Raw genomic sequence first — 120888 nt, 5'->3', positions numbered from 1 at the left:
TTTTCTTTCCCTCCCCTCTTCCCTCTCCCCTTCAGAGCCAACAAGCAATTCCACTGGGTTGTACAAATCATCAAATCATAAAAGTTGTTTTAATTTGAATTTCTGTAATTATTAGCAACTTAAAGCATTTTATATGACTTTTGACAATATATTGACATAACAACACATATTGATAGCTTTGATATCTTCTGAAAACTGCCTGTTCATTTCATTTGGTAATTTATCAATTGAGGGATGGCTCTTATTTTTATAAATTTGACTTTATCTCCCATACATTGGAGAAACAAAGGCAAAAATTACCCTATTTGTATTTATATCTCCAGTACTTTTTATTTATCTATAGTAACCTCAGCCCTGGTCCTCCCTCATTCTTAGCTGAAATTCTGTAAGTCACATTTTGGACATTTCTCTTTGGAGAGCATTATGGGCAGCAAGAGTACAAGAACAGGAAGTTCCAGCAATTCTTAGTGGCTTGTATGGCTCTGGGTAAGTCATCTGATCTCTCAACTTTTTTCTATGAGGTGAAGCTAATATGTTCTTTGGTCCTTCACAGGCTTGAGGCAAAAGTACATTGAGATCCTTTTTTTTTTTTTTAACATAGCAGGTTATGATTGTCCCTGGGGACATTTGTCCAGTAGTTTGCTTTTTTTGTTTTTCTTCAGGTAGATGGAAGAACAGAAAATGGAATCTCTAGATACTCCTCTGTTCTTGTACTTTTGCTGCCCATCATGTAACAGTTCAGTGACTTGTTTAGGGTTATATAGCTAGGAAATGTCTGAGGTCAAATTTTAACTCAAGTCTTCCTGACTCCAGGCCCAATACTTTATCCCACAAAGTTGCCTCTGGTAAAAATTTACAAAATGCCTATCTATGCTAGTTGCTAAGGATACAAATACAAGAATGAAACAACTTTTCCTCTCAAGGAGTTTACATTCTATCATGGAAAACAACAAACATATAAGTAGGCATATAAAAAATACATATAAAGAGAATAAATGCAAATAAACACAAACTAGGTGAGTAGTAATTAGCTTTTGTGAATTAGGAAAGGTTTCATGCAAAGGTGGCTAGATATTCAGTAGACAGAGTACCAGGCATTGAGTCAGAAAAACTCATTGTCCCAAGTTCAAATCTTGCTTTAGATACTTCCTAGCTATGTGAAGTCACTTCACTCTACCTCAGTTTTCTCATCTGTCAAATGAGCTGGAGAAGAAGAATAGGGCACGACTGAAAAACAACTGTTTGACTAAAATATATGAAAATTACAAATAATATGGTAGCCACCAATTTAAAATATTGTAGCTCAAGTCAAAATGACTTTCAATAGTTTTGTTTTGTTTTGTTTTACAAAATAGGTGGAGAGAGTGAAAGTTGAGAAATACAAAAAGAGGGTAGAGAAGATATTTAGCCTATCACACTAAATATTGCTCTGGTGTTGGACTCATCCCAGCATGACTTGTTAGCCCTTGACTGGAATTAATCTCTCTCCAGAAGTCAGGAAAGGAAAGCCAGCTATTCACTCACCCAAGTTCCCTCCAAGAGGCAATTCAAGCTGAAGACAGCAACCTATCAAGGATGACTCCTGAAACCAACCTTTACCCACAGAAATTCATGGCTTTTATAGTGACTTCTTGCCCTTTCCCCTCTTCACAGGGGTCAATCACAGCTTTCAAATTGTCTAGCATTGTCCAGGGTGGGAAGTGTCTAGTGGGATCCACTTCTCATCCTCTGGAGGTGTAAACGCTTATCAAAAGGATTCACAATTTCCTGACTGATTGAGTTATTACTCACTTTAGCAAATGACTTGGGAACATTCTTACTTAGTGTCTAGTGAGGTACTAAGTAGGGGTACTAAAAGAAAGTCTGATTCATATTTCACAAACTGGTGAGGTACTAAGTAGGGGTACTTAAGTTAGTGTCAACTAAGTGTTAACTCAAAATAGGCAAAGAGAATAAAGAATCCCTTTTCACACTAAAAAGAGGGATTCACTCCGAAGTGAGAGAAGAGTGGAATCAAGAGAATAGGGGGAGTAACATAGCAGTGGCCTGACTAGGGGAGGAATAATGTACAGTGAGCTGGTGAAGATTTTTAAAAGCTCAACAGAGGACTTTACATTTTACCCCTAAGGCAATAGGGAGCCACTCTGGTTTACTGAGTAGAGAAGTGATGAATAGAATATTAATAAGAACAATAATATTGTTCTCAGTAGATGTGAGGAAAGTTCTCCCTGAAAGTACATTATTAAAAAGGAAAATACTGTCCAGGAGAGAGAAGAGACTTCATCTGTAGGAGCAACAAAAACAAAATATGGCAGATGAATATTAACTTCTCTATCAATAAGATTTTAGCACAGGCCTCTTTAAGACATGAAAGACATGAATTTTAATCTCCTCTTTTCCTGTAAGAACTGCAGCCAATTGTTGGAACTGGGTTCAGAAAGTCCAGCATGTGACCTTGTCAGAAGTATTTAGTGGATCTTCCTTCAGTTAGATTAGATAATTAGAGCTTCCTATGTATTATTGAAAATCTGTTATCTTAAAAAAAGAACTACATTTCCTGGGGGCCCACTGACTTCCTGTCATTACATACTTCCTGTAGACAGAGGATATTAGTGAGTGGACAGTCCTCTTGGGTCTCTTTCTTGGGCTTGCAGCCAGCATGGTGGTAGTGGTAAGCTAAGCATGGGGATTTTGAAATAGGCTAATCAGCCATGGGCACATGATCTTTATTTTGTTCCTCTTTATTCCTTGATTTCTAATGAGCATTAATAAATCCCTTAAAATATAACATTTTTCTTATTGACATTAATTTTAATTTTTACATCTTCTAACGTAAAACTGGCTACTGCAGTTTTCTAACAGCTTTGTGATTTAGTTTAATGTAAGGTTTCATAAATGTAACACTAATTTAATTCAAGTTACATATGTTTTTAGAAGAAGTTTCTTGCTCTTGCTCTTATTATACTCAAATACGATGACAAAGTTCCAGAAATAGTTTAAAAATTAAGCTCCTGCTATTTTCCAGGCACTGTGCTAAGTGCTGGAGATACAAGGAAAAGCAAAAGACAGTCCCTGCTGTCAAGGAGCTCACAGTCTAATGGGAAAGATAATATTCAAACAGCTATACACACACAAGATACATTCAGGTTAAGTTGGAAGTAATCTGGTAATTAGAGATAAGGAAAGAGGTCTTCTAGAAGGAAGATTAAAAGGAATTTAAATTAATCAAATGCATGATGTTGTTTTGGGCACTCTTCTGGTTAAACAAGTATAAGGTCATGAGATGGGGAAAAGAAGTCAAGAGAGCCATGTGCCAAGCTCCAACCAGGAGGATGGAGAGAGAATTATCTGAGAACTGGTAGAAAAATAGCGGCTATGAGCCACAGAGTGTGGAAGTATAAATAGACTAAGTTTCAGTGAAGGAGTAGTTGTCAGTTTAGAAGGCAAATGGTCAGGAGATGCTCTGATGTCTAAGGAAAGGAGAGTCTCAATGAGAGCAAAGGAGTAGGAGAGAAAGAAGTCCAGAAAAAGGGAAAATGTGTTCATTATGGACCATGAATTAGAGGAATTTGGGGAAGGGGTTGGAGGGTGTGACAAGGAAATCACTTTAAAAGACTGATATATATTAATTTAAGGTCGCCAAGGAATTCAGCTATGTAATTCCTAAATGAAAACTCAAGTCAGCAGTCAACCTTTTATGGAGTTTAATTACAAACAGGAGGAAGAAAGGAATTAGAGAGAGAGAGAGAGAGAGAGAGAGAGAGAGAGAGGGAGAGAGAAAGGGGAGAGAAGGGAATAGGGCTTAAATACCCCTTCTGTTTAGGCTGGGCCAAAAGGCCCAAGCCCTTAGATAGCTGGGGCAAAGAAAAGAGATCAGTCCCTATTACTCACATGACCAAAATGGAGAAACAGTCTCAGAGGCCCCCACCTTCAGCTTCCTTCAGAGCAAGCTTCTCAGAGCACACTGCAACCACTCAGACAAACTCCTCAACCACCACCCTCTGAGTCTTCAGACCCCGCTATCTTTAAGGAAACCATCCAAGTTCCCTCCCCTCAGTTCTCACATCTACCAATCACTGTCCATCAATTTCCCTGTGCCAATGGAGGCTCTAGCTTAACCCAGGACCGCCCAGAGGTCTCTGGCTTTGCACATGTCTGTTGAAGGTCATATTTTCAAATAATTAAATCTTTGATCCTTTGCTACAGCCCTTCCTAAATCCTGTTAACCTGAGTAGGGTAGAGATTGGAATAATTAAATTTTGATCTATGCTGCAGCCCTTCCTCAATCCTGTTAGGACTGAGTAGGGTGGAGATTGATTCCAAGTATCTCCATTGTATCAATTCTAAAATCAATCATGACTCAAAGAAATTCCTGTTCTATGCTTAAGCCTAGGTCAAAGTCCTTTCCATTGTTCAGCAAAAGGTTTCTGTCCTAAAGTAATCTTAAGAAGGGAGGAGGAGGAACCTCCCATGCCAATGGGGTTCACATTCCAATAGACTATCAGTAAGAAATTTTCCAAGTATGAAATTTCCCAATGGTGAAATTTCCAACATTTATAAGTCTAAGGAATTTTAAGGTTTACAAGGGGACCTAGTTGTGTAGGATTAAAGAAGAAGGGACTTACGTAAAGTAGGGTTGGGGATAGTGTACTCCTAGGCAGCCAATGACCATGTAATACAGAGATAGGAAGTAGGCTGTAGAAATTTGCTAGTCAGAGAGACCATAGTGGGTGCCAGATGAATTGTCTCTTCAGAATGGTCTTAGGAGGCAAAGATAGGGATGTCAGTGGGGGGGGGGGGTGTAGCTGTTGCAGAACCAAAGAAGGACACTGGGTTTGGTGGAGGGATTTGCCTCAGAGGTCTTAGGGCTTAAAGGCAATAGAGTTTCTGGGATTTATAAGTAGGGGAGTGTCATAGTCAAACCCAAGTATAGGAAAATCACTTCAGTAGCTGTTGGAGAATAGACCCGAGTGGGGAGAGAGAGCAATCATGGGGCTGGAGGAGAGATGATGAGAGTCTGAATGAGGGCAACATGTAAGCACAAAGAAGGGGACAGATGTAAAAAGCTGTAGTGGAAGAAATAAAATTTGACAATTAAGAGTAGGATTCAAGTACAACCCTGAGGCTCAGAATAGCTTTTTGGGGCGGGCAGGGGAGGAAGAGAATCAGCTAGTATAGGAAAAAAGAATTGTTTTGGAGTACCAAAAGCCAAGTTCAAGTTGGACAGGATAAATTTATGGTGGATCCAGTTAGTACAGTTAGATGTTGCCTTCTAGCTCTTTCTAGCATGGATAGGACCAGAGGATACAGGTAGTGGGAGCAACCAGGGCTGGGATTTGGAAAAAGATGGGTAACAACAGGACAGGGGATCTGAGAGGAGAGACAGCCAGTACATCAACAAACATTTATGAAGCACTTTACTATGTGCCAAGTAACAGCTAAGTGATATAGTGAATAGAGTACCAGGACCAAAGTCAGAAGGACTCTTCTTCCTGAGTTCAAATCTGGAGTCAGACACTTCCTAGCCATAGAGGCAAGTCACTAAACCCTGTTTGACTCAGTTTCCTCATCTGTAAAATGACCTGAAGATGGAAATGGCAAATCAGTCCAGTATCTTTGCTAAGAAAACTCCAAGTGGGGTCATAAGGTCACAAAGTATTGGACACAATAGAAAAAACAATAGATCAAAATACAATGCCCTTATTTTGGATGAGAAATTAAGACCCTGGAAGTTAAGGGACTTGTCATTCCAGAGTCAGGATTTAAACTCAGCATACTTTCCAGGGTACCACACTGTTTTGAATTTCTAGCTTCCTTCAAGACTCTGTGAGATTTAAAATGGTTGAGGTCTTAAACTGTAGTGATTAAAATAGTGGAAGATATAAATTGTGATAGATATAAGAGAGGGTGAGTAAATTTGACCGCAGAAATATGTTTCACTACAGTGTCTTGGGTTTTAAAATCAAATATAAGGTGGTCGCCAGGGAAATATTCCCAATTATTCAAATACCCAAGTCAATTGGGTTTTATAGAGATTTTTAATTAACAATACAATGAGTAATCAAAGAAGGACAGAGTAAGAAAAGAATCAGTTTTTTAACACTCGCCACAAGGTCTGACTAAACAAGGATTTCTAATGACACCAGGCCAGCAGCATCTCAGCTGCTTTCACCAGCTCCCTCCTCCATCTGAATGTTTCAGAATCAGTCTCCTCAGAATGAGTCTCTCCAATCTGAATGTTTCAGAATGACCTCTCAGCTCTTCCCTGAGCTCTTATTTTTAATGGCAAAATCTTCTCTGTCACCTCCCCTAAGTCCTTACATCTACCAATCACTGTAGATGTTTCTAAAGGACCGCCCATTTTGAATTCACAGCTGAGTAGTTTTTAATCTCTTTAGTAAGTCAGGAAAAAAATGCTACTGTGTCGACAAATTTCATTAGAAAAAACCTCTGAGTAAGTTTTCACCTTTTAGGTCTAAGTAGTTTACAAGTTGCCCCACCTTTATTGGTACTTAGCTTAAGAAAATTATGGGTTTAAGTACTTTTCATTGTTCAGAAAAGAGTTTACAACTTTATCTTCCCCTAGGGCAGACCCAAGTAGGTAAAGTAGAATTCTCACATTCCTGCTTTAAGTAGAGTTCACTGCCCAAATGGGGAATGGTCTTAATCCAATCTTATAAAGTAGGGTCTGGGAAATTTTAAGGTTTACAACTCAGCTCAAGTGTTACTTCAAATAAAGGCCCTGATTCCACAGTTGTTTGTGTCCTCCCACCCCAAAATTCCTTCTTTTTTTAATTGACATATCTCTGTGCCTGTTGTTTCTTCTTATGGAATGTAACCTCCTTAAGGACAGGGAATGACTCTTGTCCTTGTATCTGTAGAAAGTAGTATAGTGCTCTGTACATAGTAGGTGCTTAATAAATGCTTATAGATACTTGGAAAAATAGGCCAAGAATTCCTACCAAATTCCTATTATGACACCAAACACTTTTCACACAAATAAGTCAGGTCTAAACAAAAGATAAAATGTTAATTGCTCATGGATAGGCCAAGCCAACATAATAAAAATGACAATTCTACCTAAATTAACTTATTCAATGCAACACCAACCAAACTACCAAAAATGTATTTTCAAGTGCTAGAAAAAATAATAAAATTCATCTGGAAGAACAAAAGATAAAAGATATGGAAATTAATGAAAAAATATAAAGGAAGGAAACCTAGCTGTACCAGACCTCAAACTGTATTATAAAATAGCAGGCATCAAAACAATCTGGTACTGGCTAAGAAATAGAATGTATAGCGACCCTCCCACTGGAGTCCTACAACATTTATCTGTGGGTAATAACCTGAGGTGGAAAGAGGAGGCTAAGGAAATGTGAGAATAATAATGGCTCAAAGACAAAAGTAGAAACACATGGGGAGTAACACAAACTCCAAGGAAATAAGAGGAACAAGAGAATAGGCGGGGAGTATCAACCCCTTGATACTTCTAGACAAGAGAGTCTACTTTGGGGGCAACAACGTTGCTAGAAAAGGTGGGAGTCTCAACTCCTGGTGCGGAGGCACTGGGGGTGACAATGTCGCTATGGAAGAGATACAGTGAAGCAAGAGAGTAAGAGGAGAGGAGGAAACAGAGGGAGAGAGGAAGAGTAAAAGTGAGAGAGCTAGCAAGAGAGCTTGAAAGAGAGAGTTTGAAAGAGAGCTTGTAAGAGAGAGTTTGGGGCTAGTTCCTCAGTATTTATGGAAGGTTTTTAGGAATGTGGATCAACAAATATGTAACATGACATAGGATTTAACATTGGTTGAATTGACAATGATGAGATCAAAGAGGTGGGGATTAATCCAATGTGGTCTGCAAATGAGTATAGTCCAAGCTGAGGAACGCCCTAATAGAACCATGCTATGTTAATGAATGTGCTCCAAGCTGAGGCAGCCTGGCCCAGTCAAGACCCAGCCCATGAATTGGCCCATCCTTTGCTAGTGCCTGGGCATGTCCCCTTCCATACAATGACCATCAAGAGGTCTGACCATGTGTCTGGTAATACAATGTCAATACATCAATCATACTTCCCAGATGCCATCATGCCTGGTGTGCTACAGAATGGTACATCAATGGAATAGATTAGGTACACAATAAATGATCATAAGCAAGCTAGTGTTTGATAAACCCAAAGATCCCAGCTTTTTGGGATAAGAACTCACTATTTGACAAAAACTGCTATGAAAAATGGAAAACAGTGTGGCAGGATCTAGGTATAGACCAATACCTCACACCCTATACCAAGAGAAGGTCAAAATGTATATATGATTTAGACATAAAGGACTATACCATAAACAAATTAGGAGAGCATGAAATAGTTTACCTGCCAAATCTATGGATAAGGGAAGAATTTATGACCAAACAAGAGATAGAGAACATTACAAGATGTAAAATGAATAATTTTGATTATATTAAATTTAAAAGATTTTGCACAAACAAAATCAGTACAACCAAGATTAGAAGGGAAACAACTAGGAAAAAATGTTATAGCAAGTTTCTCTGATAAAAGTCTTACTTCTCAAATACATACAGAAATGAGTCAAATTATAAAAATACCAGTCGTTCTTCAATTGATATCAAAGGATATGAACAGCCAGTTTTCAAATGAAGAAATCATAGCTATCTATAATCATATAAAAAAGTTCTAAATCCCTCTGGATTAGAGAAATGCAAATTAAATCAACTCTGAGGTATCACCTCATACCTGTTAGATTGGCCAATATGGCAGTAAAGGAAAGTAATGAATGCTGGAGGGGATGTGGCAAAATTGGGGCATTAAATACATTGCTGCTGGAGTTGGGGACCTATTTTGAGTTCCCGAAGGAACAAAAAGGTCCTCAAAATCCCGACTGCTTTCCAGGCCAAGAGCAGCAAAGTTTTTAAGTTTGTTCCTATGCTGTTAGTCCCAAACTAGCAATAAGTAGAGAGAAAAATTCATGACAATCATTTTTAACTTCAAAAATAGAAGCGAACAAGCATCTTTAAAATACCATCTGAAGAGCAATTTGGAACTATGCCCCAAAGTCTATAAAACTGTGTATACCCTTTGACCCAACAAAGCACTACCTAGGTCTGTATTGCCAAGAGATTTTTTGAAAGGGAAAATGGCTTATTTGTAGAAAAATATTTTTAGCAGCTCTTTTTGGGGTGGCAAAGAATTAGAAATCAATAGGATGTCCATCAATTGTGGAACAGCTGAACAAATTGTGGCATATGATTGCAATGGAATACTACGGTGCTATTAAGAAATGATAAACAGGATGATTTCAGGGAAACCTGGAAAGATCTGCACAAACTGACAAGCAGGCAGAAGCAGAAGAAGAACACTGTACACAGTGATAGCAATATTGATGATGATCAACTGTGAAAGCCTTAGTTATTCTCGGCAACAAAATGATACAAGAAAATGCTGAAGGACTTATGAAAAATGTTAGCCACCTTCAGAGAAACATCTGGTGGAACCTGAATGCAGATCAAAGGATACTATTTTTCACTTTATTTCATTTGTGTGTGTTTTCATTGGGGAGTTCTAGTTCCACATGAGGATTCTCTTACGATATTATCAACATGGGAATATGTTTTGTGTGATCATACATGTATAACCCAGATCAAATTGCTTAGGAAGATAATTCTGAAGCCCTAATTTTGTGAAATGCATGTTAAAAAATTATAATTGTGTGTGATTTGGGGGAAATGGAAAGTTTTATTATTATTAAAATAATAATCATTTATGGAATGATTATTCTTCTCTGTCCTCTTTCCCCACTGAACCCTCTAAAACTCATTATTATTATTATTTTTTAAACCCTTACCTTCCATCTTGGAGTCAATACTGTGTATTGGCTCCAAGGCAGAAGAGTGGTAAGGGCTAGGCAATGGGAGTCAAGTGACTTGCCCAGGGTCACACAGCTGGGAAGTGTCTGAGGCCAGATTTGAACCTAGGACCTCCCATCTCTAGGCCTGGCTCTCAATCCACTAAGCTACCCAGCTGCCCCCTAAAACTCGTATTGTTATAAAAGCCCCTTGAAATCCGGCTTTCTCCTGAAGACAGGGCAGCCCCCTCTAGGCTGGCTGCTCCTTCTTTCAATCGAGGAGCCAGGAGGAAGAGTTGGAATACTCTGCTCCCTCCCCACAGCCCCTTTCCCATCCTCCCACTCCCACTATCATTTAGCAAGGGCCTCTTCTCCTTTCAGTTTCATGCGGCTTGAGCAGATCCTTGTTTCTAATGTTTATGGACTTCCAATGACTCCTTTTCAAATCTATTAGTCTCCATTTTTCAGCCTCTTCATTTCCCATGTCCTCCATCTCAAATTTATTTCCATCCACATGGTCATTTCTTAGCCTGCCTCTCCCCCTGGAGCTGAATTTGCCCCAGAAGCAGGAATTCCATCGCTTCACTGCAGACTTGGGATTCAGCAACAGTCCACAACTTCAGGCACAGATTTATTAGACTTTTAGGCTTCCGGAGCATGAAAGGAAGTTACTTTTGGGAGGGGGCGTTCATGGGGGATTGGCGCTTCCGGCAGGGGGGATTGCCCGGCCCTTTTCAGGGGAACCCTTGGGGTCCTCTCACCTGTGGCTCCAAGAAGCTGGAGCACATACACAGGGGGCCCAAAACTGTCTACACAAACCGGCTAAACCAGCTGGAGGGAAATGGACAGCCCATGGACCCCGAACCTATCTGAGTTAGAGGGATGTCTGCTCCAAGCATTGGAAGGCGTCCCCCAGGTGAATAGGGGGAGGAGAACAGTTTGTTCCCTTGGCCAGGGATGCAGCAGAAGCAGGCACTGTGAAGCCCTTAGAGCTCCATCAAACTTCAAAGGTGCCAACATCATCCCCTGCATCCCTGGCCAGCACCTGCCACACCCACTTTTGTCCTGCCCCTGGCCGAGGATGGTGGCTCTGGAAGAGAATGTGAGGCTGCCCACTTTGTGCAACTCTGCCTCACTGAAATCCAATCCATGCACAGGTTAAAACGTCATTCTGTAGGGCTGCTGCTCTTTGAAATGAAGGACAAACAATTCTATTTTGAGTTTCCAAAGGAACAAAAGACATCAAAAGGCATCGGAGGAAAACCGTGCCATCTACATTGCCTTCAAAGTCCCAACTACCTTGTAGGCCAAGAGCAGCAAAGTCAAGAGTTTTGTTTATTCTGAGGCTCCTAGCCTCAAACTGTCAATTAGGAGAGAGAAGAATTCACAGCAATCACTTTTAACTTCTAACATAGGAGCAGACAGGCATATTCTTTTTTTAAAAAGGTATAAAGATAGGAGTCTAATGTCTCAAGTTAATAGAGAAAAAAACATCGACATGTCACTTATCCTTCTTTTCTGGGTCTCAGTTTCCTCTGTAAGATGAAGGAATTGGATTAAGTGTTCCCTTCCAATTCTAGATCCTAAGAAACCAGTTCACAAAATACATTTCATACCTTCATCAATGGAGTAACACAAATAACCTGAATATGAGGCTCTGTTCTCCAGTTCTCAAATCTCTAAGTAGGGATGAATCTGGAAAAAACATGGTTGCACCCCCCCCACCCCCATATTCTACTTGCTTGACTCTCTCTCTCTGTTTCTCTGTTTCTCTCCTTTTCCCTCCTTCTTTTTCTGTCTCTCCTCTCTGTCTCTCTCCCTCTCCTCTCTGCTCCCTCTGTCTCCATCTTTGTCTTTCTCTCTGTGTCTCTCTGTGCTTCTCTGTCTCTGTGACTCTGTTTCTCTTTTTCTCTCTCTGGCTCTCTCTCTGGCTCTCTGGCTCTCTCTCCCTTTCCCTCCCTCTTTTTCTGTCTCTCTCTCCTCTCTGTCTCTGCCTTTCTCCCTACTTCTCCCTCTCCTCCCTCTCCCTCTCCTCTCTGTCTCTCTCTCTTTCTCCCTCTGTCTCTCTTTGTCTCTGTCTCCCTCTTTCCATTTCTCTCCCTCCCTCTCTTCTATCTGTCTCTGTGACTGTCTCTCTCTTTCTCTCTCTCCTCTCTGTCTCTGCCTCTCTCCCTCCTTCTCTCTCTCCTCCCTCTCCCTCTCCTGTCTCTCTCTCCTTCTCCCTCTGTCTGTTTTTTCTCTGTCTCCCTCTCTCCATTTCTCTCCCTCCCTCTCTTCTATCTGTCTCTGTCTCTCTCTCCTCTCTGTCTCTGCCTCTCTCCCTCCTTCTCTCTCTCCTCCCTCTCCCTCTCCTGTCTCTCTCTCCTCCCTCTGTCTGTTTTTTCTCTGTCTCCCTCTCTCCATTTCTCTCCCTCCCTCTCTTCTATCTGTTTCTGTGTCTCTCTCTTGGTCCATCTCTCTTTGTCTCTTGTTTTTCTGTCTCTGTTTCTTTGGTGGACTCTTGTGTTCAGATCTGAGGTATGACCCTTCCTCCATGATATAAATTGTCATAGGGGATTCTGAGAAATAGAAAAAAATGTAAAATTTCAGATATGGTGAAAGGCAGTGAGGAAGAGGAAAGGGGAAAGGATGTGATATATTTGGGGGCCAACCTAAATTTGCATTGCCCTAACTATCACAAAGAATGCTTTGCTAGATCACTTTCTTAATTATTATCTCCATTTTTCAGTTGAAGAAGCTGAGGCAAACAGAGGTTGTGATTTGCTCCATCACCAAGTTTTAAAGTAGCTGAGGTCAGATTTGAACTCTTGTCTCCTGACTCTGAACTGAGACTCCTGACTCAGCATACTAATTGTGTCACCCTGGGATTCACAAGAGAATGAGGCTCCCTTGATCTAGTGCAAATCATATCTCAAAGGAATTGGGGCTTTTCCCAATCTTAACTGTCTGGTCATTGACAAAGGTTTCTGACCACCTCTGGCCTCATCTAACCCATTGAAGAGCAGGATGAGTAGGTCCAGCAGTCTGACCCAACACAGAGTCAGTCCTAGTGACCCATCTTCTTTGACCTTCAGCATGGTGCCCTTCTACCCAAATCCCAGGAGGGAGGCACAGAGTTTTACTACATCTGAAGGAAGGCTCAGTGCTTCTTACATCATCTCTACTGAAATATCTTCTTCCTTCCTTCCTTCCTTCCTTCCTTCCTTCCTTCCTTCCTTCCTTCCTTCCTTCCTTCCTTCCTCCCTTCCTTCCTTCCTTCCTCCCTTCCTCCCTTCCTTTCTTCCTTCCTTCCTTCCTCCCTTCCTCCCTTCCTTCCTTCTTTCATTCCTTGTCTCCTTCCTTCCTCCCTTCCTTTCTTCCTTCTTTCCTTCCTTCCTGCTTCCTTCCTGCTTCCTTCCTTCCTTCCTTCCTTCCTTCCTTCCTCCCTCCCTTCCTTCTTCCTCTTTCTTTCTTTCTTTCTTTCTTTCTTTCTTTCTTTCTTTCTTTCTTTCTTTCTTTCTTTCTTTCTTTCTTTCTCTGTCTCTCTCTCTCTCTCTCTCTCTCTTTCTTTCTTTCTTTCTTTCTTTCTTTCTTTCTTTCTTTCTTTCTTTCTTTCTTTCTTTCTTTCTTTCTTTCTTTCTTTCTTTCTTTCTTTCTTTCTTCTATCTGTCCTCCCTCTCTCCCTAAAACAAACAAAACCCAGGGGGAAGGTGACTCAGTGGATTTCAAGCAATGCCCAGAGACAGGGAGGTCCTGGATTCAAATTTGACCTCAGACACTTCCTAGCTGGGTGACCTTGGGCAAGTTACTTAGGCCTCATTGCTTGGTCTTTATATAGTGTTGATTCTAAGACAGAAGATAGAGTTTAAAAACAAAAAAGAAATCCTTGTCTTCCATCTTGGAATCAATACAGTATATTCATTCCAAAGCAGAAGAGTGGTAAAGGCTAGGCAATGGGGGTTAAGTGACTTGCCCAGGGTCACACAGTAGTAAGTGTCTGAGGTCACATTTGAACCCAGGACCTCCAGTCTCTAGGCCTGGCTCTCATTCCACTGAGCTGCCTCTCCCTCCGCTTTTCTTAAAGCTCTTCAAATGGATCACTCCTTCATCTTTCTGACATTCCATCTTATATCACGTTTATTGTGTATATGCTTTGCCTTGAGTGTCTTGATGGAAAAGAGCTGTTATTTTTCATTTCCGAATCCCTAGCACTGAGTACAGTGCTTGCAGGCACAGCACAAGTGATTAATGAGGGATTTTCAATGACTTTAGCCTTTGTTTAGGGGTCTTGATCTGTGATGTAGGGAACTCCCAGTGTGGAGGCGCCTGCATCTCTCTGGAGGCATGGAGAGGCTAAATGACTAAGTCAGAGGCAGGCGTCAGACTCCTTTCTTCTTGGCTCCAGGGCAGGCCTCTGCCCACCAGACTGTTTACCAAGTGTCTCCCGTGTCAAGAATTTCTGATCGAGGAAGTTTGGATAAGATATGGTTACCATAGAGATGAGACAAAGATGACACATCCTTTTTAAAATTCAATTTTCTTTTCCGTTCCAAATGTTCTCCCTTCCCTACCTATGGAGAAGGCAAGAAAAATAAGCTCATTGCAATGGTAAACACGCCTAGACTTGCAAAACAAATGTCTGTGTAGGCCACATTCCAATATTCAAAAAAGGTGAAAAGAAAAAGGGCGAGGGGGATGCTGCAATCTGCATCCTGGGTGCATCCGTTCTCTTACTGGAGATAGTTATCAACATAAGTTTAAAAAAAAAATCATTTGGGGCAGCTAGCCAGTGCAGTGGAGAGAACATCAAGCCTGCTGTGGGGAGGACCTGCATTCAGGTCCGATCTCAGACACTCCCCAGCTGTGTGACCCTGGGCAAGTCACTTAATCCCCACTGCCTAGCCCTGACTGCTCTTCTGTCTTAGAAGTCTTAGAACTGAGTCTAAAACAGAAGGTAAGGGTTTAAAAAATAAAAAGAGATGAGTAGGGAAAATGAAAAGTTATTCATTAAAGACAAGAAATGTTTTAAGATAAAATAAAGAGACAAGAAAGCAGGAGGGGAAGATGGAAAGAAACAGGGGACAAGGAGAGAGAGAGGGACAGAGCCACCCGCAGGAGCCAGGGGAGAGAAGGCAAAGAAAAGGGAAGCAGGGACAGGAAGCAGCTTCGGGATCCAGGGGGGAGGTGATGGGCTGTTTGTTCTATTTCTTTCTTTCCAATCCCTGACAGGCTCTGCAAGGCTCTGCAGAGAGGTGCAGAACTGGGGCTTCTTGGCCTCCAGCTGGAGCCAGCGCTGGGGTCCCCTCCTCCCACTTGCAGCCCAGGGAGCCTGGCTATCGGGGCCAACAGGCTCAGGTTGCGCAAGGTCTGGGGAGAGGGACCCCGGCAGAGCAGGTTGCTGGAGTCTGTTGCTTTCTTTTCATTAACTAGTAACTCTAGCCTGAATTTTCTTCTCGTTTGTCTGTTTTACTTTGTTAAGCAACAGAGGGGACCAGGGTGATGCCCTTCAGACCCATCCCTATTCAACTTTCTCTTTTGTTAATCCTCAAAATCCAAACCATGGCTGGAGCTCTGCCTCTTGGTGACCTCATTTGGGGTTTTCTTGGAAGATCCTGTTGTGGTTGGCTATTTCCTTCTCCAGCTCATTTGAGGGATGTGGCTGCTGAGGCTGGTAGGGTGAAGTGACTTGCCCAGGGTCACACAACTGGTGTCTGAGATTTGAACCCTGAAAGATGAGTTTTTGTGACTACAGACCCAGCACTCTATCCACTCTTTACTGACTCCTAAATGAGTTCCTTGTTTCCACCTCTGGGGCTTTGCTATGTCCTCTCCCTGTCTGAAATGCAAACTTTCCTACTCTCTGATTCTGCATCATCCTATCTTATCCTTTGGGGTATCCTTAAAACCCTTACCCTGCAGGAGGCAACCCCTTACTACTAGAGACCTTCATTCCTCCGTGCAACACTCCCAGAATTCCTTTTGCCTCAGTGGTGCTCGGGTGCCCTCTGCAGTTTCTAGGTGTTTCCCATGCATGTGTCTTGACTCCTCCTGGGCTTCAGGAGGCCTGGGTTCTGGTTCTGACTACAACTCATCCTGTGACTTTGAGGCCCCTACTCTGGGCTTCAGTTCTCCTGGCAGGCAATGAGAGGGGTGGATTATATGATCTCTAAGGTTCCTTCTAACTGACAGTCTGGGAGTCTACAAGCATCTTCTGCTACTGCTCTTTGCTAGGCCCAAAGTACAGTGCTGCAACTGGGAATTCTCACACCTGGAGCAGATTGGCATGGGGTACATGGCATGGAGGACAAGACCCTGCGTGTAATCAGGCCAAAAGAGAGGCTAGTTTTCTGTGTTCTTGAGAGTCCTTCCCAAGCCTCTTTAGGGGCTGAAGGGGAGCCAGCCCTTGGGAGAAGGGTGCCATCAAGGTTACCCTGCTAAATAACTGAACAATGGGTGCTGACCCAAGAAAAGTGTGCCCGACCTGCTTTCAGTTTGATCAGCCGATTTTGCAGCTTTTGCCACCCATGTGCAGGCACTAAGCATTCTCAATGAAAAGCCCAGTTAGAGCTTGGGTGCCGGGTTACGGGATTGTGGGGGTGATGGGACACCTGCGCCAGGCCAGTGGCATAGGCAAAGGGCAGGGAGAGCTCCACCGCGTGGAATGGCTTGAGTCTGCCCAAGTGGAAGGCTTGGGTTCAAGTCCTCCTTTGGATACACTCTAGGCATGTGGCCAGGGGTATTTTAGCCGGCTTCTTAGTGACTTGGGTGACTCTCAAAGACTACAAGTTGGTGGGCGTTGACACTGCCTTAATGGAGTTTCCACAAAACCTTAAGTTCCCTATATAGTGATGGAAGTCAAGACTGAGGGAAAAAAGGAGAGGTCAGGGGAGATCATAAAACGTGTACCGCTTACCCTCCTGAGGGCTGTTGGGAAAAACCCTTTCTGTCCTAGTAACCACTCTTACAGATAGGACAAGGGCTAGGCAATTGGGATTAAGTGATTCACCCAAAGTCACACATCTAGAAGTGTCCGTGGCCCCACTGGGACCCAGGTCCTCCTGACTCCAGGACTGGCTCTCTATCCGGAGCCACCCAGCTGCCTCTTTTTAATAAACCTTACTCCGCATCCTAGTAACAACTCTAAAACAGAGGGACAAGGGCTAGGCACACAGGGTTAAGTGGCACGCTCAGGGTCACATAGGTAGGAAGGTCCTCTCTACTCCAGGCCTAGCACTTTATTGTGCCACTCAGCTGCCTCTAGTTTATAAATCTGAAGGCAGCCTTTATGGGCAATGAGGTGACTCAGTGGAGAAGAGCGCCAGGTCTGGAGTCGGGATTATTTGTTTTCCAATCTGGCTGCAGATACTTCATTGCTGTGTGATCTTGGGCAAAACACAACTCCAATTGCTTAGCCCCTGCCACCTTTGTCTTAGAACTGATACTAAGACATAAAGGGTTAAAAAATAAAACAACTTCAGGGGGAACTAGAACTTTTCAGAATACGCAAATACCAACAGACTGAAAGTCATGAGGTAGACAGATGGCTGCTTGTGACAAAAGGGGAGGTTGTGAGCTAGGGGAATCAGAGTTAGGCGGGTGCATTTAGAGGAAAATGAAGAGTAGTGGCAGATGATTGACTGCAGAGCCCCAACGTGCCACACGGCACCTTTGGAACTGAGGCAGCCGAGATGCCAAAGTTAAGGAAAGATGAGATGTTAAATTAGAAATGAAAGAGTCGAGTGCACCACTGAGAACATTTACCACATATGCATTTTTAATCACAAAAAGTAAAAACAAACTTTACATAAAATTTGATTTATATACATTCTTTACAGAACAAAAGTATTTACAAGTTCACAATATATTAAGTTACTGTAAATAAAATTTTGTTAGTGTGTTTAACAGCCACAAATATTCATAGCATATGGAGTTCCAACACTTATGTCACTAAATATGCACAAATTATTACCACCTTCCTAGGTCAGTCTCAGCTTTCACAATACACCCAGCTTCTCCAAACAAAACAGAGTACTGAAAATGAACTGCAGCTGCTTCCAGGCTCCAAAGCAAAGGAACAGCCCTGACCTCCTAGAAACTTGGAGAAGCCAGTTCTGAAACTATTCTCCCTGGCAGGTACCATATTGGCTGCTGCTAATTCAGCCTGAAGCTGGGCTTCTCAGTTCTTTGTTCTGCATGCCACAGATATGAGGGCAGGGGAAAGGAGGTGGGCAGATCCCACCATTTTTGCCACATGTTCAAAACTGATCAGGTAGCTTTGGAAGGCAAAGGCTGAAGCCTTATTTGTTTGAAAAGAAACTGGGGATTATCTGTGGCTTCCTGGAAGTGAGCAGAGTATGGTGATGGGGAAAAAGTCACCAGCTGGAGGTGGGCAGAAGTGGCTTGATGGCTGCTTTTTCTACCATCACCTTTCACAAGCTTGTTTCCTCTTTCTGTTCAAGAGCTTTTGTAGCAGTGAGTTGATAAATATCTGTTGACTGACACACTAAGAGGTGAAGTGGTAATTATATAAGCAGAGTCACACCACATGTATCTACTTACCAAAATTATTTAATAGGCCTCACCAAAAAAGTATGGAAGTTTTGAGGTCTCAAGAGAGAGGAATGGCAGATAACTCTTAAATGATTCAGGGCAAGGAAATCACGCAGCGATAGGGCCAGATGTTCACAAGTGCTGGGTGGATGATTTCTGAACATGACCCTCACTTGGGCCTTCACTGCTTACAGGGTGTGGTGTACTTGGATGTGGTGCAAAAGAGACAATACCTGTTAGTCTTCCAAAACTCACTCTCCTCCTCCAGAATATTCTTAGTTTCAGGATCTCAGTGGGAAAGAAGCTTATTGGATCCTAAGACACCACAAATTCTGCTTACCCGACTCTCACACTTGGCATTGTGGCTGGAGTCCTGGCTGGCTAGCTGAACTGCTCTGGCATCCTACTTTAAAGATCTAATGTGGCCTTGCAGAAGTGGAACTACAGGGATAACTGGAGGCTTTTTTTTGATGAGCTGGTCAGTTTTGCTGAACTAGGTGTTTTTTCACTTTTAAAAATTGTTACATAAAGGATTGTTGTCTGGGAAGGGATGGAAAAGCAACAATGGGAAAAGGTGAGGTTGAAACAAAAGATGTTAATAACCATTTCTGGTTATAAACCCCCACAGTGGCAGACTCAGCTGAGAATAAGACTGGAACCCCTGAGATCATCGCCTGACAGATGGGCACCATCTAAAATTTCTCCATCTTCCTAGAGAGGTAGGTCAAGACCTTGATATTCTCAACCCACAAGAGTTTGGAATAAGGTTGGGGAAAAGGAGGGTGTGTAGCAGTTTACAAACTTCCATTAAACATTAGCCATCTCTTGGAATCAGGGACATGGAAAGACCAACAGTTTGTGGGTCTGGAGGCAAGTAGAAAAAATGAATGCTGATGGCAGTGGGTAAGAGTGTATTTTAGTACCATAGTCCTCTCATTTAACATCCACTCTTATATTTTCCTCTAGGCCCTGACACTTGAGGGTTTCATGAATAAACTCCTCAGGAATAAGACATGAGAATTGTTAATGTAAATAAAAATTTTCAAAGCAATTTCGGAGCAGGACCCTGTTAAGCTATAGAATCACCACTGGGATAGGCAAGGGGGGTGATTGAATTTGGGAACTGAGGGGATCTCTTCTATTTTTAACAGAAGCTCTAAAGGAGAAACAAGCCCTGTTGCCCAAGTCCTGTTCGACTTGACACAAAGCTTTCTACTTCTGATTTCACTGTCCATACCGCCTCTCCTCCCTCAACTGTGGCTGTTTCCGGTTTAGAAAGAGAAGAAATGAGAAAAATAGGAAATGAGAGTAGGCCTATGCTTTGGGGCCTTTGCATGCTCAGTATAAAAACCATTAAAGCCCTACCTTTTAACATTTATTAAAGGAATCCCACCCCCAAACCCCAGCTATGAATTCCAGCATTGACTTCCTAGTGCCATCTTACAGCGATACTTGGTTTTGAAATCACCACTCCCGCCTCAAGGTCCTGAAAAAATCCCTGGTCATGGAGGGTTCCCTTCTTTTTGTGAAGGGAATATGGTTGAACACTGAAAAACAAACCCTGAGGGAACTCCAACTAAAACTGGGCCATATCCTTGTCTGATGATGTATCTGGAAACAGATGATGTATCTGGAAACACCTGGCCTGGGAATTCTCCTGGACAAGCTCATCTTCTGCCATGTTATGACTGATCACCATAAAAGACATATATAGCTGGTGCCATCTGTTTTTTTCTTTTTATTCCTTTTTAGAAGATTCTCACAAAGACATTTTTTAACTTTCCCTTTCTCCCCCCGCCCAGTCTTTTCAGCACCTTCCTTTTGTGGGTTATCTTCACCTGTTAGCTTGTAAGGTCCTTGAGGGCAGGACATGTTTTGTTTTCTTTCTTTAACCTTTACTTTCCATCTTAGAATCAATAGCTATATTGGTTCCAAGGCAGAAGAGTGGTAAGGGTTAGGCAATGGAAGTTATGACTTGCCCAGGGTCACACAGAAAGGAAGTATCTGAGGCCACATTTGAACCCAAGACACCTTCCATCTTTCAGCTTGACTTGGACTGTTTTTGTATTTGTATTCCCAGTACTTAGCCCAGTGCCTGGCACATAGTACATACTTAATAAATGATACTGGCTAATAAATTCTAAAGCCTTTCCAGCCTCCACACCTTTTCCCCAAGATGGTCAAGGTAGGTCTACAAAAAAGTTAAATAAGGTCAGCTCATCTCCGACATTCACCTCTGTTATTCCGTGCCTAGATTAAGTGGCTACTTGAAGGCTGCAGAAGCCTGAAATTCTGCTGGTAGGTGTAGTCCTTTCTACTAATAAATACTCTGACTTCGAGAATCAGTATTTTTCTCTCATTACTCTGGTTCTTCTGTCCACCAAAGCAGGTCATGGTCCCTCACCCTATGTCTTGGCAGATAGTTTTTTTGGGCTGTTAAGGTCAAAAAGGAAAATCATCACTTGGTGGTCAGTCCTCTGGTGATAAGGTCTCTGAACTTGGTTTAGGCTGGCACTCAGATCAGAATCCCTTCTTTCTGAACTTCTACCTGAAGCCTTCCTTTCCAGCTGAGAAAGGCCTATAAAAGCTCGTGTTCCCTTGGGGGGCAGTCTCTGATAACCCAGGGTCACCTCCACAGTCCACAATGAGACACTGGAAGAGCATGGGAATAAGTGGCAGAAGATACAGGCCAATGGTCTCCGAGTCTTTCATAAGACCAGACTCTCTACCAAGGAGAAAGCTTTGGAAACCAGCATTTCTGATCTCTACATGCTCTCCTTGCCATGAACCCAACTTTTATCTCAATACAGCTATTTAATCTATTAAAAGGGACCTACCAAAACCCGAGACTTGCTGGATTCTTTGCCAAAGCAGCCCCAACTCCAAAGGCACTCAGAGATAAGGCAGTTCTAGTGATGAGATTCCCTCTGCTCTGGGAATAAAAACCTGATCTTGTTCTTCATAACTGCTTCCACAAGCCAGGAATAACCAACTCAGTTTGGCTATCAAAATTTCAGAATTGCTATAAACAGCAAAAGGCTGATTCATCAAGACACAAAACTGATTTTTTTTTTGAAGTTTAGCTTACTTATATTTAAATTTTCTGTCTTGTTATAGGGTGTTTGAGATTATTTTTTAAAATTCTTGCTTCTATACAATGAGGATTTTTTGGTCAAAAGTTCTTTCTCCTAGTTCTCATTCTTCTTGTTCTCCCTTCTAATCCTCATGGGCTTCTAATTGATATATACTGTACGTGGTCCTTCAAAGGGACTTCTACAGTAGTTTTCATCTTCAGGCTTCAGAATGGTAGCTGGCTATATCGACTGGATCTTGGGAAGGAGAGCTAGCTAGGTGAATGCAAAAGGGAGCCCATTTGGAGAACATGAATAAACTCTAACGTACATATGTATACAAACATCTTTGCAGAATTTCTCAACTCTAACAAAGTCAGTATGAATTCTGAATTTCAAACAAGTCTTAAGTATAAATGCCATACCAGGCATGGACTTTGCCACCCCTGGCAAATTCAAAAGCCTTGCCAACTGAAACTGAATGTAAACTATGGCAGGTTCTCCCAGGCTTTGAGGATGGCTCCAAGTTTGCATCAGGCAGAAACATATTTTCTGAGGACCAGCCAAGTAACAGAAAGGCAATAGCAGTCATAGGCTGGCCACCTGGTGGCAAAATTTTTTTGGCTACAGCAACAGGTAAATTTTAAAATGGTTCTTCAAACCAGTCCCTAAGATTCAGAGCATTTAGACCATCAAAAAAAAAAAAACCTAACTTCAAAACAAGGGATCAATTGGAAGTCTATATTCTAATAACTTGTTGCAATGGTTCTTTGTGGAATTGGCAAAACCACAGCTATTGGAACATGCTGGTGGGTCACCTTTCAATGGTGGCTATTTGAAGACTTCCACTAATTAATCCCTTCAAGGTCATTTTTATGTAAATGTAGCATTTCCCAGAACCTTTAAGCTCTGTCTTGGAGCACATGGTGAAGGAGAAAGAGCTCCTGGGTTTAATTTATGACCTCCACCCTGACTATGTAGGCGACTTTGGGCAAGGCACCCTGTTCTCTGGGCCCCTCAGTCTGATTTGTAATCTCTAAAAAGAGGGACAGACAAAAGGATCTCTAAGGTCCCTTCCAGTTCTGAATAGATTCTAAAAGTTTATGACGTTGCTATGCTCTAATCAGTTCCTCCAAGGGCAAGCCCAGGAAGTCTCAGCTACCAGAACAGTTGTGGAGCAGCCCTTCAAAGGCTCCACGAACAAGGAACTCTATAAGCTTGCCTAAATTCACATCAAACCTTTTCTTCTGAATTCCAAAGCAATCCCAAGTCATGATTCTAAGAGGACCATATTTTCTACAAGTAGACTTGATTTGGGTTTTCACATAAATAAACAGCCAGTTCTTTTAACTAATGGTTCCATTGAAATCCACCATTGTTCTATTCTAGGACAGTTTATCATTTACAATCTAGGATGGTTCAAAATGACTCACTCACACAGCAGCTATAGAAAGAGGGCTCTACATTCTCACATGCCCTTTACCAAACAATAGGTAGGACTATAACTCAGGAAATTTAATTTAGTGGAAGGGGCCACATGACTCATAAGGCTGACAGAAAAATCCATTGGGACTTTGTGTTTTGTGGGATTTCTCCTGATGCTAAGGATGGAGGCCTGAAGGTAGCTCCTGGTACTGCTCTCAACACCAGTCCTTCATCAATTAACATCAGTTTCTAGCAAAAAGGTCAATTCTAGCTGCTGGCTTTCTATAGCTCTGAATGCAGTCACAGACTGGATGGTTAGTCTTGTGTCTTTTTCTGAGCAATGGTCTGGCCTTCCCACTGGGTAGTAGATGTTTTTGCCTTAAGATTTTTGAGAAAGGCAGCAGAACAAGAAATGATCCATGACATTTATACCATATTGCTGGTGCTTTATGACACCATTTCAGAAAAATTTTTACTAGACTCAAATGCCCAATGAAAACAAAACAGCTTTACAAAACTGAAAAAAAGAGGAACAACCCACCTTATTTCTCAGTAAAACAGCAGCCTCACACCCCACCGTTAGTCAGCCAATAATGCATGAGTTCCTCCCCTAACCACACTATGACATCAACTTGACACATCTGTAAAACATCTTTCACAGAAGAAATTCAAATCCTAAATATCAAGGCCAGGGAGGAAACTGCTTCCCAAGCTGGCCTACTTCAGCACTACTCCCCCTCTGAAAGACATTCTGGTAAGGCAAAACACAATCCCTTGACATGGGTGGGATCACAAGATGTGTTACTGGGAAAACAAATCAGATATGGAAGGGAGAGAAAGAGTTGAAAAAAAAATTGGAGAATCAGAACAATTTGGGAGAACAGTATGCTGAGGAACTGCCTACTCAAATTACTATCAGTCTCTAGTCAGAGTCTGACATCCCTAAGGCCTCCAGGAAGGATACTGGCAAAGAAGTACACTTGCTAAGAGTTCTATCTGAGGACATACTAGTTGCTCAGGGACCAGTTTTATCTTGCTAATATGGGCCATTCTATAGTCAAGTCAATAATATTGAGGGAAACAATGAAGCCAATCCTGAAGAAGTCTCCACTATAGATCTGTAAACTATGAATGTCTAAACAGAATTAGGTCAGGACAGAGAGGGACTGGTCACTCAAGGGGACAGTTTTACAGCCCCAATGTTGGAAAGCTAAAAGCGGTAAACTTAAGAGTTAGCAGGAAGGGAAGAACCTAAATGTCCTCTGTGAAGAGCCCCTTCAATGGGCCAGTGGTGAGTCTCAGCTGCAAAATGTCTGCTCAGGCAGGTGCCATCTTTTTGAGTTTTCCCCCTTCTTGTGAATTCTTCAAGCAGTTAGTATTTGAAGTTAACCAGGAACCCAGGCTTTAGCATAACCAGCCTATGGGGAGTGAATTTTTCACAGTCTATCTAGAGAATATGTGAGCATGTCTATATCGTACACAAGGAAGGCTACACTGAGCACATATACTACCCGAATCACAAAATCACACATGCAAAGGGGAAACAACTAAGTAACCAACCCCTGAAAAGAAATTTTGTTGTTTCGGTCTTTTTTTATTTCCCGCCCCACCCACCCAATCAACCTGATCTTCTCTTTTGCTCTACCAGGTTCTCTTGGGACAGAATCCTGGTCCTTTACATTTCTGAGTTGGTAGTTCCGTCGCAAATCACCAAGGGCTCTGTTCCTCTTGGGCCAACGCTTATCTTCCAATGATCCACACTGGCATAGCCTTTGAGAACAAACAACAACAGGGGATCATATATTTTTCTAATTGTTAGTGCAAAGACAGTTACATCAATAACAAAATGAAAAGGCCAATAGTCAACTCTGAATGATGCTTGAGCACATTACAAGATCTTGTTTTCTAAGGTCTGAGTTTATTTTGACTTAAATAAGCAGAGAATGTGAAATTATTTGCTAACCCTGCTTATTACTTCCTATAGTTGCTGTGCAGTGGTATTGTACAATGTCCTGGAATTCCCATCTGTTAGAAGAACTCAGGCAGTTAAGTGGCTCAGTGGATAAAATGCCAGGCCTAGAGTCCAGAGAACTTGGGTTCAAATCTGACCTTGGACACTTTCAAGCTATGTGACTCTGGACAAGTCACTTTAACCCCATTTCCTAGCTTTGCCACTGTTCTGTCTTAGAACTGATACTAAGACAGAAGGTAAGGATTAAAAAACAAACAACAAAAAAACTGTCCAAAGTAGAATGGGATGGTATAGGACATAAGTGGCTTTTTCCTCAAAGGAGGTCTTCAAGTCAAATCTGGATAACCTCCTATCAGATACAATGCTATGGAAAGGAAGACTATTCAGCTAAGTTAGACTGGGTCACTTCTAGATCCCTTCTTTGAGATTCTGTATAATTCTAATTCTGGATCAGAAGACTTGCATCCAAGTTTCATCTATGACAATGACAAGTTTTGTGAGTCTTGAGATGGTGATTTAACTTCTCTGGGACTCTATGAATGGCAGCTAAAATCTCTGCCCTCCCTACCTCAGAAGGTTGTGATCAAATTAAGGAATAAGTACACTTTTAAATGGTAAATCACTATGTAAATTTTAGTGTTATTATTAAATGTTCTCAAATTCAACAAGAGACTTTTAAAACTAAAGCACTTAATCACAATGAATACAGTTAAGTTGTAAAGTACAAATACAACAATTTGAGAAAGAGGGCTGCTTAGAGAAATCATTAATTTAAAATTTATTATCATAGGACTTATAAATGGAAGAATGTTTGAAATCATCTACTTCTATCCCCTCATTTTATAGATGAGAAAACTGAGATCTGGAGAGTTTAAAGTCCATTCCTTTCTCTTTTGAGGGAGGCACTTTTGTGGTTGCTTCTGGGTTTGGGAAACTTATTCCCTATATGAAGTATTAAAAATATCTTTTGTCTGAAGTGCCATGAATTCATATTCTAAGACAATATTCTATTCAAATGTATTTATGTAAAAAATTAATATTCTAAATCCAAATATATCACTGCTATCATCACCCAAAGACCATTTTCACTGTAGAGAAACCAAGTCTAAAACTTGAAATCAGAATCCTATTTCAGTCCTTATCACAGTAATTCCTGCATGCCATTTTCCCCCACTTAAAGTTTCCTGCCCCAGTGTCACTGGCAAACATCAGTTCAATCAATGTTTATACTGTGTGTAGTCATTGTTATGGTTTAATTTTAAAATCTGAAATAAAATTTAGAATTTGATTAAAAATTATATACATTTAAATTCTCCCTGAATTGGTGGTAGCCTACATGTATGAAGGATAAATTTCTCCTCAAATCTATCCTCCCAAGGGAATCACAGTATCTCAAAGTTAAAAGTTAAAATGAAACTCAAGAGGGATACCTAAACAAATACAATCCATGTTGCCAAGTGATCACCCAGTTTCCTCCTAAAGACATCAAGTGAAGAGGAGTCAAATCAATAAAAAAAGACAATAATGGGACAAGCAGAGTGACAAGGGGTGCTTTTGTGCAATCAGGCAACTGGGTTGCATTTATTTCATTTTACACATTTCACACAGCTAGTTATAGTGCCTGAGGCCACATCTGAACCCAGGACCTTCCAGTCCCTAGGCCTGGTTCTCGAACCAATGAGCCTACCTAGCTGCCCCAGTTGCATTTATTTTATTTTATTTATTTATTTTATGACTGATAGAAAAGTTGTCTCCTTCCTCTCACTTTCCCTCAACCAAGTTGGTAAAAGTGGCATAAAAAGGATCTTCTTCTCTTCCAGGTTATACATGTACCCTAGTTTAATTCCATTACTGTGTCACTAATCCAGGTTTGACTGAGCACAAGACCTATTTCTAAGCATGCTGATCTTTTAAAAAATTGATCTGGGGGCCTCACACCCTACAAATTAGCAGAAAAAAACAATAGATGAGAACAGTCAATGTTGAGAGGTACTGTGTTTGGAAATTACACAGATGTTGCTAGCATATCACGTTAGTGAAGATGTGAATTGGTACTGTCATTCTGGAAAGCAATTTGGAATTATGCAAGTAAAATGACTAAAATGTCCATACTCATTGACTCAAAAATTCTGTTACTAGGCTTATATCTCAAGAAGGCCAGTGATAAGATGAATATGCACCAAAATATTATAGTGGCACTTTTTGTGATAGTAAAGAATTAGAAGCAAAGTGGAGGCCTATCAAATATGGGAAATAGCTAAACAAATTGTAGTACATGAGATAGTTTTCTGAAAGAGGAAAGCCATAGGATTACTGCAGAAAATTATGATGATATAAAAAATGGAACTTATTTTAAAAAATGATTTAGGGGACAGGAAAAACAATAGATCTTTCCCAAATATATACACACATCTCCACTCCTCCAGCACAAAATGTGTTACCTTTCCAAAGGAGTTCAAGCAAAACTGCCTCCAGGAATAAGACAACCTTACCAGAGAGCTCCATACATACCAACGTCCCCTGGCTCCAGCTGCATCACCACAGTATTGCAGTGTTTTCGGCACTCAGTAGGAGGCGTGAGGTACATGATGCCCTCGCCACTGCCGATGACAAATAGGTCGTGCACTGCACGCATCTGCAGGAGGAGAGAACAGAACAAGGGAAGCAGAGAGGGGTCAGGCCCAGTGCCAATGGGAATGCCTGTAGGAACTGCTACCCACTTAGGAGCTGGGTCCAGAACACCAAAGAGGCCATTCTTCTGCCCATGAGGACTTTACAATCTGGGTGAAGAGATAGAGGCAAAAACACTGGACTTGGGAGCTAGGAGAGAGAGACTGAAGTTTGAATTCTGGCCTCACTTCATAGCTTTGTAATCATGGGCAAGTCTTCTCACCTCTCTGGGCTTTGGCCTCCTCCTGGAAACTTAGAATAAAAATCTTTGCTCTCCTTAATTCACCAGGTTATTATACTACAGAAATGTGAGTGACATAATCAAGACTAATTGAATAGCATGGGCCGAAGCCTCTTAATCTGTCAAACAAAGGATTGTAATGTGGCATCATAGGTACTACTATGGAAAGAGCACTGATTTTGGTGCCATAGGATCTGGATTCAAATCCTATTTCTGCTATTCCCCATCTTGTGTGACCTTGGGTAAGTTACTGAACCACTATGGACCTCAGTTTCCAATAAGAGGAGGGTGGGGGACTGGATAAAATGACCTGAACTCTAGATATAAGCCATTAATGTACAAGTGCTGTAGAAATATGACCAGATATCACGGAATAAAACTTAAGAACAAATATACTAGAACCTCACCTATTTGGCTTCTACTCCTCTGAATATCTGGAACAACAGGACAAGAGCCCTTGCCTTGTAGCTCCCACCCATCACTCCCCTATAGCCACTGGCCTCAGTTTCTGCCCTGTTTACTACCACCACTGATACTGAGACCAGTGCTACACGTCAGGCCAGAAAAATCCCATTCCTACTGCTGTTGCCAGGGCAACATTAGGAACAATGGGCGAAGCCATAGCAGCAGAACTGAGGCGGACAATGATCAAGGACAGGGAGTAGTCTGGGAGCAGGGTTGGCACCAGGGGCCCAGGGGAATAGGGAACAAGAAAAATGAGAAGTGGGCTGGGACAAGCACTGGGAAAAGGACTTAAGCTAGGATCAGGGACAGAGGAATTATCTGCTATGTTGGGACCCAGACTATATTTAGAATTTCTGCCTGCTGGCTCACTCCTCTTAGACTACTTTATTTAGTAATTTAATAGCAAGGTTCTGTGGTAACTAAATGAAATGTGATGAAGGTACTCTGTTATCTACAAGGATCCTGTAGTTAGTTCCCTCCATAACCTTATGAGGCAGGTTGATATGATTAGCCCTAATTATCAACTCAGAAAATGAGGTAAAAAGAAGTCACATAGAAAATGCACAGTAATTATGGAGATGAATTTGTGCTTGGAGCCCTAAATTCTAGCCTGTGATAACATGGTGAAATCTTTTTAAAGCCCAGGCAAGCGCTCAGCATCACCATCCACTCTACTACCAGACAAAAAGAGGGATCGTACTCCTAGGCAACACACTTTTCATGAGTTTTAAAATTCCTCCCATGGTGAGGAAAGTAGACACCTTATCCACAATGATTACTCTCAATAATGGCTAGAGGAGATGAGTTGGAAGGTGGTCTTTTGGTTTAGGGGCACTGCTATTTCTAAGACCCTTGTGCTCAGGATCCTAGGCTAACTCCTTCGGGGGCAAGGATTAAGGGAAAATGGTGCTCAAAGTAGAGGTGGTGATGGTACATTTGTTTGGTATATGTTGGCTCCTCTCTCAAACTGACCTGCTGCTATTCAGTTAGGCTGGCTTGCCAGCCCTATGGGTAGTAGTTGATGGTTAGTCATCTCTCATAGGAATGAACACATAGGTGGAAGAGTTGATCAGGCACCTTGGCAGTCAATTGGGAGATATGCTTAGGCTGACCAAACTCAAATCAAAGCATAGCAAGTATGTCTCTATACTTATGTGAATGATCAGCCTTGGTGATGGAATAGGCCCAGGGTACAAGAGAAAAAAGTATAGATCTAAGATCCCTCAAGAAGCCACACTTTAATGCTAGTTTTGAAGTAGGCAAAAGAAAAGATTTCTTCTTTATTCACATATGTAGCTTTTCCAACATTAGTGAACTGCAAGAATATAATCCCCAGAAAAAAATGCTATTAGAATCTGTATCAATAACACCCAATTAATGGCAAAAAACTCACTGGTTCAATATCTAAAAGTGGCTTTTAATTGGGGCAGCTGGGTGGCTCGGTGGATTGAGAGCCAGGCCTAGAGATGGGAGGTCCTGGGTTCAAATCTGACCTGACTGTGGGCAAGTCACTTCACCCCCATTGTCTGGACCTTACTGCTCTTCTGCCTTGGAACCAATACACAGTATTGATTCCAAGATGGAAGGTAAGAGTCTTAAATAAACAAACAAATAAATATAATAAAAGAGCCTTTCGTACCTCTCAGAAACTCCTTATTTCTACTTAGAATTGCTAGTTTCTTTCAAGACTCAGCACAAATATAGCCTTCTGTATACATAAGGCTTCTCCCATTTCCCAGCCAATGGTGCCTTTCTTTGCCAAAAAAATAATGATTTTAAGTTTGTTTTCTCTAATAGAAGGTAGGCTCCTTAGGGGAAAGGATCATTTTGTATTTTTTTTCCTTTATATTCTCTAGCACATAGCAGGCCCTTTATAAATGCTTGTTTTTTTTGTTTGTTTTTTTAAATTAAAAACCTTACCTTCCATCTTGGAGTCAATGTGTATTGGCTCCAAGGCAGAAGAGTGGTAAGGGCTAGGCAATGGGGGTCAAGTGACTTGCCCAGGGTCACACAGTTGGGAAGTGTCTGAAGCCAGGACCTCCTGTCTCTAGGCCTAACTCTCAATCCACTGAGTCACCCAGCTGCCCCCTATAAATGCTTGTTGATAAACTGATTTCTCACCTTACTCCCCAATACAGGTGGTTGGTGGGCAACAAAGCAGCTTTTCAAGGAGACATCTTTAGGAAATGGCAAGGTATCGAACACAGGGAAAAGCTGATGTAGAATGTTTGATCTATTCAAAGGTCTGCTCCTATAAAACAACAGACAGAAAAAACACAAGTCACACTGGGCAAGAGGAGCTGTTACCATGCTATAGGGAGCAAAATAAGGACAGAATAATGTGGGGTGGGGTGGGGTGTGTGGAAAAATAACAGGGCTTAGCATTGACATCCGTTCCATTAAAAATAGCCATTATAAATTATTTAACAAACATAGCACAGACTCAACAATCACCATTTGTATAAGTGAGTGGGATGTTGACGAAGTCCAACTAAAATAACATGAAGAAAGTGGCAAAAATCAACTGATTCATCTTATCTTGGAAATTAGAAGTGATCAGAAGAGGGGAAAAGGAAGAAAGAATGGTTGGGGGGGCAGTAAAGGGTTAAGGAAGGGAAGGAGGAGGAAAGAGATACCTTATTGCACAGATAATGCAAATTGTTCCCTCTTTCTAACCTTCTTCCTTGGGTGGAGTGTAGACAAGGGGAAACAAATTTAAATTAACATGCTAAATGAAATCAAATTGCACAACAGAGGATAAAAACCCTAATTCTTACTTTGGAGACACATTTATGAGACAGGAAGAAGAGAAGCAAATTATTAGTAAAATTCACAGAAACAAATGGGGACAAAAAGCCATTTCAACTTAATTTCTTCTGAGGATTTTTATTCTAGCATTAAACTGGATCCCCGCCCCCCCACCCCCCCCCCCCCCGCCCCACACAAGATTCCAAGGGCAAGGACCATCATCTTGATTTGCTTGTCAGGCAATTTCTAGCACTTAATCTGAACTCCACACAATGTGCAAACAGAAATTAGTAATGCGTAGACTGTATTCCTCCTTCCCCTTCTTGGCCTATTAATTCATATCACACCTTTTTTCTTTTCTTTGACTCTCATTTGTCATTATTTTTTAACTCTGCTACTGAATATCATGCCATTGAATATGCTACTTCTCAGCACCCAGGCTGAAGGTTCAACCCATTCGTTCTTGAGACTCACCATGGGAAACTAAAAGGGAACCGCTGATGAGGGAAACAATTCCACCACCGGGCAAATAATCCTTCAGAGATCCCTTCTGTCAACTCTGGGTACTGGCATTGAAAAAGCTGAAGGTCCTTGGAAGACAGAGACTGTCCAGTCTTAGGTGAAACAAAATAAAACAAAAGACAACACAAGCCATTACTGGTTGTTGCTGGAAAGCACTGGGTACCTTCCTTAGCTTAGTCTAATTATCAAAAGAGTCAGGCTTCCGTTACCTTGATCAGTAGAGGTTGGAGTTTCTCAAATTTGGGGGGTAACTGTGACATGGTTTGTATCACCTGGAGGCCTGTAATCAATGCACAGCCAGTGCAGTTAGCAGGGATGGTAGAATTGTTCGGGTTGCAGTCTGTTTTCCACCAGTCATCGCAATCTAAGAAGGGAGATGAGGAAAGAGACAGAGAGAGACAGAGAGTGAGAGAGGGAGAAGAAACAGGTAAAAGAAGATCAACACCTTGTAAAGCCAAAAGTTTTGCAAGTAAAGGCTAAATGTAAAAATGCATATAATTTTTTTTAAACTCTTATTTTCTGTCTTAGTAACAACTCTAAGAGAGAAGGGCAAGGCTAGACAAATGGGGGTTAATTGACTTGCCCAGGCTCACACAACTAGGCAGTGTCTGGGGTCAAATTTGAACCCAAGACCTCTCATTTCCAGGTCAGGCTCTCAATCCACTGAACCATATAGCTGCTCCCAAGTGTTTTTTTTAAAAGCCAATGACATGAAACTAGGGTCCAGGTAGTCTGTTAGGAGTATGCCAACACTGGAGCATAGTGACATATTGGAATGTGCTTTTCCATTAAGTGATGAGCTGACAAATTTTCCACACCACAGTGTGGCAAGTGAATATGCATCAGAAGAAAGACTGATAAGATGGGAAAGCATGAAAGAACATGGAGAGGAAGAGGTTTGATTTACTAATAACTTTTAGTGGATAGAGCTTCTGTGTGAAGGTACAATCCACTTAGACAAGAAGCCAGCTCACTGACAACTACCAGATTGCTTGCTGTCTCAGGGAGGAGAGAGGAAGAGGAAGAGAATCTGGCTCAAACTAAAAAAAAAATTAAGGTTTAAAAATTATTTTTTCAGGGGTAGCCAGGTAATTCAATGGATTGAGAGCCAGGCCTAGAAAAGAGAGGTCCTGGGTTCAAATGTGGCCTCAGACACTTCCTGTCTTGTGTAACCCTGAGCAAGTCATTTCACCCCCATTACCTAGGCCTTACTGCTCTTCTGCCTTGGAACTAACACTGAGTATTGATTCTAAGACAGAAGGCAAGTTTTAAAAAATTGTTTTTTCATGTAACAGAGGAAGTGAGGTGAGCAAGTGTGGATGGGCTGGGGGGAGGGGAGCAGATTCTATCGATACAATGGACAGTATCTTTTCTAATCACGTGAACCTTCTTTCCACAACACCAGTGATGCTTAACACCTTCCTATCATAGCAGTCTTTTTTTTTTTAATATATTTTATTTGATCATTTCCAAGCATTATTCGTTAAAGACATAGATCATTTTCTTTTCCTCCCCCCCACCCCCCATAGCCGACGCGTAAATCCACTGGGCATTACATGTTTTCTTGATTTGAACCCATTGCTATGTTGATAATATTTGCATTAGAGAGTTCGTTTAGAGTCTCTCCTCTGTCATGTCCCCTCAACCTCTGTATTCAGGCAGTTGCTTTTTCTCGGTGTTTCCACTCCCATAGTTTATCCTTTGCTTATGAATAGTGTTTTTTTCTCCTAGATCCCTGCAAATTGTTCAGGGATATTACACCGCCCCTAATAGAGAAGTCCATTACGTTCGATTATACCACAGTGTATTAGTCTCTGTGTACAATGTTCTCCTGGTTCTGCTCCTCTCGCTCTGCATCACTTCCTGGAGGTTGTTCCAGTCTCCACCTATCATAGCAGTCTTGAAGGAGATGACTGCTGTCAAAGCAAATGCCTACTTCAGCAATTGTAATCTTCCTTGGCCTCTCCCTCCACTTCTCTACTGTGCCTTTGTCCACAAAATATCTACTACATTTTGGCTCCAGGAAATATTTTCTCTCCATTAGGGTCCAGCTGAAGTATCACTTCCTCAAGGAAGACTAGCTGTATCTGATACTTCTGGCTAGAATTTATCTCTAATGCTTCCAAACTTATAGAACTTGGGCCTCTGTTTTGCACTTAACTCTCTTGTTTATATTAACTAACTTATGTGCATATTTGTCTCTTCTACTATAAGGCAAATTGAGCAAGAAAGGGGTCATCTTTGTATTGCTTCTCTAAAGGCAGCAGGGTGTATTAGATACAGAGCTACCCTTGAAGCTAGGAAAGTTACCTCTTACTAATAACACAACAATAACCATGAGATTAGTAATGTGTCAGGTACTGTGCTAAATAAACACTACAAATTTTATCTCATGTGATTCTTACAATCACCTTGGGAGGTAGGTGTTATTATTATCCCCATTTTAAAGGTGAGGAAACTGAGGCAAAGAGAGGTTAGTGATCATATAGTTAAAAGTGTCTGAAGTCATATTTGAACTTGGATCTTCCAGCTCTGGTGCTCTAATCCCTGCATACCAGCTGCCACACTGGCTACATGACTGTAGGCAAGTCACTTAACCTCTCAGTGCCATAGGCAACTCTCTAAGACTTTTTTGCTTTAGAGAATGTGCCTTGGCAAAAGGAATTCCTTTACCATAAAGTATCTATTAGATGACAGATAAAATTGTTCTCCCCTTTATATCTGCTTGGCACACAGCAAGCAATGAGTGTGGACTTGAATTCCAAATGATGTTCTGTGCTCTATGCCAGGCCAGAGATGAAAGGGTTATTTCTTTTTCCTGATTCTTGCCACAAGCCTCTATGTCCATTTTGCTGAATCCTTGTCTAAATAAAAGAATACAGTTTGAAAGACACTTGATAAAGTACATCTGGGAAAACTCCAGAAAAAGGAATATTGCTGATGATTCCTTCCTGTTTTCAATGCGAAGCAGGTTTGTGTGATGTGTACATCCACCTACATGAACCAACGACTTGATTTTCATGCAAATGCATCTGTAAATTATCTTTGCAATATGTAATACATTCTGATGTAACCAGATTGGTTATATTTTATCACTACACTAAAAAAAAAAAAGGAAACCCAACCACCAAAGTATTTCATCATCTCTTCTCTTTCTTGAATCAAAGGTATCCTGAACTATACAACTATATATTTAGTATATTTATATATTCCAAGAGATGGATGGAATTCAAATGGGCTTGAAATGCTACTGTCATACGGGTCCAGTTGCCAGTAGTTTCATGATAAGAACAACCCTTTAGTAGAAATTTATTCTCCACATATAGCGCGAGCCATTTGAGACACAGAGATAATGAAAACATGGCCACTGCACTCAGGATTATGTAACAAACCTGAAGTTGGTATGTATGGTCACATAAGTTAGTGTCAAACAAGGTAGAGGAGTGGAAATATTATTAGACTGTGAACTGGGAGACTTAGATTCTAGTTCTGGCTCTGAATCTGATCAATTACATGATCCTGAGCAAGTAATTTCCCTCTTTAAGCTTCATGTTCCTTATCTGTAAAATTAAAAAAGTCATTCTAGGCCCAACCTTTTCATTTCAAGTTCATTTTCATTCATTGAAGATGAATTGGAAAGAGAGAGAATTGAGATGGGACTAGTTGCAGGTCTTTTGGCCTATTAGGACTGAGGAAGATCATAACTAAACTCTAAATTTACAATACTAGTTATTCTTTTATTTAATCTTTATTCTTTTGTTTGGCTTCCATAGTCCATGTTATTAAGATACCACATAAAAATAGCTTAGAAATTTAGAGTCTAAATTATGACCTTAATGAAGTAACCATCAGTCTTATGAGAAGGAAAAGGGACTTTGAGTTTTCTTTTAGTAAATGTTCTATGGCTATACTGGCCTCTGGGCATTAAGAAAATTGAGTTTTTGTCCAGGCTCTGCCACTAGTCTCTGGACCTGAGTTTCATTATTTATAAAATAAAAGCATTGGCCAGAATGGTTTCTTAGGGCTCTTCCATCTCTAATATTCTATGATTCTAATATCCACTCCAAGCCAAATATAAATGGTTAGCCAATTAAACGATTCTCTTGAGTCCAACAATGTATGAATGTATGAAAACAATGTATGAATGAAAATGTATCCCCTCACTTTCTCTTCTCTCCTTCCTACTTTTCTTTTTCTAGATCCAGTTCTATCCAACAGTCATTTCTCATCCTTTAAGAATTTTTCTCCTTCCCTATTGACCTGCATGTTTCTTCTCTTATTGTCTTTGCTACTACTCTCTTTTCTACCCTCTTTCCTTTGCCTACCACATGCCTGCTTTTCTCAACTCATTTGGCAACACCTCCCCCCTAGTTCAGGCCTTCATCAGTTCTAATAGGCCAAAAGACCTACAACTGGTCCCCCTGTGTCAACTCTCTCCCTTTCCAATTCATCTTCCATAAAGATGCCAAAGTGATTTCTTAAAAGCACAATCTGATTATGTCTTCTTCCTACTCCACAAAATTCCTCTAGGACCTCATTTAATTTATCATTTAAAAATATTTCATAATTTAAACTTAATCTACCTTTCCAGACTTATGCATTACTCTTCCCTTCCCTTAGCTACTGACTGGCTAAAATGGTGGTCTTGTTGTTTCTCCCATCTTGTCTGTGTGCCTTTGCATGGTTTGTCACCCATTCCTAGAATGTACTCTTTCCTCTCTAAATCTTCTTCCCTTCAAATTCTGAACACTTTATCTTCTTCATGAAGCCTTTCCCAATCCTCAAATTCTTAGCATCCATCCTCTCAAAGTTGTCTTGAATTTATTTTGTATATATTTCTGTATTTATATATGGAGGGACAGTTAGGTGGCCCAGTAGATTGACTGTCAGGCTTAAAGTCAGGATGATTAATCTTCTGGAGTTTAAATCCTGTCTCATAGTGACCCTGGAGAAGTCTCAGTTTCCTCATCTATAAAATGGGAATAATAAATATGTATGCTATAAAATTCTGAGGATCAAATGATATAATACATATAAAATGATCTACAGGCTTTAATGCACTATAAAATATTAGTTATTATTATACATATATATATAGTCACTCTTAATAGTAACTGAATTCATTTAGAGCAGGCAAAATTTAATTTATTTGTTTCCCTACCTCTAACAGTTCCTGATACACAGTAGATACTATAACAAATGTTTGCTGCTTGATTGATTTCTCTTTTCTACCCTTGTTTTTCATTCTAGTTTATTCTAATTTTTCCACCATTTTTGGGGAAGCTGTAGAGGCAGTGTGGAATAAATGCTGAGAGTCAGGAAGACCTGTGTTCAGATCCCTCTTCTTATGCTTAATAATTCTGTAATCCTGGTCAAATCACTTATCTTTATATGCCTCATACAATAAATAGTGTAGGACTAATCTACTAAATCAAAGATAGGTTGTGATTTTCATTTGTGAAAGGATTCCCACAATGGAATTCCTCTCCCCATTCCACCCTCTCCTTTTTTTTTGCCATTAATTTTTTTCTTCTATTGCTACCACCTAGTGGTAAGGATTATAAAAGACAATTTAACAAGGAAGATGGTAAACCTTTGCGGGGTTGATTTTCTAGGGCTTAGCACAATGTTCCAAACATATCTGTTATGTAACATGTTCATAATTAAGATTTTTTTTAAAGCCAACTATCCCACATCACTTACATGTGTAAGGTTTGATTATATGGTTTATGTGTTGTTTTTAAGTCAGGGAGGGGAAAAGGCATAAGAACTACCTTTTTTTTTTTAAGACTCAGGAAAGGTTAAACAGAATCTTACTTTTGAATCAAAACCCCCAAAAGACGTTATGCAGATAAGGCTCAGAAGTATGCTTTCAGATAAAAGACTAGTTTCTAGCCAATCAACAACAGAAGTAACTTTCCTTTCTAACAATCAAATAGAAAACCATTTGCCAGTTTCTTCCAACTACCCACGAGGAGAAAACACAAACAAGTTCCCACTAAAAAACACAGAGACTAGATCTGAATGGGCAAGTTCATCTCAACACTATGGTTTGCATTACTGTGAAAGTACTCCACTGGAAAAGTCTTCCACATCTCCATAATAATTTGCTTTTTGTGGTTTGGAGACAAGTATTTAAATGAGAAGACCAGTTTCAAGCCTTGGTGCTGATTTGCAGCTCAAGGCAGAGAGAATGGAATCACCCAACACCTGATGAAGCTCTTTGTTGTTTTTCCTTTCCAGAATATGTCTGCTAATTTGTTCTCTTTTCCCGTCTCAGTGTTTGGCAGCCAACATCTTGTTTCAGAGGCATAGCTCTTCCCCAAATCACATGATCTTGTTTTGACAGTGGGTCCTATTGTGCATTATTGCATTAAAGGAATGACTCTCCCCAAGCAGCTGGGCCAAGGTCTCATTTTCCCTTGACAAACTCTCAACAGCTGCGTTAGGAAACAGCACAGTTCAATATGCCTGATAGATTAGGCCAGAGTAACAAAAAGATGAATTAATTATTCAACAATTAGGTTTGCTTTCATCAGTTCCAGGAAGAATAACAGAACAACAGAACGGATAAAATGAATACTGCAAAAAAAGGAACTTAAACTTTATGAGGTATGAGTAATAAGCATGTAGTCATTTTAAGTAACTCACATTCATATACTTCATAAGGGTATATAAAACAAGGCATTAACATCTCTAAGGCAGAATGACCAAGAGTCATTGGTCAAAAGATGTGAACAGGATGCATTTATCATATATCAAGAAAAGAAAAGGAAGGGGAAGCTAGGTAGCACAGTGGGTGGAGGGTCTGGCCCAAAGTCAGGAGAAGGGTTCAAATCTGGCTTCTGATACTTCTTACCTGTCTGACCCTGGGCAAGTCACTTAACCCCAACTGCCCTTACTGCACTTCTGCCTTGGAACCAATATCAAATATCAAATACCAAAATATCAATTTTCAGACAGAAGGTAAGGGTTAAAGAAAAGAGAAGAAAACAAAAGAGAAAAGGGAGTTGTAGATAATAGTTTTATATACAATCCTCTTTGGAGCTGCTCATTTTAGCTGAGATTGGTTCAGTTTATAATTTTTAAATGGGGAAAAGAAGGATATATGAACAGAAAGGTCTTAAAAGAAGTACTGCAAACTTGGTCAACATATGAAAGACTGTTCCAAATGACTAATAAGAGAAATTTATGCCTCATATAATAAACAGTCTAGGACTAATCTACTAAATAAAATAATTCTTGAGTTTTTACCTCATACTTAGCATATTGCAAAAATAAAGGGGGAAAAAGAATGGAAATAGTTAACTTTTGGAAGAGTTACAAAAAGAAAGGTACGATAAAATATGGTTGGAGCTGTGAACTAGTTTAACTATTCTGTAAAACAATTTGGAATGATACTAAGAAAATGATGAAAATGTCTAGACCCTTTGACCCTGAAATCACACTGCTAGGCACATACTTAAAGGAAGTGAAAGACAGAAAGTTCCATCTACACAAAAATATTTATAGGAGCATTTTTTTTTTGGTAGCAGCAAAGAACTGAAACCAAAAGCGATGTCCAGAGACTGGGGACAAGTTGTGGTTTGTGAATATAACAATATTACTGTGCCATAAGATACTCTGAATATGAAGAATATAGAAAATATAAGAAGATATATAAATTGACAATTATATAAATAGATAAATTAAGCAAGCAGAACCAGGAAAAAAATCTACACAATGACAACAATGTAAATGAAAGATTAAAAAAATCAAAAAGGAACACCATAGAATTATAGCCTGACTAAGAATAAGAGATATGGGAATGTGCCTCCTTCCTCTCTTTGCACAGCAGGTGGATGGGGGTGGGGGGCAGGCAGAGATAATAAGGGTGGAACAATTCCTATGTTGGACTTGGCTGAAGTGTTGTCTTTTTGTTGAACCACCCACTGCCCCCCCTTTTTATTCTTTGTTATAAAGGACTGCTCTCTAGGTGGAAGAGAGAAGTGGGATATATTAGAAAATGAAGGTGACATAAAAACAAACATCAAGAATCCATTTAAGATGGAAAAAAGTATCCTTTAAGGTAGCCTCCTTGCCCAAACAAATGATATCCCAAGATATCAAAATAAACTGCTTTCTTTGAAAAATCATGAAAAACAGGAGAGATGTCAGAGGACTAGGAATAAGTGAATATCCAGGCTTTTTTAAAAGGTAAATTGGCCAGGCATGGTGGCTCACTCCTGAAATCCCTGTACTGGGGGAGGCTATAGGCTAAAACTAATCAAATAAAATGTAATAGAATATTTAAATAAATATAAAGTTGCTCATTTTGGATTTTAGAAGCCCAATTACATGTTAGAAACTTGGCTTGATAGCAGGCCATATTTTAAAAAGAAAAACAAAGCCTGAGGATTTTAGCTGACCACAAGATCAATATGGTCTGTGTGAAAAGTGCTATTAAAATGCTAATGCAATCTTGGCCTTCCTTTGTAGAATCACGTTGTGTTAATAGCCACCCAGTGCTGGTCAGACTACATCTGAATATTGATTCAGTTCTGGTATTATCTAAAGTAAATATAATCTTAAGAGATACACTGACAAATCAGGGAGCATCAAGAGGATGGTGAGGAATCTGGAAATCATGACATAAGGAATGGCTGAGAATTAGAGAAATTTAGACTAAAGAGAAGAGAAGACTTAAGGGGGGGGGGGGGGAGATAAATAACAGCTGCCTTCAGAGGAAGGCTAGACATCTGTCGCTCCAGAGGATAGAAGTGGGAAAAGTGGAAGGCAATTAGAACATTCTAGCAATAAAAAGGGCTATCTTTTGAAGAAATGAGCTGTCATTAGAAATATTTAAACATGAAATGTCTTCATTTGAGTTCATATTTTACACAGTCCTTATAAGGATGATAACTCAAAAATCTACATATATAGACAGAACTTTTAAGGTTTGCAAAGGACTTTACATACATCATCTCATTTGAACCATGTGTCTTGTGATCATGCCATATCCATCCATCTAAGAGTCCCTTTCATAGTCTGGCATAAAGCCAGTCAGGGTCCCAGATTCGGGGGAGATGAACAGGTTTTTCTACAGACTTAGCAAAACCCATAGAATTTCTATTTTGGAAGATTTATGAGAAGAATAAACATTAATTCCACTTCCTTTCTATGTAAAGTTTGGGGTGTTTTGTGGTTTTTATTACACTCCATTTCTTTTATACTACAAAACAATAAAATAAAAATGCTAATGTGAAAATCAAATCTAGAATTGTGATGAAATCAAGTCACCAAGCAAGTGTAGGGTGTTACGTTTGGTGATGCAGTCTTCCTGTTCTGCCTTTCCTTTTAGGCAATTCTGGAAACACCAATAAGCATACTACCCATCTTTACTTCTAATATATTCTCATGTTTAGTAGCCACACTGATAGTCACACTGATCTTTAATAATAGGATCCTTTTTGCTCTCCAAGTGTGAGGTCCAATTCTCTTTCTGCTAACTCAAGGTCTCTCTTGTAAGGATGGGGGAAAAATATCTGCAGTCTGTCAATGAAAGACTCTATGTATATGGGATAGGGAGTGCTTCATAGACATGATTCCTAACCTACATATTTCTTCTAGAACAGCCACAAATCCATTAAAGAAGTCTGATTGCTTCCAGAGATTATAGTTATCTCTCCCACTGTTGGAGCTTGAGAAAACAATGGTAGCAGTAGGGTAGATCAGATCTCTTCCAAATATACACCAAACATTCCCTAATGTCCTGGTTTTCTGAACTCTTGTAAACTCCAAGGATTCTGACTGCTTCAAAAGTATAGAAAATTCTTGTCTTTCTGGTATCTGAAGGGATAGCATTTCCTGGCTCCATCTCTAGAAACAGTAATATCCAATAGAGTCCTATACCTAATATCCAATAGAGTCCTGTACCTAATCTTCAAAATGCTCTCTTCCCTACATTCTTGTTCACCTCAAGAACCTCCAACCATACTATAACCTTGATTTCTTTTCCCCAGAACAATCTAGAATTCAGAAGAACAATGAGTTTTGAAATGCCACTTTGGGAAATACCATGGGGAGAATATTATCATAGGTAGTGATGAGAAAAGTGTTTGGCTAGCGAAATAAGAGGCACTTTCAGATTGAGAGAACCCTATTTTGTTAACCTGATGTGTTCTCCATAAAGGTGGGTAGGGACCTATTCACTTAATCAGAGCCATAAAAGAGGTTAAAGATTCAACTGAAGTAGACCCATAAGGACAGAGAATCAGCAGAGCATCTGGTGAGACTTAATACCAAAAACTTCTTTATGGACTATAGTCTGAAGCCACCAGACTTGGTATCTGAAATTGCTCCTACTGATTACTCTGACTTAAGTTTTTCAATTAATAGGATTTCTTGCCAGTGAGTGAAATGTCTTAAACTACCCAGGAATGTTTGTTTGTTTGTTTGTTTTCCATATACCTAGACCTGCTTTACTTAAAGGGCCCTTTTTCACCAGCCAGAACAGAGTCAGTTCTGCACTGAGAACAAGTAGGGTCTCAGTTCTAGCCATTGAACTACTTTTAAATTTGTTTGTAATCCCCAGAAAGTACTTCCCCATTAGCAATAGACCCCACTTGGTGTTTCATTGATTCTATAACACAGCTCTTATTTCTGACACTTATTGTTCCAAATATGAACTGCAAAACAAAGCTATGGTCTCATATTCCTAATTCTTACCAGGATTTGAAATTCATTCTTACTGTCAGACAGGAATTTAAAAAACAATTCTCTGGACCAAATACCGGCCAAAGTCAAACCCCAGAAAATGAAACCACCCTTCTCCGCAAACTGTCCATTTTGGAGAGAAGTAAAAGACAGAGGAGAATCCTGGGCCTGGTTTTCAGGCAGCTGGAGGGTTGTTTACAAAAGGACTCCTGGGGTTGGCTGATGAAGTACAATAACTAATCCTCTTGGATTTCTGGTTAACAGAACAAGTCACATGCAGAATAACCTAATGAAATTCAGCCAAAAGCAAAAACTTGTTTTAGGATAAAACTTTGGGGATGCAGGAGGTAGAGAGAGAATGTGGTTTTGTCCTTCACAGCCTACCATTAGGAGGCCCGAGACAGAACACTAAATCCAATGGGAAGAAGACAGGAAATAGTGTGGCTCCTTGTGCTCCCCTCCCCCAGATACCTCAAAGAACCCACAGCCAGTCAAAAACACCTTCATAAGACGACAAGCCTGGAGTTGGGAGGACCTAGATTTGGATTTGGTCTCAGACACTTCCTAGCTGTGTGATCCTGGGCAAATCACTAAAACCCCAACTGCCTGCCCTTACTATTCCTCTGCCTTGGAGCTGATACTTGTATCAGTTCTAAGATAGAAGGTAAGACAAAAAAGAGAGAAAGAAATAAGAGATACCTTGGAAGTCAAGCTATTACTTGAACTGTGCCAAGAGCAACTTTGCACACTACTTGACACAAAGTTAATCTGTTACCATCACTAGTGCACGACAAATAAAAATATCTTGAAATGAGGTTGCACTCTATACACTTTCTATGTCCCTTTCTGGTTTCTGTGGGATTAGCCAGCCTACATTTGAGAGGGCCTTCCTCCAATGAGATGGGCCCATGTTGGTTTTCACAAATCTTAGAGATGGAAGCAACTTTGAAAGACAAACATTTTACAAATCACTTTGCTTAAAGAAGCATCCTATTTGAAACAAAGCAATCATCTCACCTATTTTCAGAGGCTTCCAGAGGCATTCTTCTTTAGTAACCCAAAATATTTTATTTGTTTCTTAGAGGCTCTTTCAATACAAACACCCATTCTAGAATCAATAGAACCTTTCAGTAGATAAAGATTTATGCATATGAAGCCTGCTACTGTAATGCTTAAGCTGGTCATTGGGTTTCCATGCTGTGCAGAACCTTCACAGACACATGTATAGATACAATAGTGTCATGTATGCATGTTCAAAAAAAGAATTAAGAGTCTTTTCTCTGTGCTTTATAAATGGATTCAGAAAACCCTTGGGAATGAACTACTGCAAATCAGATTTTTGACCAAGGTGGAGCTCTAGATAAATCCAAATAAATGTCCTTAATCAACAAGGGATAGTGATGATCATAAGAGATAAAATGGAGAATTCTGGTTAAGTAATTTCCCAGGGTCACAGAACTAGGAAGTGTCTGAGGCCAAATCTGAACCCATGACCTCCCATCTCTGATCCTGGCTCTCAATCCACTGAGCTACCTAGCTGACCACTATTTTGTAAATATATTTTTAACCTATTTATCTGCACAATTCTTGTTTCTCCCTTGGAATCATTATATCATTGCATTCCCAGTTCATAGAAGAGTGCCTGGCACAAAGCAAGGACTTAACAAATGTTTACTGATTGACTGAAGTAGCCAACACAACTATTATCATTCCCATTTTACAAATCAGTCAGCCAGTAAGCATTTCTTAAATGCATATAATGTGCCAGATGCTGTGTGATAGGCATGGGAGAAACAGACTCATAGAGGTCTGTGATTTAACCAAAATCACACAGTAAGCAGAAGAGCTACAGAAATTTGAGTATTGAGTAAAATTATTAACAATTTTTGCAAAGAACATTGGGTTTGGAATCAAGAGACACAGACTGACACCATCTTAGATCAGCATCTCCCAGCTATATAATTTTGGGCAAGATTTGTAGGATCATACATTAAGAGTTGGAAGAGTTAGGGGTCTTCAGTCTAACCCCCTCATTTCACAACTGAGGAAATGGAAGTCCTTGACAGGGTCACACGGCAAGTTAGTGTCTGAAGTAGGCTTTGAACCCAGGTTTTCCTGACTCCAAGCCCAGTTTTCTTTCCACCATATCAAAATATTCATACTACCTTTACCACAAGAAAGCATTTTGAAACCTCAAAAATCTACAGAAATGAGTTATTGTTGTTATAATTTATTCAGTGCTTTAGGGTTTTTTAATAAAAATTCCATACTTTATGTTCTCTAAAGAAGGTCAAATTTCATGATCTGTTTCTAAACTACCTGAAGAGGGTAGAGATGGTTTCATTCTTTGTCTTTATATCCTTGTCACCTACAGTGCCTGCCATAGAACAAGTGCTCACTAAATATTTGTAACAAATTGATTCATTCTCTTTCACTGATATGCTGTCACCAGGAACATGTTTCTTAAATTTAACTTGGCAAAACCTTTACAATTATTAGCTTCATACTGAGTTATCCCTAAGATTTATAAGTCTAAAAGAAGTCAAAGTAAAGTCTACAATGTAAAGAAATCTTACATGGATAAGATTAGTCACAGGACAAAGCAGTTTGAATCAAAACTGATGCCTTCAGCAAATCAATCAACAACCATTTACTGATAATGATTATTATGTGCTCAGAACATATATGAGTGTGGGGTGACAAAGTCCTAAACTTGAGTAGAAAAACCTGCATTCAAATCCCGACTCTGAAACTTCCCCACTAAGTGAATATAGGCAAGTCACTTAATTTCTGAGTTTCAGTAAACTTAAAAACAAAACAAAACAAAAACCCTCCTATCTTCTGTTTTTGGATCAAAAGTATCAGTTCCAAGGCAGAAGAGTGGTAAGAACTAGGTAATTGGGGTAAAGTGATTTATCCAGGGTCACACAGCTAGGAAGTATCTGAGGCCAGATTTGACCCATCTAGCTGCCCCTATAAACTTTTTAAGACAAGTTGAGTAGCTGAGTGGCACAGTGGACAGAGCATTGGACTTGGAATCAGGAATAAAATCCTTTTGTCAGTTTCCTCATCTGAAAATGAGAATAAATAGCACTTATCTTTTCTGGTGCTTGGGAGGATCAAGTTATTTAATATATAAAAAAAGTTTTACAAACTTTAAGGTGCTATAAATGCTAGTTACTATTATTATTTCTGTCTACTAAATTATTGATGATTTTCTGTCTCTGTAAGTGGAAAGAATTCCCATAAATACCAATTCATACATTATTGATGATGTGGCTAATGCAATAATAGAGACTGTGGTAAGCATACAAATAAAGATATGATATGGGGGTGGAGGGGCAGCTGGGTGGCTCAGCCAGACCTAGAGATGGAAGATCCTAGGTTCAAATCTGGCCTCAGATACTTCCTAGCTGTGTGATCCTGGGCAAGTCACTTAATCTCCACTGCCTAGCCTTTACTGCTCTTCTTCCTTAAAACCAATACACAGTATTGATACTAAGATGGAAGGTAAGGGTTTAAATAAATAAATAAAATAAAATAAAGATATGATACAGTGAAACCTCTCCTTTCTATGGGCACATATTGCAATTAATAGTAAAACTCCAATTTTTTCTTTCTAATTCATCTAAGTGATTTAAGTAAATGTAGCATTCTACCTGGGTATGCATCATCATTTTGGGGTTCATAATTAGACAGCGGAACAAATTCCTTATTTTCAAGCATATACTTCTTGGCAATGGGCAGGGACAACAGCCTGATATGATGGATCAGAGAGCGCCAGGTGTGAGCCCCAGAGAGCACTGGTTCAGGTGGTAAAGGACTATAGGGCTGAATCACAAAGTAGGCAGTGAGCAGTGTTAACCCCAGGGTGATCAGGACCTACAAGAAAAAAACAGACGATATTTAATTATTGATGTAGAATCTTAAAAATAAAAAGAATTCTAATCAGGCAAATTTACATTATAAGTATAATCACTATGATAGATAACACATTGATTTGGGGAAGGGTAGTATTTAATTCTTGGCATATATTTTTATTTTGTCACAATAAACATTTCACAACATCCTAATGATCCCTCCCACAAAATACTCTCCACTCAAGCCCAAAAGAAAAAAGTAACTGATACTAAAGTCATCTTCCACTTAACAGAAAGGAAAGATAAAGGCATCTCATTTAAATCAGCTCTGATAAGTCTTTTAGATGGGCATTATTTTAACTAGAGAATCTCCCCTTTTAAGATTTTAGTTCTGGACAAATTTATGTCACTATGATCAAGAACCTCCAATTAATCAAAATACAAAGCTTTCATCTAGAGCTTTACACAAAATACTCAGAACACCTATTAACAGGAATAAGCTCCAATTTGTCCAGGAAAAGGAAATGCAAAAAAACTATGTGACCTGCAAGGTCATCCAAAGTTAGTCAATGATATTAGGGAAGAATATTTAAAGAGAAGAATTCATGGGGCAGCTAGATGGCTCAGTGGATCTAGAGCCAGGCCCAGAGAGGGAAGGTCCTGGGTTCAAATGTGACCTCAGACACTTCCCAAGTGTGTGACTCTGCACAAGTCACTTAACTCCAACTACCTATCCCTTATGGCTCTTCCGCCTTGGGATCTAGAATTAGTATTGATTCAAAGACAGAAGGTGAGGGTTAAAAAAAAAAAATTCATGCTCCTCCCACAATATTTCCAAGTGTTTACCTTGTATGCAACCATGAGCAGAGGATGTCGGGGTGGACCCCTCTGAGGTTCATTCTTCTCTAACAGCTGTTTGATAAACTTTTCAATTGCCTTCTCTGACATCCCACATTGATGTCCTGTCTGCCTCACTAAATCGATGGTCTCTGAAAGTTTATCATAGATGCTGAGCTCATTGGCAGCAAGATCCATGTCTTCCAATATAAAATCCCTACAACACAAAACCAAATTTTAAAAAAGTTTTCTCCATGTTTTTTTTATTTTATTCAGAATATTTTCCATGGTTATACGATTCATGATCCTCCCCCCCTTCCCTTTCTACTCCCAGAGCTGACAAGCAGTTCCACTGGTTTATACATGTATCATTGTTCAAAACCTATTTCCATGTTATCCATATTTGCAGTAGAGCGATCCTTTAACATCAAAACCCTAATTATATCCCCCACTGAACCACGTGATTGATCATGTTTTTCTTCTGTGTTTCTACTCCCACAGTTCTTTTATCTGAATGTGGATAGCATTCTTTCTCACAAGTTCCTCAGAATTGTCCTGGATCATTGCACTGCTGCTAGTAGAAATTCGACTGTGCCACAGTATATCAGTCTCCATGTACAACGTTCTCCTGGTTCTGCTCCTTTCGTTTTGCATCAATTCCTGGAGGTCTTTCCAGTTCACATGGAATTCCTCTACTTTATTATTCCTTTCAGCACAATTGTATTCCATCACCAACATATACCACAATTTGTTCAGCCATTCCCCAATTGATGGACACCCTCCTCATTTTCCAATTTTTTGCCACCACAAAGAGCGCAGCTATGAATATTCTTGTACATGTCTTTTTCCTTATTATCTCTTTGAGGTACAAACCCAGCAGTACTTTGGCTAGATCAAAGGGCAGACAGTCTTTTAGCGCCCTTTGGGCAAAATTCCAAATTGCCCTCCATAATGGTTGGATTAATTCACAACTCCACCAAAAATACATTAGTGTCCTGACTTTGCCACATCCCCTCTAACATATATCACTTTCCTTTGTGGCCATATTGGCCAATCTGCTGGGCATAAGCTGGAATCTCACAGTTGTTTTTATTTGCATTTCTCTAATCAGGAGGGGTTTAGAACACTTTTTCATGTGCTGATTGATAGTTTTGGTTTCTTTGTGTGAAAACTGCCTATTCATGTCCCTTTGACCATTTGTCAATTGGGGAATGGTCTCCATCTTTTGCTTGGCTCTTTTTTAAAATGCCATACTACTATATGAATACAAACAATTCCTAACTGACAGACACACTTCACTACAAAGTACAGATATCCCTTCTGCATCAAGGACTGGCATAAGAAACTAAATGGAAATTTTCTTAAAGTACTACAGAAGCTGCAGAAGAGAAGGAAAAAGCTAGGAAACTCAGAAACAAAACATATTCATAGTATTGTACAATTATCAACATATTTTATCCTCTAGAACCATAAATATACATCATTTCTTTTTAAAAATTAAAATAACTTTAAAATTCAAATTTGAGAAAAGAACACAAAAGCTAGAAATGTTAATGTTAACCTAAATATAGTTTATGACCAATTAACAAACCCAAATTTCACAATAAGATACTGCAATCACCCCATAAAAGAAAAATAACAAATTCAGCCTTCTTCTCTGGAATGGAGGGCCAAAAAATTTTAGGCATATTTTCTAGATCTTATGGTGCAATGTCCCTAACGTCCCATTCCTCCCCCTTCCCCCCTCCAATATGGAAGGAATACTTGTACATTTTCAGTTAATGGCATGATGACAAATGAAAGTACGTGCCATTTTCCACTTAGGTGGTTGAGAGAAAAGATGTGCTTGGACTTTGAAAATATGCTACCAACATTGTCCTTGGTATTTGACATTAATTTTGTTGCCTCTTAGTGTTGTTATTTTTACACTATGGTGATTATTACATTTATTTCAGTTCTACTTTCACTCTGGATCACTTCATACAAACCATCTCCTGTTTCTATGAATTTTCAGGCATCGTATCAGCTCAGTAATATTTTGCTACACTTATGATTATATACCATGTTTGGTCATTCATTCCACAACAGGCATTTTTTTAAAATGGTGGGATTTCGGGGTCAAAGGATATGAACAACTTAGTCACTTTTCTTGCCTGATGACTTTTTTCCCATTATAGTTGAACCAGGCAGTTCATAAGCATTTAGCCTACTGTATGCCAGGCACTGTGCTAAACACTAGGGATACAAAGAGAAGCAAATAACAGTCCCTGCTCTCAAGGAGTTAGTCCAATGAGGTAGCTAACATGCAAACAATTATATACAAACAACATACATATAGGATAAACTAGAGATAATCAACAGAGAGAGGGCATTAACATTAAGGGGTCATGGGAAATAAGGGCAGGAAGAGGGCAAGATTTTAGCTGGGACTTAAAGGAAACCAGAAGCCAGGAAACAAAGGAATAAGAGAATTCCCAGGTATGGGGCATTGCCAGTGAAAACACTCAGAATAGAGAGGAATGTCTCATGCAATGCACAAAAGCAAGGGGACCAGTACCAATGGACTATAAATTATGCAGAAAAAAGAAATAGGTAAGAAGATTAGCAAAACAGGAAGAGCCCAAGTTATGAGTTCTTTCCTACAGAACACACCAAAAAGAATAAATAAAATAACATGTCTTCTCTTAAGTAGAATACTAAAAAGTAATTGCTTTTGGAAAAGAGTTCAAAAAGCAATGGACTGATCAGGGAGAACTAGTCCAGTTCTGTCACTTTCATGTGATTTTAGAGAAGTCATTTAATCTGTTTCTTAGTCTTGGTTTAAAAAAAATGGTTAAGCCTAGATGACTTCCATGTTTTCTTCCAACTCCATTAACCTACGAATTTACTCCATTCAAAAGTCAACTGCCAATGAAAGGTTAGCTAATAAATAATTTTAAAATTAAGGAGGAAAAAAGCAAACAAGGACAACTAGGTGGCTCAACTGATAGAAAGCCAGGACTGGAGACAGAAGTTCTGGGTTCAAATCTGACCTCAGACACTTCCTAGCTATGTGATCCTGGGCTTTAATTTCCCCCACTGCCTAGCCTTTATTGCTCTTCTGCCTTGGAACTGATACTCAGTATCAATTCTAAAGCAGATGGTAAGAGTTAAAAAAAAAAAGTAAACTAATTAATATGGGATCAACTGGTAAGATTATGAGCTCTAAACTGAGGGATCCATTAGATTTAAAGAAGTCAGAATAGTTCTACAAAATAATAAATCCTACATGAAAAAGAATTGTCATAGGACAGTTCATATAGGTATACTGTATTACTTTCTAACTATCATGTGTATCTCCCTGTAATAAAAAAAAATGTATTAATATTAAAGGGAAGAGTGACTAAAACGCTGTGTTTAGACAAACATGGACAGAAAGAAAGCTATTAAACATACACTCTTGGTTACTTCCCTCATGCTTTTCTGCAAACATGATTTCTAACCAGAAGAGGGCACTTTGTCATTCTAGTTAAAGGAGAAAAGGGAGGGGCTGCTTAGGGGTAGGGTCCCCTGTCCCGTCCCCCACCCATCCCACCCCTCCAAAAAAATAAGAACACACGGTATCAGACAAGTAGGGAAGCTCTGAAAGCTACCTGCTGAACTTATTATATTTACCATAATTAAGAAAAGCAAGATCTATTTAAGAGATTTTCAGTTTCATTTCACTCCTACTTTATAATGTATGTGAAAAAGCTCATTTAATCTGGCGTTTATGTTCAGAATACCTTCCCAAAAAATGCTTAAAGATCACAGATCTGACATTTCTAATAAACTGATTTCACTTGCCTTTGCACATTAGCAATTTTAAATTATCATTTCACAGCAGAATAAGCGGCAAAAAAAATCTGGAGTGTTAAAGTACAATTAGTATGACAGCATTTTTATATTGAAATACCATCATCTAATGCAATGAATTTTCCCTTCTTCAACTTAAAGGTTTTCATATTAACCATAATCCAGAATGCAAAATTATACAAACTACATGTTTTTTAATACTTGGAAAATGTCTATAGCACAGGAGATGGCTGAAAATATGTTAATGTAATGAAAACTATTACCTCATGAAAATAATCCAGTCATATGGCAAAAACTACATGAAATGAAGAAAGCAGAAACAAAAAAAATATAGTGACAACCTTACAGATCAATAACAGGCATTTGGGTTTACATCATTTCTAATACCTTTTTTTGTTTTTCTATCTGAATACTTATACTTATTGAAATGAAATAACCTTTATTTTTAAGGGAAAAGAAAGGGGGAGGGTTACTTTCTCTTCATTATATAGTTTTTATGCCAGAATATATTGGGATGAGGCTCCTAAAAGATACTATTTCATAAACTATTCAAGTAATGCCTTATGTCTACATAATTTTCATCCAAAAATACTTTGTACTAACTTAAAATAGTAAATTCACATGAATAAACTTTTATTAGCAAGCTGTTAGCACCTCTAGGGTAGAAAATATTTCCAGTTTGGTAACAGCAAATAAAAGACATAACAGCTGAAACAGTTATTAGCCTTTCCTTAGAGCATCTTTTCCATGTGTGTTATGAAATTTTAAAGTTCACAGATAGCATATTGACTTTTGAGAGTGATAAGTTAAGTGACAAGCAACTTAGAAGTTATGGGAATTTTGCCATAGTAGAAAGGTGAGCAAAAGAGAAGGGGGATACACTGACAAGACAATCCCCACTCTCAAGCTCCTTGAAACCATAGGAATTTGGGGCAGGTAGGTGGCTCAGTGGATAGTGAGATAGGCCTGGAAACAAGAGGTCCTGAGTTCAAATCTACACTCTCTAGTTGTGTGACCCTGGACAAGTCACTTAATCCCAATTGCTTAGGTCTTACCACTCTTCTGCCTTGAAAATCAATACTCAGTATCAATTGGTCAGGGGTAAAAAAAGAAAAAAGAAACTACAGGAATTGATTATTTTAAGGTCACCTAGGACAAAAAGGTAAAGAACAGGTCCCATAGCCAAACCATACCTCTAATCTTCAGGTCCAGTTTCAGAAATGGATGGTATTCTTCAATTTAAAATGAAACCTAAAAATATAGCCACATAATCTAAAATTGTGACACTAATAAGCCATAGACTGATTATTCACATTATAGGAGAATACTTTTAATAGAAGCTTCCCATATCCATATAAGAAGCTGTTTACAGATTTAAAACTATTTGGGAGCAAAGAAATTTAAAGTATAAATATCATATAAAAATAAAACCTCAATTGACAACAGCTTTTAATAACAAATGATACATCCAGAAGAAAGAGAGTCAAAATTGCATATCTAGCCATAGACATTTCTCCAGCCCACAAGAGACATGGAGTAGTGTTTCCCTTTATATACGTACATAGTTAAAATTATTTCTGGTTTCAGCATAAACTTGAATATTATCCTTAGAAACTGCCTTGGATTGAGAACCAAGAAAAACTCCAGTTCTGGAATGACTAGCAATAGAACACAGAAACAGAGAATGTTTTTCTCCTGTAGCAAAAATAGTTTCATTTTAGTTAGGGGGGGAGGGCAGCAGGGGCAACAGGAGCATAGAGGTAAAGGGAGGAGGGTTTAAGAGGAAAGGCAGCTCTCAGAACTGCCTGACATAGGTGTTGTTAATCATATTTCAGTCCCTACCCACTCTGGCTCATCCAGTGACCCCACTTCCCTCGGTCTCATCTGGGGCCTGCCTTTCCCCCTCAACCCCCCAGGCCAGCAGGTGGTTAGACACAAAAGAGAGGAAATGACCCCTCCCTCCCTTCCCATTAGCACCTGGTGCAGAGTCCTGGAAAAGGTCCAAGAAAAGACACCAAGGTACACATTATTTATACAAATAAAAATCAAGAAACAAAATATATGCCAAATGACTGAGGAACAACTGAATAAATAAGAGTATATGATGGTGGAGTGGCATAGATTGTGCTGTAAAATACAATGAACACAGAGAATTAGGAGAAACATACAAGGATCTAAAGCAGCGGTTCTCAACCTCTCAATTTGTAGCAATGAGAATACATAATGCATATCAGGTATTTACATTCCAAATCATAACTGTAGCAAAATTACAGTTTTGAAGTAGCCACAATAATTTTTTGATTTGGGGTCACTGCAACATGAGGAACTGTATTGCGGGGTCACGGCATTAGAAAGGTTGAGAACCACTGGTCTAGAGTGAGGCCAAAGAACAATATGCATAATAACGTCAACAAAGACAAAACTAAAGCAAAGAAAACTCAAGTCAGACAGGATGGATGAGGTTGGTACCTCATTACTTAGTTCAAAGCAGACCTCTATTTTCTGTTAGCAAGTAACAAAGTAGTAAAGTAGAAAGTGATTGTTGCAAACCCAGCAATAAACAGTTTTAATTAATTCTGTGTGTGGAGGAGGAAGGAATGCTGTGTAGGGAAGGATCCTGTGTCAGAGCAAACTGTATCAAGAAATTATTTTTTAAATAAAGTGAATAAAAGTAACAATTTACTACTTTCCACTTCTTGACTTTATGACTAAAGACTTCCATTTCATATTAACACAGAAATTTAAAAAGCAAAGACAAGGTTTTTTTGGTAATAGATCGCCATTCTGTGAGAATTATTTTTACTAATTCAAAACAATGAAATCCAATATAAAGTGGAGAGTTAAGAGAAAATTAAGAAACTGAGGGCAGCTAAGTGGCTCAGCCAGACCTAGAGAACAAAGATCCTGGGTTCAAATTTGACCTCTGACACTTTCTAGCTGTGCACTATCCTGGGCAAGTCACTTAACCCAATTGCCTAGCCTTTACTATTCATCTGCCTTTGCACCACTATTTAGTATTGATTCTAAGATGGAAGGTAAGGATTTTTTTTTAAGCTGCATGGAAATTGTTTAAAAATTCTAAAATAATTTTTTAAATAAAAAAAAAAAGATTATATCCCAATGGCAAAAATAGCAAACCACTTAACATTCAGGCCTCTCATTTCCTCATCTGTAAAAATGAAACAGCTGGTCCAAATGACCTCTAGTTCTCTTTCTGACTGAATATTCTATGTGTATTTCCCAAACCAATTTGAACATAGAAAATGTTAGGTCTTGAAATAAAACGACCAAGTCCATAAATACTGGTCCAGCAGAAGGTGAAGACATCTATGAATGTTTTCCAATTCAATCCAACAAGCATTTATTATGTCCTTACTACATTTAAGGTACTAGGCTAGGATAGGCAATGGAGCTATATAAGGACAAAACACTACCCCTGAAAAGCTTATACTCTACTGGAGGGATCCAATATGTACACAGATAAATATATGCAGATTTTCCCAAAAATCTTAATGCAGTTTTAAGATTGCACAGCTTTAAGACTTTTGGAATGTTCTTAGGAGAGAGTAAACTAACAAGTAGGGGAGTTGGGAACAGTTTAGCACATCAACCAAGTTAAAGGAGGTCAGGGATTCTAAGAGGCAGAGGTGAGAAGAGAGCACATTCTGAGGATGTGGGAGTCAGGAGTAGGGAGTAACCTGTCTGTAATGTCTCTTCATCCCTGGAACTTAGTTTCATAGCACAGGAGGCAGAGGATTAGAGAGAATGTTACATATTAGGAAACCGAAAAATAGGCCAACTCTCCATTCTGGAAAGCAAATTCGGATTGTGTAAATGGCTAAAATGTCCAGACCATACAACCCAGATTCCAGTGCTAGCAAATGCCCTAAGGATATCACTGATAAAAAGAAAAGCTCCACAAGCAATAAAATATTTATAATGGCACTTTCTGTGGTAATGAAGAACAGGAAACAAAATCAGAAACTATTTCCCAGTCAATGGACCTCAAACCATGGTATGTGAATGTAATGAAATGTTACTGGGCTATAAGAAATACTGTGATATAGAGATGTATGGAAAGACAAAAATGGCTGCAAAGTAAATGTAAATGAATACCATGAAATTTTTTAAAAACAAGCAGAGAGATATGAGAAGATATCTTTCTCCAATCCCAAGGGAGATGTCATTTAGCAGTGGAGAATATTACATATATCAGGTTTTTTTTAATGTATTGATTGGCTTTGCTGAATTTTTATTTTAAAAAATTGTTATAAGGGATGACTTTTTATTTTTTTAAACCCTTACCTTCTGTCTTAGAACCAATCAATTCTAAGATTCTAAGAGTGGTAAACGGCAGCATCTAGGTGACACAGTGGATAGAGAGCCAGACCTGGAGATGGGAAGTCCTGGATTCAAATGTGACCTCAGACACTTCCTGGATTCAAATGTGACCTCAGACACTTCCTGGCTGTGTGACCCTGGGCAAGTCACTTACCACCATTGTCTAGCCCTTTTCACTCTTCTGCCTTGGAACCAATACACAGTATTGACTCTAAGATGGAAAGTAAGGGTCTTTATATATATATTTTTTTTTAAGAGTGGTAAAGGCTAGGCAATTGGGATTAGGTGATTTATCCACAGTCACATAGCTAGGAAGAAACTGAGGTCATACTTGAACCCAGGACCTCCCAGCTCCACATCTGAGCCATCTAGCTGCCCCTAATAGATGGCTCTTGAATGAGGACAGAGTGGGGGAGAGATAAAGAAATTTAGGTGATGTAATACAAAAGATCAATAAAAAGCTATTATAGTGTCAGAGGATTCAGATAAAAAATGATTTTAAAAAAGGCCATTCATTGGTTTATCAAGCATTTATCTAGGTCCTGTAAATCTACTATGGGGGTCCTATCCAACATGTTAGTAATCACTTTGTCTTGGCTCTTTATATCTCTCATTATGTGACTGGCTCACTTCCTTTTCTTATTAACTCCTATACAAATTTTTCAATGGAAATGCATTGCAACTTAAACCCACCCAGCATAGTTATGACACTACCCAACGGGTGACCTACAACTTTAATTCTTTGGGGCATGTGTTTTTTCATGGCCCCAGTCACAAAGCTTCACAAGACTGATAATAAACAGCTAGGTCTTTGTATCAGGGAAGAAACTTGAAGTTATTAAAAGCAACACAATTTTCCCAAAGCAATCCAACCTTCTCTCCTCTTACTGTTCAATCTAAGGCACTGTTTGTTGTTCAGCCACAGAGTCTGCCAAGTATAAACGTACTGAAGGACCAGTTAAAAGGGATGTTCATCCAACTGTATATTAATCTGAACAATAGGAATTGTTCATTCACTTGGTTTTTCCCATGTGGATATTTAGGCCAAACTATTTTTGAGTTATTATGGAACTCACTCAATAGGCTCTGCTACATGCTCCAGCTTTGATACAATAGGCACAACATACTCTGCAAATGAGAGGTTCTAGGAGAATCACCAAATATTTAAATTGTTTTATGTTTCACTTTATATTCAGGACCACAAGAGAGTCAGAGTCTATAAATATTGGTTGTGCCTATTATGTTCTCATAAATGCTGCAGATACAAAGAAAGGCATAAAACAGTCCCTTGCCCTCAAGGAACTCACAATCTAATAAAGGAGATGACACATAAAAAAGAAGCTTAAGCAAGGAGAAGGGAAGGTCATCCAGCACAAGGGCATGATGAAGTCATGCAACTGGATGGGACATGATCAAAAGAGGCCAGTTTCTTGAGTTGATTTCATCTTACAGAATGATGAGTTTCTGGTGATGGGGAAGTCCAAGAAAGAAGCTTGGAGGGAAATGATGAGAATTCCCTGAGTGCCATCCTCAAATAGTGAAGGATCTAGGAGGAACTCTCTACTGTCCATCCTCTAAATCAAAGGGAAAACAATCTTATATGATATTGATCTATAAGCAGAGGGACATCTTGCTGGAGAGTCAAATGATGCTTTACTGTCAATCAACAGTAAGTACAATGAGATCTTGAAAAGAGGTGTTGTTGAATGCTGTTTATACGCTTTCTCAAACCTTCAAGGACATCCTTGAAGCATGTGTAAGATCATAAAGATTTTGTAGAGCTGCAGAAACAGACAAAAGGATATTCTTCCTTTAATGGAATACTTATTCAAACAAAATTAAACTCATTTTCTCCAAATTTTCATAGGGAAAAAAAGAAATTGTTTTGCTGCAAAAAAAAAATTTTTTTTTTACCTCTGGATATAACAAATGACATTCTGAAATGTGATTTATAGCCTTTATAGAATTATGAAGTACAGGAGGGATTTAAGAAGAATAGACAATATTGTTCCAGTTTTCAAAAAGGGCAAGACTTCAACAAATTCTGTCTAGGCCAATAAGCTTATTTGCTCCCAGGCAAATTTCTAGTCTAGATAATTAATTGGATGGTTTACAAACATTTAAAAGGGGGAATCACAAGGGGTCAAAATGTGTTCATTGAGAACAAGTTATGGGAAACTAACCTTGTTTCCTTTTTTGGCAAAGTTACTAATCAAAGCTATGAGGACCTAGGTTCCAGTACCCACTATTGATACTTACCAACTATGTGACCTCAGGCAAGGCAACTTAATCACTCAAGGCTCTAGGCAAATCTCAAATACTCTAAATTGAAGAAAATATTCTGACCTACAATGGTTGGATGAATTTCCTCAACCATAAATTCCCTAATTAAATCAGAAGTTTAGTCTCTATTCCTTTAGAAGGCTACTAGAGCAAGGGAATGCTGTAGATAGCTTATCTCTTCACAAAATATTTCATTAAGTTTCTTATGATAATCTTGTGGACAAGATGGAGAAATGGAAGCTAGAGTATAGTTCAGAGAGAATAGGAGGCAGTTTTAGAACTCAGTGAATGACAGATATTTTATTGCAATGAATTTGAGTTAGCCTGGAAGTGATTTCAAATATCTGATTCAGGCCTGTTTTGATCACCAGTTTTATCAATGACATGGTGGGGGGGTCTGAACTGAATTGAATTTTGGACTGCCTTAACAATACAAGATAATATCCTCCAGTGAACAGTATGCAGAACAAGAAAGATGACTGTCCTGTATTTTGTGATAGTCATACAACAAATTACTATGTTTAGTTCTGAGCACTAGATTATGTAACAAGGACAAGTTGAGTTATTTTCAAAAGAGGGCAATCAAGATACTGAAGGGACTTAAAAATTCCATCATATGAGAAGAAAAGCAAATAAGATCATTGTTTTTTAATCTGAAAGATTAACATGTGAAAAAAGGAATTGAGACTTACTCTATGTCCTGAAGGTGGGACAGAAGTTAAAGGAAGAGAGATTTCAGATCAATATAAAGATTATTACAATGACTAGAAATGGAATCACAGTGATCTTTAAGACAGTGAGTTCTGGGGGCAACTAGGTGGCTCAGTGGATAAAAAGCCAGGCCTGGAGTCAGGAGGATCTGGGTTCAAATTTAACCGCAGACATTTCCTAGCTCTGTGTCTCTGGGCAAGTCACTTAACTCTGATTACCTAGCCCTTAGTGTTGTTCTGCCTTAGTACTGCTTGGATACTTAGTATCATACTTAGTATACATTGATACTTAGTATATTTACCATTACTTCTAAGTGTTAAAAAAGAAAAGTGAGTTCCTTACTGTTGTTCAAGAAGACTCTACTTCATAGAACCTGAATACTATTTTCTTTGGAAGAATAAAGATTCTTGATCCTGGGTTCAAACCTGGCCTTGGACACTTTCTAGTTGTGTGATCCTGGGCAAGTCACTTAATCCCCATTGCCTAGCCCTTACTGGCCTTCTATCTTAGAACCAATATACAGTATTAATTTTGAGATAGAAGGTAAGCTTAAAAAAAAATTCTTAACTTGGTAAACTGTTGTATTAACTCCTAAAGTCCATTTCAATCTTTGTGGGAGCTGAAGAAGCATTATGGTACAGAAGAGGAACCTCAAATAAGACATCAGGAAAAATTTCATCACTAGTCTGGGAGGGGTAACAACTGAACAAGTCACTTAACCTTACATTCCTCTAAAATAAGGGTTATACTTTTACTGCCTATCTTAAAAGGAAATTGTTGAGGAAAGCGCTTTATTAATATTAAAGCCCCTTAGAAATGAGCTATTATTATTTTATGAATACAATAAACATAAGACCTTCTTGGGGCAGCTTGGCTAAGGGATAGAAAGCCAGCTTTAGAATCAGGAAAATCTGATTCTATATCCAATTCCTGAATATTCAATATCCTCTGCATGAATAAACATTACACCTTCAAGGCTTCAGGCTACTCTCTCTAAGGTTAGAAATTACAAAACAGGTGGAAGTTCCCAATTGGTACAGGAAGTTCCTCTCCTGGAGCTCTGAATACTGATGAATCATAGGTTCATCAAAAGAAAAAAAAAGTCATTACCTAAAATCTTAACGAAGTAAGCCTTTACTATACTACTATTAATACCACTAAGTCACTGTATTTAGAGGCAAGTGTGATGCAAGAGTACTGGAATTTGGAGTCAAAGGACCCGAGTTCAAATTCTGACTCTGCTACTAAGAATGACCTTAAGAAAGGCACCCTCTGGAGCTTAGTTTGCTTAGCAATAAAATGAAGGGGGAATAGAATAGGTGAACTCTGAAATACCTTACAGCTTCAAATCCATGATGCTGTGATAGAACACTTAAAAGGAAAATAATCCTAATAGGTTAATATTATTTTATCAATTTATTATTATTATTATGACTCAATATTTTACAGTAATCTTTTCCCACTAAGTGAAAATTAAAATAATGCAATTATAGGTAAGGAAACACAATGAAAGGATACTGGAATTAGAGTCAGAGGACCTAGAATCTTAGCTCTCCTATTTATTAAGGATGTGACTTCAAATAAGTTACTTAACCCCTCTAGGCCTCAATTACTTTATTTGTAAAACAAGGGGGTTAGAGTAGATAAGAGATTCCAACAAGTCCAAGAACTTGTTTCTTAAAATTTTTGCAAATGTATTTACCACAATTAGTTTTCTTTTTAATTTCATGTATTTAAAAACATTATTCTGAGAAGTCGATAGGTTTCACCAAACTGTCAATGGAACCCATGACCCAAAAAAGGTTAAGAATCCTGGGTCTGGATTACTTCTAAGTGCTATTGCTGTTCTAAATTTTATGATATATGTTCATAGTTACCTTTAACTTCTGATATATGCAGTATAATTAAAAATGCTTTTTAAAGGTAATCAGAGTAAATTAGGGTTGTCCAGGGTCACACAGCTAGAAAGTGTCTGAGGACAAATTTGAACCCAGGACCTACTGACTCTAGGCCTTCGCTCTATCCAATGTGCTACCTAGCTGCCCCTATCTATGTCTTATTTTGACAGGAGAGGACTTACACTTAAAACTTCAGTAATTTCACTAAGCTTTTTTGTGAATATTCAAGTCACCTTAACCCTTCTAACTTTACATCTATGGTGTTTTTAAATTTATTTTGTCTATTTCCAAATTACTTGAGTTTACTGGCCTCCTTTGGGACCTCTACCTAATAATTAATACCTGAAGAATCATTATGTTATCACAGTAAATTAGAGGTAATGTGGTGAAATAGAAAAAGAACTGGCCTAAAGGCCTGGGAAACCTGGACTAGCTCCACACAGTGGCTGAGGCAAATTAATGTCTCAGTGCTCTAGGTAACTCTCTAAGACTACAAATGAAAGGAGAGGTGCAGCCCTGAAAAGGGAGTTTCCTCATTCAGGAGGTCCCTATACCAATGAAAGCAAAGGTCTAATTCCCATCCCTATCCCTAATCGAAGCATATAAAAACTAAAGTCTAAAAGAAATAATGGAAATTCTTCCCAAGAAGACATAATCAAGCTGACAGCTGGTATTATATCTGTACTAATTCTTTTTCCAGTCTAATAAGGTATTTTAATTTAAGTAATCATGTGTCCTGAAAGGATAATGAAATATCAAAGCTGTTTATTCTCAGAGAAAGGCTATTCTAAGAATCCACTGGGTTGTAAGACACTATGCCTCCTAGTCTTAAAATGGCAGCCAGGGATCCCTGAATTCTGCAGATTTAGGAAGGGAGATTGGTTGTGAAAATTCAAATTAATATATTGGGTACACGCCGGCCTTATTCCGCAGAATGATGCCTGGACCAGTTTCCAGTTACACACAAATTAATTCTAAGTGATTCTCTGTTTAGACAGGCATTACCTAGAATACATTGTTGCCATTTTAACCTGGGAATACTAACTATGACTGCTTCTCCTCAGTCTACTTTACTGGATAGCTTCATTTATATTTCATCTGCTTAACTGTGGGCGTTCCCCAAGGTTCTTTCTTGGACCTCCTTCTCTTCCTCTGTATTATTTCACTTGGTGATCTCATCATCAAATTATCATATCTATGCGATAATTTTCATATCTACTTGACCAGACCTAGCTTCTCAGCTGAGCTCCAGTCTTATGTCTCCAAATGTCTCCTAGACATCTTGAACTAGATAGCTTAAACTGAATTCAAAATGTCCAAAACTAAACTCATTATCTTTCCCTAGGAAATTGCCCCCACCCCCACCCCCTTACCTTCAATCCTTCCCCTCTACAGTTAAGGGCACCACTATCCTTCTAGTCACTCAGGTTCCCAACCAAGATAACATTCTTGACTCCTTTCTCATTCCTCATATCCAATCTGTGGCTAAGGCCTGTTGATTTTTAAAATGTATTTTTTTTCCTCAATTACATATAAAAAAAATTTAACATTCTTTTTAAAAAAGTTTTGAGTTCCAAATTCTCTCCCTCCCTCCTCCCCTCCCCACCTCTCTCCTTCCCTTCCCAAGCCCTCCCCAGACAGCAAGCAATCCAATACCAATTTACATGCAAAATCATTCATATTAGTCCTTTTGTAGAAGAAAATTAAAACAAAAAAAATTGACAAAAGCAAAATATAATATGCTTCAGTCTGCATTCAGACTATCAGTTCTTTCTCTGAAGGTAGTTGGCATTTTTCATCATGAATCCTTTCAAGCCCTGCTGATTTTACCTTCACGACATCTTTCACATAGGCCCCTCTCCTCTGACACTGCCACCCACAGGACCAACCTGGTGTCACACTGCTGTCAAAGCAATCTTCCTAATGCGCAGGTCTGATCATATCACCTCTCTGCTCAGTGTCTCGCTATCACCTCCAGATCAAATATAAAAATCTATTTGATGTTCAAAGGCCTTCATAACCTGTACTTCCCCCACAACCGTTCCAGTCTTTGCATGTTTTACATCACCCTCTTCACTGCTATGCCCCACCCTCCCACACTGGGATCCAGTGACAAGAGGCCTCCCTGCTGTTACCCAAAGACACTCCATCTCCTGACTGCAGACATTTTCACTGGCTCCCCCATGCTCAGAATGCTTTCCTTCCTCATCTCCAACTCCCTTGGCTTCCTTTAAGTACCAACTAAATTCTTTCTTTTACTGGAAGCTTGCTCTAAACCCTTAATTCTAGTTGATTTCTTCTGTTAAGTATTATTAATCCTGTTGATTATTGCCAATTTATCTTGTATATAGTATTTTTGCATTTACAGGTTGTCTTCCCTATATGAATGCTCCTTCAAAGCAGGGATTGTCCTTTTTCTTTTCTTGTATCCCCAGCACTTAGCACAGTGCCTGGCACATAAAAGGCCCTTAACAAATGTTTACTCACTGAATGATTGATTGGCTTTGAGTCTATAAGAGGTGACTACACACTAAAGATGTATTACAAAATATACATATATCTATGAATACTACAATCGCATTTCACATTGAAACAAACATTTTGAAAAATAACCCATTCTCCTTTTCCACTTCCTGGCAGTAACAAAACAAATTTGACAATATTCACTACTTCTTAAATTCCAAAACATGGCAGTTATTGCCACAGTCTAAAAAGATATTAGGAACTTTTAAATCTTATACTGTAAATAAAGAGTATTCTATTCCCTGCTGAAATAGACAGAGGGTAACATAGACATGTCCATATCAACAAGATATTGGCCAGAATGCCATTTTTAATAACAATCATGGAGAAATGAATTTAAAGAATTGCTCTTAAAAAAAGAAAAACCAGATCATCCTCAGAATACAGTAAAATGTACACTTGATCACAATCACCCATGGATCTCCTTTGTCCTTGCTCTGAAGTCTCCAAAGGGAACCCAAGTACAGAATTGAGCCTACGCTTTTGCTCTCTACGGCGGAGGGGAAAAAAGGGATAGTGGAAGAATATGGATGAAACAAATGACAGCGGGGAAGAGGAAAGGGGGGGAAGGGCACGGGAAAGGGGAAGGCTGTCAAAGGGAAAGGGAGGAGCGGTCTTGGATGGAGGGGGAAGACAGCTAGGTGTGGAGGGAAAGGGAGGTCGTCGAAGGGGACAGGGGGGAGGGAAACGAAGCTGTTAGAAGATGGGGGAGGGGAGACGAGGCTGACCGGGGAGGAGGGAGAGGGGCAGCGGTTGGATGAGGAAGGAGAGGGGGAGGGGAGAGCTGGGCCGGGTCATAACGAGTCCGCAGAGAGGGGGAGGGGCAGCACGGGGCGATGGGGGTGGGAATAGCGGTTTTTTCCTACCCACCCCCACATCTTTCTTCCCCTCTCCCTCCCTCGTTATTGCCCTCTTCCTCCCCCACCCCCACCCCCAGCGGTGTGGCGCAGGCCACGCCCCCGGCGGCCTCACTTACATACAGAGCCCTGTTTCACCCCGCGCCCCCGGGGCTGCCTCCTGCCTCGGGGGACTGCGGGAACCCGGAGAGATCGCCCTGGTCTCTAGGCTGGGAGGCCCGCCCCCCCAGCAATTTCCGGCTTCCGCTCGGCTTCCGGTCGCGCGACCGGGGCTCAGCCACCATTCCCCACCTGCCCTCCCCTCTTCCGAACTCTCCCTCCTCCGGTTGCCAACCGCCCGCACAGTCACCGAAACGCAAAATGGCTTCTTGCGTTAACGCTCCGCCCTGGCAGTATCTGAGTAGAAGTGCGCGTGCGCGAGCGACCCCCCTTCTCTCTCACCTCCCTCTTAGGTAGGGGCCTTTGGAGGGAGTGACAACTGTGTGGATGTGGGCAGTAGCATTTCTAGCAGTGAGATTAAAATCCACCAAAAACTACAATGTTTAAGTTGGTCTGAGGATGGCAGTTCTCAAAAGAATTACAGACCCTTCACAGGTATATGAAATGCCCCCAAATCACGAATTGTTTTCATTAAACAACTCAGAGGTTTCCCATTATGCTCTGCAAATTGCCAAAGATAACACAAAGATGCTTTTGGAAATAGTCAATTTTGGATGGGTTGTGGGAAGAGAAATACGCTGATACATTGTTGGTGGAGTTGTGAATTAGTACAACCATTTTGGAAAACAATTTGGAATTATGCTAGAATGTTCATAACCTTTGATCCAAAGATTCCATTTGAAAAGAAGGGTTTGTAGACATCAGAATTTTTATAGCAGCACACTTTTTGTGATTGCAAAGAACTGGAAACAAAGTAGATGCCTATAGAGTGGGGAAATGGCTAATGTAGTACAGAAATGTAATTGAATATTTACTATGTAAGAAAGTATGAACATGGTGCATACGAAGAAGCATACAAAGATTTATATGAATGGACAGCTTCGGTGTCTCAGCAGATAGAAAGCCAGGTCTAGAGTTGAGATGACCTGGGTTCAAATCTGCCTTTCAACACTACCTAACACCATGACCCTAGGCAAGTCAATGAATTCTAATTGACTACCCTTTACCGTTCTTCTGCCTATACTTGGGATAGATTCTGAAATAAGGTAAGAATTTTTAAAAATATATATGAACTGATATAGAGCAAAGTAAGCAGAGTCAAGAAAATAATTTATACAATGGCAATTGTAAACAAAGAACTACACATACATGTAAATAAAATCAAAAGTGAATTTTGCAAAATTATAAAAAACAAGGGCTGACGGAAAGAAGAGACATGAAAAGACATCCTTTTGCAGAGGAGTCAACAAGAGTTGAATACTGCACATATTTTCAAATCTTTTTGATCAATTGATCAGTTATAGTTATTTTCCCTTCTTTGTTTTTTACTTTAAAAAATACTACTTGTTATCTGGGATGGTTCTCCAGGAGGGGAAAGTGTGGGTATTGAGTTCAAATCTAGCCTCCTACATTTATGGCAGTATAACCCTGAGCAAGTTACTTAATTTGTCTGCCTCAGTTTCCTTGGTGTGAGGATCAAATGAGACAATATTTGTGAAGCACTTTGGAAATCTTAAGGTCCTATATAAGTTAATTTAGCATTTATCACAGTAGCTATTTAAAATGAGTATTTATCACAGTAGCACATAGTAGCCATTTAATAAATGTTTATTGATTTCATTGATTAAGTGAATTCTATGTAGCAGGCACTAGGTTAGGCCTCAGATACAAAGATGGGAAAAGTTACTGTTCCTTGATATCAAAGAGTTCACAATTAATCTTAGAGGAGAATAAGCCTAAGGGAAAATATAAAAGACCAAAAATACAGACTAAGAGGGGAATAGGGTGTTATGTATGGCATAAGGTAGAATGCAATCACAGGAATAAAGGAGAGTCCTAGACAAAATCTACAAGAATGTTTGAAGATGGGAACTTCTGATTGGGAAGATCAGAGAAGGTTTTCTGAAAGAGGTGGCACCAGTCATTCCTCTGAAGAGAGAAATGGATTGCAATAAACAGAGATGTCAACAGGGTCCATTACATAGAAGGAAGACAGTGGAGGTAGTATGATACAAAGGAATGAGCACTGGCTCTGGAGTCAGAGGACTTGGGTTAAAATTCTTCCTCCAACACAATTTGGATGGCCTTAGACAAATTAGTTAACCAAACTTTGCCTTATTTTTCTAATCTGTAAAATTAGGAGATTAAATTAGATGACCCTAAAGTCCCTTGGCCTTATCTCCTACTTTCTTTTTTTTTTCCTATAGGCTCTGAAGAAGAGATAACTCTTCTCTTTGTTCACTCTTGTCTTTTCCAGCAGATTGTTATATTTTGTACCGCTTCTTCAACATCTCCTGACCACCTGATTCCTTCCTGCTTCCTTCAAACATGTCCCAGTTTTCCCTATTTAAAAAAAAACAAACTTTCATTAGACAGCCTTCCCCTCCAGCTATTTCTCTTCCTTTTCTCATCCAAATTCCTTGAAAAAGTTGCCTCTATGTAGACTCATCTCCTCTTACTCCTCAGCCCATTGCAATGCACTGCCAACCTTACAGCTCAAAATATTTAAATACATCGTTTTATTATGGTCTCTTCTCAGTCTAAATTCTTGGCCTGAAAGTGTATTTGATACTGTTGAGCATCTTCTCCAGGATACTGTCTCTTCACTCTGAGTATTTGAGATATTTCTTTCTCCTGGTTTGTTTCTTACTGCATTTTCCTTTATTATTATTATTCATATCATACCTTCTAATTATGGGTATTCCCAAGGTTTTGTCCCAGGCCCTCTTTTTACCTTCTTCTATATAATCTCTGGATAGTCTCATCAACTACCATAGATGTAATTATCATCTCTAAGCATATATATGTGTATATATACATATATCCCAGATCCATATATACAGCCCAATTTCCCTGAATATCAGTCCTGCAATACCAATTGCCTGTTATACAATTAAAAACGTATATGTGGGAAGCATCTTAAACTAAACTTATCAAAAATCAAACCATTATCTTTTCCTTCTAAACTTTCCCCTTTCCTATTTCTGGAGAAAGCACCACCATTCTCCCTATTTCTCAGGTTTATAATCTTGCTATTATCTTGGACTCTTCATTTGCCCTCACCCCACATATCCAATAAGCTACTCAATTTGACTCTTTCTACCTTCACAATATTGCTCATATCTGAGCCCTTCTCTCTCCTCACACAGCTAAATCACTTCAGTTCAGGCTCTTGTCTGGATTATTGCAATACCCTCTGGTTGATCTCCCTGCTCAAGTCTTCCCCAATTCCAGTCCATCTCACACAATGCTGCCAAAGAAATTTCCTTAAATGCATACTGACTATATGATTAACTCTAGGATAAAATACAAACTCTTCTGTGTATCTTTTAAAGCCCCTCACAGACTGATTCCAACCTATCTTTCCAATCTCACTCCCCTAATGGCCATGATTCAGCTCAAATGAACTTCTCCCTATTCCTCACACATAAGACTAAATACCCCATGTCTCCATATCTTTGCTATGCTTTCTAAGTACAATTTCATTCTTTCCACCTCAAATAGCCCTTTTGCATGAAGTTGTTCCTGATCCTTCCAATCACTAATGGCTACTCTCTCCCAAATTACCTTATATTCAACTATTTGGAATCGATTTATAGCTATTAACTTTATGTTTATGTTGTATTTTTTAACATGCACTTGGTGTTCCCCTGATTAAAATGTAAACATCTTGCAAGTAAGGATTATTTTATTCTTTGTATTTATATTCCTAAAGCCTACTATAGTGCTAGGTTACAGTTTCTTTCTCTGAGAGACAATATTTGAAATATTCGATGGTTCCTAAACTATAGCTCACAAGCCCCTACTGGTGCGCTTAAAAACCAAACAAAATGCTTACCTTCTCTCTTAGAATCAATACTGTATATTGGGTCCAACGTGGTAGGAGTTAGGCAATGAGGGTTAAGTAACTTGTGCAGGTTCATGTGAAGTGTCAGATCTGAACCTAGGACCTTCTGCCTCTAGACCTGACTCTCAATCCACTGAGCCACCCAGCTGCCCCTGGCACACTCAATTTTAATAGTGGGCCAATAAATAGCATTCGCTCAAAGGAAAGACATTTACTTAATTGGAATCATAAGAATATTTATATAAAACTGGGGTATATTTACTGTAACTATGCACAGTGTCAGAGGGTAGAGTGGGCATATATCAAAAATACACAGATAGTAAGGGATACACATAGGGAATGCTTGGCCAAAGCAGCTTGGCTCTCTCATGCTTTAGGGGTCCAGTGTCCTTTCTCTTCCCATTGGTGTCCTCATGTTGCTCTCATGGGCCAGACTATCACTCCATTGACCTCCGTAGACTTGCTCATCTCTATAGCTCAATTACTGAATGCCAAGGCAAATTCTTTTCTTCTGTATCTGGCTTTCATTTCTGTTGCCAGGGGTCAAAACCTTGGAGCTGCCTCCATTTATGCCTTCTAGGAAGCATATCCTTTTTTTATTTTTTAAAGTCCACCAGAGTTGTGTTTGATATGTGGCCAGCTAATGGCAAGCTGCCATTCTAATTCTATTAAGAAAGAACTTCATACAGGCATGCCTTATTTTATTGCACTTTACTTTGGAGATATTGCAGTTTTTTTTAACAGATTGACGATTTATGGCAACCCTGTATTAATCAAGTCTAAATCACATTTTGGTAATTTTCACAATATTTAAAAATTTTTCATTATGTTAAATATGTGTTATGGTGACTTATGATCAGTAATTTTTGATGTTACTATTATAATTATTTTGAGGTGCCAGGACCTACACTCATATGAGACTTCAAACTCAGTCAGTAAATGTCATACTGACTGTTCCACCTTCTGGAAGCCCCTGGGCCTCCCTATTCCCTGAGACAAAATATTGAAATTAGCCCAATTAATAACCCAACAATGGCCTTTAAGAGTGAAAGGAAGAGTCAATTGATGTAGCAAACTTCATTGTTATCTAATTTCAAGAAATTACCACAGCTTCTCCAACCTTCAGCAGCCACCACCCCATCAGTATGAAGCCATCAACACCAAGGCAAGACTCTCCACATGCAAAAGGATTAGTATTCAATGAAGGTTCAGATGATGGTTAGCATTTTTAGCAATATCTTTAATTAAGGTATATACAGTTTTTTTTAGACATAATCCTTTTGTACATTTAGACTACAGCATAGTGTAAACATAACTTTTTTTTATACATTGGGAAACCAAAAATGTGTGACTTCCTTTATTGAGATATTTGCTTTATTGTGGTGGCTTGGAATTGAACCCAGAATGTCTTTGCTGTATTCCTATATAATTTGTTCTCTGTTACCTTTGCCTTTTGAATTTTTTTCTTTTCTTCCTCTCCTTTTTTTTTCTTTAAGAAATATTCTTTGTTATATGAGATGAGGGTGAACCACTTGAACTCAGTGAGTCTGGGAATCCAGGAATCTAATCTATGCTGGTTTTGCATCCAGCTCAGCATTGCTGTTCTAAGGAGTGAAGATCAACCTTTGGGCGAGAGCCCTTGGGATATTGATGTGATTGATGCTGTGTGTAGAAAGTGTTAAGTTTGAGCACCCTTATCCCAGAGATAGAGGTGATATGGGAGAGAATGCTGGGAGGAAATGTTTGGACTTCTGTGTGTTCTTTGAAGCAAATATCCTTTTGGAAAAACTAATTGATATTAATTAGTTAAATGGAATCCAAGTGCTAGACAATGGTGGCTACCAAAAAGGGGAAGATACCCCAATTGAGGGGATAATATTAAAAGAAAAATACCTCATGCCATCAGAGTATCACTAGAATCCTGAGAAGATATAACCATCCTTGTTCAGGGAAAGAGGGGCTACAAAGATAAAGTGAAAATTTTGACATATGTCCTCTGATTTATATGCTGACATATCATTAACATACCTAGTTATTTACATGTCTTCACCATTAGAATACGAGCACCTTGAGAACAGAGACTGTTTTGCCTTTCTTTGTATTTCCAGTGCGTATTAGCCCAGTGCCTGACACATAGCAGACAGATTTTTGGGATTCAGATTTCATTGCCTTCTAGCCTTAGTGTCCATCAGACATAGCACCAGGCTGGATGATCTGAAGGTCTGACCCAGAAAGGCTATTCTTAAATTTTTGGAAATAAAACATTATCCCTCTCATCCAGACCAGTTTCTATTTCCACATTTTTTTGTTTTCCTTTTTTAAGTTCTTGTTCTTCTATGTGTTATATGTGAAAATGGCAGCATACCTCTCATTTGCTCTGCTGTGCAGAGCATTTGGACATGGTAGGAAGGAGGTGGGCACTTTGTCATCTTTATAAATAACTGAGTAGTCAGGGAATATATAGACAGTAAAATCTATCTCTGCCAGCTCCCTGCCTTTAACGGCCTTACAAATAAATGTGGCTCAGCCTTTCTCTTTCTTCCATTTCCCCACAATCAATTTCTCTCTACACTTGCTCTTTCTACTTACCTAAAATAACACCGTGTACTGAGTTATCTCTCCCAATAACCTTCCCTCTTAGTCTTGACTATGACTGACTTCTGGCTTCTCTCTCTCATCATTTCTTTTCCCTTCATGGATTTTAGTCTTTTTCTCTTTGCCCCTTTCCTTGTCTCCCATTTTCACTTTAATCATCAATCCTCTTCTTCTCTCTCCTTACTTTATTTTCTGTTTATCTCCCTTTTGTGTCCTCACCCCCATCTGTCTTTTGCTCTTCAGTGCTCATGCTTGTTTCTTGCCCTCTTGTCATCTTCTCTTGATTCCCGTCCTTTCTTTTGTTCCTCCTTTTCTTTCCCTTCTTTTCTCTTTTCTTCTTTTTTCTTTCCTTCCTCTTCTCTTCCATCCCTTTCTTTTCCTTTCCTTGGCTTTTATTCAGTTCGATTAAACAAACATTTATTGGACCCTTACCATGTCCCAGACACTGTGCTAGGCATACACTGGGTGTATGAAGATTAAAAACAGCACGGGTTCCACCCTGGAGAAGCTCACATAATGAAGAAGTAAATAGAAATAGGGAAGAAATCAGGGAATAAATATGGCAGATAAAGACCCCAGCCTTTCTTTGTCAACCGGCCACTCCTCGGACGTGGGGCGGGAGCCGGGTGTCAAAGGAGGGGAAGGTGGGAAGCTGAGAAGAAAGGAGGCTATTGGAAAGAGCGACTGATTGAGAAGGAAAAAAAACCATTAGGCACCCTTGATTCCTGGAAGATCCTGCCTCCCATGCCTCACTTGAACGAATCAGAATTCTAAAAGAGCGGGGAAGCAGTCTGGGGCTTTGGCAACAAGCATAATTTACACAGCGCTGGAAGGGAAGCTCCGCCTTTTCCTCTCCGGTATCTAGTCCTTTTGCTTTAGAAGCCGGAAGTGTGCTCTTTGGCGGCTAGTCCCCCGCAGAGTCTCTGCCGGAAGTAGAGGCTAAATGGGCTCCGGCATGGCAGCTGTGCCCCCTGACTCATGGCAGCCCCCCAACGTTTTCCTGGAAACCAGGTGAGGTGTGTGGGTGTGTGGTTTGAGCTACCAGGCGAAACGGGCCGAGAAAGCAGGACGAGGCCAGGCGAGGCCGGACGGGAACTCTTCCCCTGGACGCTGTGTTTTAAGCTCCCTGCAGCCACCACTCCAGCCTGATTACCTATAGCCTCTCGCTCACGCCTTGCTCAGGATTTTCTCCGCTAACTCCGGCCCTGGTCTCCTCACCCCTCCGCTCCCCAGGCTATGTTAAGCGTCTTTAGTCTCTTTTTCCTCCCTGCCCGAGTGGTTAAAAAAAACAAAAACAAAAAAAAAACAGTTCACTCCCTTGCTTAAAAACCTTTAGTGACTATCCATAGTTAAAATCCAAACTCGATCGTGTGGCGTTCTGCCATGGTCAATTACCCAGCGTTTGTGGTCACTTCGAGAGAGTTTTGCCGGAGCAGGAATTTTCGGCCCAGGATTAAGACAGTTATTTAAAGCAAAGCACACTACTTTGTATATAGTAGACCCCTTAATAAAAGTGGAAAGAACAAGACTAAGTTCGAGAGACCAGACTAATAATTCCTTGCTGCATCACTTGCTGGATGGTACTTGAATATATAACATTTTGATTACAAAAGGACAGATTCTTTTGTAGAATATGAGAATTGCACAAGCCCATCTCGAATGTCCTCTTTGCCTGTGCTAGTTTATGATGATCTGAGGGTGGAAGCCATATTAGCAATTAAATTAAGCCACATCTTCAATAAATGCATCTACAAGTCATTTATGAGGGTATTTCTTGGAAGGAATGAGCAGTTATAATCCATTTGCAATCCACACTTAAGCCTGTATGATTCTTGTTTGTGTCTTGTAAATCTTACAAAGAGGATTTTTTCTACTACACTGGAGACTTCCCTGTAGGTCTTTTGACATTTTGAGGGAACCAGTGTAGCACTTGGGCTATCCATCTGTTACCCCTTGCTTTCACAGTAAGAATGGCCCACCTCCTTTTCCAGTTACAGTTCCTGCATAATGTCTTTTGCATCTCTTCTTTATTGGTAATATGATGCAGCCGTCTTCTGTCCGTCATCTGTCTCTACAATATTCTTTAGATCCCCCATTATTTTGATTCTTTGAAGATTGTGGTATTCTATGATGTGCAGCTGTATTGCATCACCAGAAGAATACTAGTGTTAAGCATATGGGTTTTTGCCTCAGGGAGCAGATGGTATCCTTGGAAGCACTGCACAATTTCCCCAAATGCAATATTGCTAATTTTCTTTCTATTTTATTTTGACCTGTGTAATGGCTAGCTGAGATAAATGTTGTGTACACTGCATATCCAACTTTATGACACAGTTTAGACTGATGGTGTCAGAATCAAATAGTTTAACATCTTTGGTTTAAACAACAAGTAGTCTTCATTTATTAGTTCTTTTGTGGATTGTTAAGCAGATTACTTTGAAATGGTTATTCTCTTTGAGGAGTCTCTAGTATAGAACTGTGAACACAGTATTACTCTCAAACTGGAGCTTCTGAAAGTCCTTGCTCTCTCTTCCATTTGGATTGCCTAGGACATTCCTCATGGCAGTGGCAAACTCCTTTGGTAAATATTTGACTTATTCTTTTATATTTCACTTGTTATTCAGATACAGAAGATTGTTGATTTATGGTTGTATCTATCAAGGAATTTTATTACATGATCACAGAAATTTAGTTGGGAAGAAACTTTAGAAGTCAGCCAACTCAACTCCCTTATTTTATCGATAAAAGGCCCACAGTGGTTAAATGGATAACATGGGTAGGACATAGGAGGGTTGTGATTTGAATTCAGGTTCTTTGACTCCAGATTCACTACTTTTTCCTTAGCATACCACTTCACTTCATTATCTCAGTTGATGCATGAGAAACCTTGTGTTGGAGAAAGACCTTTAAAGTAACAATTTCCTCAACTGCATCAGACTTGTTAAAAAAAAAATTAGTACCAGAGTTCAAATGTGCTTTTGGACACTTCCAGGCTGTGTGACCCTGAGGAAGTCACTTAACCCCAATTACCTAGTCCCATGTTGGCAAAGGTATGTCATGTATACCCTGGCCTGCCAGAAGGGGCTGCTCTGTTCCCCCTCTCCACTGCCCTGAGGACAATTTTCACATGTCCTGCCCTTCTGTCCAATAGCAAGCACTTCCTCCCTCTGCTGTCTGGGGTAATGTAGGGAAGGGGGGCTCACAGGCAGCTTGAAGGTGCAGTCTGGGCACCGGATCTCCAAAAGGTTCTCCAATGCTGACTTAAAGCCCATGCCTCTCTTAGAATTGATACTAAGACAGAAGGTTAAAGTTTTTTTTTTTAATTTGGTCAATTTCATACATTATTCTTTGGTTACAAAAATCATTTTCTATTCCTCCCTCCCCTCCCCTCCCCTCCCCTCCCCTCGCCCCTCCTATAGCTGATGCGCAGTTCCACTGGGTATTGCATGTATTCTTGATCAGAACCTATTTCCATATTGTTGGTATTTGCATTAGGATGTTCATTTAGAGTCTACATCCCCAATCATATCCCCTTCGACCCATGTCATTAAGCAGTTGTTTTTCTTCAGTGTTTTTACTCCCAAAGTTTTTCCTCTGAATGTGGATAGTGTTTTTTTCTCCTATAACACTCCAGGTTGTTCAGGATCACTACATTGCCACTGCTAGAGAAGTCCATTACATTCGATTGTACCACAGTGTATCAATCTCTGTGTACCATGTTCTCCTGGTTCTGCTCCTCTCACTCTGCATCAATTCCTGGAGGTCCTTCCAGTTCACATGGAATTCCTCTACTTTATTATTCCTTTGAGCACAATAGTATTCCATCACCAACAGAGATACCACAATTTGTTCAGCCATTCCCCAATTGAAGGGCAACCCCTTCATTTTCTAATTTTTTGTCACTACAAAGAGCACAGCTATGAATATTCTTTTTCCTTATTATCTCTTTGGGGTACAAACCCAGCAGTGCTATGGCCGGATCAAAGGGCAGACAGTCTTTTAGTGCCCTTTGGGCATAGTTCCAAATTGCCCTCCAGAATGGTTGGATCAATTCACAAGCCCACCAGCAATGAATTAGTGTCTCCACTTTGCCACATCTCCTCCAGCATTTATTACTTTACTTTGCTGTCTTGTTAACCAATCTGCTAGGTGTGAGGTGATACCTGAGAGTTGTTTTGATTTGCATCTCTCTGATTATAAGAGATTTAGAACACTTTTTCATGTGCTTATTAGTGGTTTTGATTTCTTTAACTGAAAATTGCCTATTCATGTCCCTTGCCCATTTATCAATTGGAGAATGGCTTGATTTTTTGTACAATTGATTTAGCTCTTTGTAAGCTTGAGTAATTAGACCTTTGTCAGAGGTTTTTGTTATGAAGATTGTTTCCCAGTTTGTTATTTCCCTTCTGATTTTGGTTACATTGGTTTTGTTTGTACAAAACCTTTTAAATTTGATGTAGTCAAAATTATTTATTTTACATTTTGTGACTCTTTCTAAGTCTTGCTTGGTTTTGAAATCTTTCCCTTCCCAAAGATCTGACATGTATACTATTCTGTGTTCACCTAATTTACTTATAGTTTCCTTCTTTATGTTCATGTCAGTCACCCATTTTGAATTTATCTTGGTGTAGGGTGTGAGGTGTTGATTTAATCCTAATCTCTCCCACACTGTCTTCCAATTTCCCCAGCAGTTTTTGTCGAATAGTGGGTTTTTGTCCCAAACGCTGGGAAGAAGGTTAAAGTTTTAAAAAGAAGAGAAAATAAAATAATTTGTCCAAGTCTGCTGGTTTCTAGCTCATATTTTATTCAAGGATACCCTCTAGCTATATGTATGTCATTTGGAGAAATGAAGTAAGTAGATGGATTACTAGTTATTGATGCCCTGTCCAATTTTTTTTTTGGTAATAGTACAGTTGTGGTTTTTATTTTTCCATCATTCAGTAGGTTTCTCCCTTTTAAAATATCTGGATATTCAATTTCAGATATCTAAGTATTATAAAGTTTCTCATTTGGTGCTTTCAAAATTGTATTGTTTCCAGCCCATATTTATATATGTGTACTTAGTCTAGTCCAGGAGCTTATCCTTGTCTTCCTTTTTAGTGAAATTTCCAGATCAAGTCACCAAACACTGTGATAGTTCCTGCTCTTGAGCATTCCACTGGGAGATAAAATATGCACAAAAGAAAATGCAATACAAGGAAAATCAAGGAAAGGGAAGCATTAATTCCAGAAGGATAAGGGAAAATTTTATGTAGGAGGTGGCACCTGAGCTGAGTCTTGAATGGAGACAAGGATTCTGAGAGGTGGAGATAAAGAGGGAGAGTATTCCAGGCATATGGAATGGCTTAAGTCTTGAGAAATGGGAGATAAAGTGTTAAGTTTGGGGAACTTAGACTACATGAGAAAGAGTAATTTGAAATAAGTTCAGAAAATTAGGTTGGCACCATAGTAGGAAGGACATCAGATGCCAAGCTAAAAAGTTTATAGTTTATCCTTGAGGCAATAGGGAACTAGGAGATTTTTGAGCAGGGAAGTGATATGGTTAGATTTACCATTAGGAAATTTTCTTTTTTCTTTTTCTTTTTCATTAGAAACCTATAAACTTTTTTTTTCAAATACATTTAGAAACAGTTCTTATTTTCTGACATTTTGTGATCCAGATTCCCATTCCTCTCCTTTAGATGCTAAATAGTCTGATAAAGGTTATACCAGTACCATCATGTGATACATATTTCATATTCTTCATGCTGTGAGAGAAGGCATGTATTGTGAATAGTGGTATGCTTTCATCTGCATTCACACTCCAACAATTCCTTTTGTGGTTGTGGATGGCATTTTTCATCATGTATCTTAGAAACTTGTATTGCTCATAATAGTTTAGTCTTCATAGGTGATCATTGTACAATATTCCTGTTTCTCTGTACAGTATTCTCGTTCTACTCACTTCACTTTGCATCAGTTCATCTCAGTCTTTCCAGGTTTTTCAGTACTCATCCTGTTTGGCATTTCTTATGGTGCAGTATTGGCCCATTACAACCATATACCACAACTTTTTTAGCTCTTAGGAAGATACCTTTGGCAACTGAGTAGGATGGATTGGAGAAGAGAGAGCCTGGAAATAGTGAGTATAGTTAGGAGGCTGGGTGATCAGGGAGGGCCTGAATGAGGTTGAAGGTTGGAATAGTGATAAGAGATAGATATGATAGGTGTTGTGGAAGTAAAATAAACTGGCTTAGAAATTGATTGGTATTGGTTATATTTTTTCAATTCAGCAAACATTTAACAAGCACTTCTGTATTCCAGCATACAGGATGCAAACAAGAAGACACAGAAGGAAAAGATCAAAGGCTGTAGACCTCAGTGGTTCTAGTCTAATCTCCTTTTAATAATTTAGGAAACTGAGGATCAGAGATGTGAGATAACATGGACTGGACTTGAACTCAAATGCTCTGATTCCAGAGTTCATGTCAAGGATTGGTGATTATTGAAAAAGGAAATTGAGAAAGAGTAATTATATAGGTAAAGAGAAGAATCAGAAGAGAACAGGATTATGAAATTCAAGGGTTACAAGTGTTTAAGAGGAAGGGATGGCTAGAGAGGCCAAGGACCATGAGGACTTTGAAAATGCTATTGGATTTAGCATTTAAGAGACTATTGGTGACCTTGCAGAGAACCATTTATCTCAAATGGTAGAGTCAAAAGCCAGGTTGCAAAGGATTGAGAATCTTGAGGAAAAGATCCTGAATGATGGTGTTTGTCAGGAAGTGATATTGGGGAGCAAGGCATATGCTAACTCTTTAAGCACTCCTCATTGGAGAGGGTGGCAGGGATTTAGTGTCTTCTGGAGAGAGCTAGATTCTTTAAGTATAAGAAGGTGGAGTTTGTTTAAAATTAAGCAATGGTTGGGAAATCCAGAAGGCATATTGAAGGGATGGAGAGAGATATCAAGAGATTTTTGCCTCGGGAGAAGGTGACTTAATCACTGGGATTAGGGGATCTGGCAGTGAAATTTTACTACCATAAATATCAATTGGTTGGAATAGCTGCTTTCCAGGAACCTGTGATGATGGAGAGGCATTGGTGTGGATTTCCACTTCCTCGTACAGCACATTCAGCACTGAAGTTGTAAGAGTCCAGATTTCATGGTTCTACCATTACTGATAATTTAAATAATTTTTTAGTATTAATATTAAATATTTATTGTCTTCATTTTCATCTAGAAATATATGTAGTATAAAATGGCCTATTTGGGTCTCACTTAAAGTTTTCTGTAGACTCATTTCTAGACTTCACTTTTTCTGATTTAATACTGCTTGTAATTTAACATTGTAGCCCCCTGAGTTTTGCAGATGAATTTATAGTTTAATCTAGTATTTCCCTTGCTTATATATCTCTCCACTTGGTCTACTGAAATGGTTTCTGTACTCTTTCCACATCACTGTGCTGATTGCTTTACATTAGTTAAACTTGAAAAAAAAATTTTTTTTAATCCTTTACTTTCTTAGAATCAACACTGTGTATTGGTTCCAAGGCAAAACAGTAAGGGCTAGACAATTATAGTTAAGTGACTTGCCCAGGAACACATAGCTAGGAAATTTCTGAGGCCAGATTTTAACCTAGCATCTTCCATCTAGGTGTGAGCCACTTAGCTGCCCTACCCCCCCAACCCCCCCCCCCCCCCCCCTATTAGTTAGATGCCTTTTCCTCTAGGGTCTGGTCTACTTGGACTAGATGAAGTCTCTTCTAGTTCTAAATCTGTGATCCTGTGAAATATCCATTGCCATTTCTTTGACATCAGTAGCTTGTTTGAATCCATTAATTGTAAGAATCACATACAGTGACTTATTATTTGGGCAGTTTTTTTTAATTTGATATTGATTTTGACCTTTGCCATAATAATTTCCTATCAAGATATAACCATTTTGAGGTGGAGGGACTTAGTTGCTCACTAAGAAATAATGATTTTCCAGTTTGCTTTTTTTAGAGGAAACAAACATTCATGTTGCCTAGGTTTAGGCCATCTGGGTAGTCTATAAGCTTTTGACTTCTAATTTCTTCATCGTGAATCTTTGTTTTCTAACATAGTTTTAGCTGTGATCCTTATGACTACCTTTTTTATTTAAGCCATCAAGTATTAAAATATATATTGCCTTTTTTTGGAAGCTCTCAATCAGTTTTCTGTACCTCTTCATTCTGCATAGGAGATGTTGCATAAGTCACAGTCATCTTTGTGGTGGTGTCTCTGTCTTTCTCTTTGCTTGTGTTCAAACACCGAAAGATGAGGGGGACTATGTGTGCTGTGAAATGAAGATACTTGTTGCCTTTGGAAATAAGATAAAACAAACTCTATCCTTTTATTTTGCTTCTCCTATGAGCTCTTGAACTACACCCATTTATTTTCTAATTTCCTCCTTCTGACTTAATATCTGGCACTTGAGATTGGTATAGTTTAGTTGCTACCATAATAAGTTCACTTAGTTAATGGACAGGCATCTTACATTTAAAATATCAGCAGTTAAATGTTTATAGATGGTCTAGAAACTGTGATGTTTAGTACCTTTAACCCCTTTTCTACTATTCTACTGTCATTCCTGTAGAAGCAGAACAGGTGGTAAAGTCTATTCAGTATTCTTTTTTTCATGGACTGCCATGACCAGAGGATTCATCATCTTGTGGGTAACCTACTTGTGGATTCTCTATACTTAATGGGGCTGAATCTTCAATCTACCACTGGAATCATACTTGAAAATTTTTTGGCTTGGTTGAACTTTCTAGACCTCAAACTCTACTGGTGTAGCTTTTGAGACTCCATGACCCTCTCTGCTGGGCCACCCTCTTACCAAAAGCCTATTCATAGTCCAAAATCTAGTACAAGTTTGACTTTTTCCAGAAAGCCTTTACTGTTCATTCTTATGACTTGAATATTGGAAGAAATGCATTAATTGGGTAATTTAATGAGTTGGATTATAGTTAATTTTATATATACATATATATGTACATAAAATGTGTATGTATACATGTATATGCAAAAGTAAGCATATATACACATACTTCTGAAACTTTGGAGAGGGAAGTTTATGTTCATATATATGTATATGTAGCCTCGGACACTTGCTAGTTTTATAACTCTTGGTAAGTCACTTCACTCTATTGACCTTGTTTTCCTCATCTGTCAAATGAACTGGAGAAGGAAATGGCACACCACTTCTTTATCTTTGCCAAGAAACTCCCAAATGGGGTCAACAAAAAGTGGAATGTTGTTGATGAAAATGACTAAACAACAGGAATATAGCAAAATTTTGAATCTCGACTTCTTTGATATTTTACAAAACCATTTTCTTTACCAAAGCAAGGCATGCTTTTTTGTGTTTGTGGAAATTGAAAACACTATTTTGCCAAGCATGAAATCCAGTGTTTTTTTTTTTTCATGCATTCTCAGCATGCTAGATGTGAATCTGAACTGCAGTACAATTGTTGGTTATATCATCTTGACTCTTGCTGTCCTTCTATCTTGTAGCATGGGGACCGTTGTGTTGGAGCTGTATTGGAAACACGCCCCCAAGACCTGTAAGAACTTTGCAGAGTTAGCTCGACGTGGTTACTACAACGGCACCAAGTTTCACAGGATCATCAAAGACTTCATGGTTCAAGGTGGTGATCCAACAGGAACAGGTATGACCAATACTAATCAGGTTACATAGAAGCACTAGATTTGTTATTCTACTTCCTTAAAGGTTTTATTGTTGATGGTATTGATCTCCCTTGACCATGTGTTCCTTAGAATTAACCTTAGAATTAGATGGCTCAGGGAAATTAGATCCAGACCTAGAGATAAATCTGACCTAGATAAAGTCACTCGATCCCCATTGTCCAGCCCTTGGAACCAATATACAGTACTGATTCTGAGATGGAAGATAAGGGTTAAAAAAAAAAGATAAATACCAAAGTGACATGGGGAATAAATACAGTTTTCTGGCACTAAAAATATACACATCAATAAAAACAAAATTAAAGTGTTCCTTATTGTGTCCACCTTTGTTTTGACTTGGATGGCTATTTGGCCTACCCATAATTCTGTCCAGAGTAGTCTATTAAAACTTTTGGAGCAGAGGCTTGGAAATCTATATAGCTTTTTGTTGATGGCATTGGTAAGGAGTTATGGCTTCTAGCCTGGGTCAGCCTGACATGAAAGCCTTGGCTCCCTCTTCATCCCTTCTCTCTAGAGTATCTTTATTTTTTCCCCTCCTTCTTGTTCCTGTCCTTCTGTTTTTAAATACATTTGTTTTCTTTTTTATTTATTTTTCTTTTTTTTTTGTTTTTAAATATTTTTCCACAATTACATGATTCATGTTCTCTCCCTCCCCCCTCCCGGAGCTGACAAGCAATTTCACTGGGTTATACATGTGTTATCACTTGATACCTATTTCCATATTATTCATTTTTGTAAGAAAGTAATCTTTTAAAACCCAAATCCCAAATCATATACCCATACAGACAAGTAATAAATCATAAATCATTTTCTTCTACATTTCTATTCCCACAGTTCTTTCTCTAGAGATTTATAGCGTTCTTTCTTATAAGTCTCTCAGAATTGTCCTGGATCATTGCATTGCTATTAGTCGCAAAATCTATCACATTTGATTGTCCCATAGTGTTTCAGTTACTGTGTACAATGTTCTCCTGGTTCTTCTCCTTTCACTCTGAATCAGTTCATGGAGGTCTTTCCAGTTCGTATAGAAATCAAGCAGTTCTTTACAGCACAATAGAATTCCATCACCATCATATACGACAATTTGTTCAGCCATTCCCCAGTTGAGGGACAACCTCTCATTTTTCAATTTTTTGCCACCATAAAAAGCGTGACTATAAATATTTTTGTACAACCCTTTTTTATTATCTCTTTGGGGGTACAAGCCTAGTAGTGGTATTGCTGGATCAAAGGGCATGTGTTCTTTTAAAGCTCTTTGGGCATCGTTCCAAATTGCCCTCCAGAATGGTTGTATCAATTCACAACTTCACCAGCAATGCATTAATGTCCCGACTTTGTCATATCCCCTCCAACATTTATTATTTTCCTTTACTGTCATATTGGTCAATCTGCTAGGTGTGAGGTATTTGTCTTCATTTTGAGAGAGGTTTTTCTTTTAAGCCTTACTACCCTGTTTTTCATTTACCCTTTGTAACCTCAGCCTGAATAGATTCTGACACTCTCATCTCTGGCTAGTTTCCTCATCATTCTATCAGAATTATTTTCTCAAAGGCCAGTGGTGCTTTTCTTTTAGCCAAAACCAATCATCTTTTCTGAGTTTTTATACCTTTTTGATTTCTCTTTATTGACCTACTTTCTTTAGATTCTTTCCTCAAAGTTCATAGCTGTTCTTTTTTAAATCTCTTTTCTTTCTGAATACTCCTTCTCTGATTCCATTTATTTATCTCCATCTCATTTTGTACTTTACCCATTTGCATCTTTTAAATTTTAGTCCTAGAATCTTTGCTCTTTTCTCAACTTTTATTCCCTCACAGAGTATATCCAGTTGAATGATTTCAGTAGCTATGTGTATGCAGATGACTTAAAATGTCAACCCTGAATTACTACCTTCCATCCAGTTTTACCTTTTTTACAAGTCGTTGAATGAATAGAAAGGAAGTACAGAAGGACTATGTTGTAGTAGACAGGGTGTGAGTATTGAAGTCAAGATATATATATATATATATATATATATATTTAACCCTTACCTTCTGCCTTAGAATCAATACTATGTATTGGCCAAGGCAGAAGAGCCATAAGGGCTGGGTAATAGGGGTTAAGTGACTTGCCCAGGGTCACACAGCTAGGAAGTATCTGAGGTCAGATTTGAACCCAGGACCTCCTAGATCCAGGCCTGGCTGTATCCATGGAGCCATCTAGCCATCCCCAAAGTCAAGATATTTGAACTAGCACTGACAACTAGTAATTCTTTGACTAAGACAAGTCACCTCTCTAGGTTTAAGCTTCCTTATCTGTAAAATGGGTATAAAAATACTTGCATAACAACTTCACAGGGTTGTTAATGTTGAGAGATATTTGTAAACCTTAAAATGCTATAGCAGTGTAAGTTATGGTCACTCAGTCCTGTAGGGTGTTCCAAAGAAATAGATCCATGGTTTCTGCCTTTAAGGAATTTGAAATCTAGCCGAGGAGGTGAGACCTACTAAGGAAATGCTTGCTCTTGCGATATAGACTCTGTTTAAAGGAGAACTGAAATAGTTTATAACAAGGGAAAGGTCATGGTAGGGGTTTAGTCCCTGAAGGCTTCATGGAGTATCTCAGTTTTGAACTGAAGATATGGTAACATTTTGATTAACAGGAGGCCAGGGTGAGTGCAGGAGCAAAGACCCAGAGACAGAAGGGACCATGGTGTGTCTGGGGAGTATTATGATCAGCTTGACTGGAATAAATGGTGGGTATGTGTTTGGGAGATAAGGTTGAGGCAGTTAATGGAGGCCTTTGACTTCCAGGCTGAGGACTTGGGATTTGAGCTGGGAGGCTATTTTAGGTTCTGAACCGAGCCAGAGAATGCTGTGATAAAAGAGGTGTTTTAGGAAGATTCATTTGGCAATGGCACCCACAGGGAATGGGAGGAGTAAGGGGGAGAAACTGGACGCAGAAAAGCCAGCTCTGAGAGCCTCGCAGGCAGGAAGCTGGGTGGCTCAGTGGATGGAGAGCCAGGCCTAGAGATGAGAAGGTCCCAGTTCAATATGACCCCAGACACTTCCTAACTGGGTGAACCTGGGCAAGTTACTTAACCCCCATTGCCTAGCCCTTATCACTCTTCTGCCTTAGAACCCATACACAGTGTTGATTCTAAGATGGAAGGTAAAAGAAGATGCCATATTTTCTTCTGGGAACAGGAAAGGAGCCAATGCAGTGGTACCATTTCTAGTTCAGAGTGAAATCTTAATGGCCAAGGCTGGGAGAACTTTGGTATGGGATGCCCGATCTGGAATCAGGTGGTTTCGTTTAAGTAAAATTATTTCCTGAATTTATATACATACTTCTCTTATCATGTAAATAAGGCCTGAAATAGGATGTTGTGGTCTTAAGTATGTGTGGAAAAATTAGAAAGGAAGGAAAGAGTACAAAGAAAGGGCCTCAAGATGGTGCCTGTAATAGAGATGGGAGATTACTGGGGATGAGCTGCCACACCTATTTTTCTAGGGGGGCCTGGAAGGTTTGGGAGAATTCTTTTAGTGAAAAACCCTCGGGCTCAAGTCATTGTACTTAGACTTGATGTCTTGAGTAGGCATAGGAAGCTGACTGGTCAATGATTGGATGAATGAAGAAGGTAATTTATTAAGCACTTAAAAATGCCCAGGACTGTGCTAAATGCTGGAGATAGAAATAGAAAAGTAGTTCAGGAAGAACCAGGATGACAGTATAAGCAGCAGCCCAACCAAAATCTCCCAATATTCTCCTCTGAATAATTTAAAATAATACCTCAATAAAAGAAAAAAGACTTTTTTTTTCATTGAGATCCGAATGGTTTTATTATTGTAATCAAATATTTAAGGCTCTCATTTTCTCTCTTTTTTTAAATTTAAATTTTTAATTTCATACATTGTTCCTTGGTTACAAAAATCATTTTAGTTCCCTCCCTCCCCTCCCCCACCCCTCCCATAGCTGATGCACAGTTTGTGTATCGCCTGTGTTCTTGATCAGAACCTCTTTCCATGTTGTTGGTAGTTACAATAAGGTGTTCATTTGGAGTCTATTTCCCCATTCATATCTCCTTTGACCCATGTCATTAAGCTGTAGTTTTTCTTTAGTGTTTTTACTCCCACAGTTTTTCCTCTGGATGTGGATAGTGTTTTTTCTTCTGTACCCCTCTAGGTTGTTCAGGGTCATTGCATTGCCACCAGTGGAGGAGTCCATTACCTTCGATTGTACCACAGTGTATCAGTCTCTGTGTACAATGTTCTCCTGGTTCTGTTCCTCTCGCTCTGCATCACTTCCTGGAGGATGTTCCAGTCTCCATGGAACTCCTCCACTTTATTATTCCTTTTAGTACAATAGTATTCCATCACCAACATATACCACACTTTGTTCAGCCATTCCCCAATTGATGGGCATCCCCTCGTTTTCCAATTTTTGCTACCACAAAGTGCAGTTATGAATATTCTTGTACAAGTCTTTTTCCTTATTACCTCTTTGGGATACAAACCCAGCAGTGCTATGGCTGGGCCAAAGGGCAGACAGTCTGAAAAAAGACTTTTGAGGAGATTAACAGAAGAAAATAGGATGGAAGGAAATATTCAGTAATCATAACTGAGTCTGAATGGGATGTGCTCAGCCATAAAATAGAAACAAATAGCAGAATGGATTAGACAGTACTTGAAACAGAAAAACATACACAGAGTTACAATAAAGGGTTGGAGCAGAATCTCTTATGCTTCAGAGGCAGGGTTAGAAATCATGATCTGAGACAAAGCAAAAGCAAAAATAGACCTACTTAAAAGTGATAATCAGGTAAACAACATTTTGCTAAAAAGTACCATAGACAATGAAGTAATATCAAAAGTTTGATGGGAAATTTCTCTGATAGAGGCCTCATTTCTCAAATATGTAGGGAACTGAATAAATTTATAAGAATTAGAGCTATTCCTCAATTGATAAATCATCAAAGGATATGAACAAGCAGCTTTCAGAAGAAGACATCAAAGCTATATATATAGTCATGAAAAAATGCTCATAGAAATGTAAATTAAAACAATTCTGACCTATAACTTTATACTTATGAGAAATGACAAATACTAAAGCAAATGAGGGAAAATAGGTATACTGTATAACTGTTGGTGGAGTTATGAACTAGTCTCTTTATTCTGAAGCACAATTTGGAATTACACTCAAAGGACTATAAAGCACACTCTTTGATCCAGCAATACCACTACTAGGTCTGAAGCCCAAAGAGATAAAAGGAAAAAGACTAAGATGTACAAAAATATTTAAAGTAGCTATTTTTGTGATGATATTTAGATGATAAAGAAATGGAGATTAAAGTGATGAACTGGTGCAAAGTGAAGTGAGAAGAACCAGGAGATCTTTGTGCACCAATGTTATATTAATGATCATCTATGAAAGACTTGGCTGCCCTGATCAATACAGTGATCCAAGGCACTTTCAACACATTCATGAAAAAATGCTATCCACCTTCAGAAAGAACTGAAGAACTCTTGAGTACAAATTGAAGTATAACTTTCTTGCTTTTTTCCTTTTTTTTTTGATGTGGCTAATAAGGAAATATGTTTTGCTTGGTTGATGTATAATTAATATAATTTTGTTTGCCTTCTCAGTGGGTGGGAAAGGGTTGGGAGGGAGGGAGAGAATTTGGATCTTAAAATTTAAAAAGAAAAGGATACTAAAAATGAGTGATCAATTTTTAGAAGTCAAAAAAAGTAAAGTGATTCAATCCCAATTATTCTCAGGGAATTTATCCTCTAATTAGGGGAGACAAATATATATAAGAAAGAGAGAGAGAAAAGATAGAAAGACTTTAGGATAGGAGAGATAACTTGGAAGTCCTGAGGGAATTTCAGCAAGGCAGATGGAAAGGCCTAAGGGCAGATCAGATGTCTGTGCCTGGGAGTCTGGAGGATGCATGTTACTGTATGGCAGATGTAAGGCCTGGAGGACCCTATGATGCAATGAATGTCAGGGCAAGTGTTAAGGTGTGGGAGTCTTTTGTTCTGGAAGGACTGTGGTTAATGATTCCAAGTAATGATTCCAATTCATCCAAGTATTGTAAGCAGTTACATCCTTTCTTGAAGTGTACCTTGGGAAGTAGAGAAGAGGACCTGAGAGTCCCAGTGGGGATTCTGGATTCTCTTCCACAGAACTGGGTTTGGGGAGGGTTTTGGTCAGTAGCCAGCCAGAAGAGTGAAAGGGACATAGGCAGGAGTGGTAGGGAATAAGAACACTCTGAAATACTTGTTTCCCCACAAGATTCTTTGGAGTTTTAATGGATTCTGGATGGCCTGGGACCTGGGAGAAGGAGGTCCATCCCTCTTCCATTTCCATCTTTCACAATCTTTTAGAGAAAGCATAGCATCAATAGAGTATCTCCTGATAGGACTTCATATGAGGCCATGTACACAATAAATGTAGGGCAAATGTTTTTGGCTGATTGACTTGCTTTAGTTTTTGTTTCTATTCTGGCGATGTTAGAATTATACAAAGCTAAATTTTACCATTGGCTTCATTGGTGATTGATTTAAAAAAAAAATTCATGTCTTCTGTCTTAGAATCAATACTATAAACTGGTTCCAAAGCATGAGAGTCAAGGGCTAGGCAATGGGGGTTGCAACTTGCTTAGGATCACACAGCAAGAAAGTGTCTTTGGGGTCAAATTTGAACCCAGAACCTCCCTTCTCCAGGTCTGACTCTCAATCCAGTGAGCCACCTCATAAAAACATTTGTTGCAGTGAACTTTTAGAATCTTCTTGTCTTAACTTCTCAACTTTATCCCCTACATTTGATTTCCTACTCCTAAATGGTAGTAGGGATATTGTTGGAATTATCTGTCTTTATGATGATTGCTGCAAGTCTTGCTTGCTTTAATGTTTTATACTTTCTTTTAAAAAATTAAACTAATTTTAAATGTTTCATTCTGTACCCCAAATCCATCCTGCCTCCATCAAAATCCTCTGGAATCATGTTTGATCCTTGTGTTTTTCTGAAAGTCTTTCAAAGTTGTCTTTATAGTTGTTAATCTTGCTTGTTTTTTAATCCTGCTTGTTTTAAAAAGAAACAGCTTTTATATTGGGATGGAATGGTGGCTTCAAAGGTCATAGCTGGACAGAGTAATTGTCAAACCATACCAAGTATGTATCAAATGGCATAGACATTTGATATCATTTTGGTTTCTACATGTCTTACACTTCACACCTACAGCATCATTCTGATTAAAAGCAGCTGGCTGTGCTTTTGTATGTCTTCTGAGACATTTAGATCCCTCTTTATTATTTTTATCTCTATTGAGCTTTCTATAAATTATTATAAGCTCTTGAAGGGCAAGGACCATGTAAATTGATACATTGCTCAGTATCACTATATTCAGGCAACCATTTGGTAAAGGTTTCCCAGTGGTCACATTTGCTGATATTGTTAGCTGTCTTGTGTTAACCTGTTTCTTCCCCAACCTCATTTTATTTGATTTTTACCATTTCAACTCAAAGGTCTTACTAATTCTTATTCTCTATTCTACTTGCTTTGGGCCTATTCCTCCTTTGTCTTGACCCCTCAGTGATGAGGGTCCCTTTTATTCCACCATCTAGGTCATTAATGATGATGTTCAATAACAAGAAATGGTATTCAATGAATCCACTGTGGCCACTCTGATTTTATTAGGTTCTTTTCCCTGCTGGGCTATGTAATTTTAAATAAGTCTAGGGGAGTTATGAGGAGAAGCTTGGACTGCTCATTAATATTTCCTTCCCTTTTGAGACAAAGTCCTTTGACCTTGGATCATCCCTTTCCTGTTGTGAGGTTGTGCAGTTAATTCATTTGTTCTCTTCCTGGGCAGGCAGAGGTGGTGCATCTATCTATGGCAAACAGTTTGAAGATGAACTTCATCCAGAATTGAAATTCACAGGTGTGTATAAATCAGACCAGAAAGCCAGGGCAGGGCAGTGGATTTTAAAATGTAAAAAGCTCTTCTTTTGGCTGTCACTCCAGGTGACTGGGAGATTAGCATGGGTTCTGGCAGCTGCTTAGCTCTGGTGGAACAAAAAGAATTGGCAGATATGAGAAAAGGTATTTCCTCATGGCCTGCTGAGTAATGTAAAGAGCCCTTCTGAGGTGTTTTGGCCTCTAAGTATTTGCTGAATATTGCTATTGATGGGTTTTCAGAAGCTGTCCAGAAAGATTTGTTGAACAGAGTGGTAGGGAGAGGATTCTGGGTAGTATATCAGTCATCTTGAGAGGGCAAAAGGTCTGATGAGAGCAGATATGAATATATTTGCCTGAGAAATACTCATCTAAGAATTGAGATGCCTGGGGACCAAGAAGAGAAATAAAAGGAGGTAGTCTAAAATAGTCCAATAAGACTGGGGATTTTTCAGGGATTCTAAGCAAGTGTAATGAAGACCAGAATTAAAGCCATAAATTTTGGAATCCTTAATAGTTCTGTTGTGAAGCTATGAGGTTCATTGCTACTTTTCCTGTCCCTTTTTCTCCCTTTCAGGGGCTGGAATTCTTGCAATGGCCAATGCAGGGCCGGACACCAATGGCAGCCAATTCTTTGTGACCTTGGCTCCTACCCAGTGGCTTGATGGGAAGCACACCATTTTTGGCCGTGTGTGTCAGGGCATAGGGATGGTGAATCGAGTGGGTATGGTAGAGACAAATGCCCAGGATCGTCCTGTTGATGATGTGAAGATTATCAAGGCTTACCCATCTGGATGAAATTGGAGTCTAGGCAGATACATTCATGGCCAACCCCAACAAGTTCATTGGAGATTTCTCAGTTGGCCAATTCCTAGGTGACCTGTGGACTTCAGGGCAAAATGACCTCTGCATTTGCATCTATTTGCTCATGAGTCATCATTGGACTTATGGTTTAGTTTTGTCCTGGAGATTAAGCTCAGTGTCTCAGATGCACTAGAGATTAAAGTGCATTTTAATTAAAAGATACTTTTTTCCTTCTCCTCAGGATATAAATGTCAAAATATGGTACATACACCCATTATAGCAATTGACCAGACCTATTCTCTCCTATATTTGTTTCTTTTGATCCATCTGGGAAAAAATTAAATAGAATCAGGAGATACTGGTGAATGTAGACTTATTCAATCCAAACCTAATTTCTTTCCAGGGAGTCCTACTCCTTGAATTTGGTGACTAATGGCAACAGAATTTGTATCTGATTTTGTGTGTGTGTGTGTGTGTGTGTGTGTGTGTGTGTGTGTGTGTGTGTGTGTGTGTGTAGAGGACTATAAATATAAATATGCATATTTGTGTTCAAACCTTTTCCACACACATGTATATATTTTTGAAATCCTGGGCACAAACAAGATTGTTTCTAAGACACCCCAAACAAAACAAAATCATACTGAATTTTTGCCAAATGGAAAACACTTCCAACAGAGAAGACAACAGTCAAATCTCTTAGAGAGTGTTAGGTGGGAGGGTTTATATATAATTAATTTTAAAATAAATTTCAGTCAAGGAAAAAAATAATTTTGTTTAACTCCTCATTTTCCAGCAAGGAAGTGAGATCTTCAGTGGCCATAATTGCAGACTATGGATTCTGTTGTTTGTTTTATGTTACCTTCATTTCTGAATGTTTTTTCCTTACCCCTGAAAACAATCCCTTGTAACTGAGAATAAGACAGCAAGAAGAAAAGAACAGTTCATCAAAGCTTACTAACTCATCAACCATCTGTCTGGACAGTTGTTGTTCTACACCACTGAGTACCTCTGCCTTTTTGAAGAGAAGAGAGGTGAGAGGTGCATTTCTCGTCTATTTGAGGACAGTTTTGGTTATGATAATCATTCAGCACTCAGCATGTATTCTTTCCATGTACATCATTGTAGTCATCGAATATACTGTTTTCCTGGTTCTACTGACTTTACAATTCATATAAGTCCTGCCACGTTTCTCTGAATTATAAATTCTCTTCTAAAAGTAGCTGTCTAGAGGTGAAAGGCATTATCACCTTAACTGCTTCAAACTAGGACCATAGTATACTTCACTTTTAGAATGTACTTCCTGTTATGTGGGGGAAGAGGAGGGGGGATAGAGTTAATACTATCATATTGCATGGGTAATAACATAAAATTGGATTTTGACATTTGGTTGTCATTCTCATTTGTAATATTCTCATGCCGTCTGTTAGTCATTATCTTAACCCTAATAATAAGCTTCCCAGCTACTGCAACAGTTAATATCTTTGAGATTTTGCATTGTTTTAGGTTTATGGATCTCTAGTGAGCTATAGTGGAAATAGGGCTTCCTTCATCATGATCATGATCATCATTATCATCATAAAAGTATTTCAGAGCTGTTGCATTCAAGAACAGCTCTTATTTAAAACAGGAGATAGAGCAGAGGAAAGAGAACATAAGCGATATCGACTGGTATTTGTCTGTGAGGGGGAATTAAATTTAGATTGGGTGAGATAGACTCAGCTGAGAGACCTGAGCTATTCATTTAGCTTGCAGGCAATCTGCCACTGTACATTTTCACCCCCGTGTTGATGGGACTGGTGCTGTACTTGTGTAGTTCTCCCCCCTTCATCTCCGCAAAGGGAAGACTACATCTTTTAATCTTCCTTTGTTACTCCCAGTAGATGCTTTGCTTTCCAAATAACATCATTTTAAAAAAATCCTTTATTAAGTGCTAAACTCTGAATGGGCTAAATTGGAGCCTTAAATGTGGGAGTAGGATAAGCAATGGAGAGCTTTGAGTGGGAGTGTTTGAGATGAGTAAGGATCCAGCTGAATATGGGCTCCATTATAACTTGAATTTCTATAGCACTTTTAAGATTTAGGAAACTGCCTCCCCCCAGACACAGAGAGAGAGAAAGAGAGGGAGAGGGAGAGGGAGAGGGATTGTGTTACTCTCCCTATTTTGCAGATGCTCACAGTCTTTCAGGTACTGGAAGGAGGAACTGGTAGAACTGGGCCCCCGGATTCCTGAGTCCTGAGCCCTTCCCACTCTTCTGTGTTCCTTCCCTCACTTATAAGAGTATTAAGTGCTAAAAAAGGAAGTCAAAACTGAGTAATTGAAGGAAAAAAAAACCTAATCCTCATGGAGAACAGATAATGAAGCATAATAAAAATACTTCCTCCTGTTGGCTGAAGAGATGGGAGACCACAGCATCAGATGGAGTCACTGGATTTATTGTTCTGTGCTTAAACTGCTTTTCTTTATTACGAAAGGTGGGGGGTGGGAAGCATTTATCTAGAAGTGACTGATTTAAAAAACAAAATACATCAGTGCATTAGAGCTAGAATGATCTTAGAGATTCTCTCTTTCTCTCTCTCTCTCTCTCTCTCTCTCTCTCTCTCTCTCTCTCCCCCCCCCACCCCCACCCCTATAGAATGGAAATAACTTTGGTAAAAAAGTCTGTGGGAGAAAAAAAATCTCCTGACTTCCAGTCTGCTATTTTTTTTTTCTGCCATCTCATGCTCATTAAATGAGACAGGGGAATTCAAGGTGTCCGGGGTATAGGGTTAGAATTTTAGACTTAAGAGGAAGCCCCTATAATAAAAAACAAACAAACAAACAAACAAGAAAAACTTACCTTCTGTGTTAGAATTGATACTAATTATAAGTTCCAAGGCAGAAGAGAGCTGCAAGGATTAAGCAATTGGGGCTAAGTGACTTTTCCAGGGTTATCCAGCTAAGAAGTTCCCGAGACAAATTTGAACCCAGGACCTCCTGTCTCCAGGCCTGGTGTTCTTATCCATTGAGCCACTCAGCTGCCCTTGCCCATATAATTTCTAAAGTACCCCTTTGTGACTGTGATGATGGCTTCCCCCAGCCCTGTTCTTTACACTTGTGTTGCATTGTTTGGTGTAAGAGGACCATACTAGATAGACTGGAATATGATGGACCAATAGAAATTAAAGAAAAGTCATGGAAACACAAGCAGTTGTGGCATTTGGGCAGATACAGCAACTTGACAATTTTCCTCTGCTCCTACGCCCTTTCAGCATTCCCCCAAACAGTAGACAATGATCTACGAGTGGATCTCTCAGCCTTTTGGGGTTCTTTTTGTCAGTTTTTGCAATGTGAGGCCCCTTTCTTTTGACTAAAGAGCAAGGGGGAGGATTCCCATCTCATCCAAAAGCTGTATTCTGTTTGTGTTCTATCCACATCCCTTTAGTAGCAGCAGCAGCAACAGCAACTTAGAAAGATAGAGTATCAAAGTATCAAAGTATCAAAGCTGGAGTTGACCATAGAGATTGCCTTGTCTTAATTTTATAACAGTGAATGTTGAGCCTAGAGTGAGGAAGTGACACATAGCTGGCTACTAAAGGGGCTTTGAACCACTAGGTAGCCTTGGGAAAGTCACAACTTCCCTGGGCCTCAGTTTACCTCATTTATGAAATGAGAGAGGCTGGACTAGATAGCCTTTTAGGTCCCTTTCACATTTTTAATGCTATAGAAGCAGGTTTTCTGACTTTTCCCACTGAATTGTACTGCTCACATCTAGCCCCCAGTAAAGGACATAAAGCTCAAGAAAGAAAAAGATGACTCATCAAGAAAAGGTTGGGGACACCCCCTTTCTTTGTCAAAACATTTTTAGTCAGGGTTAGGTCCTAAGCCCCAGTCTTGGGTTTAGTTTAGCAAACATTGGTCATCTAAATTCTGAATGTCTTGGTCCATTTTATTTTTATATTATGACCTAGAACCAAGGCACCAATAGACTTTTTAGCACAAGAAGTGAATTTAAAGGTTTACTAGTTCAACCTCATCATTTTACTATTGAGGAAATTGAGTCCTTGAGAGAATTGCTTTACTCTTGGTCATACAGGGAGTTAGTAACAGGGCTAGAACTGGAACCCAGGTTGCCTGTTGTTAAATAGTCTTCATTCCATCCCTGATCGGACCTTCATGATTGGTCAAGTCATTCCCTTTTGGTTAGGGTCAGTTTTCCTCATCTGTAACAGGACACATGCATACTACCTTCCTTTCAGGGTTATGAGCAAAATGCTTTGCAAACCTGAAAGTTCTGCTCAATTATGTTTTTACAAGTAAAATGATATTCAGACTTTTGAATCCATTTGAGTCACCCAAGGTGGTCACTCTCTTAACTTTATTATTATTTTTTTAACCTTAATGTCTATCTTGGAATCAATACTATGTGTTGGTTCCAAGACTGAAGAGTAGTAAGGGCTAGGCAATGGGGTTAAGTGACTTGCCCAGGGTCACACAGCTAGGAAGTATCTGAGGTCAAATTCGAACCTAGGACCTCCCTTCTCCCTCGGCCTCATTTTCACAGGAGTCTACAGGGAAAAGAGAAATGAAAAACATGTTTAAGCAACAATATCTACTGCTTTTGAAGCATTTGTGAATGCAGAGCATCCTTCAATTGAAGGTGTGTTTTCTTCCTCAAAAACAAATCTAAGATGATAGTTTCAACATTTTTTTTACTTTTTATTATGATTGTTACAAGCAACAAACATTTCAACATGTAGAGACTAGAAAAAGAAGATGGCATATGAAGCTGTAACTTCTTTTATGTACATTTTTTAAAAGTGCATATTAAATCTAATGTGATAGTATCAAACCTACCCTGCTTGTCTGTGCCTCTTTCTGAATTTCCTCCTGGTCTCCTCTGTATTTTTTTTAGTTAGGTTGACATTCCATTGCAACTTTTCATCACCCTCCAGCTCTAATTCTCCCAATCAAAAATAGAAGTCCTCCCTCAAAACAAATAAATATCATCTAACAAAACAAATGAACCCATTAACTATTTCTGAAACTGTCTCATTCTGTGCCTCTGGTCCATCACTTCTTTGCCAAGTGTTGGAAAGAATGCTTCATCAATCAATCTCTGTCAGCAGCCTTTATTGGATATTGCATTGGTTAGAGTTCTTGAGTCTTTCAAAATTGTTTTCTGTACATTATTGTAGTCATTATATAATTGTTTCCCTGGTTCTGCATCAATACATACAAAGCTTTCCAGGTTTCTATGAATCTATACTTTTTGTCATTTTGTAGAATACAATAATATTCTACTACATTCAAATATCCAGAGGTGGAATGGGAATATATAGAGAGCTCACTTCCAAGCCAATAAGACCTGGTTTAAGTTCTACCTGTGACACGTGCCAAACCTTTTTATCTCTCCAGGTGACGCTAAGATTATAAATTACAAAGACATTTCCCAGCCGAGAAATGGTCAAAGGATATGAACAGATAGTTCTCGGAGGAAGAGATTTAAATTCTTCAGAGTTTTAGGAAAAAATGCTTCAAATCACTACTGATTAGAGAAATGCAAATTAAAATGACTGAGATACCACCTCACACCTACCATATATATTTTTTTAAACCCTTACCTTCCATCTTGGAGTCAATACTGTGTATTGGCTCCAAGGCAGAAGAGTGGTAATGGCTAGGCAATGGGGGTCAAGTGACTTGCCCAGGGTCACACAGCTAGGAAGTGGCTGAGGCCAGATTTGAACCTAGGACCTCCCATCTCCAGGCCTGGTTCTCAATCCACTGAGCTACCCAGCTGCCCCCTCACACCTACCATATTGACTAACATGACCAAAAAGAAAAAAGATAGATGGAGGTATAAAAGTTAAAATTAATCTCAATAATAGAAATATTATATTTTAGGAGATTTATTAATGATCATTAGAAATAAAGGAATAAAAGTGATACAAAATAAAAACTACGTGCCAATGGCTAATTAGCCTGTTCAAATCCCCATGCTTACCACCACCATGCTCAGGATAGGAAACCAAAGAGGCTGAGGCCCAGAACACCCACTAAATTTATTCCCTGCCTACAGAAATTATGTAATGCCAGGAAGTCAGTGGGCTCCTGGGAAATGTAGTTCTTTTTTAGGGTAACATATTTTCAACTATACATCCCCCTTGATGATCATTTTGGGGTGCTAGTCTCCCCAATTTGATCATTTAACAATCAACTTTTAAATTACAGTACTTTTGGGGATAAAAGGGAAAAGAACAAACCCATGATTGCTAGGTGCATTGACAAAAAGCCAGTTAGGGGGCAGTCCCATTTGGCATAAGAGTATACATACAAAAACAAATATATTCAATCCTACATGATTCAAATCACCACATCACAAAATTCACTCTGGATCTTCTGGTGTAGCATGTCTGTGTAGGCATCTTCATGGTGCCTTCTCCAAACAGTTCACTTTCTGGATTCAGAGAGGTAGCATGTTTCTTATCATAAAATTACTCTCAAAAAGAATTTAAACTCTTCATTTTAGAATAATTACACATTCCCCTCTGAAAAGGATGTTGAAAAACACAGGGATCACTTAGGGATGCATGGCTGAGTTATGAGGGATATGAATCAGTAGGCAAGAGAAATAAAAAACAAAAAAAATCCAAATAAAAGGGAAAAAATAACTTCTGGATGAAATATAGACTATCAAAGTCTTATGTGTAAACATTTTAAGTGAAGGAAAAATAAATCTATAACAGGTCCTTGAATCAGGGCCCATTTCAAGTGATTTAAACAATTATGTACTTACCCAATCAGTAGCCAGGACTACAGAAAGTTTGCCATACTATGAAAGACAAAATAGGGACTAGATTATAGGAGCAAATGGGAGCCAGGATGGAGTCAGAATAATCGATGTTATGTATTTGATATAGAGTGTGTATTATAAGGAAGTCCAGCATTTAACATGTGTTAAACAGCCACAACCTTGAGTCTCACACATGATCAAGTCCTTGTGCTCTTTGCGCAGAATGCCATCAATCCACATAGGATTGGTTTGGTCTCTGACCTTGTGCTCAATTTGGCACTATGCAAGTATCTTTGTGCTTCTTTATCACTGTGCAATGGCTCTTTTTGTATTTCCTTCTCCTGGGATCAGACAGAATCATTAAGCAAAGTCCCATAATTTTGTTTTAAATAATCAATGGCATTTTTATAGTCTAAAGCTACATTGACATTAGGGGAAATGTATTTTAAACTTATATTACTGCAAAATCAAAAAAGTTAAAGAAAATCTTAATACTGGTGACATGCTTCAAATACAAAAAGGAGAGAAGAAACAAAAATCATTTTGCACATCAAAGAAAAAAACAATAAAAAAAGTTTAAAAAATAAAAAATACGTATCTTACAATCATTGACACACTATGTCAGCTAAGAAAAGGTAGAATACAAAGATTTCTCACCCCAAAATGAGATCCATTTCCTCCTTCAACTTGGCCACGAACCACTGTGAGTGCAAGTGATTTTCATAAAGTAACAGGTTTTTTTTGTTTGTTTTTTTAACCCTTACCTTCCATCTTGGAGTCAATACTGTGTATTGGCTCCAAGGCAGAAGAGTGGTAATGGCTAGGCAATGGGGGTCAAGTGACTTGCCCAGGGTCACATAGCTGGGAAGTTTCTGAGGCCAGATTTGAACCTAGGATCTCCCATTTCTAGGCCTGGCTCTCAATCCACTGAGCTACCCAGCTGCCCCCTCAGGTTTTTTTTTTTTTTTTAATGAAGAACAGTAGAACAACAGATAATGCACATTCAAGAAGTATCAACATCTCCAAATTTATAATAGCCCATTTAATGACAAGAGCAAACAAACACACTATCATTAGGATTCACATGAGTCTGCCATATGACATTTAAAGCTAATGGATACTCGTTACAAGTTTTTCAGATGTAGCAATCTTTCAACCTTGGCTGAGATATTTTTTAAAAAAATCTATTACTGCCATCATTACGAAAATGTGGCAGGGGAGTGTCTTCCATTTTTAAAGAGGAATGTAGAAGCCACTATGGCTTGGATACTGATCATAGACTTGGCATTCAAAACTCTTCATAACTTCCTCCTCTACATACATCTTTCTGGTCTTCTTATACTTTACTCAGGGGTTTTGTAAAATTCATGAGATAATAGATATAAAGTATTTTGTAAACCTCAGAGTGATAAATACCAATTATTATTATAGATAGATTTAGAGCCGCAAGTTTAGAGGTCATCTTTTCCAACCCTTCCAGTTTACAGATGAGGAAATAGAAGCTGGGAAAGGGGTAGTGATTTGCCCAAGGTCACATAGGTTAGTAAGTAGTAGAACTGAGTTTCAACCTCAGCTTTTCTAATTCCAAATCCAGCAGTCTTCCCTTCACACAAACATTCTGGATCAAGACCTGTCCTGTCCCCTAGTAACTGTCTAAGCATTATTCCAGATCTTTATTAAATGAGTAAATGAATTCTCAAGACATGAGGCAGGTTCGCATGGTCTAGAAAATATAGCAGAAATATCCTAGAGTTTAGAAAACAAATTGAATGATAGTTTAAACAAACTAAACAAAGGAATCACTAAATTTAGGATTAAGGGCAACCAGGTGGCACAGTAGATAAAGTGCTATGTCTGGAGTCAGGAAGACTCATCTTCCTGAGTTCAAATTTGGCCTTAGATACTTACTTGCTGGGTGACTCTGAGCAAGTCACTTAACCTGTTTACCTCAGTTTCTTCATCTGTAAAATGAGCTGGAGAAGGAAATGGCAAACCATGTTAGCATCTCTGCCAAGAAAAAACCAAATGGGCACACTGAAACCAGTGAACAACAGTAAGCCTAGGATCACAACTCTTACATTAGGCACAGTCTCCATGCCATAGCATATAGCCTTCCCTGGACTAGACTTGTAATGGTGAACCTATGGCACATATGCTAGAGAGGGCACACAGAACACTATGGGCATACCTGCCATTTCCTGACAGAGTTGGTTATTAAAAAGGCGGAAGGCCTAGGGCGGAGCTGCTCCTTTCCCCCTTCACTATGCCTGAGGACATTTTTCATAGAACCTGCCTCTCTGCCAGCAGCCCAATGGGAGTGCTTCCTCCTCTGTCTGGGATAAGGAGCGGGGTGGGGCACGTGTGGCACTCCATCTGGGGAAGACAGGGGACTGTGCACAGCACACAGTCTCTGAAAGGTTCACCATCACTGGACTAGAGCAATATCTTGTCCCTTTCTTTGATAAAAATGTTCAACTTGGTCTCTTGGGAAATTAAGAAAGCCAGCAAAGATCTAAGCTTCTTGTGGAAGAGGTAGATTAGATTTGCCTTCTACTTGGCTTCAGAGAACAAAATGATGATATGGGAGGTGGGCAGAATGGGACTTAAAGGGAAGAAGATTTCAAGTTTGATAGAACAAAAATCCCATCAATAAAATCATAAAGTGGTCTTTCCTAAACCACACCCCCTTCTTCCTTCCCCTCTTCCTCTCTCTCTCTCTCTCTCTCTCTCTCTCTCTCTCTCTCTCTCTCTCTCTCTCTCTCTCTCTCTCTCTCTCTCGATCAAATAAGGAAATTTGCTTTCTGGCACTGTTGTTGTTCAGCTGTGTCTAATTCATGGCCCAATTTGGGATTTTCTTGCCCAAGATACTGCAGTGGTTTTCTATTTCCTTCTTCTGCTCACTTTACAGATGAAGAAACAACAGGGTTAAATGACTTACCCAGAATCATTAAGTATCTAAGGCTGGAATTGAACTTGAGAAGATGTCCTCCTGCCTTTTGGGCCAGCACTGTATCCACTGTGCCACCTAGCTTCTGCCATTTGGCTTGCAAAGTTGTTTATTAGAACCTCTTACCCCCAAAACACCCCCCTCGCCCCCACCACACACACACCTTTCCAATCTTCTTATACCTTATTCAGGGATGTTGTGAGGCCTGTAAAAATGGAGATTTGAACCCCAGACTTCAATTCCCAGGAGTCCTTGGAAGCTCCCAGAGTTCCCCATAATCTCAGTTGAGGTCATCACCTGGGCCGCGAGGAGGGAGGGGTTTTTAAAACGGACTCCACCTTTTTCTCACTCTCTTCCTGCTTGTGCTTCCAAGCACATATCTCTCTCTCTGGGCTTCTGATCTGATCACACGCAGCTCTACCTGGACACATGCAGTTCTACCAGGCAGGATGTAGAGTGAGTGATTGTGAATGGGCTCTCTGAGCCTAGACACATGCTTTCTTATTTTGTATTTTCTTTAATTCTTAGTCTTTAATAAACCTCATAAAAATATAATACTTCTAGCAAAGAAACTAATTTTAATTGCTACAGTTTTGACTTACCACATCGGAAAAACCAAATACCCTCAATCTTCTGATTCTTTTCTCTACTGTTACTAAGTTCAGCTTTTCATAGCTACTGCCTAGAATTTTTTTTAAGCCACGTTTCTCTGGCCAAGGTTTTTTACCCTTGCAATAGCTGTTGCTGATTCAGCTCGTTTCAGTCATTAGATAGCTCATGGGCTCCCGACTCCCGGCCCTGCCTGCCTGCGTTCCTGCCTCCGCTCCAGACTTGTTTGCTGTTTGCCGCTCACCTGGCCCCAGCCCTGGCTCAGCTCCTGTTCCCAGTGTCCGGACCTGTTTGACCCAGATCTGGATCACCTGGTGACCCGCCCGCCCACCCCAGCAAACTCTAGCCTTGGAGCAGACCTCTCATTGCCCCAGGTCCAGGACTCATTTCTATCAGCTGGTAAAAAAAGGGGGTAATTTTCCCTTAGGCTACCATTAGTCTCCACGTGGACTGGAGCCAGGGGGTCACAGGAGGGGAGAAAGAAAGGGAAAAAAAGAAGAGACTTTTCCAAACAGGAACTTACAAGCAATGGGCTATTTAAAAGGATATCTTTTGGCTGTTCTGGTAATTTCATTTATTTCACCTGTGTGCCAGGGGAAAAATTCACCTTCCTGCAACTCTTTAGCCGACTTTGAAATTCCTAAAATCCACTTTTACTATGGGGAGGAAACTCAGTGGCTCAATGAATTGAGAGCCAGGCCTAGAGACAGGAGGTCCTGGGTTGGAATCTGGCCTCAAACACTTGCTGGCAGTGTGGCCCTGAGCGGGTCACTTAAACCCCATTGCCTAGCTCATACCAATCTTCTGCCTTCTGACAATAGGCATCTAAATGGATAAAAATCCAAGGAACTTTAAAGAGACTGGAGGTTATATTTTTAAGGCATTTCAGACTGTGTTTTATAAAAAAAAAAAATCTCTGTATTCCATTTCATTTTGCTGATTTTGTTTAAGGTTTAACTTTGTGATTTTATGTTCATATATTACTGCATTCCGTACTTTTCTGTTACACTGTATCATTTTAATGTACTGGGTTTTAATTACTCTTAAATTCTGTTGCTTTTCCCCTATAACCATACTGAACAAACATTGAATAAGCCCATATAAAAACAGCTTTTCTATTTTTGACTTTGTAAATTGTCACATAGAGAATAGATGGACTCCATCAGAAAATTTCTATAACAACCTTTGGAAAATTTAATGAGTTTTACTTTGTTTCTAAATATCTCAATTTGATTTTAAGGGTTCTTTAGACATGATTTTTAGAGTTTTTCTTAACAATCTCTGGTCATTTTTGCCTGTCCCTAACAAGAGGTGTAAGGCTCATTCTAGTAGCTGAAGTGAAATACAATTATAACCCCCAACCTTCCCACATTTCTAAAAATGTGAATGGAAATTGGGCAGTTAATCCCAGGGCATGTACCCCTAGAAGCCTCCAAAATAGGAGCACCCCTCATTTATCACTCTTCAGCTCACTACTTAACTTCCACCAGAATGATATCTAGATTCTTGATGATGTTCTTCAAAACCCAAAATAAGTTTTACTTTGTTTAAAAATATGTTTACCAAGGTTGAAAGATTTGCTATGATTGTAAAAAATTGTGACAAATATCCATCAGTTCATAGGCTTTTAAAAAGATGCCATACAGCAACTTATGTGAAATATGATAGTGTATTTGTTTGCTATTGTAATTAATTGGGCTATTGAGAATTTTGGGGATACTGATATCTACATATTTATATTACTTTTCTTTATAAAAAAACTGTTACCTTGTGAAATTCACAGTGGATCATGGCCAGATATGAAGAGGAAATGGATCTCATTTTTGGTGAGAAAGCCTTGCATTTTATATTTTCTTAGTTGACACAGTGTGTCAATGATTATAAGCTACATTTTTGAATTTTAAAAACTCTTTTATTATATTTTTCTTGCATGTACAATATACTATTTCAGTTTTTTTAATTTTTTCTCTCCTTTTTTTATATTTGAAGCACATGTCACCAGCATTAAGATTTTCTTTAACTTTTTGATTTTGCAGTAATATAAGTTTAAGATACATTTGCTAATGCATGCCCCAAAAGCTTGAGACTATAAAAATGATGCCACTAATTGTTTAAAAAAATTATGGGACTTTGCTTAAATTATTCTGTCTGATTCCAGGACAAGATATACACAAAAGAGTCATTGCATAGGGCCAAAGATAAACCAATCCAGGATGGATTGATGTACTTCCAAGCCAATACAAAGCTCTTGAACCTAGTGTGAAGACTCGAGGTTGCTATGTTTAACATTTGTTAAGACATAGTCCTTCCTTGTGTCCACACTCATTCTGAAAATACAGATGAGTATCCCCAAACTTGGCTCCTACTTGGCTCCTATAATCTGGTATTTGGTCCCTTTTCTGTCTTTCATAGTGTGGGAAACTTTCTATAGTCCTGGCTACTGACTGGGTAATTGCATCATTGCTTAGATCATTTTACTTGGGCCCTGATTCAAGGACCTGTTACAGATTTACTTTTCCTTTACTTAGAATTTTTATACATAAGACTTTGATAGTCTATATTTTCATCCAGTAATTTTCTTTTTTATTTGGATTTTTCTGATGTCTTTTTAATTTCTCTTACCAATTGATTCATATACCTCATAACTTAGTCATGCATCCCTAAGTGATCCTGTGCTTTTTCAATTACCCTTTTAATGGGGAAATGTAAAAATATTATTATTTTAAATTGCAAAGTTTAAATTCCTCTTAAGAAGAATTTTAGGTAAAGAAAGATGGTACCTCTCTGAATCCAGAAACTGAACTGTTTGGAGAAGACACCATGAAGAAGCCTCCAGACCACAAGCTGCACAAGAAGATCAAGAATGAACTTTGGGTGTGGTTGATTGAACATTTATTTGTATCTATACTTTCATGCCAAAGGGGACTTCCCCCTAACTGGCTTTTTGTCAATGTGCCTAGCAATTATTGGCTTTGTTCTTTTTCCTCTTATCCTCAAATTATTATAATCTTTAAGTTGATTATGTTTTCATGATCCTTTTGGGGAAATTATTTTTCCCAACAAGGATCATACAGAGAAATATAAAAATGGAGATTTGAACCCCAGATTTCAATTCCCAGGAGTCCTTGGTAGCTCCCAGAGTCATAATCTCAGTTGAGGTCATCACCTGGGCTGCGAGGAGGGAGGGGTTTTTAAAACGGACTCCACCTTTTTCTCCCTCTCTTCCTGCTTGTGCTTCCAAGCACATGTCTCTCTCTCTGGGCTTCTGATCTGATCACACGCTGCTCTACCTGGACACATGCAGTTCTACCAGGCAGGATGTAGAGTGATTGTGAATGGGCTCTCTGAGCCTAGACACATGCTTTCTTATTTTGTATTTTCTTTAATTCTTAATCTTTAATAAACCTCATAAAAATATAATACTTCTAGCAGAGAAACTAATTTTAACTGCTACAGGCCCAAATAAGATAATGCATGTAAAACACTTTGCAAACCTTAAAGTGCTATGTTAATACCAGTTATTATTATTATCTTACAGTCACCAGGGGTCCAGTATGGTAATAACTTCATTTCCTGTGCCTTTTACTGCATCCTTCTCCCCCTCCCCCAATCCTTACCTTCTGCATTAGAATCAATACTGTATATTGGTTCTAAAGCAGAAGAGCAGTAAGGGCTAGGCAATGGGGGTTAAGTGATTTGCCCAGGGTCACACAGCTAGGAAGTGACTAAGGCCAGATTTGAATCCAGGACCTCCCATCTATAGGCCTGGCTCTCAATCCAAGGATTTACCAAGCTGCCTACTCTACTATACTCTTATTGAACTCATGCATTGTTTATGGAGCAAAATGATTGCAGAAGTATGTTGATTTATGGAGGGAGGGGTATGGAAAGGAAATATATGCGAAAATTTAAACTTTTAAGTTTAATTAATATTATTACTTTACTAAATTGAGAAAGTAAACCAAAAAAATCAAGCCTCGATTTGTAGTAATTGCTGAATGCTCACATTGAAAATTAGAGTTGGGGGGAGGGGCATAGCTAACAGAGAGCAAGGCCTAGAGATGGGAGGTCCTGGGTTCAAATGTGGCCTCAGACACTTCCTAGCTGTGTGACCATGGGCAAGTCACTTAGCCTCCTTGCCTAGCCCTTACTGTTCTTCTGCCTTGGAACCAACATACAGTATTGATTCTAAAATGGAAGGTAAGGGTTAAAAAAGAAAAAAAGAAAGAAAATTAGAATTGGTTCCAGCACAGTCCTGATCTTATTCTACTCCTTACTGTTCTTAGAACAAGACACTTCATATTTTCATTCACTGTCTCTCATGCTAGGAACTTTATCGTTCCTCATCTCCACCTCCTGGCTTCAAATCCCAGCTAAAATTCTACCTTTTACAAGATGCCTTTTTAAAAATTTAAATATTTCTTTTAATTTTAATAACAAATTTCCATATAAGTTTTCCAAAGTTAATGATCCAAATTATCTCTCTCCTTTCTTCCCTTCCCCCTCCTGGAGATGGTAAGCAATTCATTCTGGGTTATACATATATTATCATGCAGCATATTTCCATATTATTCATTTTGTAAGTGAATAATTTTATAAAACTAGAACCCTCAAACATATACCAAAATAAACAAATGATAAGTCATATGTTTTCATCTGTATTCTGACTCCAGTAGTTTTTTCTCTAAATATAGATAGCATTCTTGTCCTAAGACCCTCAGAATTGTCCTGGATCTTTGTATTGCTGTTAGTAGCTGCCTCTATCACAGTTGATCATTCCATAATATTTCAGTTACTGTGTACAATGTTCTCCTGGTTCTGCTTACTTCACTCTGCATCAGTTCATGGAGGTCTTTCTACATGACTGAAGTGACACTGATCCACTGAATTCTAGAGACTCTGGTTATCTCCAACCTATCCTGCATATATTTTGTTTGAACTTAGTTGTCTTCCCCATTGGATTGTGAACTCCTTGTCTTTTGCCTCTTCTTGTATCCCCAGAATTTAGCATAGTGCCTGCCTGGCCCATAGCAGATACTTAATAAATGTTGAGTAATTGACTGATCAATTTGATTTCTCTGAAAATGGAATAGGTAGCTAGGTGGCACAGTGGATATATAAAGTGCTGGCCCTGGAGTAAGGAAGACTTATCTTGATGAGTTCAAATCCGACCTCAGACACTTACTAGCTTTGTGACCCTGGGAAAGTCACTTCACCCTGTTTGTTTCAGTTTCCTCATCTGTAAAATGAGCTGGAGAAGAAAATGGCAAATTACCTCCGTGCCTTTGCCAAGAATTTCTCAAATGGGGTTCCAAAGATTCTGACACAACTGAAAAATGATTCAGCAACAACAAATGGAATAAACAGACGTATAAGAAAGAGAGCTTCCCCTTCTTTTCTCCTTCTTTCTCTTCTTCCTCCCTCCCTTCCTCCTTCCCCCTTCCCTCCCTTCCTCTTTCTCTCTTTCTTCCCTCCTTTCCTTCCCTCCCTCCCTTCCTTCCCTTCCTTCCTTCCTGCCTGATTTCTTTTTCTTTCTTTCTTTCTTTCTTGCTTTCTTGCTTTCTTGCTTTCTTCCTTCCTTCCTTCCTTCCTTCTTCCTTCCTTCCTTCCTTCCTTCCTTCCTTCCTTCCTTCCTTCCTTCCTTCCTTCCTTCCTTCCTTCCTTCCTTCCTTCCTTCCTTCCTTCCTTCCTTCCTTCCTTCCTTCCTTCCTTCCTTCCTTCCTTCCTTCCTTCCTTCCTTCCTTTCTTTCTTTCTTTCTTTCTTTCTTTCTTTCTTTCTTTCTTTCTTTCTTTCTTTCTTTCTTTCTTTCTTTCTTTCTTTCTTCCTTCCTTCCTTCCTTCCTTCCTTCCTTCCTTCCTTCCTTCCTTCCTTCCTTCCTTCCTTCCTTTCTTTCTTTCTTTCTTTCTTTCTTTCTTTCTTTCTTTCTTTCTTTCTTTCTTTCTTTCTTTCTTTCTTCCTTTCTTCCTTTCTTCCTTTCTTCCTTTCTTCCTTTCTTCCTTTCTTCCTTTCTTCCTTCCTTCCTTCCTTCCTTCCTTCCTTCCTTCCTTCCTTCCTTCCTTCCTTCCTTCCTTCCTTCCTTCCTTCCTTCCTTCCTTCCTTCCTTCCTTCCTTCCTTCCTTCCTTCCTTCCTTCCTTCCTTCCTTCCTTCCTTTTTGGCAGGAAGTTCTGCTTAGGTGTGGACTAGTGCCAATGATCTCCAAGTTCCCTTCCAAAGTTATAATTTTATGCTTCTATGAATCTGAACAATTTCAGTGGTTTCATTGTTTGCCAGTTCATTTCAAATTGGTATGCTATGTGGAATCTTCCCACTAGGGGCCACTCCAAGGACACACCTGAGATTCCCTTATGCTTCAGAAAAATGTGTGTACTGAGATCTAGAAGTCTTCTACTGCTCAACAGGATTTTACTAAATGGTGCCTGCTAGACCTTGAGGATGTAGAAAGACAGCATCTCCCAGGATCTGGAAATCTAGATTTTGCCCTTGTGGGCATCTATGTGGTGCAGAGGATAGAACACCAAGTTTGGAGTCAGGAAAACCTGAGTTCAAATGTGGGCTTAGACACTTACTACCTACCTACCTTAGTTTCTCCTCTGTAAAATAGGAACACAATGGAGAAGGTAATGGCAAACCTCTTCAGTATCTTTGCTGAGAAAACCCTATGGACAAAATGCACGGAGTCATGTAGAGTTTGTCACAACTGAACAAGTCTTTTGACTCTGAATTGAGATCTTATTATTCTGAAGCCCTGTGCTTGGTTGGTCCCTGAAAGCAAAACTTTTGTTTAAATATTGTTTTGTTTTATTGTTGTTTGGCCCTTTTAGTCATGTCTGACTCTCTGTGACCCCATTTCTGTTTTCTTGATCAAGGTACTACAGTGGTTTGCTATTTTCTTTTCCAGATTATTTGACAGATGAGAAAACCGAGGCAAACAGTTTGCCCAGAGTCACACAGCTAGTGAGGTTAGATTTGAAACTCAGATCTTCCTGACTCCAGGTTTCTTTCTCTATCCATAGAATTATCTAGCAGCCTTGAGAGACATTCTAGTATACTACAAAAAGCACTTAATTTAGAGTTGAGATCTAGGTTCCATTAGTGCTTTCTGACTTATTTCACTTGTTAAGACAACTCACTTTTCCTTTCTGGGAATTAGTTTCCTCCTCTGAGAAAAATAAAGAAAGAAATGAAGGATGGAAAGAAGGGAGGGAGGGAGGGAAGAAGGAAGGAAAAACAAGAAAATTAAAAAAGGAGTAATATTTGATTAGATGCCTGAGATTTAGAATGAGCATGAGGGCTGAACTTGTGAGTTTAAATCCAGGTTCTGCCATTCACTAGCTCTCTAATCTTGGGCAAATCTATTAACCTCTCTGAGACTGAAATATAAAATGAGGGGGTTAGAACTGATGAACTTTCATTTCATTCCAGCTTTAGATCTGTAATTTTATCATTTCCAACTCTGCCACTTACTACTTTTATGACCTTGTCACAACCTCTCTGGGCCTTGGTTTCCCCATGTATAATATGATGGGATTGGTTTTGTTCAATAGTTTTCAGTTGTGTCCAACCCTTTGTGACCCCAGTTGGAATCTCCTTGGCAGATATACTGGTTTGCTATTTCCTTCTCCAGCTCATTTTTTTAAAACCAAATTTTATTTTTTTCAGTTACATATAGAAACAATTTTTGACAACTGTTTTCTGACATTTTATGATTCAGATTCTCTCCCTACACCCCCACCCAAGGCAGTAAATAGTCTGATATGGGTTTTATCAGTGCTTTCATACAATACATATTTCTATATTCCCCATGTCATGACTACACATACATACCACATATACATTAAAAAAAACAACAACTTTACCTTCTGTCTTAGAATCTATAGTAAGTATTGATTCCAAGGCAGATGAGTGGTAAGGGCTAGGCAAAGGGGGTTAAGTGACTTGCCCAGGGTCACAGAGTTAAAATTTGGAGGTTTTCTTAGCAAATATACTGGAGCAGTTTGCCATTTCCAGCTCATTTTACAGATGAAGAAACTGAGGCCAACAGGCAACAAAATTAGGTGACTTGCCCAGGGTCAAACTCCTAGTAAGTGTCTGAGGCCAGATTTGAACTTCCCAAGATGAGTCTTCCTGACTTTGACTCATAGCTTTATCCACTATGCCACCTAGTTTGCCCACATTTGGCATGCAAAGTCCTTTGTTATTCCCCTCCACTCCCAATACACAAACACAACCCCCTTTCCAGTTTTCTTCCACTTTATTCAGAATGCTGTGATGCTCAGCTAAGATAATGGATGTAAAACTCTTTGCAAATCTTAGAGCACTGCACCACCTAGCTGCCCTAGGATTGGTTTAGGTGACCTCTGAGGCTCTTTACAGCTCTAGATCTATGATCCTGTAATCTCTATAATCATATCTGTGATCCTATTTGCTCCATTAGCCTATAATTTATTTTGACAGTTGGGCAAAGAGCGTCTCCATTCTAGTAGCTCGAACCATGAGTAACATTCATTTAGAGAGTTAGCTCCTTGAGGACAGGAATTGTTTTTGCTTTTCTTTGTATGCCAGGTGATTAGTTCTGTGAGTGCCTGGCAATGTAGTAAGTGCCTGATGATTGAATGAAGGCTCGTTGACTCACTGATTTCTAGTGGTGCCCATGAAGGTAAGGAGGAAGGCGGAGAGGTAGCCTTTGCTCAGTGCCCTCCCTCGAGCTCCCTTTCTGACTCAGAACCATGCAGAGCCCAGAAAGGGAGCAAGACAGCTTCCTGCTCATCCTCCTGGTCCTCTTTCTCCCTCAGACTTACTGAGTCTTAGTAGAAGGGAGGGAGAGAGCCCAAGTGATCCTAATCAGTGTGTTTATTGGGTCATAGATGTTTTAACTTCACCACTGAGGAAATCTCAGTGAAAGAGCTTCCTTCTCCAGCAGAATCTGGCCAGGGCTACATTAGAAACTGCTGTTTTATACCTTGAAAATGTTCTCCTAGGGAAGATCTATGGGGGAGGAGGGAGAAGGAATAATCCTGCTTCCTTATTAAACTGAGGAGGAGGAGGAGGGGAAGAAAAAGAAGAGGGGTATGACCATTTTGTGTTTGCCAGGTCTGGAAAGCGCCCAAAGTCGAGAACACATAGGATTTTGCATTTGTCTCTTTGCCAATGTTTATAAAAGAGAAGCCTGCCTTTTGGATTTCACCTTTGAAAAATTTGTGCTGCTGTTTAAAAGAAAATGAAAGAAAAATACTTGGAGCCTAAAACTGAGGAAGGATTTCACTAAATTGCTGCCTCCCTTCCTCCCTCCCTTCCTTCCTTCCCTCCTCCCTCCCTTCCTTCCTTCCTTCCTTCCTTCCTTCCTTCCTTCCTTCCTTCCTTCCTTCCTTCCTTCCTTCCTTCCTTCCTTCCTTCCTTCCTTCCTTCCTTCCTTCCTTCCTTCTCTCTTTCCTATTCACACTCTCCCTTTTACTCCATCCTTCTCTCTCTCTCCCTCCTCTCTCTCCCATTTCCTCCCCATTCCTCTTTTTTTCTCTCTCAACCTGTTTCCTTCTTTCCTTCTTTCCCTCTTTCCTACCCTCCTCCCTTTCATTCTATTCCCCCTCTCTGCTCCTCTCCCCTATCTTCTAAGCTTTCCTCCTTCATTCCCTGGCTGTCCATTCCTCTTGGGCAGACCATGTTACTCTCCTGATGTTCAGTTTTCTCTTCAGTTGAATGAGGGAGAATGGACTCCATGACCTCTAATGTGTCTTCTAGCTCTGAGGTTCCCTGGCTTTATGAAACAAGGGGTTAAATCACATCCTCTAATTTTCTCCACAATCTATCCCTGTGACTAAGGCGGTAGAAGGGTTACTAATTATTCATACATTAAATATGAGGAAAACGAGAGAAAAAGGCCTGGGCTCCATAACAGGAAAAGACCTGGGGTTGAACTCCACCTTCACCTCTTATTAGTTGTATGTCTCGGAGCAAATAATTTTCTCTCTTTAGTGATGTTTCTCCATCTGTGCAGTGACAGGGCTAGAGGATCATAGTTCCAAACTGGAAAGGTTATATCCCAGGCAATCAAGTTCAACCTCCTCATTTTATAGAGGTTAAGCAAATTGTCTTGGATCTTACAGGCTCTGAGTCAGTCAGGATTTGAATCCAGGCTCCCAGCGCTCTCCACTTTATGCTTCTTCTTCGAACCTGTCTCTAAGGTCCCTTTCTTCCTTGCTCTGGCATTCTGTGATTCAGTATTAGAAATGAGCTAAAGGAGCCCTGACTCTTGCCACCCAGGCCATGGGGGGCAGGGGGATTTGCTGGCTTTTGCCCCAAGAGCCCTTCCCCTAGCCCTCCGTTCCTCCCCTCACTCCCAGACCTGCCCCTTCCCCCATCAGCAGCAGCTCAGAGAGTATCCCTTAATGGAGAGAATGATCACATTACCAGGGAATAAATGTGTTTTGTTAAGTCATGACCACCTTCCTCAAGCCAGAGAGTAGAAGACAGGATGGGAATCCATATTTCTGATGAGCTGTTCACTGCACAGCAGTCTCAGAGTTAATGAAAACCCTGGGTAATCATGGCAGCAGGGAGAAATAGAGATGTAAGAAGAATAAGTACCACCAGGGGCAATGCGCCAGGGAGTTCAGTTTTCATTTAGAAACTGGGTCTGGTGGCATTTCAATCACACTTGAGTTGCAGGGTTGGGGCGGGGGCGAGGTTTGGGAAGGGTGAGCTGGGGGCCAGGGGGAGCTGATGAATGCAGCTTGGCATGAAAATGAATTTTGTTTTTTAAAAAATCATCCATGCTTCACCCTTGATGGAGTTGCAGGCCTCCCACAACACTGACTGCAAGGAAGGGGAGATGTTCAATAGCAAGAATGACAGAGAATCTGGGGGCTGCTGTGGGGTAGGTGTAGAGGGAGTGACATGACAGTTCAGAAAGATCCAGAAGCCTCTGAGGGAGTAAAAGCCATTGCTTGAGGGAAGAAGTGGGGTGAGGAAGCGGAAAGATAGATCCAGATACAGGGCAGTCCATCCAAGGACCGAAGCAGCCCCCAAGAGGTGGAAGGCAATGAAAGGGGGTGGAATTATTTTGGCCCTGGATTAAAACAGCCAAATAGTTTCAAATAGGAAAGACTATCCCTTTTGCCCCATTCCCCAGGCTTGTCACCTACCCAACTCCTTGTCTGCTGAGCCTGGTGGCGCCAACGTATCAAATCTGAGATTTTGTTGGAGGGGGGTTATGGACAGGGAGACTGAGATCCCCTGCAAACCCATGGGAAGCAGCCCAGTCCTGGGGAGTCAGAGAGGCTGGCATCAAATTCCTACTTTGGAGACATTTTTATCTTTATGAATCCTGGTTTCCTCTTCTGTAAAATGAGCAGGTTGGAGTAGATAGCCTCTGAGGTTTATTTCAACTCTAATTCTAGGTGTATAATGTTATGTTCACCTATGAGTGTCATGCTTTGGATGGACTATTAACTTGTTAGGACACATTTAGAGGAGGATGACTGGGCTAGTAAAGGGATTACAAACTAGCATAAGTTAATATCGAAGGAACTGTGGATTTTTAACTTAAAGAAGAATAGATTTTGAGATGAGGTCTATCTTTGGATATTTTAAGGGTTATTATGTGAAATGGGTAGTTCTGCTCTGCTTGCCTTCAGATGGCATTAAATAATGGGTAGAAACTAAAACAAGAAAAAACACATTAGTAATTAGAGCAATTTGTAAAAAATAATATGAATTGCCCCATGAAGTAGTGAATTTCCCCTCACTGGGTGTCTTTGACCAGGGACTAGAGAACTACTTCCCAAGGATATTGTAGAAAGGATTTACAGTTGGGTAAAGGGCTGAACTAGCTAGCTGCAGAGATCCCTTCCAGTGGTTATAGTTTGTGATTCCACCTAACCCACTTTATGAGCACAGTGACATGTTGCAATGGAGAGATTTGGATTTGATACTTGGAAAACCTGTGTGCAAGTCACCTCAACCATATACTACTGTGTAACCATGGGCATGTCACTTGACCTCTTAATGTCTGACTAGGTACTCGCAGCTCTTTGAGAAGTTACAGAGAAAGTCAGTCTACCAGGAGCCTCCTATGAGGATGAAATCAGAGATATGCTGAAAAACAGCACCCCACCCTGCTGTGGTGAGAGTTGTAGGGAGGCTCCTACAGTGTGTGGAGGGTTTGGGGACCAAGTCTTGAGGGGCAATTATCAGCTGTGTATCATTCTCACCCACTGTACTATTGTAGGCTCTTATTGAACTGAACTATTCCCCCAGTCACAAAACTCTTTGCTTTTCCACTTAACATGCCTTTGCTTCTACTAGTTCCATATCCTAGAATTCAATTTCAATTAAAAAAAGTTTATTAAGTATCTACAGTGTACAAGACACTCTTCTGAAATACAGAGTTCAAGTCCAGCACAGTCCCTACACTCAAGATCTTAGTCAGGAGGTACAAGATTGTACAGTTAATTATAGCATAAGATATTCTGATAGAGTAGACCAAGTGCAGAATTTGGAATCAGGAAGACTTGGATTCAGATTCTGCCTCTAATCTATTAGCTCTATGTCTTTGGGCAAGATACTTAGCCTTTTAAAATTTTGGATAGCTTACAATCATGAAATCTTCCAAAATTTGCCTAAAAGGTACTCAGTAAGAGCAAAGGTTGAAATTGGATGAGAAATTTGAGGAGGGATAGATCTTGTTCAATATGGGAACATCAGGGAAGCCTTCAAGGAAGGGGGTCCTTGAATTGGGCATTGATGGAAGGGAGGGAGTTAAAAATTTTTTTTATTTATATCTTGTTTTTATGTCATCTTTATTTTTCTATCTTTCTCTTGATACCCCTCCCCCAAAGCAGTTCAATAAAATTAATCAGCATATCAGTTGAGTCTGACAGTGCAATTTTCCATACCCATAGTCCCTTACCTCTGCAAAGAAGGGAGTGAGATGTGTTTTCTCTTCTCTTTTTTGGGACTAGATTATAAGTACATAGTATTCAGTTTTATTTTGATTTTTTAAAAATTTATATTGTTATATATTTTCTTTTTCAGATTTTGTTTGCTTCATTTTGCATCTATATACATCTTTTTGTGCTCTGTATTCATTGTATTTATAATTTCTTGCAATGTAATCATATTCCACTACATTCATGTACTACCATTTGCTTTAATTAGAATCACAGAATTTGAGATGAAGGGACCTCATTGGACATCTGTCCTCCTGTGACATACCTGACAAGTGATCTTCCCACTGTAGTATTTTAGTGTATTATGGAGTTTTGGTTCTGTTTTTTTTTCTTTAAGATTTTCAAGAGGCAGAATTGTCTGCCTTCTTGACAAGTCTTTTTGCAACTTCTACCCACTACCCCTGGTTCTGTTCTCTGGGACCTAACAGAACAAATCTAATCCCTCCTTCAGATGAGAGCCCTTCAGATACTTGAAGGTAACTCTCTCTATATATCTACATATAGAGATATCTATATGACATCCTCTGTGAATCTTCTTTCCAAGCTTAAAATCCCCACTTCCTTCAACCAATCTTCACATCTCCACCACCTGCTATAACACTTGGCATGTAGTAGGGAAGAGGAAGAGAGAGGAGAGGAAGGACCAAGCATTTATTAGCATTTTCTGGGTACTAGGTACTGTACTGAATGTTTTACTAATGTTCTTTTATTTGATCATCATAACAACCCTGTGAGGTAAGTGTCCTTATTCCTATTTTACAGTTGAAACTGAGGCAAATAGAGGTTAATTGGCATGCTCAGGGTTCTACACCTAGAGTTTGAGACCAGATTTTAACTCGAATCTTCATGACTCCAAGTCCTGGACTCTATCCACTGTACTATATAGCTATCTCAAGTAGGCACTTACATACTTTTTTGCAAAGACTCAGAGCCCTTCACCATCCTGTTTGACCTCTTGAACACTCTTCAACTCATCAATGACCTTAATTTGGACCAATACAGGAGATGTGTTCTTTTATATATATTTTTATATGTGTGTGTGTGTATATACATGTATATTTAATCTATTGCATGGAAGAAACCAATAAGAAGGTTCAACGGCTGAGATGGCGATACAGCAAGGCACTGTGGAGTGCTTAGGGCGTGTTGGAGCACAAAAGACAACACAGCCATCCAATGCAGCTGAGGAAGTCTCCAGGCGTAACGACTTTTCGTGCCACTGGACCCAGGCTTCCAACGCCGAGAGAGTGGGACTGTCTCTGTGCATTGACTTTTCCACTTAAATCTTCATGCACGAGTGTCTCTGTGTACAAAAACACACAAAGACAATAGTCATCCTCGGTTACCGAGAGACTACTACTACGTGTAATTCTAGGATTTACCCTGTCATAATTCCACATATACTACTACAAAGTGGTAATTATAAAAATATCTGAGACCGGAGGTGGTGTTGGAATGATGGGAGGATGACACTGACAAACAATATGGTATGGTGGAAGAAGACTGGGTCTGGGGCTGTAATTGTGCTGCCTTCCAAATGCCTTCAGAGGATGGGACCATAAAGTTGGGAGGGAGCCCAGAGACCATCTAAATCATGGCCCAGAGAGGGCAATGACTCATGTAAGGTCACACAGGGAGTTAAGTGGCAGAGATAGATTTTGAACTGTGTTCCTCTGATTCCAAATGCAGAGCTCCCACCATTATACCAGCAGCCAAAACAAGAAAGAATGGATTTAAGTTAAAATAGAGGGTTCCTTTGGAATGGAAAGTAAATTTCCTGATCCAAAGCAATTGAACACTTGTCATTGTTATTGTTGAGTCATTCAGTCACATCTGACTCTTTGTGACTCTATTTGGGGTTTTCTTGGCAAAGATACTGGAGTGGTTTGCCATTTCCTTCTGCTACTCATTTTACAGATGAGGAAACTGAGGAAAACAAAGTTAAGTGATGACCAGGGTCAGACACTAACGAGGTGACCTTGGGAAAACTGCTTAATCCTGTTTGCCTCAATTTCCTCATCTGAAAAATGAGTAGCAGAAGGAAATGGCAAACCATTCCAGTATCTTTGCCAAGAAAACCCCTAATGAGGTCACAAAGCATTGGAAACAACTGAAAAACAACTCAGTATAGTGAAAAGAGAACTGTATTGATGGCCAAGAGACCTAGATTCTAATCCTGGTTCTACTACCAACTAGCAAGACCATGTGACTTTAGGCAGGTCTCTGGTCCTCAGTTTCCTCATCTGTAAAATGTGAATATTGGACTAAATGATTTCTCCCTTTCCTTCCAGCTCTAATATTCACTGATTCTAATCTCGTTGGGGAGACAAGACTAACACAAGGGAAAACAAAAGCAGACAATACAAGACAGGATATAATTAAATGCTAAATTGTGTGGTACAGACTATAATTTGCATCCCTGAGGATCTTTGAAAATAGATGGACAACCATCTGTCTTGAGTGGCAGAGGGCAGGCGCCTGACCTGCCTAGAGTCCAATGCTTCCTCCTGCCTTCAGAATTCTGTGGCTCTGAGATGGGCTCCTTAAGATTCTGCTGCATGTCAGTGGGTAGAAATCCAGGCCAGGAGACGGGGGTCCTGGGTTCAAACTTAACCTCAGACACTTCTAGCTGTATGACCCTGGGCAAGCTACTTATCCCCAATTGCCTAGTCTTTTCTGTTCTTTTGCCTTAGAACTTACACTTAATATTGAATCTAAGACAGAAGGTAAGGGTTAAAAAAAGAAGTCACAGGGTGGGGTGTCTTTATTTATACATACATACATATATATGGGTATGTACATATACATATATGCAAGGCACTGTGCTGGAAGCTGGGGATGCAGATAGGAAAAGATGGCACAGTCCTGGTCCTCAAAGCCCTTGTTTCTTTCAATGGGAGTGGGATGATAGGTACAAAGATAAGTGGAATACACAATCATTAATCATTTTTAAGGACCTATAATATGCCCCAGCACCATACTTAGTGCTGGGGTTACAAGAAGAGGCAAAAGATAGCCCCTACCCTCAGGGAGCTCACAGCCAACGAGCAAATAAAACAAGCTATTTCCAGGACAGATAAGAAATAATTGAAAGAGGGAAGCTGCTAGAAGCAAAAGACTTTGGGAAAAGGGGTGGTAGAAGAAGAGCTTTTAGTTGGGAATCAAAGGAAGTCACAGAGCTGAGGTGGGAGAACATTCCAGGAATGGGGGACAATCAGAGAAAATGTCTGGGGCCAAGAGATGGGGAGTCTTGTTCATGGAACAGCCAGAAGGCAGGGGAATGTGATCAATGCCTAAAGATAGAAGAAAAGGTCAGATTTCTATGGCATGGAAGAGGTCAGAAAGAAGGATGAGAGATTCAAGGAAAAAGAAAATACTTTAAAAAACCCAACAAAAACAAAAACCTCTTACCTTCCATCTTGGAGTTGGTACTAAGTATTGGTTTCAAGGCAGAAGAGTGGCAAGGGCCAGGGAAACACGGTTAAATGACATGCCCAGGGTCATATAGCTAAGAACTATCTTGAGGCTAAATCTGAACTTGGGAGCTCCCAATTTCAGGCCCAGCTCTCTATCCATTAAGCCACCTAGCTGCTTTTAGCTATCAATTCAAGTCTAAGTCTGCTCTTCACCTTGGACCAAGATCTAGAAGGGAAAGTGTGACCCAGTTTAATTTTTGCCACATCTTTTCAGTCAATACCTCTTGGTAAAAGCTAACAGTATAGTGGGATGCTAATCATTGATATAGTTGACACTGAAGAGATTAGCTGGCACTTGAAAAGTTTTTTTTTTTAAACCCTTACCTTATAGTTGATACTAAGTATTGTTTCAAGACAGAAGAATGGCAAGGGTTAGGCAATGGGAGTTGAGTGACTTGCCTAGGATCACACAGCTAGGAAATTCCTGAGGCCATTTGAACCCAGGACCCCAGAATCCACTAAGCCACTACCTGTCCTGGAGGAATTATTTTTAGCTGAAGGAATCAGGGAAGGTTTCATGGAGGAGAACCCTAGATACATCAATCTGTAAAAACCTGGAAAGGATCTTAAAAGACCATCTAGGCTTATTTCTTCATTTCATAAATGAGGAAATGGAGGTAAAATAGCTTGCCTAAGGACACACAGGAATAAGTGATACTCATGGGCTTTTTACCCAGATTTTCCAGACTTAAAAATCCAGCACACTGTCCAGAGTACCACACTGGAAGTAACCCCTGAACGAATCCTTGAAGGAAGGGAATGATTTCAGGAATCAGAAATGGAGAGGGGTCCATTCCAGACATAGCAGACACAGAGGAAAGAGAGAGTAAGCAGGTGGGAAAACAGTCTTCCACTCAAGATGTCAGAGTGAGACATTTAAACAAAGCCAGTTTCCCAAAACCAAACAAACACTAAAGAGATAAACTACACAAGAAAATGAAAATAGATCAAAATGGAAAATGAGTAACAAGAAGAAAATTCCAATACAATGGGGAAAGAACCCAACAGAAAAACAAAACAGAACAGATTTGAGGAAATAGTTACATTTCCATTCTGACTGAAACACAGATTTTGGAAGGACTCAAATATCCAGCTGAGGGGATTATATTGTATTCAGAAAGCAAAGGGGAGCCTCTAAAGGCTTTAGGGGCTGGGGAGTGACATGGTCACATCTATGGGCTGCTGTGGAATGGATTTTCCATCCTGGAGATGGGCTGACCAGGGAGGAGGTCATTACAATCAGATAGGTGATGGGGGCCTAAACTGGTGGTGGCAGTGGGTGTAGCCAGGATGGGGAGGGGTGGGATATGAAAAATGTGGCAGATAGAAGGAATAGGACCATTTTTATTTTATTTTACTTTTTATCTTTATTTTATTCCTCACAAATTTACAAAAGAATTTTCCAAAGTTACATGATTCATGCTGTCCCTTCCCTCTTCCCTCCCTCCTCCTGGAGCTGACCAGCAATTCAATCTGGGTTATACATGCATTATCAACTCAAAACCTATTTCCATATTGTTCATTTTTGTAAATGAATAATCTGGTAAAACCCAAACCCCAAATCATAGACTGAAATAAACAAGTAATAAATCACCTGCATTTATACTCCAACAGTTCTTTCTCTGGAGGTGGATAGCATTCTTTGTCTTCAGAATTGTAGGACTACTTTTATTGACCATCCTGCTGGTGCTGGGTAAGGGGATTCAGAACTTAGCTAGAGATGTGGCATGTTCAATTTAATTGTGGTTGGACTCTGAACATTTGTATAGGTGGTCGCCAGGGTTTTAATTTCTAAATCCCAAAATGAATTACTAAAGTAAATGGAATTTATGGTAGTTTATTTACAATAGAGGGAAGATATTAAGGAAGAGAGAAAAGGGGAGAGAGAGAGAGAAAGCTCTGGCTTCCTCTGAACCAGTTAGAATTTCTAAGCCCCAGCCAGGGGAAGAGAGTCTTAAGATGATGGGCCTTTCCTGGAGGCTTCATGCCTCCAGAAAGTTGGGGTCACTAAGTCAGCCTTTCACTCACCAAGGGTGACTGTCTAAAATGGAAAAGCAGTCTGAGGTCTCCTGCACGAGTTCCTCCAGTCCAACTCCGAGTCAGAGATCTTTCATCCAACTCCCATCTTGACTAGAATATATCTTCTTCTGGCCTCTGATCCTCTTTTTAAAGATCTTTTTCTCTTGTGTCACCTCCCCTAAATTTCACATCTACCAATCACAGCAGACGCTCTTCTCCAGGACTGCCCATTCATTAGTTCACACCTTCTTTGGTTAGATTATATCTTTTTGGGTTACTTAACACCTTTTTTGGTTAGTTCACCTTTTGTAGTTACTTAACATCTTTTTGTAGTTAATATACTTAAAATACTGAGTTATCACCTTTTGGAGATTAAAATCTAAAAATAGATTGTGGATTGCAATTCAATCTTCCCAATAAAGGAAGAGCTAAGTATCTTCATTGTTACAATCAGGAGATAGCTAAATCTAGTGGTGGTGGCATAGGGGAGGGGAGGAATGTAGTGGAGGGAGCCCTGGGCTTGGAGTCAGGAAGACTCATCTTGAGTTCAATTTAGACCTCAGATACTTCCTAGCTGTGTGACCCTGGACAAGTCACTTAAACTTGTTTATCTCTGTTTCCTCATCTGTCAAATGAGCTGGAGAAGGAAATGGCCAACCACTCCAGTATGTTTGCCAAGAAAACCCCAAATGGGGTCACAAAGAGTGTGTAGGACTGAACCACAATAAACACTGGAATTGTAGTCAAGACACTACATATACATATACCACTGGCTGCTGAGAAGCTAGCTGTAGGGAGTCCTATTGTTCCTTCAAGACCTCCAAATGCACACATCTCCTGCCTTACCCAGGCCAGACAGGCCTTTTGTTTTCTTAAACCTCTTTCTTACCTTCAGTCTCAGACACTTCCTAGCTGGGTGACCCTGGGCAAGTCACTTAGCCCCCTTTGCTTAGCCCTTACTGCTCTTCTGCCACAGAACTAGTAGACTGTATTGATTTTAAAGCAGAAGGTAAGGATTAAAAAATCTTAATAAACCCTCAGCTTCTGTCTCAGACTTGATACCAATTAGTGATTCTTTTTTTTTTTTAACCCTTCCCTTCTGTCTTAGAATCAATACTGTGTATTGGTTCCCAGGCAGAAGAGCAGTAAGGGCTAGGCAATGGGGTTTAAGAGACTTGCCCAGGGTCACACAGCTGGGAGGTATCTGAGGTCATATTTGAACCCAGGATCTCCCATGTCTGAACCTAACTCTCAATCCACTGAGCTACCCAGCTGCCCCCCTGAATTTGGATTTGAACCCAGGACATCCAGTCCTGGCTCTTTATCCTCAGAGCCCCCTCACTGCCCCTTATCCTGGCCCTTTAACTCATTTCCCCGGGGGAGGGATACCAAACTCCTCTTCAGCGGACCCGTGCCATTCAAGGAGGCTGCAGGCTTCGGTATTCTCTTCTTGTCTGCAGGGCCGGAGGTTGCCTTCTAAAATTGCGATGGAGTCATTAGTACTGAGGAGGAGGAGGAGGAGGAGGAGGAGGAGGAGGTCAGGCGGGAGCGCTTTGCAAGTCTTTGCAGAGAAGTGCCGGTGCCAATTATTCCAGCTCCTTTTGTGCCCTGATGATTGCGTGCCTGTGGCTTGTAATCAGAAGGACGCACGCACAGTGACTGCTAGATGGGCCGGCCAGAGCCCCGCTCCAGTCCCCGTCGGGAAGATTGGCGAGCCCACCCCATGGAGAGCCTCCCTGGCAAGCGCCCGCCACCCTCCGGCTCCAGGGGCTCTCCCGGAAAGGCGCTGATAACCTGGGCTATTTTGGGGAGCCCCGGCTTGTCCTTCCTGAAGAAATAACCTTTTGGTGGGGAGAAAAAACAAACCCTAATGGTGCTTCATGAAACCGTTGACGTGTTCTCAGTAGGAACATGGCATTAAGATCAGGACTAAAATAACTGGGCTCTGGAGCTCCTCGTCTCCCCAAACCCGGCCCGGCATGGCCTCTGTCCCTCCTTTGGCTGACCAGCTTGTTCCTTCTTCTCCCAGATAACGTGCTCGGAACAGCGGCTTCTCCAGAAATGTGACGTCAGTGGGATATTGACAGCCCGGCGCCAAGGGACTCAGGCCTGGCGACATTTTTCCCAAATGGAGGGGAGCTTCTCTCCAAAGAATTTTCTGTGGCCAAAAAGGCCTCTCCTTCCCCACCTGGGTCTCTGTTCCCTCGTGCTGGCCTTTCTTCTTAGAATACCGGTACAGTCTCTGATTGGCAAAATCTTATTTGTTAAAACTCAATGTAGTTCTGTGAAAAATTTCAATAAAGTACTTTAATGAACAAAAAAAATCTTATTTATTGGGGGCAGTAAATTGAGAGCCTGACCTGGCGATGGGAGATCCTGGGTTCAAACTGGACACTTTCTAGGCGGGGTGACATTTAATATTGTCTAGCCTTTCTTGCTCTTCTGCCTTGGAACCAATACTGATTCCAGGACAGAAGGTAAGGGTTGGTTTGTTGTTGTTGTTGTTTTAATTCTATTTGAGGACAGCTGGGTGGCTCAGTGGATTGAGAGCCAGGCCTAGAGAAGGGAGCTCCTGGGTTCAAATCTGGCTTCAGATACTTCCCAGCTGTGTGACCCTGGGCAAGTCACTTGACCCCCATTGCTTAGCCCTTACCGATCTTCTGCCCTGGAACCAATACACAGTATTGATTCTAAGATGGAAGGTAATTAATAATATGGAAATAGGTTATCATAAAATTTGTATAATCCAATGGAATTGTTTGTCAGCTCCTGGAAGTGGGGGGGGGGAAGCGGGGAGGGAAAGAAAATGAATCATGTAAACATGGAAAAATATAAAAAAAAAATATGGAAGGTAAGAGGTTTTTTTTAATTCCTAGTTATCCTCTTATTATCTAATTTAACATCTTTATTTTACAGATGAGGAAACTGAGGCACAGTTAAACAACTTCTCCAGGGTTACACAGTGCCTTAGGCTGGACTTGAACTCAGGATTTCTGACTCCAGGCTCTGGTTTCTATCCCTTGTGCCACTTAGCAATTAGTCTAATCAAAAAGAAATGAAAGAACCAAATAACTGTTCTATGTCATTCCCCTGCTCAAAACCCTTCAATGGCTCACTATTACCATCCAGATAATGGACACATTTTTTAGGCTGGCATTGAAGGTTTTCTGAAATCAAGTTCCAGCTTTCCCTCCCCACCCCCCCAAGGTTTCTTCACACAACTCTCCCTTCACATGCTTTGTGAACCTGCCAAGCCAGATGACTCTTCGTTCCCCTGACAACCTACCGTAGCCCACCTCCATGTATTTGCTCCTGCTGTTCCTTATTCTTAGAATGCCTCCCCAGCCACCCACCCAGGATCTGATTGGTAAAAGTCTCCAATGTCCAAGGACAACATTACTTTCTCCATAAAGCTTTCTGTGATCTTTGTGTCTTCAGTTCGCTCCTCCCCTTTATTTTTTTTCTCCTTTTTACTCATCTACCCTTCTGTATTTTGATTATTTTTTATTTATTATCACTTCCACAGAACCAGGGAGGTGTTGCAAGCAGGCAGAACAGTGGACTTGGAGCCAGCAAGACCTGAGTTTGAAATCCAGCCTCACACCCTAGACAGCTCATTTCACCCCTCTCTGCCTCAGTTTCCTCATCTGTAAAATTGGGATAAATAATAGCACCTACCTCCCAGAGTTGTTGTACAGATCAAATAAGATAATATTTTTTAAGTCTTTTGTAATC

The 120888-nt window shown here is 39.7% G+C and overlaps 2 protein-coding genes across 6 annotated transcripts; one reads left to right on the top strand and one right to left on the bottom strand.

Annotated features, from left to right (window-relative positions):
• Positions 1 to 17586: 17586 nt before the first annotated feature.
• Positions 17587 to 63772, bottom strand: C2H6orf89 (chromosome 2 C6orf89 homolog). 5 transcript variants are annotated; one of them, XM_007483803.3, is made up of 10 exons: positions 62894 to 63200; positions 53194 to 53356; positions 52286 to 52382; positions 46900 to 47107; positions 45853 to 46075; positions 31708 to 31862; positions 31451 to 31590; positions 30350 to 30479; positions 27364 to 27487; positions 17587 to 24650 (listed from the first exon to the last, which is right to left on the bottom strand). In XM_007483803.3, the coding sequence occupies exons 3-10, from the start codon at positions 52312 to 52314 to the stop codon at positions 24556 to 24558; spliced, it is 1104 nt and encodes a 367-aa protein (XP_007483865.1). In that variant the 5' UTR covers positions 52315 to 52382; positions 53194 to 53356; positions 62894 to 63200; the 3' UTR covers positions 17587 to 24555. The 5 variants fall into 5 exon arrangements, with proteins under 5 accessions (XP_007483865.1, XP_007483864.1, XP_007483866.1 ...); XM_007483802.3 differs by lacking the exon at positions 53194 to 53356; XM_007483804.3 differs by lacking the exons at positions 52286 to 52382; positions 53194 to 53356; positions 62894 to 63200 and adding an exon at positions 63457 to 63772.
• Positions 63773 to 70785: 7013 nt separating this feature from the next.
• PPIL1 (peptidylprolyl isomerase like 1) lies at positions 70786 to 93216 on the top strand. The gene is made up of 4 exons (XM_001370047.5): positions 70786 to 70949; positions 79456 to 79610; positions 87497 to 87565; positions 88157 to 93216. The coding sequence occupies exons 1-4, from the start codon at positions 70882 to 70884 to the stop codon at positions 88375 to 88377; spliced, it is 513 nt and encodes a 170-aa protein (XP_001370084.2). The 5' UTR covers positions 70786 to 70881; the 3' UTR covers positions 88378 to 93216.
• Positions 93217 to 120888: the final 27672 nt, after the last annotated feature.

This window comes from Monodelphis domestica, chromosome 2, assembly GCF_027887165.1.
Source record: "Monodelphis domestica isolate mMonDom1 chromosome 2, mMonDom1.pri, whole genome shotgun sequence".
NCBI lineage: Eukaryota > Metazoa > Chordata > Mammalia > Didelphimorphia > Didelphidae > Monodelphis > Monodelphis domestica.
The sequence above is the reverse complement of the archived record's forward strand: the minus strand, read 5'-3'. Positions and strand labels throughout refer to the sequence as shown.

Bases quoted from the DNA above. Each gene is read 5' to 3' on its own strand.
- C2H6orf89 (XM_007483802.3), bottom strand. The intron at 31,863-45,852 runs GTAGAATGCTAC...CTCCCTTCTTAG, and splicing joins AAATGATGATGCATACCCAG to ATTGCGATGACTGGTGGAAA. The intron at 27,488-30,349 runs GTGAGAAATCAG...CTCCTCCTGCAG, and splicing joins CACCTGTATTGGGGAGTAAG to ATGCGTGCAGTGCACGACCT.
- PPIL1 (XM_001370047.5), top strand. From the start codon at position 70,882: ATGGGCTCCGGCATGGCAGCTGTGCCCCCTGACTCATGGCAGCCCCCC. The intron at 70,950-79,455 runs GTGAGGTGTGTG...TCTATCTTGTAG, and splicing joins AACGTTTTCCTGGAAACCAG to CATGGGGACCGTTGTGTTGG. The intron at 87,566-88,156 runs GTGTGTATAAAT...TCTCCCTTTCAG, and splicing joins TCCAGAATTGAAATTCACAG to GGGCTGGAATTCTTGCAATG.